At 47.6% G+C, this 139,249-nt stretch overlaps 8 protein-coding genes and 1 non-coding gene across 20 annotated transcripts in view; 6 read left to right on the top strand and 3 right to left on the bottom strand.

Annotated features, from left to right (window-relative positions):
- Positions 1–9,915: 9,915 nt before the first annotated feature.
- FBRS (fibrosin) lies at positions 9,916–22,428 on the bottom strand. Its single transcript, XM_032460448.1, has 18 exons — positions 20,856–22,428; positions 20,387–20,566; positions 19,589–19,624; positions 19,439–19,468; positions 18,307–18,355; positions 17,916–18,216; positions 16,238–16,539; positions 15,826–16,031; positions 15,666–15,710; positions 15,361–15,456; positions 15,056–15,124; positions 14,243–14,272; positions 13,793–13,864; positions 13,361–13,481; positions 13,175–13,255; positions 12,146–12,229; positions 11,793–12,000; positions 9,916–11,693 (listed from the first exon to the last, which is right to left on the bottom strand). The coding sequence occupies exons 1-18, from the start codon at positions 21,309–21,311 to the stop codon at positions 11,123–11,125; spliced, it is 2,937 nt and encodes a 978-aa protein (XP_032316339.1). The 5' UTR covers positions 21,312–22,428; the 3' UTR covers positions 9,916–11,122.
- A 1,297-nt stretch (positions 22,429–23,725) lies between these two features.
- PRR14 (proline rich 14) lies at positions 23,726–50,719 on the bottom strand. 3 transcript variants are annotated; one of them, XM_032460449.1, is made up of 12 exons: positions 28,593–28,935; positions 27,723–27,794; positions 27,430–27,598; positions 26,723–26,817; positions 26,461–26,650; positions 26,134–26,177; positions 25,826–25,935; positions 24,934–25,522; positions 24,735–24,804; positions 24,562–24,653; positions 24,211–24,282; positions 23,726–24,121 (listed from the first exon to the last, which is right to left on the bottom strand). In XM_032460449.1, the coding sequence occupies exons 2-12, from the start codon at positions 27,743–27,745 to the stop codon at positions 23,842–23,844; spliced, it is 1,734 nt and encodes a 577-aa protein (XP_032316340.1). In that variant the 5' UTR covers positions 27,746–27,794; positions 28,593–28,935; the 3' UTR covers positions 23,726–23,841. The 3 variants fall into 3 exon arrangements, with proteins under 3 accessions (XP_032316340.1, XP_032316342.1, XP_032316341.1); XM_032460451.1 differs by lacking the exons at positions 27,723–27,794; positions 28,593–28,935 and adding an exon at positions 50,586–50,719; XM_032460450.1 differs by lacking the exon at positions 27,723–27,794 and having other exon boundaries at positions 28,593–28,933.
- Positions 40,459–56,611, top strand: ZNF689 (zinc finger protein 689). The gene is made up of 8 exons (XM_032461063.1): positions 40,459–41,232; positions 41,442–41,555; positions 42,804–43,985; positions 51,010–51,246; positions 53,343–53,558; positions 53,937–54,272; positions 54,583–54,696; positions 55,448–56,611. The coding sequence occupies exons 1-8, from the start codon at positions 41,028–41,030 to the stop codon at positions 55,966–55,968; spliced, it is 2,925 nt and encodes a 974-aa protein (XP_032316954.1). The 5' UTR covers positions 40,459–41,027; the 3' UTR covers positions 55,969–56,611.
- A 2,033-nt stretch (positions 56,612–58,644) lies between these two features.
- Positions 58,645–67,642, top strand: LOC102511875 (zinc finger protein 764-like). 5 transcript variants are annotated; one of them, XM_032460453.1, is made up of 4 exons: positions 58,645–59,072; positions 61,955–62,864; positions 63,020–63,133; positions 63,946–67,642. In XM_032460453.1, the coding sequence occupies exons 2-4, from the start codon at positions 62,666–62,668 to the stop codon at positions 64,860–64,862; spliced, it is 1,230 nt and encodes a 409-aa protein (XP_032316344.1). In that variant the 5' UTR covers positions 58,645–59,072; positions 61,955–62,665; the 3' UTR covers positions 64,863–67,642. The 5 variants fall into 5 exon arrangements, with proteins under 5 accessions (XP_032316344.1, XP_032316347.1, XP_032316349.1 ...); XM_032460456.1 differs by having other exon boundaries at positions 58,645–59,024; XM_032460458.1 differs by having other exon boundaries at positions 58,648–59,072; positions 63,949–67,642.
- A 2,206-nt stretch (positions 67,643–69,848) lies between these two features.
- On the top strand, positions 69,849–73,170 carry ZNF768 (zinc finger protein 768). The gene is made up of 2 exons (XM_032460452.1): positions 69,849–70,788; positions 71,081–73,170. Exons 1-2 carry the CDS (start codon positions 70,701–70,703, stop codon positions 72,634–72,636), a joined length of 1,644 nt encoding a protein of 547 aa, XP_032316343.1. The 5' UTR covers positions 69,849–70,700; the 3' UTR covers positions 72,637–73,170.
- A 2,072-nt stretch (positions 73,171–75,242) lies between these two features.
- Positions 75,243–111,346, bottom strand: ITGAL (integrin subunit alpha L). Of its 6 annotated transcripts, none has more exons than XM_032460461.1 (32): positions 111,072–111,346; positions 109,855–109,957; positions 109,135–109,229; positions 108,958–109,025; positions 107,371–107,488; positions 107,117–107,247; positions 106,115–106,260; positions 101,376–101,508; positions 101,063–101,213; positions 98,249–98,322; positions 98,036–98,168; positions 95,084–95,235; positions 94,600–94,737; positions 93,916–94,113; positions 93,644–93,774; positions 91,740–91,900; positions 91,483–91,634; positions 90,016–90,102; positions 87,775–87,828; positions 87,604–87,677; positions 87,113–87,254; positions 85,994–86,104; positions 85,498–85,577; positions 85,298–85,384; positions 83,754–83,829; positions 80,845–80,958; positions 80,588–80,644; positions 80,397–80,495; positions 79,929–80,024; positions 79,079–79,189; positions 78,079–78,238; positions 75,243–75,388 (listed from the first exon to the last, which is right to left on the bottom strand). In XM_032460461.1, the coding sequence occupies exons 1-32, from the start codon at positions 111,124–111,126 to the stop codon at positions 75,366–75,368; spliced, it is 3,510 nt and encodes a 1,169-aa protein (XP_032316352.1). In that variant the 5' UTR covers positions 111,127–111,346; the 3' UTR covers positions 75,243–75,365. The 6 variants fall into 6 exon arrangements, 5 of the variants coding, with proteins under 5 accessions (XP_032316352.1, XP_032316351.1, XP_032316350.1 ...); XM_032460460.1 differs by having other exon boundaries at positions 90,013–90,102; XM_032460459.1 differs by having other exon boundaries at positions 87,775–87,831; positions 90,013–90,102; positions 111,072–111,345.
- Positions 111,347–122,646: 11,300 nt separating this feature from the next.
- Positions 122,647–122,753, top strand: LOC116657679. Its single transcript, XR_004312876.1, has one exon. It is a non-coding gene; the product is annotated as a U6 spliceosomal RNA (small nuclear RNA).
- A 6,747-nt stretch (positions 122,754–129,500) lies between these two features.
- SEPHS2 (selenophosphate synthetase 2) lies at positions 129,501–131,782 on the top strand. Its single transcript, XM_006195787.3, has one exon. The coding sequence runs from the start codon at positions 129,675–129,677 to the stop codon at positions 131,031–131,033; it is 1,359 nt and encodes a 452-aa protein (XP_006195849.3). The 5' UTR covers positions 129,501–129,674; the 3' UTR covers positions 131,034–131,782.
- A 7,433-nt stretch (positions 131,783–139,215) lies between these two features.
- The window catches only part of DCTPP1 (dCTP pyrophosphatase 1), a 3,339-nt gene continuing 3,305 nt past the window's right edge, over positions 139,216–139,249 (top strand). The window contains exon 1 of the mRNA XM_006181511.3: positions 139,216–139,249. This exon is cut by the window's right edge and continues 130 nt beyond it. The gene's annotated coding sequence lies outside the window, so the exon portion shown is untranslated.

Below are 139,249 nucleotides of genomic sequence, written 5' to 3' on the forward strand. Positions count from 1 at the left end.
GTAGGCTTTTATGTTTTATTTGAGAGTCCTTATTACTCCAAGGTCAGAAAGAAATTTCCTTGTATTTTCTCGTAAAACTTTAAAAGCTTTGCCTTTGATAATTAAATCCTTATATCTGGAGTTGATTTTTGTGTACATGGTGAGGCAATGATCTAACTTAATGTTTTCAGTAGGGATGACTTTTTTCCCCAGCTCTATTTATTGAATTTTTCCTCCTTAGATCTGCCATGCCACCCCTGTAGTTTATCAGAATTTCTTACATTCATGAGTTGATTTTGGTGAATTTCTATAGCTACCAACACCATCTTGTCTTAATTACCATCGCTTTTAAACAATTTTGGTAGAGCAACTCCCTTCTCTTTGTCTTCTTTAGAAGTATCCACCTGTACCTGTTCTTTGCCCTTTACTCCTCTCTCTCTCTGTGTCTCTCTCTGTCTGTCTCTCTCTCTCTATATATATATATATACACACACATATTTAAATTTTGGGTTTTTTTTGGGGGGGATAGTTATTAGGTTTGTTTGTTTATAACAGAGATCCTGGGGATTGAACCCAGGACCTCATGCATGCTAAGCATGCATTCTACCACTGAGCTATACCCTCCCCTCCATGTTTTTTGAATTGGCTTGTTGAGTTTCATGAAAACCCCTGTCGTAAGTTTTATTAACATTGCATTGACTCTTAGATCAATCTGGAGAGAACTGTATCTTTACAATATTAATATTGTCTTCTACCCATGGACACAAGATATCTCCACTTGCTTATTAATAATAAATCTTGGGGCTGGGGACTAGCTCAGTGAGAGAGCACGTGCTTAGTGTAAGTATGAGGTCCTGGGTTCAATCCCAGTACCTCTATTTAAAAAAAAAAACTTTAAAAAAATCTTGAAGATTATCCCAGACCTGTACGTTGGAATCTACCTTATATTTTAAAAGGCCATACTAGTCCTTTGTGTGAATATTGAAAGATTTATTTAATCAATCTCCTATTTTGGACACGAATTCTTTTCATTCTTGAGCTCTAGAAACAATATTTTTGTGGATAAACTTGTAGTGAATATCTTTGAAAAACAGTGCCTTGTTTTTTAAGTCTCTTTCTATTGCTAACTTTAGCCTGTTCTGTGCCCAGCACGATGTCCTTAGGTGTCCTGTCTTTATTTCTTTACCGTATTCCTTCCCCATGTCTTCCCCCAGGGGACTGAGAGTGATATTGGGGTCAGCATCCCCTAGAGACTGTACAATTGCTTCTCCAGAAGCTATGGGTGGAGTGGGAAGATTTGGAGTAAAATAAAGTGATTTTGTTAGAAAATTTTGCTTCATTTCTTCTCTTCATACACATTTCATCAAAGCTGCCCAGCAGCCCTGAGAGGTAAGCATCATTACCTCACTGATATTCCATCACTGAGACACTGAAAGGCCCCAGTTCACCCAGCCATTTTAGAGACCTCCACTGGATTCCAGCCTGGGGTCGTCCCAGCCTGCCTCAGGAAAAGTTTATTGACAAGTAAAGCAGGGTGTGGTATCAACACACACTTAGTAAAAAAAAAAAAAAAAAAAAAAAAAAAAAAACCACCTTTAGTAACCAGTCTTTCTCCTTGCCTTGCAAAGTTCTAAACCTTTCCCATCAAGGGCTCATTGTTTTGTTAATTTTAAAAAGTCAACACTCATTTGCATCACTGCGGGGACCCTCATTCATAGCAGGGCTTGGGAGGGCAGATGCTGGTACTAGAGAGAAAGAGAGAGAGAGACCATGAGACCTGGTCTCTAGTAGATCTGATCTCGGCACCTAACATAGGGTCTGACACCTGGTTCCATAAATGTTGTTATCATTCAGAGCATTTACAGAATAATTACCCTAATAGCTGCTGTTTCCTGGACATTTACCATGTTCCCAGCACTGTGGGAGACCTTTTTCTTTTGCAGCAGCATTTAGTCCTCCAGTCTTTTGAGGTCCAAAACCTTGCCTCTTTTTGATAGGTATAGTTAACTCTCAGCTTCAGAGAGGTAAGTAGCCTAAAATCACAAAGCAAACAGCTAGCAAAGCAGGAATTCAAACCTATATTTTGTCTGACCCTCAAGTCTGTTCATCTTGAATTTTTCCCTAAGTTTGGATTAGCCCAAAAGGGCTCATGAAAACATCTTTGTGCCTCAGTATAAAAAGGGGACACTCATGCCAGTCTTACCCGCCTTGCAAGCAAGACTTGAGAGCATTATATTCTTCATATTAAATAGCTTACCCAAGCCAGTTGGTGCTGGAGGCAACCTAGTATTTCAGTGATTCTAACCATTTTTAGTACACCAGTAATTCTCACAATAACTCCATTGAGTTAGGCTTTATTAGTGTTCTTATTTTGCAGAGGAAGGAACTAAGGTTAAGAAAGGTACAGTCATTTGCTCAAGGTCACTCAGCTCAAGGTTCATGCCTACTCTGGATTTGATGGGTCCCAGAGAAAAGGTGGGAGAGGGGGAAGGCAGGCAAGAGCGGATTCCCTCCAAGAGCCAGGGCAGGGCCTCCCACCCTCTCTGGGAGGAGCTGGGAGGAACTGAGAGCTTGGTGAAGGCATTTGTCAGTCTTACCAACCACTGCCCACAACCCCACGATGAAATGCCTGGCATGTAGAAAGTGCCCCAGAAACACTCCTCCCACAGTAGCCAGCCTCCTGGCTGACCCTCCAGCTCACCCAGCACAGCCCCACCTCAAGAACTCCTTCTGCTCCTTCTGCCTAAAGCATTCCTCTTCCAATTTTTGTATTTTTAGTTCTTTGTTGTGATAAATTTTATGTTTTTATAAAAGTTATACATATAAATATTTGGGCTTTTTAAAGTAGAGACAGTAGAATGTGATCAGTGAAGATGAAAACCTATCTCCACTCCCTAGAAGTTGCTATTGAGAAATTCTCAAATATATTTCTAGAAATAGTCTATGTGCATGTATATATACTCTTCTAATATAAATGGTAGCAAACCATACACACAGTTCTCTCACTTAATTTTTTTTAACTTAACACTACATCACATGGAACCTATACTCAGTATCTTGTAATAACCTATAATGGAAAAGAATCTGAAAAAGAATATAGATAGATAAATAGATTATGTATAACTGAATCACTTTGCTGTACACCTGAAACTAACAACACTGTAAATCAACTATACTCCAGTAAAAAATAAATTAAAAAGAGACTACACTTGGAGGGAGGGTATAGCTTAGTGGAAGAGTGCATGCCTAGCATGCATGAGGTCCTGGGTGCAATCTCCAGTACCTCCATTAAACAAACAAACAAACCTAATTACCTTCCCCCACAGCAAAAAGTAAATTAAGTTTTAAGAAGGTAAAATTTAAAAAAAGACAACATTACATCACAGAGAGCTTTCCCTACCTGCCATATCTACAAGTACAGACACACCTCATTCTTTTCAACTGCTCCGTGTTTATCCATTGATGATCATATAAGTTTATTTAGCAGATCCGATCTGTTAAATAAATTTGGGTTGCTTCCAGTCTTCCTGCTACGACAAACAGGGTTTCTGGGAACACTGTTGTTATTATTGACTTACAATTCATGTACCATAAATTCACCCTTTTAAAGTATACAATTCCGGGGTTTTATATATTCACAAAGTTGTACAACTATTACCACTAGATCTGGGAACATTCTTGCCTGAATGTGTTGGTAGGAGGCATTTCTGGAGGTGCAGTTGATGAAATTTAGGGAGATGGTTATCTCTAATGGGGAAAAAAGTGGGGCTTATTTATCACCCACAAGTAAAAGCCCCAGGCCTGGAGCTTGGGATCACCACCTTACCCTCTCCACGCCAAGCACACCCAATAGCAATGACTGCCCAGTCCCTTAGGGAAAACTAGGTCCACCTGTATTTTCACACACTGGATTTGCTTAAAGCAGGCCAATCCTCTGAATATTCCAGTTGGAACAGGCTAATGATGGGAGATGTTCCAATAACACTTGTACTGTCATGACTCCCTTCACAGACCGTGATCCTTTAAAAAATTAAATTGGGTAATATCATTGAAATGCTCCAAAAAAAAAAAAAAAACCAAAACAAAACACCCCACAGCCCAAATAAACAAACTCTGTAATGGCTAACATCTCAGAGTAGAAGCCAGAATTCTCAAGTCCTTACGAAGACCTGCAAAGTCCTCCATGATCTGGTCCCCGCTCACCTATTGGACCTCATCTCCCATCCCACTCCCTCTCCCTCTCGCTCACTCTGCTCCAGCCACACTGGTCCACTCGCCAGCTCACCCAGCACGTTTCCACCCCAGGGACTTCACACTGCTTCTCCCTCTGCTTAAAGCAGTCCTCTCCCAGATAATTACAGTTCCTTTCCTCACTTCATTCCCATCTCTGCTCTCTTGGCATCCCTCAGAGAAATCTTCTCTGATCCCTCTATATAAAATAGCACCTCAGAACTTTCCAGCCCATATCCTACTCTTTCTCCGTAACAGTTACAGCCATGGGACATATATTTATTTCTTTACTGTATCTTCCCCCTCTAGAGTTTTAATCTCCTAGAGAAAAATACCTTTGTCCTTTCTGTTCACTGCCATGTTGCTATAACACAGTAGGTAATTAATAAATATTTGTTGATGGATTAAATGAATGTATAGCTTTCACTGAGGCACAAAACAAGGGTTATAAAAAGTCTAGAAAATAAATATATATATGTATATGCATGACTGGGACATTGTGCTGTATACCAGAAATTGAAACATAGTATCTGACTATACTTCAATTTAAATGAATAAATAAATAAATAAACAAATAAATTTTTTAAAAGTCTAAAGGGCAGAGGAGAGGGGAATGGGCAGAGTATCTGAAGAGACAATTCACAGAAAAAGCGAGAACACAAGTGATTTGTAAATGTCTGGCAAGACGTTTAGCTTCACTCATAATAACAGAAATGCAAATTAAAACTTCAATGAGTCACCATCTTTCACCTATCAGATTAACGAAGATCAAAAAGCTTGTCTCTTCTCCACATTAGCAAGAGTGTGGGAAACAGGTCCTCTCATACGTTGTTGGTGAGAGTGAAAATTGGTGAAAGGTTTGTACAGGACAACTCAGCAGCGTCTAAACTTGGAAAGTATATACTCTTTGGCTTAGCAATTGCTTACTAGAAATTTACCTGCAGACTTATTTGCTCAAGTATACAAATATGTGGGTATTCACGTCAGCACTCCTTGTTTTAGTGAAAAACTGATAAGAACATAAATGTCCATTGATGGAGATTAGTTACATATATTATGGTATAGCCTTACAATGGAATACTATGTAGAGGCTAAAATGAAGGAAGATCTCTATGTGCTAAAATGGAAAAACCCACGAGATTGTTACTTGAAAAAAGCTGTGTGCTGAACAGGGTGTACTATATGTTAACATTTGTTTAAGAGAAGGAAAAAAGGAATTGTTCTGCAGAAACAAACAAGAAATCAACAGGATGCCTCTGGGAAGGGGAATTGGAGCAGGGAGGAGTGATAAAGGGGAAGGAAGAAGAGTTTTTACTCTACTTGTTTTTGGTAAGCTACAAACTTTTTGTTAATTACACTAGGTGTTGTTTTTAACTTTTAAAGTAGATAATACATGCATATGAGACAAACCCCCAAAGATTCAAAAGGATAAGTAGTAAAAAATAAGCCTCTGCTAAAAAATCAAAAATACAATGATGGGAGTATGTCAAAGGGACACAGGAGCCAACTAAAAACTGGAGAGTAATAATAAAGTAGTACTGGAGTATAACCTAAAGTGTAAAATAAATATCCATAAATCCACCACAATATAATACAAATAAGTGACTGACTAAATAAATAAATAAATAAATAAATAAATACTTCCTGTATAGAATAATTCCAAATAATTTATGCAGCTATTTCACTGTCTATGAGGTGGAGCATAATTTCACTACCTCAGCCAGGTGATTAAGGTTTACCTCTGTCTCCTCAAACCCATAACTGTAGTCTAATCCTAAGGCAAACATACAAATCTCAAGGGACATTTTACAAAAGAGATGACCAGTACTCCTCAAAAGTGTCAAGATCATCAAAAACAGGGAAACCTAGAAACTCACAATCAAGAGGAGCCTAAGGAAACATGATGATCCAGGGACAGACAAGGGGCATTAAGTAAAAGGAAATCTAAATAAAGTATGGTTTTAAGTTAGTAATAATAATAAAGTATCAATACCGATTCATTAAATTATAACAAATGTGAGATGTTCATAGAGAAAACTGAGTAGGGGACATATAGGAACCCTCTGTACTATCTTTGTAATTTTTCTCTAAAACTGTTCTAAATAATAAAGTTTATTTAATTAATTAATTTTTTTGGTGGGGAGGTAATTGGTTTATTTAGTATTTATTTCTTCTTAGAGGAGGTACTGGAGATTGAACCCAGGACCTCATGCATGCTGAGCATGTGCTCTATCACTTGAGCTATACCTCCCCCTGAAAGTTTATTTTTGAACCTCCTCCCCAAATAAGTATGTCTCCTTTCTTCTCCTGACTCCATAAGTCATAACTTCTCTGAACTTCAATTTACCCATCTTGAAAGAGGAATTATTTTCTAACCTTTCCAAGTACAATCAGTAACATCACTCTCATTAAGTGAATGTCTACTGTGTACTAAATTTTATGCTAAGCACCCTTTATATGCATTTTGCCAGGTAACCACCTCAATGAACCTGTGGGCTGAAATTGTCATTTTTCTTGTTTGTCCGCCATGGAAAGAGGCTGCAGCTAGACCAAAGTCACAGAGCTGGTTGGTGGAGGCCAAATTCAAACTCTGGTACATCTGATGTAAAATGCTGTAAACCTGTGTTTTGGCCCAGGCCCCCTCCTTCCCCCTTCTATGTCTGTAGATAGATGCTGCCCACCTCAAAGCCTGCTTGAAAGATATGCCTCCCCAGCAAACTGGTTGTGAGTAAGCATTCTCCTTCATCCACCTCTAAAATCTGTTTCTTAGAGTTTCTGATCAGAAAGACATCACCACCAGCCATGAAAAGAATGAAATAATGCATTTAAGCAACATGGATGGACCTAAAGATGATCATACTAACTAAAGTAAATCAGAGAAAGACAAATATATATATCACTTATATGTGGACTCTAAAAAAAAATGAGACAAATGAACTTACTTACAAATCAGAAACAGACTCACAGACACAGAAAACAAACTTATGGTTACCAAAGCAGAAATGATGGGGGAGGGATAAATTGGGAGTTTGAGATTAGTGGATACAAACTACTATACATAAAACAGATAAACAATAAAGTCCTACTGTATAGTACAGGGAACTATATTCAGTATCTTATAATAACCTATAATGAAAACAAATACAAAAAAAGTATATGTGTATAAATGATTATGCTGTACACCAGAAACTAACACATTGTAAATCAACAAAACTTCAATTAAAAACAAAGAAAGGAATCACCAGTAATGACAGCATTCTCCAAGCATGTACCCTGTGTCAGGTACTGTTCTAAGAACTTTATGCTTATAAACTTAGTGAATTTATACAGTAATAGTAGGAGAAACCTATAAGACAACCTACTATTAAATGGTCATACTATAACAGTAAAACTTACTATTAAAACTTCATCTTCATATATTGTTGGTGGGAATGTAAGTTCAGCCATTTTGGAAACTAGTTTGGCAGTTCCCCAAAATGTTAAACATAGAGTCACTGTATGACCCAGCAATTCCACTCTGAGGTATATACCTAAGAGAATTGAAAACATGCATTCATATAAAAACTTGCACAGATATTCACAGCAGCATTATTCATAAAAGTCAAAAGAAACAACCCAAATGTCCATCAACTGATGAATGGATAAACACAAGTGGTATATGCACACAATGGAATATTACTTGGCAATAAAAAGGAATGAAGTATGATACAAGTTACAGCATGGATGAACCTTGAGACCATAAATGCTAAGTGAAAGAAGCTAGTCTTAAAATATGGGGTGAATTGTATAGTATATGAATTATTTATCAGTAAAGCTGTTTTAAAAACCCTCCATTTTGCAAATAAACTGTGGCAAAGAAATGAACACATTGCTTAAGACTACACAGTTATTCTGCTGAACTCATTCAAGGCAAAGAAACACATTTCCAAATAGCAGCCTGATGATAGTGAATGATTTTGGTTTGGTTTTTCCCAGAGTTGGCAGTACTTTCTGGACTCACCTTTTACCTCTGCCTGAGGAGCTGCCTGAGTTAGGGTCGGAACAGGAGATGAGTCGGTGAAGGATAGTGGTTATTGAGGATAGGCTCTAAGGAGGCAGCCTTTGGGGCTCTTTGCCTTCACTCTTTCTTCTTGTACGTGTTTACTGTTCCTCTCTCACAGTAGCATTGTGAGCTCCAGGAAAGCTGGGCTTTTGTTTTGTTTACCTCTGTATCCCCAGCCACTACTTCAGTGCCTGGCGTGATAGATGAAGTGAACAGTGCTTAAAAAAATAAAAGGCAGCGCAGACAGTGAATCAGACACAGGGATGTGTCTGGCTTGGGTGCTGGCAACACTACCACAGATGGAAATGGGGTAGGGGTGGGGTGGTGTGCAGCATCAGATTTGGTAGATGACTGTTTGGGAAATCTGAAGTACTTGTGGGAGTTGGATATACATACCTAGAAAATATTTCACTTCAGAGTTCCACCACCAAATGCTTATAGGGACCAGGGAAGTACCCCAAATAGTATCAATGGCCCATTCCTAAACGACAGAGTGGAGGGGACTGTGGCAATCTGGGGACATCATGCCCCATCTCAAGGGACAGTCATAGGGAAAGCAGGTAAAGTGTCAACAGGTTTTTGGATTTTTCAAGAGAAGCTGAAAATAAGGACTGCCATGTGAAATCTTATCTGCAAGCCATGTTTCTCCCGATCAACTTGACTTCTGTCGGAGCAAGCTAAGCTTGAGTCTCCCCTAGAAGTCTTGGGTAGTGTGGCGGCAGCAGACAACATTGGCTGCATCCTTCCTAAGGTGATGGGTACACTTGGAACAAGTCAATTCTGCGGGGCTCAGGTGGGAGCCAGCCTCTCTAGCTGTTTAGTAGTCACTTGCCTTTTAATGATGATTTCAAAAGATGATATTAAGTATAAAAACATAGTTGTAAATAAAATAGTCCATTTCACAGGATCCCACTTTATGCATAGTATTTTAAGCATATAGTTAGAAAAATAACTGGAAGAATATACCCAACAGTTAACAGTGGCTACCTCTGAGGAAAGAGATTATGAGGCGCTTTTCCTTTGAACTATGTATTTCTGTGTGTTTCAACTGTTTTATAATGACCACGTATAAAAGAAAACCCAATACAGATTTTTTAAAGATTATCTTTTCTAACCTAACTATGTGCAGGTAAATACAAATACCTAACAGCTGACAGTGGTTACCTCGGGAAGGGTATGGGGCTTGGGTGTGTTGACAAGCGAACAGGAAATTTAGTTCTGCTACCCATCTTTCTGTATTGCTTGAACCTTATATACAGTCAACCCTCGGTACCTGTGGGTATTGGTTCCAAGACCTGCTGCCCACAGTTGGCCCTCCATATCCAAGGTCCTGCATCCACGGATTCAACCAACTGTGGACTGTGTGGTACTGCATGCACTATTCATTGAAAAAAAAATCCACGTATAGGTGGACCTGTGCAGTTCAAACCTGTGTTCAAGGGCCAACTGTAGTTATGTATTCCTGGGCTGTAGAAAAACGTGAAAAACATCAGTGCCTCACACTCTAATCCATCCATCTGGAGGTAGAACAAATTTTCAAGGCAGAAGGGAGGGGAAAATCTTCATCAGGACCTGGACAGTACTGTCCTCATCCCTCCCTGACCCCAGGACCCAGCCCAATCCCCTCAGGTGACCCATACACACTCAAAGAGGAGCCAAGGGGCCTCATTGTAACACTCGTTTTTATATAAATATCCGCAAGTCATGTTACAGAATAAGCCCCACCGGGGAAAAAAAGTCAACGTTATGTTCTTGTTAAACTGACCCCTGCCTTCTAGGGTGGGCCCCAGCCTGGGGGCACCTGCTGCTTTGGGAAGGCTGGGGCTGCTGCCAAGAGGCTGCTGAAGAAGCTGCCTATGTGGCCCACCCCTGGGCCCACCCCCTTCTTTGGTGTGTGGTACATGGTGACCTTCTCCGGTCCCCCCTTAGCCTGGGGCAGGGTTCCAGGGAACAGGCTTCTGGAGAGCAGGGCCCAGGAGTCCTGGGGGGCACTTGGAAATAGAGAGGGGGAACCAAGCCACTAAGTGGTGGAGACTGAAGCTTAGAGGTTGAGCCTTGAGGGATGGGGGCACACAGAGGTAACAGGAACAGGTGGGGGGAACCTGGGCTGTCAGCCAAGCAGGAAGCATTTGCACTTCTTTCTAGCCTAGGTACCCAGGACCCTTCCCCTGTTGGTCCACCTCCTGCTGGATCCCATATTCCCAGGGGTTAGCCCTGGGTTCCTACCTGTTCCCTCCCAGCTCTTCCCCCTGCAATCCCCCCTCCCCCCACAGAGAGGCCAGAGGCTAGGAACACAGCACCAGTCTGAGGATTTAATTAACCAGGAAGGGGGGATTATTGGGAGGGGCACCCCTGTAAAAATGTACAAAAGGTCTGGGGGCTATGTGGAAGGGGAGATAAATATGTACATGGAACCCCCCTTCCTTTAGCCCCTCCTCCCCCAGCCCTGAGGGGGCATGAGGACTTGGGTGGTAGGTGAAGGGGAGGGGGGGCACTTTGGCCTCTGGCTTAGTGAGCCCTTGGGGAAGCAGGCCAAGGGCCTAGGGACCCTCAGAAGGGGCGATGGTGCACCTCAGGAGATCACCAGCTATGACCTCTGAAACGACCCCCACTCTCGTGTACACACACACACTCACACGCATACTCACACACCTCTCTAGAGGCTTGTGACCTCAGCCCTCCCAGGACCCCAAGGTCCAACTGATGCTTGATCTTGTGGGGGTTGGGGCTTCTGCTCCCAGGTTCCATGACCTCAGAGGTGGCTGGTGAGGTCATGACCTCTGCCCTTCAGCCCTGGCTTGAAACCTCAGCCCTAGGACCTTGTCAAAAGAAAAGGGGGGATGGAGCTTTGCCCCTGCCCCTCCACTTCCCTCACCTGTCGGCCCGGGCTGGGCCAGGGGCCCGAGGTGGGGAACTAGGCCGGGGGGCGGGCACAAGTGGAGGCGGTGCCCCCAGAAGGGCTCCTGGGGGAGTCTTGCTGAGAAGGTGAGGGGTTCCCGGGGCCGCGGTCGGCGGTGGCGGAGGAGCCAAGCGGCTGTAGAGCAGGGGATGGGCAGGCTCCAGACCGTAGAGGCGGGCAGCGGCCACGGCCCCTGGTCCAGTCAGCTCCTCACCCGCCTCATAGAAGCGGGGTGGTCTAGCAAGGCGAGGGGGCCCTGCCAACCAGGTTGGCTCCAGGAAGCCAGCACAGCGCTCCGGAGGACTAGGGCCCAGAAACGGGGGTGGCCGAGGCCTCTCGAACAGCAGGTGAAGACCTTGAGGCCCGGTGGTGGCGGCGGCAGCGGCGGCGGCGGCGGCAGCGGCAGCGGCGGCGGCAGCCTCTTCCTTCCGCTCTTCCTTCACCCGCACGGACTCCTTGGCTGGCCTGGCCCCTTCCTCGCCAGCCCGGGCCTTGGGAGTAGCTGGAGAAACTCGGAGCTGGGGCCGTGAGAAGGGAAGGTCCCTGGGGGCAGGCATGGGAGGAGAATGAAGGTCAGACCCAGGCAAAGGGGAGGGCAGAGCGTAGGCGGGTGGGGGAGTGGGGAGTAGTGGGGAGGCACACCTGTCTTTCTCCTCCTTAGTGACAGAGGGCTCCCTCCGCTCCACAGGCCGCTCCTTGTCTGAGCCTGGTGTCCGGGCCGCCTCAGGGGGCCGGACCCAGGCAGGAAAGGCCAGAGGACTGCGGTGCAGGCGGCCCCATGGGTCTGGGGGGGAGGCGAAGGCTGGTGGGGCCCCTGGGCTTTCTTTCTGGGCAAAGACGGCGCCGGAGTCTAGACAGAGGACAAAGTAGAGGGTAACCGGAGCCAGGAGTGGGAGGTCCCACACAGGCACCCTCCCAGCCCTGTGCCTGAGCATAGGAGCCCATGGCCACAGCCCCGGCCCACCCCACCCCACCCCACCCCACCCAGCACTCACTGAATGTGGGGCTGCCCAGGCCTCCAAATGCCCCGTTGGAGAGGGCAGCCAAGGAGGCGAAGCTTGTGGGACGCCCAAAGGGATCTGTGAGAGAGAAGGGGGATGGTCAGAGCATTGGGTGGCCAGCGCTGGGCAGGCATCAAGAACCAGCAGGGAAGAAGCTGATCAGCAAGCAGACCCCAGAGCCCTCTGCCGCTTGGTTTTAACAACCAGGTGCTGAGCACTGCCCTGAACCAGGCAAGGCATGGAGCTTTAACAGGCAACGTGTTTAACCTCACAAGCTTCGTAAGGCAAACAAGATATTTCCCACTTAAAGATGATGAAACAGGTTCAGAGAGGTGAAGTGACTTGCCAGTGGTCATCTAGCCAGTGAGTGGTACCCCCAGTCCAGGGCCTGTCTCCAGAGGTCAGGCTCCTACCTCACACTTCCTGACACCAGCCACCCAGACCAGCTCGACTGCAAGCCACTCACCTGAAGACCTGCGCTGGCTTCCTCCCACCTGTCATGCAGGGCCATTCCCAATCTGACTCTAACTTCATGCATATGTCACAGAGCCAGTCAGAACACCTAACCTAGCCCATAAGGGAACCTCACAATGTCCTCTTCTAGAAACACCTTTCCCTATGCCAGCAGGCTCAATTCTTCCTCATTCATTCAAACCCAGAATAAATCCCCCCAAGACCTGCTGAGACTGCTAGGAGCCAGTGACCATGCTCTCCGCTGGGCCTGCACAGACCTCCTCCCCTGCCTCCCCGAGGTGGCACACTACCCCCTACCACTGGCTATTTCAGAGACAGTGACTGAGCTGGCAGGGACTGGCAATCACTCTGCCCTTCCCTACCCATTTTACATATGATGAGATCAAGGCTCAGAGGGGGCAGAGTACCTTAACCCAAGATCACAAAGCAAGTGAAACCAGGTCTATTCCCCATTCTAGCTGCCTCTCATGTCTAATTTCTATCCCAGCTTGAGACCTCCTAGAAGTCTGGGACAAGGCTTAGGTTGCCCAACATGCCCTTGGCTCTTACCAATGTGGGTGCTGGGGCTCAGAAAGGGTCCGTGGGCCCCGGGAGCTGCCGTGAAAGGGTTGGCTGCAGCATGGACGGCACCTGGGGCAGAGAGGTGGGAGATTCTGTTGAGGCTGAGTGGGCGCAAGGTGGGCCTCGGGCTATAGATGGGGAAACTTAGGCCCGGAGAGGGCTGGCCAGACTCACCAGTCGCAGTGAAGAGGGAGGCGGCCGGGTGGGAGAGCTCCTGCCCAGGGGGCAGGGCCCCATAGGGCCCCGGAAGGCAGGGCAGGAGGTCGTTCCGAAAGTCAAGCTTGTGGGAGTCGCCCTGCATGGGACAGGGAGAGGGGCAGTGAATGAGGAGCCAGGTGTGGTCCCGTTCTTGCTCTTCCATCCCGAGTCCCCCTCCGAGGGCTGGCTGGTGCCAAGATGGGGCTTGGGTGGGCCTCTGCCTCTCTCAGAGTATTCTCTGACCAGCCCCCCTAGTTAGCCAGAGAACCTAGTGCTAACTGTGGAGTTGCTCAGGCAGTGACCGGGGACAGGAGGGGATGTTTCTGGCCAAGATTCTGCCAAGCTCTGTGTAGGCAGATGCCCAGAGCTCAGGCAGGCCCACTCTCCCCAGCCCTCCGGCCCCAGTACCTTCATCTTTTCCTGGTGTCTCAGGATCATGTAAGCCACGCGCACGTGCATGGCACACCACTTCCCTGGTTTCTGCCGCCCCAGAAGTATGACCAAAGGGAAAGGGAAGGAAAGAACGTTCACTCATCACCCACTCCAGACCTGGCCCTTGGCCCAGCCTTGCCACACAACATCCCCACTCATCACCTCTACAAATGAGGGATGACTAGGTTCATTTCACAGCCTAGGAAACTGAGGCTCAGAGAGATAAACTGTCTTGCCCAAGGTCCCATGGCCAGCTGTCTCTGAACCCAGGTCTGCAGCTTGCAAGCCTGTCGCTTCCTGCTGTTCCACATCTGGCTGCCTCCACATCCTGGGCTTCTTGCTCACTCCCAGGAAAGACCCCCCTCAGCCAGATACCCTGACACCAGCCCCCAGCCTCATGCAGCCTGAGGTCCTCACCAAACTCACCCTCAAAGGTGGCCGGAAATGGTCAGGGATCTGGGAATGGCAAAGCAGAGATTGGCAGCAGTTCAGACCTGTTTACTGACCTGGGCACCTCTCTACAGGCCCCATTTCCCCCTAAACACCTCCCTGAGATCTCGTGTGGCTCCCTCCAACCTTTCCTGCTTGTGTCAAGACTCCTTTCCCTGCCTCTGCCACTCCCCTCGAGCACCAAGTTTCTGAACCTGGCCGGCCCCAAGGAGATGCCCTGCTTGGAAGGCTGCGGAGTGGGTTATTGGGCAGGCAGGACAGGTTTCTAGACCAGAAAAGCTTCCAATTAACAGCTTTCTGTAATGAGAGTCTGCTCAAAATTCCTTTAGAAAAAAGCCTTGACTGTTGCTAAAAGAGGCTGGAAGATCTCTGGTCTAGTCTCTTCTTTAAGAAACACATTCTGTGCTTTTCACGATGTTCCCAGAGCCCTGGGCTGTAAGCCCTGCTCCCCATGCCACTTCACAAAGGGGCAGCTTATCTTTTCATTGTTTTATGGACAGGACTTCCTGGTATGATGTCATATGAAAAACAGGGTTCTGTGACTTAAAAAATTCGAAAACCCCTACAAAAGCCACTGTCCTATTAGTCTTATTTCTGGGGCAACTTCAAGAAATTCCTATTCCTCATGCCTGGGAAATCTTGTCTTTTACAGAGATTCCCTCTCCTCAGATTCTCAGGGATGCCCCAATCACACGCTGAAGGGAAGGATCAGTGGTTCATTCTGAAGTCAGCCCTGCTCTCCCTCAACAGATCTTCCAGCTCCCCAAGGACCTGCCTTGCCCCCCTCACCTGTGTCCCCTTTTGGGGAAGCCCGCTTGGCACTGGCCCCAGTCGTGGTGGCAGCTCGGGGTTCGTGCTCTGGGAAAGGGGAGCGAGGGATCAGTCAGGAGAGCTGGCACCAGGCATAAAAGGGGTCTAGAACCAAGATGGGGGCTGGGACAGGGAGGGAGCATGGCTTTGGAGAAACCTGGGTCCACAAAGGGAGAAGCAGGACGATGGGCATGGTTTTGGGGTACGGGAAGGTAAATGGATCCAGGGGTGTCTGGGTTTGTAGGGGGTGGGAGGTGGTGGTGGTGTCTGGATTGGGAGCTCACCTTGGGCTGGAAGGCCCCCTGCAGGGAGCCAAAGGAGACAGCCGGCGGGAGGCCCGGAGGTAGGCCGGGCACTGCGGGAGGGAAGGCCGTGTACGGCTGTGGAGAGAAGGGGACTAGTCCAAGCTGGGGGTGGAGGTGCAGCCCACGTCTGGTCTGCCCATCAGTCCTCTGGCCTCCACCCTAAAACCCCCCAGGGACCTCTCCCAGGCTCAAGGGTCTTGCTTTGAAGCTGAAAACTGGACCCCAACAGCCAGGGCCACACACACTGACACAGCCATGCCCACACACCACACACACACACTCACATTATGCCGGAAAAGGCCTTCCATCTTTCCTGGGTATTTCTCAAACTAGGGAAGAGAAGGGAAGAGTAAGCTGCCAGCCAGGAATCCAGGGCCTTCCCCTGGAAGCCATACCCTCCCCCCAGGTTTCTGAGTCTCATCACCAGCCCAATGAGCAGCTCACCATGTGGGGGCCATGGGGTGGCAGCAGGCCCGGGGGATAAGGGGTGAAGTGCTGGTGGGTGTGCTGGTGGGTGTGCTGGTGCTGGTGGTTGTGCTGGTGGAACTGGAAGGCCAGGGGCCGGGCCGAGCCCCCTGCCCCCACCACCTCGGGGCCACCCGGGGCATTCAGGTAGCGAGAATTCAGGTCCTGGCCGATCAGGTCCTGCTCTGTGGGAGGGGAGGGGGAGAAGGCTTTAATATCTGTCGCCACCATGTCAGCCTCCTTGGGCCCAGGTGACTGGCCTTCCCTTCTGGCCTTGAGCCACTCCCTCCTCAAGCCCTGCTGTCTGCTAAGGTCCAGATGCCCCAAAGCCAACTGGGCCCAAGCCCGGGGCCATGGCCCCCCACCCCCCCGGCCAGGACCCCAAACTCACCAGAAAGGGCGTTAGCGGCTGAGGCCCCAGGGTGCCCTGGCACCTGCAGCAGGGGTGGGGGTGGGGGCAGGGTGGGGCCAGGGGAGAACAAGGAGGGGTGGTGGGGTGGTGGGGGGGGCCGCAGCCCGGGGTGGGGGAAGCTGTGGGTGGATAAAGGCAGGGGCAGTGAGGGCGTCGGGGGCCGGTGGGTGAGCTGCGCGGACGAGGAGGAGGCAGATGAGGAGGAAGAGGACGAAGAGGATGATGAGGGGGGAGGCTGAGCCACGGGAGGGGCCGGGGCCTTGGGGGGCGGCCGTGAAGAGCTGGGGAGAGAAGTGGGGAGATGAGTGAGGGGTTGGGAGGTGCCAGCTCTGACGGGAGGGGGTCAGAAGCCTGGGCGATACCTTGACCCTGGTTCTCCAACTAGAAGGTGGTAGAACCCAGCACCCAGAACCCCCACCCCCACCCAGGGAACCCATCCTCAGACTGAGGTACCTCCCACACCCAACAACCCCCTCTTTCCCTCTCTAGGTCTCTTCTTCCACACAGCTGCCTCTGACGCCTCTGGCCACGTGACTCCCTTTTCTGACTCAACCACAGCACAAAACATATCATTCACTTTGACGCTTAATTACAAGAGGCCACCTGGGTTCCCACCCTAAGACAGTGGAAGCAGCACCGCACTGGCCTGGCTTAGGAGTCAGGAGACCTGAATTCTAGGCCCATCTTGCCATTAACATCCTGGGTGACCTTGAGCAAGTCACTGCCCCTCTCTGAGCCTTAGTTTTCTCGATAATAAGAAAAAGAATGATAATGATGATGACAATAATAAAAATAGCATCAGTAATCATATTATCAATAATTCTTACCCTTTACCAGCACTTACTGTAAACCAAGTGCTGTCACCTGCTTTGTATGCTAATCCAAGTCTCCAACATTTCACATCACCCTCCCAACTGCTGCCGCATCCATGGAACCCCCTGTACCATTTACTTCTTTCTTTCACGTAACTCAGTTTCTTTCTTTTTTACTTAGTCTCACTCAAGCAGTGACAAGTGAAATCAAGGGGTTGAGGTACTACTCTTATATTTCTAAAGCACATCAAAGCTAAAAAAATTTCACTCACACATCTGAAATTCTTTCACGTACCACTAACGAAGAACGTACACACTTTGGGAAACACTGCATTAACTTGTAATTAATCCTCGCAACAACTTTACGATAAACATACTATTATTATTACTTCGTTTTACAGAAAGAAGAAATTGAAGAAATTGAGGCTCAGAGAAGTTAGGTGACTTGTCAAAAATCACATAGCCATTAAGTGGCAGAGCAAGAATTTGAATCTAGGTCTGACTGACACCAAAGCCAGCACCCTTAATCATCATGTCAGCATTTCCCAAAGTATGTTCCACTGTTCCTAGCAGATATCCCTTGCCAAAATGTCTTACCAGCAAATAAAATTGGGAAACGGCACAAACTGGATTCCCCTGCATGTGAATGTATAAAGGGTTCTGATAAGTCCTATCATGATCTCTTTAATTTGTTTCACCCAGTGTCTCTCATGCTCTTCAGTCTCGGAATCCTTTTTCAAGTCACATCCCACAGGTACCATCCCATGTCCCAGCCACAGAATGCAGGGGTTGGCACCAAAATGACCAGGCCTTTCCAGACCAGGCCAAACCCCTGGCCCACTCACCTGCCAGTGCTGAGGTCCAGGCTGCTGCCATAGGGGGAAGTGCGGAGGCCAAAAGGCGAGACCCGAAGCTGCAGCTGGGGCTGGGGTGGGGGTGGCAGACTGGGGGCGGCCGGCAGGGGTGCAGGGGGTGAGACAGGAGGCCGAGGGGCCGGTGGAGGCGGTGGTTCCTTCGGGGGGAAAGGCACTAGCAGCGGGTCGGGCCCTGGGGGCTGTTCCTGGCTCCGCTCCAGGCCCGACACTTTAGGGACTACGGAGAGTTTTGCTTCACAGTTCCCATTGAAGGCGCCGTGGGGGCCCGAGGCTGTGAGGGCAGGACGCAGACATGTTCAGTTGTGGCCCATGCTCCCCCAATTTCCCTCCCTTGTCTCCAACCCCAGCCCTTGGGACCAACCTTTGCTGGTTGAGACAGTAAAGGATGGGTCGAGGTCATCATCGGAGACCTGGGGAAGAAGGACACGAGTGGGGTCAGGTTCCAGTTAGGTCAGGCCCTCACTTAAGGCCAACAGCCTCTGGAATCTGCTAGGAACTGGTAGTGGTGACAAGTCTACTCCATCAGCTGAGCTGAAATCCACCAAAGATTGTGGGCTCTAAGGGGCCTATGCTGGGGGAAAAGGGTGAAGCAGCTGAGCCTGAGAATCTGATAGGCCAGGAAGACTGAACTGAGGCAGCACTGAAATAGCAGAGAAAATAGCCGGCAAATCAAAGCAAAAATCACTAACTGCTGGCCCATACGCCTGCCTGGCTTATAGATTTGTTTGGTCCATAAGCGTTAGCAAAATTTTTAAACTACTTGCTGATATTTAGAAATCCAGAGATTCCTCGCAAAAACTCAGACTTGCAGGCCTCTGTTTCCACACAGCAACAATTAGCCAGAACTGGATAGTGGCTGCCCCCTTCAGATGGACAAATATTATCTGGTTCACCAGAGTCCGTGTCCAGCCGATTTTTAAAACGAAAACAAGACACACATCAGGAAGTATAAATTTAGTTAGTTACAGGGATAGACCACCAACTGCTAGGACACACTGTTTTAAAACAAGCACATTAGCCCTAACCATAAACCGAAATACACTTTCACAGGATATGTTCTTACACTGACTACAATAGTTTAGTGTCCTCACTGCCATGACCATGGTCTCTGCTCAGACTCTAATCTACAAGAGCAGACTAATGGCCAGCAGGAAGGACCAGCAGGGTTCCACAGCCACCCTGGGATGCCTGGCATCTCCAAGGACTTTGGAAAGGATGGCACAGCAAGGACTGGGCCTTCTATTCTTTGTCAGCTGGCTTCAGTGGCAGAGCAAGAATTTGAATCTAGGTCTGACTGACACCAAAGCCTTTTCAATAAAAGTCATTTACCTTTTCAATCCCCCAGCTTCCTCCCCAAGTCTAATCCTGGCTCAACCTAACCCATGTTCCCCACTCAAGGAGAGGCTCTGTTTGCTGCACAAGGAGACCATTAAACTGCAGTTCATTTTACAAGTTGTAATAATGCCCACCCAACAAGTTCAAGCCCCACTCACCCTCTCGTCCAGATCGCTTTCTGCATCACACTGGGGAGAAGGAAAGATAAAGGTGTCACAAGAGGGAACAGGAGTGGGGCTCAAGGTCGAGAGGGGACTTTCAGACAGGGAGTGAGAGGGGAGGGGCCAGTACAGGTGGAGAGCACTTACTATGTATCCAGCTTCCAGAGAATGACGGGAGGAGGCCTGAGAAAGACCAGAGTCCAGAGGTAAGGGAGACTGACTGGCGAGGCCTTTGGATAAAGTCTAAACTCCCTGGCAAGGCACTCAAGGTCCCTCATGACCCACTGTCAGTCTCTTTCTAGCTGCTTCTCTGGCTATTGCCCACCCTCTGCTCCCAATGCTCTGGTCATTTTCCAAATATGTCAGATTCTCACATCTCTGTGCTTTTGCCCAAAACAACTTTGCCCTGTTTCTCCTCTTAGCAAGCTTATGACTATCCTTTAAGGCCTGACTAAGACATCCCAGGGGGCTTTCCCTAACCACAACCCTCCTCCCATCCCCCAGGCAGAATGAGTGGCTTCCTCATGTGGGTTTCTGCAGCATCTCTCCCAGATCTCTGCCTTCTGTTCCTTCTCAGGTTTTGGTCTAGGTATTTGCTCACAGATTGTTTCTTTCCTGCTAGACTGACACTGCCTTGAGGAAGAGGGCTGAGACCATATCCAATTCACTTCTGATTCAACTAAGTCCCTTTGATACATCTCTGAATTATCAACATGTTTGAGGTAGACTCAGGGTCAACCAAAAGAAGGCAAGTCTGACTATGGACACGTCTTTGTCAGATCTGGATGGGGGAGTGAAACCTCAAATTTGCTCTGCCTTTCTCTTTGCCCTTAGAGACTGGGGTCACTGTTTATGATGAGTACTGGCATTGCTGATGGATAATGGGTCTAGGTGAAGGACATCCTGCTCAGAGTTTTAAAGGACAGGTATCTGGGACAAGCTCACCTCTTTCCTTCTCCGTTTATTGGGCCACTTTCGGGCACGATCCCCAGAGGGCCGGCCAGGCTCTCGATCAGAGCTGTCCCCTGGCTCCCCAGTGGCCCCACTGGAGCCCCCCCTCTTCCGCTTCCCAGAATGCTTCAGCCGATGCTCCAGTCGCTCTGGGGGCTGAAGAGACGCATCCTTCTGTGGAGGAGGAGGTGGGACTAAAGCAGATGGAGAAAGGAAAACTCCCGACCTCTCTAGGGGTGACCAGGCTACCAAAGTGGCTCTCAGGCCAGGTAACCTGGTTGGTCCCTGGAGACTAGCTCTACCTCCTCCCACCCCAGGGTGGGGCAGAGGCCTGGCCAGAGGAGCCGGTTGCTCTGGTTTGGGGTGCCAGCATTCCCCCCTCAACTCCACCCACTCCAGGCATCGTATCCTTCTCTCTGGCCCTCTGAAGCCCCCAAAGATTCCCAGCCCCATCAGGCCCCACCTGCAAGGCCTCGAGGCTGGCGAAGCTGGCGATGGCGAAGCCATCGATCAAGTCCTCCTCTTCTTCTTCCTCCTCCTCAGGCTCCTCCTCGGCCTCCCCATCGTCTGCGCCCCCCTCCTCCTCCTCCTCTTCTTCCTCCCCACGGCTCCCCGAGCCGGCAGGCCGCTTCCGAGCTCGGGGTCGAGGCGGCCGAGGCCTGGGACGCGGCCGCCGCCGTCTCGGGCCTCCGGGCCGCTCTCCAGACGAAGCTGACGACCAGGGCTTGGCGGGCGGCGGCGGCGACGACGACGACGAGGATCCGCGCGGGGCGGCCAACAGGGCCCGGGGCGCGTCGCCGCCGGGACCTCGGCGGCGCCGCTGCTCCCGGTCTCGGTCTCGGCGCGAGCACCGCCGCCGCCGCCGCTCCCCCTCAGCGGCCCAGCCGGGGCCGGGAGCCGCGGCCGCTGCCGTCTCCATGGCGACCGCCCTCAGCGCCGCATCCGGAGGCGGCGGGGCCCGAAGCGGCCTGTCCGCAGGCCCCGGGTCGCAGGCGCGGCGCTGACGGCTGCACAGGGACGAGAGGGCCACGGCTTCCTCTTTAAAGCAGGATCTGCTGGCCCCGAGCTTGCCCCAAGGCCAAGGCCCGGGGAGCCGGCGCCGCCCCCGGGGCGACAAGCCTGAGGGCCCCCCCTGTGGGGCCAGTGGGGCCGAGACGGCGAAAACGGGGCGGCCGTCCCTTTAAGGCAAGGCCTGCAAGTTGTCCGGCCCCTGGCCACTTTAAGACGACCCGACGGTGTCCGGCCGGCCTAGTTCGGTGGCCGCCCCCTGCCAGGGGTCGAGACAAGTCTCCCCGAGGAAGAGGAAGGGCCACCCCTTTAAAAGGGGCCGAAAGCTCGCCCCGAAACGCAGACCTCCCCTTTAAAAGTGCCTCAAGTCCTCCGGCTAAAAGAGGCCACCCCTTTAAGGAGTCCAGGGTTCTCCAAACAGCAGGCCGCCCCTTTAAGGGCTCGGGAGTTAGTTTCTAGTCCTCCACGAGTGGCCACTTCCCCTTTAAGCTGAATTTAAAGGACTTCTTGCGTGGGGGGAGAAGAGGCGGTGAGAATTCCCACTCGCTCCAATTCTCCCAACAGCACAGTTCTCAATTTGTCAGCGTCAGTTCAGCGGCTTCCCCTTTAAAGGCTGGCGTTGTAGTCCGCCGAGATCGGTAGCCACCCCTTTAAGGAGATTTAAAGGGGCCTCCTCCAGACCCAGCTCTTCCAGCCTCCGCCTCCGGTCGCCATGAAAGGCGCGAGGGGGGGGCGGGGCCGCGGGGGCCAGCCCTCCAAAGTCCCGGATGTGAGGCAACGGTGACGGGTAGAGCTTCTCTGTCTGCCGACATAAAAGTCTCTTCCTCCTTTCCTCCGTCTGTCTGACTTGCGCCTTAAGAGATCAGGAACGGCTGTTGAGCAGCTGAGGAGCTCCAGCGCATCCTCCTGTTGTCTCCTTTGGAGTCTTGGCCCTCTTCTCCGCCTGGACTTCCCTGCCCCTCCTCCCTCTTCCTCCTCAGCCTACGCCTCCTTCCTCTCTCTGTCTCCTCCCATTCTCCGCCCCATTCCCCTCACCCCTCTACAGGCTTAGTCGTTGATAGGTTGAGAAGTGTACGACAAGACGAAGGGCAGAGTCAAGCTCGCGGGAGTGAGTAATATGTAACCGCCCTCAAATCTTGGATTGGGTATACGTCAGACTAGCTCCACCCTTCAGCGAGTCTTCTGATTCGACTGGTTAGAAGTAGGTGCTAGGGGCGGTCCTCCAGGTGACTCCGCCTCTTCCTGCTCTTCGTTCATTGGTCCGTCTCCTGACGGCGTCAAGGCGAGGACCTGAATGTGGTGCGCGAGGCCTACTGGGCGGTTGGCCGCTGGGCGGCGCGCGGCCGCGGAAGGTGCCCGTCGATAGCCAGTTACGTCTCTCCCTTTCTGCCGCTTGGCTAAGCACAGGCCGCCTGCTTCTTGCGCACGCTCGTGGTGATACCCCCATCCGCCTGGCATCTCGTCGGAATACCCCGCGATGCGGGGTGACCCGAGCACGCGGAGTGCTTTGCGAGCGCCAGACCCGCGGGAAGAAAACCGCAACCCGTTATCTCTCCGTGCCATAGGAGGATTCTGGCCTGTGGTCTCCGCGAGCTAACAAGAAAAAAGCACCTTGCACTGTGTGCTGGGCATTTTGTCACATGTTAACTCGTTTGACAGTAGGAAGTCTTTTAGGAAGGTACTGTTATAAGCCTCATTTTACACAAGAGGAGGGAAATTGATGCACAGTTTCCTAACCAGGATTTAGACTCAAGAAGCTTAGCTCGAGACTGCTCTTGGCCGCTTCTCTAGTCTGCCTCTAGTTATGAAAGATGTAGAGTGCCGCTTCTGGCCTCTGGTTCCCTGGGGTTACCCTTTTAATGTGGACATCATACTGAGTCAACTTGCTTTCTTATGTATAACATGGGTATAATCCTCACAGGGCTGTGTGTAGGCCAAGTACCTGTGACAGGTTGTTGTAGGTGATTAATTACAGCTGATTGATTACTCTTAGCTTTCGAATCCAGCAGCAGGTTCCTGGCCTGCATGTTAAGAGGAACTCAAGGCCATCTTGAATAAGGCCTTAGTTCACTCTGGGACTTTGTCTCCTCCGGGATGTAAGTGAATTGAGAGAACCCTGACCAGGGTCTAGGATCACAGTATCTTCTGGAGCAGATTCAGAAGTATCCCTCCACACAGGAGAATTCTCAAATCAAGCAGGTATCTCCAATGACATTCCTCCACCCGCCTCCGTATTTCTAACCCTTAACATCTTTCCAGGTACCTCTCCAATTTCCCAGTCTTTGGGGACCAAATTACTGCCAATTAATTTCAAACTCAGAGATATTCAGAAGAATCAGAAACATATCGAAAACTTTACTAGAAATATAGAGAAAATATATAACTGCCTCAGAGACTTCCCCTCCCTCCCGGATGGTTGGAGAGACAAACAGATGGAGCTTCTAAGTCCGATGGGGCCGCTCTCGATCCCCTTCCTCCTCCTCCAGGAGCAAGGCATCCAGCTCCTGCAGTCGCTGCTGCAGCAGGGGTCCTACATCTGGGTTGGGGGCCAGGTTGGGAGTAAGGGTCCGGCCAGCTGCAGCCCGGGCCCCACGAGATGGCCGCCGGGATCGAGGAAGGCTGCTGTCCCGAAATTCTACAGTTCGCCGGAGCTTCCTCGAGCTAGTGAAAATCAGAGTCCCGTTGCGCTCCCGGGGTTCCTCGAAGATGGTCTCAAAAGTCCTGGACCAGGCAGGGAGGAGTGCTGGTTACCAGCATGCTCCCTGGTTCCAGGCTTCCCTCTGTCACCCCTAAGCCTTCAAGTTTCTCACCTCCTGGTTGTAGGTGACTGGTAATTCTTGTTGGTATAAATTTCTTCCAAGCTGAACTCCTTCTTGTTCAACCTGTGAGCAAAAAGCAGAGGACACTGAGAAACCTGTGGCTAGTAGGCCTGGAGAAGGGATAAGCAAGGCCTGGCCTTTATTTCAGTTTCCAGGACATGCCAGGAGCCCAGAGTGCTGCCTGAGGCAGATAGATGGTTCTAAGCACAAACCACATCCAGACCAAAGTGACTCCTCCAAGCTGGACTGTGCTCCAGGAGGAGAGGAGACAAAGCTACACTCAGGGGATCTGAACTCACACCTGTTTGGCCAAGGCAGCTCCATGCACAATGAGCCTCTCACCTGATTGGTCGAGGCAGCCCCATTGGTGTAAGGTTTAGTTGAGAACGGGCTGGTGTCCTACGTATTCGGAATCGAGAAACCTTTCCCATGGTCTGCAAAAAATGCGGCAGAGGGTAAAACTGCAGCATGGGCTTAACTCCCACTTGTCTCCTCTCCCTCATCTGCACTCCTACCTTGGTCTCAGGGTCTGAAAGCTCCTGGTCCTCTGAGACCCTTGGCTCCTTCCTCTTGGTTGAGCTCAACCTACAGAGAAGGTCAAGGCTCAGGGCCAAACAACATCCATAGCAACATCCCCATCTGGACACTAGGGAAGGAGGCTGGGCCCAGACTGCAGCCAGAACTTTAATAAGGAGGGTTTATTGAGAGCACTACCTGGGTTCTGCAGGTTCAGAGAAGGAAGAAGTGGATGCAGTAGACGAGCAAGATGTGACGAGGGGAGGAGAGCCTCCCACTCCTCCAAGAGGGAACACCTCTTTCCGGAGACAGGGTCGAGGGGGTGGCGGGGCTTGGGCCATCTCTCCACCACCTACAGTGTGCCGCCGTGGCCGTGACCAGCTTGGGAGGGGTGGAGCAGGGGGCCAGCTGCAGGTATCTGGGCCAGGGGGCCCCAGATCAGGACAGGAGTGACTTCGGCCCAGAGAGGGCTTAGGGAGAGGTGCTGGGGGATTGCGGTCTTGGACCCGCCATTGGCGAATAGGGGGCCGGGGACTGACAGTTGCAGTGCCCTTGGCAGCCCCAGACTGCTCAGCCTCTGAGATGGCAATCTTCAACTCCAACTTCATGGGGGGTGATGGGGGTGGGGGCTGTGGGACTTTGTTGGGTGTGAGGAAGATGTCGGCAAAGCTCTCCAGCTTGGAGCGGACGGAATGGAAGAGGGGGGCCAAGCCCCAGGGACTGAGGCGGGGGCGTAAAAGGCTGGACGGCGGTGGGGTCGATGGGGGCTCCAGAACTGGATCTGGGGCTGAGGAAAGGAGAGGGTCAGGTGGGTATTCCTCAGCTGCGAGTGTTTAAGTCCTACTTCAGTAGCCTTAGCCCCGTCCCCAAACACTAATCTTTGCCCACAGAAGAATAAGCCCACCCTTAAAATACCAAGCCCTAAATTTAGAAGTTAAACTTCAGAGGCCTCTGAAGTCTCAACCCCATCTTTACACACCAATTTCTTCCCTGGGAGGGGGTTAAGCCCCATCACCACCTCTGCACCTGACACTTCTAAGCTCAGCTAGAGTTTTCCAGAACCCCACGTCTCATCCGTCTGAGTCCTTACCTGGTGGTGGGCTCTTTGGAGGGTCTGCAGACAGAGCAGATGGCTGGAATGGGGGTTCCAGGTCCTTGGACGGAGGCTTTGGTTGGTGAACCATCATCATGGGCTCAGCTCTGGGGTGAAGGGGCAAGTTAAAGGCTGAGGAACTTCCAGATTCAGATCCTACCTGAGCCAGCACCTCCCTTGTCTCTTAAGGCTACTGAAGGTGCTACAAGGAATGGCTGGACAAAATTCTGATGCCCCTAGCTCTCACTGCCTGGATAATGGCTGTTGCCTGGACATCTTGATAATCCCTTCCCCAGCCCTCTCACCTTCTTGCTGGGATGATGAAGTTGGAAGTCTCATCAGCAAAGCCCTGGATATAAACAGGGGATGTTTGTGGGGAGGCAGGGAAGCCCCTTGTGGCCTCCTTAGCTCCCCACGGCCTGACACTCTCGGTCTCCAGATGTCTGCCTAGGTTCACACTAAAGACTTTTTCATCTAGGTCTTTGCTCAGGCAGTGTCTTCCACCTAAAACACTGTCCTCCTTGCTCTGAGCAAAATCCATCCCAGACTCAGCCCTCCTACCCATCTTCTATCCCCACTGGAGTGCCTGTCCCCAGCTGAACCCCTGACATCTTTCCCTGATGTTCCCATACCTCAGCTGGGGCTCTGGAGCTGGCAATGTCTTCTAGCATCACCACCAGAGTGGGCTGGGGGGTCTGGGCCACCTTTTGTGAAGGGCCCTCCTTTGAGCCAGGCGTTGTCCTTGATCGCCGCCTCAGTGTGGAAGGGGGCTGATGGACACGGCTCAAGGGCTCTCGGCATAAGTGTAGTGCGTCAGGAGGCCTAGAGAGGGGACAGGAAGATCAGTGGGGCTCAGCTATGTTCCCAGCTTACCCCTGTTCCTGCCATGCTCACCTAGCCTGTGAGGCAGGTGACTGGCTGTGGACAGAATCCTGATGGTTGCTGTGGTGCCGTGGGGTGGAGATTTCCTTTTGGGGTACCAGGGGGACCTAGGAGAAGAGAAGGTGTCAAGAGTAAGGTGATAGAATGGGGTTGGACTGGACATGGTCTCCTGTGCCTAACAGTGCCCTATGCCACAAAAATGACAGAAATTGTGTTTAGAATTCATTCAAGATCCCCAAAGAAGTCAATTGAACTGAACTAAAGCCAGATACTATGGTGTTCTGAGCTGCTGGTGTGGGACCTGCGAAATGTCACCCAGGCATTTGTAAAAATCAAAAGGAGAGGGTGACCTGGAGTGAGTCACTGCCCTCTTTGGGGCCTCAGTTTTTCTAATCTGTGCAATGGAGCCAAAGACCTCAGCCTCCTTCTCAAGGGCTGCCTAGTTAGGCTGGGAAGAAAGCAGAAGGGTTTCTCATACTTAAGAGTTGTAGGGATGTGGTTTCAGCCCAACAGGGTTGGAAGTGGGGAATGGGCACCTGAAGCTCTGTCCAATTCCAAGTTGGAATAAGTGAGAGGCAAGCAAAACTCTAGCATTAGGGAGGCTGCCTGATGGACGAGTGTGAGAATGAGTTGTCTCAGTTATTCACTACTAATTTTATCTGATTTTAGTGCTGAGGGGACCTGAGGGAGAAGGGGGCCTCTCAGTTCAAGGGGCTCACCATGTGGGCAGCCATGACATCTTCCAGGACCACGGCCAGGACCCGCCGAGAGGCTTTTTCCAAGGGCGAAGGGGCCCCAAGGGACTGCAGCCTCGGCCGTTTCGGGCTCCTGGCTCCCCATAATGCTCGAGCCAGGGGCTGGCGGCACAGATGCTGCCGGCCAGACGGGCTGGAGAATGAGAGAAGCAGAGGACGGTTGCCTGAGCCTGTCGTTGGCTCTGTGGTTTCCCCGGTACCGCCGCCAGGCTCCCCGCTTCCCGGGTTCAAGACAGGCGGGCGGGGTGCGCTCTCACCTGGAGTCCCCGGGCAAGTCCATGGGGGAAGCGGCGGCTCCGGGGAGTCCCTGGGGGATCCCAGGCTCCAGCCTGGGGTGAGGGGGGAGCGGGGGAGCGGGGAGTAAGGGCCAGCCCCTCCCCTGGGGCTCCGCCCTTCATGGTCCGCCCGCGGCTCCCGGTAGCCCACTGGCCGGAGCCCTGGCGCGGAAAGGCTCCCCCTCCTGGCCGCCGGGAGCGGGTGTCTTCCCGCTGCCACCGCCGCGATCAGCGGATCACTCGCGCCCTGCCTGGGCCGCAAGAACCTGGATTGCAGCGGCCCCAGTTCTCTCACGGCCCGAGCCTCCTGGGGCCTTTGTCCCTTCAGATTCCACCCTGAGATTTCCCCGGGAACAGCTGGGATCAGCTGGGATCCCGGTCCTCCGAGTCCCAGTTTCCGCTGGATCCCTCTGCAATCCTCATCCACTCCCAGCGAGTGGCCGAGGACTCCGAAGCATTATTTCCACATGCCGACGGTCCCCACCTCCAACCAGATCCCCTACATGGGATCCCCACGGAAAGAATCCTACAGCGCGGTTCCTCCAATCAGAAGCCGCGCGAGGATCCTCCTCTCCCTGTGAGCCTCGGCTCCGCAAAGCTCCACTCAGACAGAAGCGGCCCGAGCTTGAGCATCACGAACTCAGTCCGGATCCCCGGGGATCCACTGTGAAGCAGATACCCCCTTCACTCCAATCCCGGGAGGTCCCGCCCACAGACCCCCTCCCTCCGCCCTCCGCGGATCCCCGCCCAGCGCTCTCCCCAGACCAGGACCAGATGGTTCAAAAGTTTCCTTCCCTCCCTCCTCCCGCCCTCTCTCCAGCCTCTCGGTGCCCTCCCCCGCGCGCCGCTCACCGCCGCCTCCCGCGGATCCCGGGTCTTCGACGGCTCCCACCTCCGGCTCCTTTAAAACTAGCCTTACCCAGCACTGCCCAACCGCCAAGGGCCTTCTTTTCGGAGCCGTTGAGCACCGCCCAATCGCCGGTCCCCGTCTTCCGGGGTAGTGAGAAACTAAGTGAAGCCGCCTGGTGGCCATCACCGCTAAGGGCAATAAGCCAAATTGGGCAGCGCCGCCATTATAGTTGAAGGCAGAAAGCGCTGTCCTCGGTGAACCGAATTGGGCCGGACGACGTCATCTTCTCAGGCCAGTGCGTGGCCGAAGACTATGCCAACCTTCTTGAAACTTCGAGGCAACTGTCCTGAAGCTAGGGTCCCGCCACGTTTTTTAAGGGCGTCTTCCGGTTCTTTCGTTCTTAGGCCAATAAACGTGAACTGAGTGCTAACGATATGTGAAATTCCCTGTTTCCTAGAGAGGCCCCACTGAGGCCGGTTCCAGTACCAACCTCGGCTCCTACGTTGCAGGGGAGGGTTTGGCAGGGGCCAGAGATTAGGACTGGTGCCCCCTTCGGCTCCTTTGCTCGTGCAGTGTACTGGAAAGACTGGGCTGAACCACAGTGGGGAGGAGGTCGAGGCATTGACCTTCACTTCACCCGAGTATTGTGCACCTCTTTCTGGAGCAGAGGTTTCTGCGTCCCGCGAAGAGGGTTGGTTCAGTATAGAGGCGTCAGTGCTGGAGGCCAGTAACCGCCTTGGCGTGTTCTGTGGGGTCCGGCCGCCTTCCTCTCTGTTCCAGGCTCCCGTGAGCCTTCTTTCAAAAGGGGCCTGGCTGATGGGGTGTGTAAATAGTCTTAAGTCGTAAGGGATCGGGGATGAAATACCGCTGTTTAGAGGGGCTGCATCATGGAACTTTTATAACAGGAGCCTGCTGTTTGTTGGAAGGTAGCGGACATGTACTGGCTTCTTGCACTGCGAAGGGGCCCTCAATGCCTAACCAAAGCCCATGCCTCCACTAGTTCTCCTTCCCCAGGATTCCCTGGTCCAAACTAGTACTTATTTTCTTGTTAGTACAGGAGAGCCTGAAGCCTAGAAGACTGGGTCTGAAATGAAGTTGCAGAGCGACTTAGCCAGCCCAGCATAATTATCTTATGGGACTGAGTGATAAGAGTAATGACACAGAAAGGATAATATGGAAAGAGCAGCAGGGGTAAGAGTTGGCATGGAAAGTGAAGACTCCCCACCTCTGTAACCAAAGATTCATCCAGATAGGTCTGTAAGGACTACAGCGACTTCCTTTGTGGTACAAGGCCTGCTGGGTCCTCTGGAAATCCATGAAACTTCTGGTGTGAGCAGGCAGCAGCTCTTGGAGCAAGTGGTGTTCTCCCTCCCCCTGGATCAGGGCTGGCTACTGGCGCCTGAGGATGTTCCCTGTTGATGATGCTTCCAACTGTGAATGCTGGGAGATCCCTCTCAACTTTCGTGAGTTGAGGCCCCCTGTAGGCTCTCACTTTCCTGCTTAAACACACAAGTGTTTCCCAGACCCCAGGGCAATGAAAACCTTTCAAAGGCAGCGCTTGCCTGATCAGTTTTGATTCTCTAAGTCTCCTGAAGAAATCAGTGCCCAGGGTAAAGGAGGTAACCTAAAGAAAGGCCCTGGCCCAGAATCTGGCAGAAAGGACCCAGCCCTATGACCCAAGCTGGGGGCACTGAAGTTCATCAAATAGAGTAGGATAGACTGTGGTGTCTTGGCCCTCAGCCCAGACCAGCAATGATGAGCACTTATGCCCTCATGGTCTTGCCTCTGCCCTCTTTGTGACTACCATTTCAGCAACTCTTACCTTATCCACCACCTGTATACAAATCCCAGGACACGGCCAATGTATGCTGATCCAGTGGCAAGTGGCCCCGCACAGCCTCCAGTGGGGCAGGTGATGTAATTGGCACATTAGTGTATTTATTCTTCAGAAACTCCAGACCCCTTTAGACTCTGGGTCTCTCACCTGCTTAACTGTTCCTGGCCTTATTGGTCTTATCTGTAAAATGGGAATGGTAAACCCTGTCATGCCTTTCTCAAAATAGACTGAGATCAAGTGAAAAGGCACATCTGAATGTGCCTGATAAGTAACTTAAGTCTCGGGCTATAGGTAAAAAGAGGATGATTAAAAACTGCCTCTTTTTCAGAGTGCCCTATCCCTTCTGGTCCTCAAGCCAGCTGCTCTGCTCAGTATCTTTCTCTGCAGAAGCCTCTAGCCTGAGATCTAGATTCACCATGGTGGACTGGATTGGTTTCTGGCTGCAAGGTGTTGAGATGGGAGGCATGGTCCGTTATAGCCCTTTGCCAAGAACCAACCCTGAGAAGTGATAAGAAGTCTCGGGTTTGGGTTGCCGCTCTGGTTCACATCAGCCATTCACAAAATTTCAATGCCTATGTGCCATGCTGTGGGAACAGACAAGTGCCTGATCCTGGGAGTTTGGAGTTTGTATCCCTGTATACAAGATTGCCATTGACTCTACCACTTCCCTGAGCCTCAGCCTCCTCCACTGTGAAGTACTTAGTCCAGCCAGATGCCAGCACATTCCTGCCCTATTTAATTGCCCTGGTGAGGAGCCTTCAAGACCACCTCTAGGGTGGGGCTCTTCCACTCAGGTCAGCTACTTGAGCTATTGGGTAGAATTACTATTTATCTGAAGAAGCTAGTCCTGCCCATGGTCTAACTCCTTCTCTTCCCCAGTCTAAGAGAACCACCTGCCACCACTTCTATCTTTGTCCTTTCTGAGGTGGAGTAGGATAGGCAGGTGTCAAGTTTGGAGGAACCAAATGGTAAAGTGATAGGCTTTATGGTGAGGATGTCAAGGGACGGGAGAAGGTTGGGAGGACTGGAGAGAGAGCCAAGAAGGGTGAAGGGAGCTGCCTATTAATATCTGAAACAGTGGTATGTCACTGTGCCAGTTATTAGTTTATTACCTCTCAGAAAAAATTCATTCTTTTTGCCTGCTCTGTGAAAACGGATCTGGGCCCTTTAAATATTTTTTTTCTTTGCCAGCTAGCATCGTATTAAGTTTTGTCAGTAGAGAGCTGCGGAGAGATTGCAGGAAGAAAGGGCTTTGCTTCCTGGTTTCCATGCAGCCTGTTGGCAGGCTGCTGTGCTGCATAGTGGCCAGCAACACCCAGTGGCCAGCAGCTTTCCCTGGTACGCCCCTTGGACAGTTTTGTAGGGCAGTGCCTCTGGTGAGACACCTTACCATGAACAGTTTCCCCTGGCACCTTAGAGGGAAGATTTCCAGCAAGTTCCAGGGGATGGATTTCTAGCAAGCTCCACCAAAGTGGTACTCCACTGACTTCTGTGTTCTCTCCAAAAAGTCCTGGGACTCAACCCCCCTGGGGGGCACAGGCAGAGGCTCTTTATTGGGTGCTGTATCTCCAGCTGAGGGCTAGTGGCTGCTCTTGTATCTGTGATTCCTGCAAACTTTAGAATTCTCTTTACTTCTGACTGTTTGTAGTGGGCAGAATTGTGTCCCTCTAAAAGATGTGCTCAAGTCCTAACCCCTAGTTCTGGTGACTGCGACCTTATTTGGAAACAGTCTTTGCAGATATAATCAATGAGGTCATGCTGGATTCAGGTGGGCCCCAATCCAGTGACTGGTGTCCCTGTAAGAAGGAAATTTGGACCCAGACACATGGAAAGGAGGCAATGTGCTGACACACAGGGAAACACACAGGAAGAATGCCGTGTAGCCACAAAGGCAGAGATTAGCGTGATGCATCTACAAACCAACGAATGCCAGAGGTTGCCAGCAACCACCAGAAGCTAGGAGAGGCAAGAAAAGATTCTACCTAGGGTCTTGAAGGGAGTGTGGTCCTGCTGATGCCTTGATTTCAGATTTCTAGTCTCCAGAACTACGAAAGCATAGATTTGTATTGTCCTAATACACTCAGTTTGTGGTAATTTGCCGTGGTGGCCCTAGGATACTAATACACAATCCAATCCCTTCTTTCTCCAATTCCCTTTTATAGTTGATAATTCTTTTACATAAATTTCTCCGTGTTCAAATTGCTATGTGGTTTCTCTCAATTGGACTCAGACTTATACCATCATCAACAAAAATACTAGTGTTTTACCACTAAAGTGCTAAATCTGAATCTCAAAAGTTCCTATTGCAGTTAGCATGCAGATATTTCAGACAGTAGGCCATTTTTGAGAAAGGTTTAAAATCTTCATTGCATGTAAATTGGTGCAGCCACTATGGAAAACAGTATGGAGGTTCCTTACAAAACTAAAAATAGAATTACTATATGATCCAGTAATCCCACTCCTGGGCATATATGCAGAGGAAACTCTCATTCAGAAAGATACATGCACCCTAGTGTTCATAGCAGCACTATTTACAAAAGGCAAGACATGGAAGTAACCTATGTCTGTTGACAGATGACTGGATAAAGAAGATGTGGATAAAGAAGATATATATACATACACACACATACACTGGAATACTATTCAGTCATAGAAAAAAATAAAATAATGCCATTTGCAGCAACACAGATGAACCTAGAGATGATCATTCTAAGTGAAGTAAGTCAGAAAGAGAAAAACAAATACCATATGATATCATTTACATGTGGAATCTAAAATATGATATAAATGAACTTGCTTATGAAACAGAAACAGATTCATAGACATAGAAAACAAACTTACAGTTACCAAAGAGGAAAGAGATGGGAGAGGTATAAATTGGAAGTTTGGGATTAGCAGATACAAACTAGTGTATATAAAATAGATAAACAACAAGACCCTACTATATAGCACAGGGAACTATATTCAATATTCTGTAATGAACCATAATGAAAAAGAATAGGAAAAGGAGTACATGAACAACCAAATCACTTTGCTGTACATCAGACACTAACACAATGTTGTAAATCAACTACACTTCAATTAAAAAAAAATTGAAGACATATTTCTTAAATGCATTTTGAATGCTCCCATCACACCTGAGGAAAAAATAAAAAATGAGAGCAGACAGTGTGTGTGAGGACAGCTGGCTCGACTGAAGTGGAAGAAGTTGGGCTGAGTAGCTGCCACGTTGTCTAAAGGCAATTCCTGGCATCCTCTGATTTCAGATGGAGGCCAGATCCAGATAGCACTCAGAGAACAAGTCCAGGTAGAGGATTCTGGAGATGACCGTACCTGATGTTATAGGCGGGGAAGGCAGAGAGACAGTCAAATCAGTGGCAATGCTAGGAAGGGAGGTCCCTGACACACACAGAAAACAGATCCACCAGCTATGACCTTTCCCCCAGAGAAAAAGGCCTATACCTGGGAGGCAAGGGCCCTGGTTGGTCAAGAAGGCTCTAAATATGGGATGATGTGTCCATTTATTTGTTCAACACATTTTTTGAACGCCAACCTCATGCCAGACACAAAAAAGGCTATGGTGAGCCAAACAGTGTGCGTCCTTGTCTGTAGAGAGACAAGTAAACAGGTTGGTGTGTAGCGAGATAAATGCTCAACTCAGTTTATATACAGGTTCCCAAAAGAGCATGTAAACAGAGCCAGAGAAGACGTCTCAGAGACAATAATGAGTCATCTGAGAACTGAAGGAAAAGGGGTGGGGGGGAAACTGTGCAGGGGTCATCACAACCGTGCAAAGGACCAGAGGGCAAAACTCAGGAGGCTGCAAATAATCAGGGTGTCAGCCTCTCAGAACTAATGTATGCCTTTTAGAATATGCTGAATGCTCCTCTTACTATGATGAAATACAGGAGTAGAGAAATAAACCCTCTATAGTCCTACTTTTTGAAAATCAGTATAACCCTTACTATAATTTAAAGGACAAATAAAGTCACTGATTTAAAAATAGGTAGGTATCCCATGGTATCCTCTACATAACTTAGAATAAAAATTACAACTACAGCCAACAATCTGAATGAATTTTAGAAGCAAAAGGAGTCAGGTATAAAAAAGTGTTTATATATATACTGATTCCATTTTTATTACATTCAAAAAGAGGCACAACTACTCTATCATGTTAGAAATTGGATTAGTGGTTATCTCTGGGAGGGGTAGTGACTGGAGGATGTATGAGGTGAGTCTAGGGTGCTGGAAATGTTTTGGTTTCTGGATCTGGGTACTGGTTGCGTGGGTGTATTCATTTTATGAAAATTCATTGAGCTTACACTTAAGATTTGTGCACTCTTGTGTATTAGATTATTCTTTAAATTTTAAAAGATAATGTATATCTCAATAGGTAAATGCTTGGCTAGGGCTTTGCCGAAGGATTTAGTGAAGCAGTGTATGGAAATGTGCTTGCACCTTCATATAGGATTTCTATGAATATGGCAGCTACATACTCAGGCTGTCAAGATGGGTTGTATTCATTCAAATTCAAGTGTGGCCCTTCTGTGCGATGATTTTCCAAAATGGCCAACAATTCTTAGCAAAGTTCCAAACAACAAAATACAATCTTCCCTCAATTTATACAGGACTTTCTGAAAAAGTCAGGATTAAAACTGTACTTGCAAGTTTGTGCTTGTATATACAATAAATTCAGGTTCTGTAATCACATAATTACAAACCTGTTTTCACCTACATGAATGTCCATGGGGCATTTTGAAAATGGTGGAAGGCAAGGGACAGCTTTTCACTGAACAGGACTGTCTGGTACTGAGCAAGAAAATTGGTATCTCTGGGTCCATCTGTTAAATGGAAGGATCCCTTATCTGTATTTATTAGAAATTGTCCATTCTCTCAGAAATTGACACATTGTAACTGACTACTTCAATGAAAAAAAACTGTCCATTCTCCCACTTTGGAATGCAAGCTTTTTTTTTCACTCATAACTGTAAATGTCCTGTTTTAAGCTAACACAGATTTTTAAAAACTGAAGTATAGTTGATTAACAATGTTAATTTCTGGTGTACAGCAAGGTGATTCAGCTATACATATATACATATATTCTTTTTCATATTCTTTTCCATTATTACAGGATATTGAATAAAGTTCCCTGTGCTATACAGTAGGATCTTGCTGTTTACTATCTTATATATAGTAGTTTGTATCTGCTAATTCCAAACTCCTGATTTATCCCTCCCCACCCCCCCTTTTCCCTTTGGTAACCATAAGTTTTTTATATCTGTGAGTCTGTTTCATAAACAAGCTCATTTGTGTCATATTTTAGATTCCACATATAGGTGATATCATATGGTATTTGTTTTTCTCTTTCTGACTTACCTCACTCAGTATGATCATCTCTAGGTCCATCTATGCTGCTGAAAATGGCATGATTCATTCTTTTTTATGGCTGAGTAGTATGGAATGTAAGCTCCCTAAGGAGAGGAACTTCGCCTGTTTTTTCACAGATTTATCCTAAGCTACCAGGACATAATAGCCTCGGAACTGGCAGGGAAAAGCCATGAGCAGGAAGGACTTAGGTAATGGGATATCAGGTCTGATATGCTAGTAACAGGAGTGAAATGTAGTCGAATATTCAACTAAAATATCTAGAGAAAGTAAAAAACTCTCGGCTCAACCACCATGTGAAAATATTCAGCAGCCAGTTACACATCCAGACCTAGAGGAAGATTTCTCAACCACAACACTATTAGTATTTCGAGCCAGAGAAGTCTTTGTTGTGAGGGGCTGTCCTGTGCCTTGCAGGATGTTCGGTGGAAGCATTGCTAGCCTCTACCCACTAGATGTCAGTAGCGCACAAACATCCCTTCCCTGGGACCCTCCCTCCCCCTACCCTAACCCTTGACAACTAAAAAATGCCTGTAGACATTACTGAACGTCCCCAGGGGAAGAAGGCATCACCCCCAGCCCAGTTCGGGATCACTGGTCTAGAGGATGACAATCAAAACCAAGGGAAATAAGTTGGATGCCTGAACCTTAGGAAAATGTACTTTAAAAATGCGGAATGTAATAAAGAAGACAGAAAGAAGAACCAAAATACAAAACCAGCAAAACAAAAAGGGATTCAGAAGCCAATGGAAGAAAGTGGCAGAGTGGTTTAACGAGGAGGTTGGCAGGACTTGGAGAATTTTTTTTTAGCCGAACAGTGGGACAAAAGCCTGGTCGGAGTGGATTTGTGTGTGCACGTGCACACAAATGTGTCCTAGGTGGGATAGGTGAGGAAAATAGATGCAGTCCACTGGCAATCAAGCAAATATAGACCAATAATATCAAAGGCAGTAGAGAAGGAGTCAAAGGAGAGGATGAGGATCCACGAAAAATGAGAAATGAGGGAGCAGTTGCACCCTACTGAGTTCTTCTGTTGCTGGTTCCTTAACTTAGCAGTGTTAACACTGATGAGTCTTACTGGACTGAGCTTGAGCGCCATCATTTGGAAAGAAATGATCAGCCTCAAGGGGTTATTTTAAGGAATGTCTGTTGTGTACATTATACATATGCTATGTCTTTACCTCTGGATAGTATTATCACAATTAAATTTATAAAAGAGCTCTATTTAATTGACTTGAAAGTAAGCACTTACAAATCAGATATTTTTAAATAGAAACTAACCCAAATTAATTTCAAGTTCACATGACCTAGGAGACAATATTCAGCATTAAAGGTTAAGTTTGTTGGTTTGATTAATATAGACATGTCTTACTTTTATTGCATCCGGGTTAACTAAAAGGCAGATAAAGTCGTATTTTTTCTGGTATAAAAATTATCAGCAAGAAAAATAGTTTGGGATGATGGCTAACTTGGTCTGATGTCTCATGTTTTCACAGGTAATCTAAACATAATTGTAATTCAATAGATATAAATAGAGTAAGAGCTTTTAGGTGAACTCTTTAAAAATTATTATGTTTTATGGTATGTCTATTTAAAAATAATTCTCCAGATTTTGTGTAACTTTAACTTTAGAGTTTTGCTAAGTTAAAAGATGGAAATTTATTAAATGTCTAGATTGCTCCCAAAGATACTGAAACATTAATTCCTAAACATAGGCTTTCTTTTCTAGAGAAACTAAAGCTATTTAGGTCTATTAATAAAAACTTTTGGTGCTGCACTGAAAATTTTTCTATAATAAAGTATGTTTTTACAAATCATAAAAAATGTCTCCAAATCTACAGAATGCTAATGTAAAAGATAGTTCATAATTGCATACTTGTTAGTTTTCAGTAGAAATTAAAGTTTTTAAAAGTTAAGAATTCTGATTAATGTCATTAAAACTATTAAAATTAATAAGGAAAATACCTTTGTATGAAAGGAAATAGGTACAAGGAATGGAAAATGCATTTATCAAGGGAAAAAGAAGTAATTTTTGTCCTAGAAAGAAAGAAAAAGTATAAGACAAAAATCTAAAAAAATAAAAAAGAAAGTTATGGAAGGTTTGTGGGAAAACCCTGAGAAGAATTTTGTGCATGGTCAAGACTGGCTAAGATTCAAAATTAACTGAGTAAATAAATATTGATCTGATTTTGATAACAGATTGTAAAGTTTCTTTACCTCCTTTTAAGTAGTCTGCTGTAACTTTCTGTATTTGCTTTTAAAACCTTTTATTGTCATCCTGCTTGAATGAGTATTATTTCAGTGACCTATGATCCTATTTCACCAAGTGTTTTAAAACCTGGTATCTTTGACAACTTTCCCCAAGTCAAATTCTAAATAAAGTTCTTTTGACCTCTAGCTAATTTGGGGGTGCTTCAAAGGGTCCCTGAAACACCCTAAAGAGAAATATTAATTAGATTTACTTGGTACATTAAACTACATAAGAAACATTGTCAGATAAGTGGTGATAAACCTTCTTAGGTAATATTGTATGGGTAAATGTCATTAATATAGATATTCTAAAAGTTATATGGAATCTCTAAAAACCTGATATGTGCTGGTATAATGTTATCAGTCATAGTTGTAGTTATTATCTTAAAATACTTTATGTCACAGAAATAACAAAGTTTCTTGTCAAGTGCATTGTAATCAGATCTTTAACCATGCCATTTTAAGTCTTTTGTCAAATATAGACAGAGATTGTTTTACTCTGATGCCTTTATAAAATGAAAATCTTCAAGAAGTTTCATAGAAAGCACTTTTGTCAAGGAAGATTTCTGAAGACTTTTAGATCATACTACTGAACTGGGTAAAAAATTACAGAAACAGGAAACCCGATGGCTTCATCTAGATCAACAGGAATTAATTACATGGGACTGAATGAACTGAGCAATGTGATTTATAATTGTACGATTTTTTGTCTAAAATATTGCTGGCTTTTAATCTTTGTTTTCCAGAAAATCTTTCCTCTTATGCTAACCATGACCCATAAAAAGTTGATAGAGTATATCTTAGTAAAGGAAGATGAAACATTTTTTTTCCTCTCTACCTCAACCCTCCAAAATTTGACTTCTCTAGCTGGCTCCCCTCTAGACTTGATGGCTTCGTGTGACCAGATTACAACTAATTATACTAACCATTGTTTTAATTTGTTCTCTTTTTATTGTTTTCAAATTGTTTATAGGGGTAAGTGTATAGCTCAGTGGTAGAGTTCATATTTAACATGCATGAGGTCCTGGGTTCAATCCCCAGCACCTCCTTTAAAAATAAATAAATCAGCCTAATTACTCCTCCCCCACAAAAAATCCAATTGTTTATGCTTTGTGCCCCTCTCTGCTGTACTATGACTTTATTAATGTTACTAGCTATATTACTTACATGCTGTGTATTTTAAAAGATTATTGCCTCTTTCAAAAAAACTGTACTCGCTTCAGCAGCACATATACCAAAAAAAAAAAAAAAAAAAAAAAAAAAAGATTATTGCCTCTTTCATTACCCAATGTGTAGCCAGCACATCATGCTCCAACAAAATTAATGGTGGCTAAACATCTTTACGGCAATTGATCATATATATAACTCTATATAAAATAATTGTAATAGTGTGACTCTAGGTATTGGAAGAAGCAACAAGGGACATTTTCTGGATCATAATAGACTAAGACAGATGATGCAGAGAATTTTAACCCAAAAATAGCATATTGGGTGGCCTAGCAACAAAATCCTCCTCTGACCTAGGAGTGAAAATTTCTAGTGCCATGGGACAAATTGTTCATGAAATGCCTCCCAAACTTTGGTCGAATTTATGACCATGAGGAAGCCCTGTAGAAAGGGAATGTTGCCTGCCATTCCGGTAAACGACGAAGTTGCCCACCATCAAGCCATCAGCCACTGCAGCCGCCCTGCCGCCGCAACCCCTTTCCAGACCCCAACCAAGGGTGTGCCATGAAAATTCAGGATGGGAAAATACAGGAAACATTCTGTGCTCCAGTTACTGGCTAGATAGTTAAGTTGCATATCTAAAGAACAATTTCAATGAGCTCAGACTCCTGCACCTACCCATACATATAAAAGCACTAAAATCATTAACTTGAGGTGTCTGTGTGTGTGAGATTAACAGTAATCTTTTCATGTCTGCCCCCCCCAAGCAAAAACTGCTATATATCCTGGCTCCTCCCTTATCTCTTTGGAACAGTTCCTCAGAGCTAAATGAGAGGCTGCAGTTCTCAGTAAGGTCCCGGAATAAAACTTAACTGGAAACTTTTAGATTGTGCATTTTTCTTTAGTCGCCAAAACCTTTGTTCCTTCTTAGCAGTACCCCTCTGAGATTTTCCTCATCAGGAGAACCAGGATGATAATCATCACTTCACACAACGGTAGCAAAAAATAAATGAGAAATGTGTAATATGTTGGGCATGGTGCCTGCGCACAAGAAACACTAACGTTAATTCCCTTCCCCAAAGGGCAACAAGGAAGTTACCCACTATCGGAAGCGAAGGCTCCTCTGAGAAAGCCAGGAAAGGCAACTCAGGGAAATCTCAGCCCCGGGTTGGCCAGAGTGGCTCCGTCACTCGTATCTTTCCCACCCTCGGCTAGGCTGCGCCATCAGGAAACGAGACTGTTACTGATCCCAGGAAGGGTCTCCCCTTCCCGCCTGGAGACTCAGCGGCAGTCACCCAACACATAGCGTCCAGCTTCCTGCCCTTCCACTTCCGTTGGCTTCGTTCAAACAGGCCGCTTTCGACCGCACCCAATTAGAATGCTCGATCTTCGGCCGCCGCCCAATGAGCGTGTACAATGGGGGGAAAAAGGACGTGAAGCCCAATCGCAGCGCCATCACATTTGAGGGCAAAGAGGTTAGGAAGCCGGCATGGCGCTCGGGTCAATAAAATCGATAGCTGGAAGCTGCCTGTGTTTCAGGCAAAGGCGGTGCAGTAGCGGCGCCGCCATTTTCCCCGAAGGCATCTTCCGGTGCCTTTCACCCAAGTTGGGGCAGGAGTTTCCTGAATAACAGCGAAAGGCTTCCGTTAGCCCCGCAGGCGGCTGATTCTGGTTCCCTGCGGGCCTCCCCAGGCACGCTTCGCCTGGGTCCGGCGGGGGCTCCCAAATCCCGGGGCCCGCCAGCACCCAGGGCTGAGACCGGGACTGGAAAGGCCGTGGCGCCGGCTTCTCGGGTCCAATGGCGCCGCCTTCGGCTCTGCTCCCCGCGCGGGGACCAGGAGAGGCCGGACCTGGCCGGAGAAGGGGAAGGAGGCCGAGGGCGGTGAAGTTCGCGGACGTGGCCGTGTACTTCTCCCCGGAGGAGTGGGAATGTCTACGGCCCGCGCAGAGGGCCCTGTACCGGGACGTGATGCAGGAGACCTACGGCCACCTGGGCGCGCTCGGTGAGGCCCGCCCCAATCCGCTTCCACGGGGCCCGAAGGGATGAACAGGGTGTGAGGGGAGGGCAAGGAGTCCGGAGTGTCCAGGGTCCTGGCTTCCGACCAGGTTGTCAGGGGAGGAGGACGGGGGCTTCGCAGGAGATGCCACCAGGTAGATGTATCTACTCAGTGCTATGTACGGCCCGGGCCTCTGACTCATTCTCCTTCCCCAGGCTGTGCAGGTCCCAAACCAGCCCTCATCTCCTGGTTGGAACGAAATACCGATGATTGGGAACTGGCTGCCCTGGATCCACAGGAGTGCCCAAGGCAGATAACAGTCCAGAGAAGTGAGTGAAAAATGCCTCTGGAAGGCTTGCAGCCTGTAATGACTCGATCCGGAGTTTTGTTGGCTCGGGATACCTGTGACCCATACTGTAATGCTCCATTTACTGTGTTCATTTTCACAACGTGATGGTTCTTGTCTCTCTGATGGTGTCTAATCCCTCCACCAAAGATTCACTTGTCAGCTTGTAAACTAACCACCTGCAGTTGTCTACTGTGTGGATGAATCAGTGAGCTTTTAAAAAGAGCTTCTATACGCCTGCCTCCTTCCAGGGACTCTGCCCTGAGCCTGCTTTGGATTGGGCTCTGACTGAGAGATCTTATGGGAAACAGCAGCCTAGGGTGCAGGGGCCTCCTTTTGCCCTTCTGGCAGGATGACCCTGATGAGTGAGGGAATCTGCAACTCTCCTCGGGATCAAGCAAGACTCTGATTAAGCCATTTGGGTAGAAGGGCCCCAGCTCCACCCACAGGGGCAGATGCAACTGTCTGGTCTGGGATTTCTGTGCCAGATTCTCTAAGAGCAAGGCTCTCTTTCTACGGTTCAGATCTGCCATGATACTTCCTTGCTTAAAACCTTTCCATTTCAGGCAGGTTGTCAAATGGCTGTCAGTTATATCAAAGTCACTTCGGGATCTTAATGAAAATACAGATTCCTGGACCCCATCCCAGAACTCCTCATTGACTCTTATGTATCCATATCTAGGAACTTTTTTTTTTTTGAAGAACCCCAGCTGATTTGGATGTACATTTAGGTTTGGTTCCAACTGTGGTCCTCAGACCAGCAGCAGTAGCACTTGGGAATGTATTAGAAATGCAGATTCCTAGACCCCACCCTAGACATGCTGAATCCAAACCTGGGAGTAGCATCCAGCAATTTGTTTCAATAAGCTCTCCAAATGATTCAGATCACAATAAAATTTGAAAACCACTGGCTTAAAGGGCCTTGTGACCTTGTCACTGCCAAATCATATGTTTCCACTTCCTGCCTTAACATTTCAAAACCTTTTTCATTTTTAAAGTCAGTTTAATCTCCTCCAAGAAGCCTTCCCTGACTTCTCCAAGCTGGGCTAGGGGTTCCTGTAATACCCTCCATATTGCCATAGCAGTGTGTCACACTTGATTGGTTGTCTGTGTCACTAACAGTCCCTGAAGACAGGGGCTGAGTCTATTTAAATAGTCTTATAACCTGTAACACTGTAATAGGAAAGAGGAGGGGCCCAGTATTTGTTAATTTCTCCTTGTGTCCCTGTAGAAACCAGAAGGAGAAAGAAGAATGAAGAGAAGGAAGTATTCCCACCTAAGGAGGCCCCGAGAAAGGGGAAGCGGGGGCGACGGCCCAGCAAACCCCGCCTGATCCCCAGGCAGACATCTGGAGGTCCAATCTGCCCTGACTGTGGTTGCACTTTTCCCGATCACCTGGCCCTGCAGAGCCACAAGTGTGCCCAGAATCTGAAAAAGCCTTACCCTTGCCCAGACTGTGGGCGCCGCTTTTCCTACCCATCCCTGCTGGTCAGTCACCGGCGGGCACACTCTGGTGAGTGTCCCTATGTCTGTGACCAGTGTGGAAAACGATTCTCCCAGCGCAAGAACCTCTCCCAGCACCAAGTTATCCATACAGGCGAGAAGCCCTACCATTGTCCTGACTGTGGCCGCTGCTTCCGTAGGAGCCGGTCCTTGGCCAATCACCGGACCACGCATACAGGTGAAAAACCCCACGAGTGCCCTAGCTGCGGGCGTCGCTTTGCCTACCCCTCCCTGCTAGCCATCCACCAGCGCACACACACCGGAGAGAAGCCGTACACCTGCCTGGAATGCAACCGTCGCTTCCGCCAGCGCACCGCCCTCGTCATCCACCAGCGCATCCACACGGGTGAGAAGCCCTACCCGTGCCCAGACTGTGAGCGGCGGTTCTCCTCATCCTCCCGGCTGGTCAGTCACCGGCGGGTACACTCAGGGGAGCGTCCCTACGCCTGTGAGCACTGTGAGGCCCGCTTCTCCCAGCGCAGTACCCTGCTCCAGCACCAGCTCTTGCACACGGGAGAGAAGCCCTACCCCTGCCCGGACTGTGGCCGTGCCTTCCGGCGGAGCGGCTCCCTCGCCATCCACCGCAGCACGCACACCGAGGAGAAGCTGCACGCGTGCGAGGACTGCGGCCGCCGCTTTGCCTACCCCTCGCTCCTGGCCAGTCACCGGCGCGTTCACTCTGGCGAGCGGCCCTATGCCTGCGACCTGTGCTCCAAGCGCTTCGCCCAGTGGAGCCACCTGGCTCAGCACCAGCTCCTACACACCGGGGAGAAGCCTTTCCCCTGCCTCGAGTGTGGCCGTTGCTTTCGCCAGAGGTGGTCTCTGGCTGTCCACAAGTGTAGCCCCAGCCTCCAAAACTGTAGCCTGAGATCTGCTATAGGGGGTCCTAGCCAGAGGGGCAGTGCCCTTTAGAATGGAAAGGGTTGGATAGGTTCATTTCATTTCATGGAGGGGAGCAGAAAGGGGAAGGAGCCCCCGTCATCCCGGGCAGAGTCAGAACCAAGACCCAGGTCTCTTGCTACTCAGCTTACCGTTGGTATATGCTACCACACTGGACGCCTTAATACGTGTGTTTAAAACAGACAGCCCCAATAAGAGAGGTGACATCATTTGGTTTAAGTTTTCCAAGCTACCCTGCCCTAAAAGAACTTCTGTGTGGATATCGGGCTAAAAGTTCTCATTGAGTTTAGGGGCCATGTGCTTTTCTAGTCTGTGCACACAGGGATTACCTGCCCCCTCGCAGGCAGTCAGGAGGATCCCCGTTCATGGGAACAAGCTCTTCCCCTCCTGTGCCTCCTCTTCCATACCAGGTTTCAACTTTTTACAATATTCCTGCCACGCGGTCTTCTACCTTTGCTTTAAAAATCCCCCTTGACAGGGAGCTCTCTACCTCACAAGGCAGGTCATCTCATTGTGGGATAGCTCTGATCGTTAGAAGGCCCTTAAATACCACATTCTCCTTCCCTGGAAGCCTCACCCAGAATATATTTAAAGCTAAATCTACATGGCAGTCCTTCAGAAAACTTAACCACAAATACTTTGCCCCCAGGTTTTCAGGTCAAATACCATTAATTTGGTCAATCATTCCTTAAAGACAAGGTTTCAGTTCCCACACAAGATCTCTCCCCAAACAAGGGCTGGTTTTTCAATGTCCCTTTTAAAGGGTCATACAAAATAAGCCAGCATCATACTGTACACCATATACCTCCAAGGTCTGTCTTTGTTTTAACAGTTCTAGACTGCATTGGATTTGGGGGTGGTGGCAGTGTACCAGAGGATTATTAGGTTGCAGACACCTAAATACCTAAGCTTTAAAAAAAAACATGCTGTAAGCTAAGTCTTCTGCACCCTGTGTTTGGAAAGATGGTTCAAGATGGGTCTGGGACATAAGCATAGTGAGCTTTGGGAGAAGGCTGATCTTAAATTAAGGAAAAGCAGGGGAGCTATGGTCTAGCAGCAAGAAGCAGTAAAACAGGACTAGCTTGTTGTACTTTATCTGGTGGATTTGGATTAGTTTCAGGCAGCCAGTGGCTGGAAAATTCCTGAGAACTGGGTCTCACGCCTCCTTTATTCTCATCAGAATAAGGAGACATTTGCACAGGACCTTCCATGAGTTTTCTGTCAACATTTTTCATGAAATGAGGTGAGGCTATTCAAGAAGGTTAGAAAGATAGGTAACTGAATACAAAGCAGAAGAGTCTACAGTCGCTGAGTTGTGTTCATGCCCTTCCTCCCTTACATAGGCTCCAAGATGGCAGTGGCGGCAGCAATGTATTTTGATCTTTGCTCTGCCTCCATGGCACCCATTCCAGAGTAGGTGCTCAGTAAAGCTTTAGTGAATTGAATGAACAAGGCCTACCACTTTGCCTTGGGTAGCTGCACCAAACTGGAATTTCCAAACATGACTTATCTCATATTCCAACAGCTGAGTGGGTCATCCTACCCCTGTTACTTCTTCCTTCAGCTCTCCTGACATCAGCCCCAGAGTGGGGGTGTGGCTGGGGAACACAGTGTTTGTAATTACCTCTGTTCTGGTATTTAGCAAGCTGCATCGTCACTGCTTCTCCTTGGACAGAGGGGCTACCCCAAAGCAGAGGTCATACCAGACTGGGTTTCATTAAAATGTCTGATGAATGAATTATGTTCCTCGTGGAATTACTGTTTATAAAATGTAAATCTAGTTTGTTGACTGATTAGACATTTTTACAATTCTGATGGAAATGCGCCCACCCCCAGCAGAGACCTATTAAAATTCCTCCTTGCCCCCAGTTTCAGAACTTGCTCTTTTCCCTACCTCTATCACCAGGCTAACTATTTCCTTACCTAGGAATTTTAGAAATTTCTTTGGGCCTGGATTGGGAGCCGTTGGTGGCCAAGTTCCAGTATGTGGTCCATGGGGGGCTGAGGTGGGAGACAACTTTTTAGGTTTCCGAATGCACTTCAGTTCCAGGATCCATTCAATGACCAACTGTGACTGCTGCCCTACATTCAGTGGGAGATCCCAGTATTCTTCCAAATAATTCTCCCTTCTGCTTCTGGTAGTTTGACTTTCTGTTACTTGCAACCAAAAGAATTAACCCACAGCCCCAGTATGAGTTAATCTCCCATCTGTCTTCATGGCTGTATACGAGCTATGAAGAAAAAAAATTGCAATGCTGCTAAGAAGGGCCAGCCTTTCCACTCCAACCTCAGTTGGACCTTCAACATAACATGTCTTTCATACATCCTGAACCAGTGACTGCCTTCTCCTTCACTAAGAAAACACAAGGTGTCGAATAGGAACTCCCCTAACATTCCACTCCCCACTGTGACTCCACATCTGCCAGTGTGATCACTAGTATTTACTCGCTTCCATCCCAACTCAGGGCAAGTCCCTCGTCTGCAGTGCACATCAGTAGAGCTGTGCCTGGACTGCATCCGCTTCTGCCCTCTCAGAGACTTTGCTCCGTCTATTCTCTTAGTTTTATGGTTTCAGAGTCCCCCTCTTGTCGGGAACATGTACATGCCAACCTATAAATATGCTAAAATCTGTCTTTAAAAACAAATTTCCCTTTGGCCTCACTCCTTATCTCCTATTTTCAGCTAAGTTTCTCGAAACAACAGTAGCTTACAGTCACTATTACCCACTTTGTTTATTCTTCGGCCTACTGCAATAGTATCAGAGCCACTTTGTTGAACACTTATGATGTGCCATGTACTGTGCTAAGGACTTTGTATACATACCAATCTACAGTTTGTATGAGGACCCCATAAAGTAGGTGTTAGGAGATGCTCCTCCGTGGGTCTTATATTGCTCCACATCTTGCTGAGCCCTGTCCTCAACAAATTCTCAGACTTGAGCCAATTCCAGACTAACAATCCCTTGAATGAAGGGAGGCTGGGTCCCCTTGATGAAGGACCATGTTACACTGGCAAAGACACATGCTATAAAGCTTCCTACCCTTTTCCAATTATTATCAATTGGTTTGCAACAAAGGTGCCAAGACAATTCAAGGAAAGAAACAGTCTTCAACAAATGGTGCTAGGATGACATAAAAAAGAATGAAGTTGGACCTCTACTTTAACCATATACAAAAATTAACTTGAACCACAGACCTAAATGTAAAACCTAAAACTATACAACTTAGAAGAAAACATAAGCATAAGTGTTTGTGATCTTGGATTAGGCAATCGTTACTCAGCTATGATACCAAAAGCACATGTGACCAAAAAAAAAAAAAAAAAAAAGATAAATAAAATAAATTGATTCTATCAAAATTAAAACTTTTGTGCTTTAAAAGACAGCTTGAAGAGAGTGAAAAAACAATTCACAGAATGAGGAGAAAATATCCGCAAGTCATAGATGTGAAAGGGAATCTGTATCCAGAATATATTCAAAAAATGCTTACACTGATACCAAAGCCAAAGACATTACAAGAAAATTACAAATACCCTGTATGAATATTGACATAAAAATCCTGAACAACATACTAGCAAGGCAAAGCAGTACATTAAAAGGGTTATACACTAAGTGGGATTTATTCCTGGGATTTGAGAATGGGTCAACAAAGAAAAATTAATGTAATATGTCGCATTAATAGAATGAAGGGGAAAAAACCAAAATCATCTCGATGCAATAAAAGAATTTGACAAAATTCAACATCCTTTCATGATAAAAACACCTAATAAACTAGAAACAAAAGGAAACTTCCTCACCATGATAAAGGCCATATGTGAAAACCCCACAGCCAACAACATACTCAGTGGTGAAAGACTGAAAGCTTTTCCCCTACAATCAGGAACAATGCCCACTTTTGCCACTTCTAGTCAATTTTATATTAGAAGTTCTGGCCAGAGCAAGTAGCAAGAAAAAGAAATAAAAGGCAACCGAGTTAGAAAGGAACGAGTAAAGTTATTTCTACTCACAGATGACATGATCTTATATCTAAAAAACACTAAAGATTACACACATACAAAATGAGCTAATAAATGAATTCAGCAAAGTTCCAAGATACAAAATCAACACACAAAAAGTCAGTTGCACTTCTATATACTAGAAATGAACAATCCAGAAAGATAATTAAGAAAACAATTCAATTTACAATAGCATTAAAAAGAATATAATACTTAGGGATAAATGTAACCCCTATCAAAATCCCAATTGTGATGAAGTTTACAAGGTCACAGGGTATTGAATATATTCAGCTTTCGTGTGCACTGCCTGTTTTCCAAAGTAATTGTACCAACTTACACTCCACCAGTAGTATAAGAGTTCAACACTTGTGAAATTTACTTTTCACTACATATTCTTTTGCATTTCATTATATTATGAAATGGAATGCAAATTCACATGAATTTTAAAGATAGATCTTCAAAGTGGTTTCACTGTAGGGATGGACAGCTTTTTGTTATATATCTCTAGAACTTTCCTTGTCTGATTTTATAAATATTTTGTTAGAAAAGTTTGAAAACAGTCTTTTTAACTTTTGACATTTTAATTATGTATCTTGGTGTGGGTCTCTTTGGGTCCAACTTATTTGGGACTCGGTGCTTCCTGGACTTGGCTGTCTGGTTTGTTTGCCAGGTGAAGGAAGTTTTCAGCCATTATTTCTTCAAGTAGGTTTTCTGTCCCTTTCTCTCTCTCCTCCTTCTGGGACTCCTATAGCAAATGTTAGTCTGCTTGATGTTCTCTCAGTGGTCCCTTAAACTATCCTAGCTTTTTCTGGATTCTTTTTTCTTTTCTCTGGTCTGATTGGGTGATTTCCATTACCCTTGTCTTCCAGACCACTGGTCCGTTTTTTTGCATTCTCATATCTACTGTTGTATACCACCAGTGTATCTTTTATTTCAATTACTGAATTCAGAATTTCTAATCTTTATTTTTTTACATCTTCTAGCATTTTCTTGAATTTCTTACTGTATTCATCAATTTCCCTCCTGAGTTCAGTGAGCATCTCTGAGAATGTTACCATGAATTCTTCATCTGATAAACTGCTTGTCTCGACTTTAGTTATTTTTCTGAGGTTTTGTCTTGTTTTTTCCTTTAAAGATATTCCGTAGTTTCTTCGTTTTGCCTAACTCTCTGCATTTGTTTCTATGTATATTGACTTCGTCTCCCAGTGTTGAAAGAGTGGCCTTATGTAGGAAGTGTCCCGTGGGGCCCAGTGGTGAAGCCTCCCCTGGTCAACAGAGCCGGGTACTCCAAACGTAGGCCCTGTGTGCAGCTGTTGCGGGTGTGCTGGTGGGTGAGGCTGGTCCTCAGGTGGACTGGCTGTGTTGCTCAGTTGTGACTGCTGCAGACACCCTGGTAGGTGGGGCTGGTCCCTGGCCCGGCTTTCTATAGGACCTGGCTGTGACTGGGCTGACCCCCTGGGACCTCAGGGGAAAGCAGGGGCAGGGCATATGGTGTTACCAAGGCTGATGGAGAGTGAGAGAAATGGTGCTCACCAGCACCAGGCCAGCTAGGTGGCAAGAAAGTTAAAAACAAATGGCCCCTGCAACTGCTTCCATCCGCAGAGAAAGTTCCACCAGATCTGTGACCCTCCAGTGCATGCTCTAAAATTAGTCAATGAATAGCCTTGTGTGTCCCAGGCGCTTTTCAAGCTGCAGCCTCTGTGGAAGGACTTGGAGCCAGTGAGTTTGTGTGTGAGTCCTTTTAAGACTGGAGTCTCTTTCCTTTCCCACAGCCCCGAGGCTCTCCCAAATGTCAGCCTTGCTAGTTTTCAAAGCCAGATGTAATGGGGGCTCATCTTCCCAGTGCAGGTCCCCAAGTTGGGGAGCCTAATATGATACTTGGACCCCTTTCTCCTCACGGGGGACCTCTGCGGTGTGATATCCCTCCTGCTGTGGCCTGCCCCACGGGGAAGGGGGCGGGGGTCTCACTAGACCACGACCTTACCCCTCCTACCTTTCTTGATGTGACCTTTTCCTTATGTCCTTAGTTGTAGAAAATCTGTTCTGCTAGTCTTCAGGTCAGTTCTCAGAGAGAGTTTTTCTACATGTAGTTGTAGTTTTGGTGTATCCCTGGGAGGTGAGCTCAGGGTCCTCCTACTCCACCATCTTGATCCAGAACAGAAAACACTCTTAAGAGATAATCTGATTCATTTCCGTGTTATTATTCATTTATGAGCTGTGATTTGAAAGTTTTCCTGATTGAGGCAGGGTCCAGGTAGTATTATAATTACAATAACAACTATAAGCATATATTTATTGAGTACTTACTTTGTGCAGGGCACTACCCTAAACACTTAGCAGAACCTAAGTTCAAACTTAGACAGGAGCCAGAAGATGACTCTGAATCCGGCTCCACTATCCCTGAGCAGTCACCTGCCCCGTCTCTCAGTTTTACTGTCTGTAAAAGGGAGACATCTGTGACCTTGGAGTTTGGGCCAGATCAGCTACCAATTAGGAACCTATTTCTGCAGCCCACGTGGCTAGCCCTGCCGATGTACCGAGAGAAGTGTTGGGACAGGCTGACCCTCACTCCCTTATCTCCAGAATCCTCCTGTCTTGCCCTTGGGCTTTTACTCACCTCCAAGCCCCGGATATCCGGACCTGCCCGTAAGAGGTCTCCTGAGAGTAGCAGAACCTTTACTCCATCAGAATCTCTCTCTTAGGTTCCTGTCCCAGAGAAGCCAGATGAAGGGAGATCTTGCCGCCCCTCACCGCCGGCCGAAGGCCTTTCAAACAGGCCGCCCCGGAATGACCAATCACAGCCCTCCTTCTTCCCCTGTCGACCGGCGCTGTCTAATCAACGCACGTCATCTATCTGCTGGTTACTCTATCCGAGTCCAACCTCCCTTCCGGCTCGCCCTTTGGTATGTAAGGGCAGGCAAGAAAAGCAAGGATGAGGCCGGAGAGGCGCCATTTTGGTTAAGGGCAGGACGGCAGGCCCTTAAGGACATTTTCTGAGGAAGGACGGAAACAGCTCAGAGCGTTTCCACATTTCCCGGAAGCCTCTCCGCGAAGCACAGGACGGTTTCTCACGGCGCAGCGCCTGGTCCCTCTCTCACTGGCTGATATGCCCAGAGAGGCCGGGCCCAGGCGAACTAGGGAAAGCAGCCCAGGGGCCGTGAGGTTCGCGGGCGTGGGCATGTACTTCTCCCTGCTGGACTCGGAGTATCGGTGGCCGGCGCAAAGGGTCCCTTACCGGGACGTAATGCGGGAGACCTGCGGCCTCCTGGGCGCGCTCGGTGAGGCCCGGCGGCCGAGCCAGGACCCAGTAATCTGTGGAAAGGGGGAATTGATTCCCCAGAGGCGAGTGGTCTGGCTGTGTGGAGCACTGGGCACGCACCTCTCCTTTCGGATTCTCAGTCGAACCCAGTGGTTCACCTTTGTAGGATTTTCAGGCCCCAAACCCGCTTATACATCTTGGGTAGGAGAGGTGGAGGCACGGAGCCCAGCAGCCGTCAGCAGAGACGAGGTAAAAGTAGCAGGTACTTCACTTCAAACCACAGGACGTGACCTTTGAGAACCCCCTCCCCAACTAGGATCCTTAACACACATTGTCCCCTCATCTCCGGAAGGGTTCGCCTCTCACTGCAAAATGGCTCAACAGAATAGCGAAACTGGGACTTGTAGTACCTTTTAATCACACTGGAAAACCCCAATTTAATGTAAAATAATTTGAGCTTCCAAGGCAGCAGAGGGAAAGAGGAAATGCATATGTAATTTGGTTTTCTTTGTGTCAAAAAATGAAGAGAAATGCTTCTTTTGGATATTAATTGTGTGGATCACAGTGTAATTGGGTAATGCCATTCATCAGAGATTTTTAAAATAAAACGTTTTCTGCAGCCATGATGGCATAATAAATGTTTGTTCCCATAAGGTCTTCCCATGGAACTGAGAGGGCATTTCCAAGAACAGACTTTTTGATGATGCCCTTGAATGGCACCAAAGGTTATTCAATGGCTGTTTGCAAAGGAATCATAAACAAGCTTGGGATTGTAAGCTCTGGTATTGTAAACTCCGTGGAGGCTGGGACCATCACAACCCTCAATGCCTGACACAGAGGCGAGTCAATATTGTTGGCCCCTCCTGTTTAACTCCAGTTTTCAGGGCTTTCCAGAAAGTGTATGCTTTTACATTTGACAAGAAGGGGAATAATAGCATATATAGAAATATTATTTACAATAACATTGTATTATGTATGTTGGAGAAAGAGGTGAAGGGAATGGGGCTAGAAATTAAGTATCAAGTGTCATAGCAGGATGCCCATAGTGCCTGAAATGAATGTATCAAGAAAAAGCTGTCAAAGTGTACTTTTTAATAGAAGCTCCAGGAAAAAAACAAAAGAAAACAGCTAAGTGTTAAAAGTGTATTGAGTCGGTTCGGGAAGATGAAAAAGTTCTGGAATGGATGGTAGTGATGGCTGCACAACAATGGGAATGTACTTAATGCCACAGAACTTAAAAATGGTTAAAATGATAACTGTTATGTATATTTTACCACTATTTTTAAGAAAAGGAATGATGTTCTGATATATGTTACAACATGGATGAACTTTGAAAACATTAATGTTAAGTGACACAAGCCAGACACAAAAGGAAAAATATTGTATGATTCCACTTTTATGAGGTACCTACAGTAGGCAAATTCAAAGAGACATAAAGTAGATTATAAGTTACCAGGGGCTGGGGGAGAGGGGACTGTGAAGTGACTGTTTAATGGGTTCTATTAACCCATTAAATCATGAAAATCATGTTTTAGAAAGAGACAGTGCTGATGATCTCACAAAATTGTGAATGTAATTAATGCCACTGAATTGAAAACTTAAAAATAGTTTAAAAATATTTCACCACACAAAAAAATTGTGTATTGACTGGAAAGGGTGCACAAGGAAACATTCAGGGGTGACATCAATGTCCTGCATCTTGTTTTGGGTGATGGTTAACATTGTTGTACATCCTTGTCAAAACTCGACGAATTTCACACTGAAGATCTGTGCATTTTACTGTGCATACTGTACAATATAATTGATATCAATAAAAAGTTCAAAGTAGCTGACTCTAGGGACAGGAGGAAAGGATACTGAAACTGCCTTTTTCATCATAAACCTTGTGTATTACTTTTTAAAAAACGATGTGCATTAATTTGGAAAAACTTAAAATGGAATTTAAAACTTCCCCATTCCAATTCCAGATCACCGAACTTCCTTCGTCCGCAGCTCCCAGTCCAGAGACTCAGCGAGGAGAGCCGCGGACGCAAGGAGTCGGGTGGGCTCAGCAGCTGTGGGCCCGACTCTAATCTTGTACCTGGTCTCTCCCTCGGTTGTCCCGAGTTTGGCCAGGTGTGTGCGTCTTTCTGAAGAGGCTGGGGACCGGCTTCCGTATCCTGCTGTCGGGTACACGGACCCGGGAGCCACAAAACGCTGAGGTCGTCGGTGGGTTCGGAGCCGGCCCAGGGAGCATCCCCACCCGGCGCGGACGCTTTCCAATGCCCCGCCAGCCCCGCCTCGCAGCGCAGGCCCTTCCTGCTGTGGCGGCCAGTGACCAGCCGCCCTACGGTGCGGGACATCGGAGTACTGGAAGCCGTGGGCCCGTCCATCTTTCTTGAAGGCGAGGAAGCTCTCCTCCGTACCCTGCCGCCCGGCCCCCGTCAAAGCCCACCTGCACGGCCATTGTATTTAAGGGCAAGCGGAGGATGAGGCCAGAGAAGCCAAGCAGGCGCCATGTTTGATACGGTCAAGGGACGGCGCTCTTAAGGACAGCCAGAGACAACTGAAGCCAGGATGTCGCCATATTTTCTGAAGGCACCTTCCGGGTCCCTTAGCCCGGGTGTCTGTGTCTAAGCTGCCATGAAGTGAATAAACACCGAGGGGGTCTATTTGTCCCCGTCAGAATCCCGAATCCTAAACAGCCGGTCCCTGCTACTTCGGTTCTCTGAGCTGCGCGTTCGGAAGCCAAGGCTGGGCGGGGTCCCGGGCTCGGGAGCCCTTCCTGTGGACGACGAAAGCTGAGGCCGGGGGCCGGGAGGCGGTGGCCCCGGGGACCAGGCGGCCGCTACTCGGGGCTGGGAGGCCCCATGGCGCCGCCCCCAGTCCCGCTCTTGGTGCTGAGACCAGGGGAGACCGGGCCTGGTTGCAAGAAACCCGCGGCCGTGAGGTTTGCGGACGTGGCCGTGTACTTCTCCCCGGAGGAGTGGGGGTGTCTGCGGCCCGCGCAGAGAGCCCTGTACCGGGACGTGATGCGGGAGACCTACGGCCACCTGGGCGCGCTCGGTGAGGCCCCGGGTCAGAGCCCCCCTCTCCCTCACTGGGGTTCACAGGGAAGATGACATAAGGACCGAGAAGACTGTGAGCCCTAATCCCGCACTATTCCACCAACAGCACCAGCCACCTCCCATCCCCAGGGCTTCAGGTACCCTCTCGGGAGTCCTTCCATCCCGGATCCGCTTCCATCAGGCAGAAGCACTGCAGACCCCGTCCGAGTTGAGCCCAAATTCTGAGGAGGTGCCCTCACCCTGACGGGGGATGCCATCTTCCCAGGGCAGCTTCTCAGGCCAGCACTGTGATCCCTGTTCTCTCCCAGGATTCCCAGGCCCCAAACCAGCCCTCATCTCTTGGATGGAACAGGAGAGTGAGGCTTGGAGCCCCGCCGCCCAGGATCCTGAGGAGGGGGAAAGCCTGGGAGGAGCTCTGAGAGGTGAGGGATGGTCCCAAGTCTCCCCCGCCTGGCATTCCAGGGCTTCCTGTCTGGCAATGTTTTCTTGCAGATCGCCACCACCAGCATCTCTAAAGGAATGAAAGAGCCAACCGATCTGGGATACTAGAGAAGGAAAGAAGGCAGCCCCGGTACAAAGTTTTGAGAACTTGGGACAGTGGTCATGTTGAGACCAGAGGAGGAGAATCAGGAGCCCAAGTCCAAGACTCCCTCTTGTACAAGTGCTGCTCATTCTCCCCTTTTCAAGAACAACTAAAATCCCTAAGAATGGAAGCAGCTTCAGGTCTGTCTATCGCATTCCTCAAGAAAGGCAAAGTGGTACAAGAGAAAATGCCCAGTAATCGACAACTTGGCTCTTCTCCCCTCACCATCCGCTAGTAGAGCGATCTTGAGCATATGTTTCCTTCTCTGTAAATGTCCTAATCCTACAAAAAACTAAGAAAACACAATAATATTTACTGCTTATTAAGCATTTACTAAGTGCTTAACATCCTTTTACTCATTTAATACTCTCAACAGTCCTGTGAAGTAAAGAGACCATTATGATTCCCATTTGACACATGAGAAAACCAAGTCACTCTTAAGAGCTTAGAACCCTGCTTACGGTTCTTCCAAACCTGTGTGTTAATCACTGAGCAGTACTTTTCTGAGACTTTCTTAAGTAAAAGCAACCTATAACATGAGCAATACAAGCAAATGTATTTTTAAATGTAACTTAATTCCTGTTTCCTAGGAGATGCCCCAAACAAAAAGGAGGAGGAACCTGAGGAAGGGCCAGGAGCCAAAGGACCTGGAAAGACTCCTAGGAAGGAGAGGCCTGAAGAGGTGGTTAAACACAACCCTGCCTCAACCATCAGCAAGGCCTTGGCAAGAGCACAGCCACCCAGGAAAGCTGCCTGGGACCAGAATGCAGGCGCGCAGCCTGCAGTCCCGGTGCCCAGCATAGATCCTCAGACCAGCCAGCGGCGCCACGTATGTGCAGACTGCGGCCGGCGCTTCACCTACCCCTCGCTGCTGGTCAGCCACCGGCGCATGCACTCGGGTGAGCGGCCCTTCCCCTGCCCTGAGTGTGGCATGCGCTTCAAGAGGAAGTTTGCTGTGGAAGCTCACCAGTGGATCCACCGCTCCTGCTCTGGGGGGCGGCGGGGCCGCAGGCCTGGGATCCGGGCTGTGCCTCGGGCGCCGGTCCGAGGGGACCGAGACCCGCCGGTGCTGTTCCGGCACTACCCGGACATCTTTGAGGAGTGTGGGTGAGCAGCTCCTGCTGGCTGGGCTCAAGCCTGATCTCCGAGCTACGGACTGACTGGGTGGGCCCTGAGGAAGGTCACTGAGTCAGGGACTTGGGACCCAGAATTCATCCCTTTGATTCCCTCAAGGATCCCTCAAGTTTTCAAACTTGTAAAAAGAGAAGTGCCTGTAAAGATTCAAATAGATTAAACTTAACATCCCCTCTTCCCAGTCTTTTTAAAAAAATGAAGAGAGTGAGATGCTGGACTAAGTGTTATCAGTAACAGGTGCAACCGAGATCATGTACAGTGTCTCCTAAAAAAATCCCCTCACGGCTTATCTACAGCAGAGGTAAATGCTGAGGGGTCTAAGGCTGGGGAGGAGACCTCAGATGTAGGGCATGGCCAAGCCCTGACTAATTGACACCAACAGGAAACCCAGGCAGTGAAGTGGGTGGAAAGAGCACAGAAGCACCAGGTGCAGACCTAGTCTCTGCAACTCACCCCGGGCACAGCCGGTAAGTCACATGCCCTCCCTGAGCCTCAGCCCCCTCATCTGTAAAACGAGGATCAATAATATCTACCTCAAAGGGTTACTGTGAAGACTGAAATCAGCAAGATAATATGTATGACATAGTAAATGTGCAATAAACATTTGTTGAAAGAGTGAATCGTTGTCAATATTTTACACTTCAGAAGGTGAAAAGAAGTCTGCTGAGGCAGGGATGGATATTAATAGTCGTATTTTACAGATAAGTAAACTGAGATTCAAAGTTTCACTGCTACAAGGCAGCAAAGCTGGAAACGGGCACAGTGCCAACATATACGAGCAGTCAGATCTGGGCAGAATACAGGTCAGAGGCTCAGGCTCAGGTGAAGTGGGAACTCGGGTCTTGGCTGGATGTGGGGGCTGGAATATTGGAGGGGCCAAGGACGATGACAAGGTTTTTGGCTGAGTGAGGAGGATGGAGGAGCAGTTCCTGGGGTGGGCCTGGGGGTGAGAACAGGGTGGACTGTGGCATTTTGGAGCTGAAAGGGAGCTCTTGGAGATGTCTGGTTCAGTATTTTAAGCAGGGTTGGGGAAGCCAAGAGTAGAATAGGTTTCTTTGTTGAGAGGACTCTCCAAGGGGCCTAGGGAAGAGCACGTGCTCCCATCTTATGGGATACTGTTCCATAGAATACACTCAGAAAGGCTGAGGCCCAGAGAGGGGAAGGGTCTTACTTAGACCACACAGGTGAGCTGGTGGCAGAGGTAGGCCTGGAACCTAAACCTTCTGATTTCTCAGTTGATGCTCTTTTCACAACACCAGGCTGCAGCTCTGGATGGAGGGGAAAGGCAAAGGACTGGATGCCCAGAGACCAGCTAGGAGACCCCAGGCTTACATCGGCATGGGCCTGAGCAAGAGACGACCACCTGTGGGAGCTGCTACAGGGTACCTTTTGTGAAGCCTGTCACCCTCCTGCAGGACAATTTCACATACCTCCCAAATACCTGAATGACATATTTTTTCCTATGACTTGACCCCTAAACATAACCCTCTTATTTACTTTTCAATACTGACAGTGCCTCATTTTAATTTTTTCTTTTTACATTTAATACGATGGTATGGAATTGCATAGGTGACCAGAAGCAGCTTTTCTGACTTCCGAGGTCCCAGCCTCTTGCACTACTCCACATTACAACTGCATCTTATAACCTGGCCTAAAATCCCACCTGTTTCTGGTTGCTGAGATTGTGCCTTCAATAATTTGAGACCTCGCGGCATGGGTTGTGGAGTCAGACTGCCTGAGTTTGAATCCTGGCTTTCCCCCAAACTAGCTGTGTGGTCTGGAACGAGGTCAGTGCCTCAGCTACCTGATCCAGAAGGGTACTGAGCTCTGAAGCGTTGTAAGCGTTAAGTGAGTTAACAAGCAAAAGCACTTAGAAGAGTCTGGCATATAGAAAGTGATCGATCAAGGTAAGCTAATATTATCAATGTCTTAGTCACATCGCAGAACCAACTGCAGCTCTTGCAGAGTTGGCCACTGTTCTGTTAGGAGAGCTTGGAATCAAAGGCACATACACATGGAGCATTAAAACAAGACTCCTGACATGCAGTAACTCATCTAACTTTTAATACTACAATCATGACTTCATAAATTGAGAATCCAGTTCGCTTTCACAATGTCAGCGAGGGTCAGTAAATTCGAAGTGTTCATGTTACGTTTCTGGAATAGGCCTGGAGGAGGCAGCGGAAGGGCTCGAGTTAGGAGCCGGAGTCGCTGCCTAACCTTGGGTAGTAACTGGGCTTGTTTCTTCTTATGTAAAATGACTGAACTTAAAGGCCCTGAAGAGACATTCAGCCCAGTGTCCTCAGTAAGAGCTAGTAAACGTGTGGAAATACCATAGATAGATAAGACAAAACAGACTCTCTCTGTAGGGCACAGGCAGATGGACTATTACTGTAGGGATATTTAAGAAACTGTAAGAGGAATGGTGAAGGTGGGGAGAACATTCACTGAATAGTTTTCTGTACCTTGTAAATGAAAACAAACAAACAAACAAATAAATCCTTCTGGCAAAAAAAAAGTTTTTTTAACGACCAAATCACTGTGTGGGCCGCGGATATTGGGAAGAGGAAGTTTGGCCGCGGGCACCTGGATCCTGGCCCTGGATTCCCCTCTCCTGGACCCCTCGCCGCCGCCCGCGCACCCGCACCCAAGCCTCACCTTTCACCCGCCCGACCTGAGCGCGGATGCCAAAGCGGCTGCGGCCATCTTAACTGTGGGCAAGAGGAGCTGGCAAGGTCAATGGCAGAACAGGAAGAGAAGACAACTCGAGGGGTGAATGAACCAGGTCATCAACACCAGGCTGACACTGAAGCTGTTAAATGCCTTCCTCTAAAACAGAAGGAAGACAGAGAGCCACCATCTTTTCTGAGGACGCCTTCATGTCTCCGTCCTGGGACCACCGAGGACGTAACGGGCCGTTTCCTGTCGTCCTAGAGCGGTCCCATCCGAAGCTACTTCCGGTCCCCTAGGCCGGCCGAAACCCACCACCACCCTGCAGCGGAGGCAGAAGCCCCACCGTCCCTCCCTGGAGGGGTAGGGTTGGGCCCATAATTCCGCCCCCGCTCTGGGCTCCCAGCGGAGGTACGGGTGTAGGCCTGGCGGGAAGGAGCAGGGAAAAAGGCTGAGGGGTCGGGGAGGTGAATGTGGCCATGTGTTTCTTCCCCGAGGAGTCGGGGTGGGGGGTTGTTTGCGGTGACATATCTCCACCTGAGCCCGCTCGGTGAGGGCCAGCGTCTTGAATCTCTTAAAAGGGAAGGAGGTGGGTGGGATCAGCGGAGCCAGGTCCCTGATTTGTCCCCACTCCTGCCCCAGGATGGCTCTCTTTCCCTGGATGCTCGCCGTATCAGCCTAACTGAAATTCATAACTGAGCTTCCCTGGGCAGATTCCTCCATTGGCTACCCGGGACTTCCTGCAAAAAGTTCAGAACCCGTACAGGCCTTCAAGGCCCGTGGCACACTAACCTCCAATTATGACCAGATCTTTCTCTACAGGCAAGCACCTCCCACTGTAAGGACAGTAGCATCTCATTGGCTCCAGCTAAGTAGAATCTTTGCTCTTTGGGCTTGCTTCTAGCTTAATGAGCCTTTGTTCTTTCTGTTCTGCTCTGTTATATACTGATCTCCAGATCTAACATCCTTCAATGCCCTTTTGAAATGCCATCTTCAAGAAATTCCTTCCGGAGCTCCTATGCTCCGTGCTGGAAGTCTCTGAATTGCAGTTCTGTGTCCATCTCTCTATTCCTGAGCACAGTCTGCCCAAAGGGACTTTCCACACCTGTGCCAGCAGAGCTCCTACCTGGTATCTCTCTCTCTTAGTGTAAACTTAGAGCATGAACCTTATCTTGGTTCACCAGTGTCTCCATACCCAGAACATCTAGAACAATGCCTGGCACATCAGAGGTGCCCAGTACATTTTCATTAAATGAATACAAAGGAAGTTTTAAGAAATGTTTTTTTGAGTGATTAGAGTTCTTTCCCAGGACTGCCAGACCCCAAACCAGCCCTCATCAAATGGGTGGAGCAGGAGACGCAGCTGTAGGGTACAGATGTTCAGGATCCCCAGCAGGAGGAAACTTGAGAGAAAGCCATAAGTGGAAGCAACGTCCCAGTTCCAGCTGGAAGGGAAAACATTTGCTGAGCAAGCAACACCATCTATGTGTTCTTTACTGCTGGTGTTACTAATTTCTGCCAACCTGAATTTATGGCACCCACTAGAGATTGGAATCTTGACCTTCTCTTTCTCACTTAATTGGCTCTGAGGCATCCAAGTAGTCCCATGATCAGGTCACACTGTATGAATCATCCAAAGTCTAGGTCAGTAGCAATGTGCAAATTCAAGTTTAGGATGAAAGCAGTTCACCTTTCTCTCTTCCAGGTTCCCTGGTCACTGTAACAGCTGCTCCTTTGGTTGAGAGTATCTCCTCTGGTTGGCCCTGGAGTGGGTGGGAATGTCCTTGACTTTTGAGCCCTTCAATTGGCCAACACAGTCCAGAAGGGGGCTTCCAGGGGTTGGGTACCCATCTAAATTTGTCTGCCATAGTGAACATGAATAGGCCTTGGCGAGTTAACAGGAAAAAAGGCAAGTTTTGAATCTGCTATGTTTCCCAACAACCCCTTGGGAAGATGATACATTTGGAAGCAGAAGGAGTCTGTTTGGGAGTTGTCATGAGTCCCTGGGATCAGAGACACTGACCTGGTCTTTGAGTCTGTGGCTAACATTTCCTGTTGCCAGGACATTCCCAGGCCCTCAGTCTGCGCCCAGCCTCAGCACCTGGCACTCATGCAGTACCCTCATCTCCAGCCTGAGTGCAGTCATGGTTTACCTTTACCTTCACCTTGGCCTAGTGCACTCTGGGGAGGGACCCTTTACTTGCAGCCAGTGCAGTACCTCTCATGCTACTTGCTGACTCACACAGACAAGCATTCCTGCTACTGTCCTTACAGTGGGAGGTGCTTCAACCAGAGGCCACCAGTAGACCCACCAGCCTGCTACCATGGCCCTCAGGGGCTGACCCAGGGGTGCAGACTCTGCCCTGGCTTCTTCCCCAGGAGGTTCCAGACTCTCCTGTGAGCTTTTAGCACTACCCAGAATTCTTCCAGGCCTGTGTGTGAGAGGCACCATCATGGGGGATGGACACTGACAGGTGACAAAAAGCCATCACTCTTTTTAAAAAAATTTTTTTTTATTGATTTATAATCATTTTACAATGTGGTGTCAAAAAAAATCACTCTTAATGGAAATTTTCTTGTGTCCTTCAGGGGCCTAAGAGGCTAGCAGAACGAGGGCTGGGGTCAAGCTTTGGGGCAACTCTGTGTCCTTACCTTCTCCTCACCCTTCCCAAGTTTTTGTCTTCCCTCCCCTCTTTCTGCTGTGATCAGCTCTTTACTTGTTGAGCTCCCCTGGGGAGAAGCTTCCACCAGATACAAGGTGTTAGGAGGAGGCCTCAGGGAGGCTTGTGGAAAGAGGAAAACAGACAAAAGCTCCAGACTAGACCCCAGACCTGCTGAAGAGATGAAGTGCACTTCCATGAAGTGTGAAATGCTGTGACTGATTTAGCTGGGCAAAGGAAAAATATCAAGCCTTCTTAGGGCAGGGGACTTATGTATGAAGGCATGTGGGGAACACAGGGTAGGCAGTCAATAAATATGTCCTGTGAGACAGAGGGTTTGAAGGTAGAAATGATGGAGAGAGTTAGTGCCATTTGCTGAGATAAAGACTCCAGGAGGAGCGGTTGAGGGGAAGAAAGGGATGCGTTCAGTTTGAGCCACTCAGAGGTGCTTGTGGGACATCTATACAGGGGCAAGGTGGCAGATGGCCCTGTGATCAGGAGCTCAGGAGCCAGATTTGAGCTACAGGTAAACAGATGCTTGGGAGGCATCCTGTAGGGCTTGTAGCGGGAGGGTAAGTTTGCAGAAAGAGGGTCGTTTTTACTTTTCTCAGGCCTTTCCCTACTCTCCTCCAGCTGCCTCTGCGATCTCCTGAAGCAAAAGCTCCTAGAATTTCAGGCTCGACCTAGTTTCCAATAGAGAAGATTCTTTTACCCGCTCCATTTTTTTTTTTTTAAACTCTCAACATTGGGCAAAGCCTGCTGTCACCTAGGGACGGGCCGAAGCCCAATTATAAACGGTCCGGCGACGAAAATGAACGTCTGAATTCACAGCGGCAGAGCTGGAGGTCTTTGCTCCATGCCTGGGCGGGGCCGTGGCTGCGCCTCCCCGGGCGACGGGCGCGGGGACCCGGCAGGGAAGCCCAGTTGCCGCGCCCCCGGGACGGGCGCCGCGCTCTAGGGAACGCCGCCCCCGGGCCGGTGGCAGCGCCTTCTCGGGCGCCTGTAGCCGCCGCGGCCATGTTGACTGAGGGCTCGAAGACAAAGCCACCTGGAGACCCTGGGGTGGCGTCATCTGGGCACGATGGCGCGGGAGCAAAGTTCGTGGAGCCGCGTTGCCGCCATCTCTTAGGAAGGCACCTTCCAGTTCTGGTTCTCGGTGCAATTTCGGCCACCCGCTCTTAGTGTCCTGTCACCCTCGTGAGCCCTCGAGGGTCTGTTCCTGCTCTCCCGGCCTCACGACGGCGCCCTGACCCTTGGGCCCGGCCGGGGAGCGTTCTGGATCGCGGAGGTTCCGCGGACCCGGGCTGGTAGGGGTGGCTCTGGCTCACCTCCGGGGTGGCACTTATGATGGTGCCGCCCCCGGCCCCGCTCCCGGCGCGGGAACCTAACGGGGCCGGACGCCAGCGGGGGACACCTGAGCCCGTGAGGTTCGCGGACGTGGCCGTGTACTTCTCTCTGGAGGAGTGGGGGTGTCTGCAGCCCGCGCAGAGGGCCCTGTACCGGGACGTGATGCGGGAGACCTACGGCCACCTGGGCGCGCTCGGTGAGGCCCCACCTGCTCGCCTGCGCCCACATCCCCGGCCTACCCTGCCCAGCCTCTGGGTCCTGCACGTGGAGTGGGAGGCCCCAGGCTGGGTAAGTCAGGACCCTATGCGGCAGCCTCCCCTGCAGCATGAGCTTTGCATTCTTCTTCTCCAGGCTTCCGAGGTACCAAGCCAGCCCTCATCTCCTGGGTGGAGAAAGAGGCGGAACTATGGGGACCAGATGCCCGGGACCCGGAGGTGGGAGAGTGTCTTACAGAAGCAGACACAGGTGAAGTACTGGGTGCTTCGGGGAACTTCCTCTGGGCCTGACCCATCCTGCTGCCTGCCCTCTGCCAACTCCTTACCTGCACATCAGTTTCCTCCCTGAATTGCTTTCCCAGCTAAGGTTATTAATACCTGGTCCCTGCCTTCTTCTGGATTCAGCCTAAAAGGGGCTATGAGTGTTACCCAGGCCCTGCTGGGGTGCGGACCCTGGCATACCTGCCTTTCCACTCCCAGCTCCTCTGATTCTGAGCCCCTCACATCTTGTTGGTTTCTAAGCTCTGTTGAGCTCCACATCACTGACCCCTGCCTGCCCTCTAGGTTCTCTGTCACCTCCTGTGTTTTAGTTTACTTTCTTGTTATATTTTTATAGCAGCCTCCTCTCTCTTGGCTTGCGCTGTTTTCTTCCTCTAGTCCATCCTGTCCACCTGTTGCACGTTGCCCAGCCCTTCTGAACTTGTCAATGCCAGCCACCTTCATGCCTCTGTTTGTGCTGTTCCTGCTGTCTGGTGCATCCTTACCGTCCACTCATTTGCCATGATCCAGCTAAATTGTCATCCCCCAACCCCCATTTCCCCAGCCCTAAGGTAGAGTGTACTGTTCCCCTGTTCCTTCCTTCTGTCTCTGCAGTGTTTCTTTGTCTTCTGCAGCTGAGGGAAAGGAGTCACTCCTAGCTTTCTGCCTATACCAAGCTGAGTCTGAGAGGCAGCAGTGGGTCCAGAAGGTGGCTGTATCTAAGAGACTTCTCTGTCACCATATGGGATGTGGGAATCAAGGATCAGGATAAGCCGGGGTCTGAGCTCTCTTCTTAACTCCCAGCAGGTTCCAGAAACAAGAAAGAGAGAGGACAGAGAGAAGGGACTGAGGCACTGGGGAAGAGCCTTTTTGTGGACACTCAGCCTCCTGGGCTGACGACTCTCAAACCCCTTTCTGCTGGGTTTTCTTATGGTTGCGAGCAGCCATCTAAGGTGCCTCGCCGGGGTCGCCCGCCACTCTGTGTCCATCCCCCGGTCCCTAGGGCAGACCAGCGTCACGGTTGCTACATGTGCGGGAAGAGTTTCGCCTGGCGCTCCACCCTTGTCGAGCACCTGTACACCCACACGGGTGAGAAGCCCTTCTGCTGCCCTGACTGTGGCAAGGGCTTCAGCCAGGCCTCCTCTCTGAGCAAGCACCGGGCCATCCACCGCGGGGAGCGGCCGCATCGCTGCCCGGACTGTGGCCGGGCCTTCACCCAGCGCTCCGCCCTCACCACCCACCTTCGCGTCCACACGGGCGAGAAGCCCTACCGCTGTGTTGACTGCGGCCGCTGCTTCAGCCAGAGCTCTGCCCTCTACCAGCACCAGCGGGTCCACAGCGGCGAGACCCCCTTCCCCTGCCCGGACTGTGGCCGCGCCTTTGCCCATGCCTCCGACCTTCGGCGCCACGTGCGCACCCACACGGGCGAGAAGCCCTACCCGTGCCCAGACTGCGGGCGCTGCTTCCGACAGAGCTCTGAGATGGCAGCCCACCGGCGCACCCACAGTGGCGAACGCCCCTACCCCTGTCCCCAGTGTGGCAGGTGCTTCGGCCAGAAGTCAGCTATGGCCAAGCACCAGTGGGTCCATCGGCCTGGTGCGGGCGCACGCAGGGGCCGAGGTGCCAGTGGATTGCCTATACCCTTGGCCTCTGGCCGAGGGGACCTGGACCCACCCGTGGGCTTCCGGCACTACCCAGAGATATTCCAGGAGTGTGGGTGATGGCCTCAAAGGTGAGGAGTCAAAGGGTGAAGATCAAGATATTGCCTGAGGCCCAAGGTGGCCTCAGGGGCCCAAAACTCTGTGACAGCTCCAGGAAGGGCACAGAATTCCCAGCAAGAGCTGGACCTGGGGCCTGAGGACCATCTCATCTTAGGCCCTCACCAGCTTGATCTGCTGATACCTTATTCCCTTCTGTCCCAGACTCCAGAAGCCCCTTTGTTGAGTTAGGGCTGATGTAAAAACCCTCACTAGATTTCCACTGTGGAGAAGAAAAGGCTGTTTCTCAGCTTAGACATAAGAGGACTGAGGTGGAGAGTTTTGTTTTACCCCTTGACTTTACTGCAGAATTTAGAAACTGGTGGCCATGTAATGAACCCGGCCCATGACAGACTTTTAAAATATTTTTCTGGCCCAGCTAGTGTTTAACAATGTGACAAATTATTGTTTAAGATTTAAAAGTCAGGATATTTCACACATAAAGCTAGGTTTCTGGCCTCTCACAGAACCACAATGGATGAGAGCTGAAGGGCAGTTGTCCCTTTGGATGGAGCCCAGGTTCTCCAGTTCATCACGCCTGTCATTTATCACCTCTTACCAGTATTAGCTGGCATTTGTCATGGCTTGGCCACATCTCTGGCAAAGCAGGCCCTCTCCTTCTGGCATTTTCTGCTCATCTACATGACCTGTTGGGCTCCTGTAGTCATTTGAGTTTACAAACTGTAGTCTACCTCATTCCACTGTTTCTGAATCAGGGATTCATGGAGACAGCATACATGTGAAAGGGTGGCAGGAGAGAAGGAAAAGCAGGCTTTATGTTAGACCTCGGCTTGTATTGCATTTTGTGGTTTATAAAGTACTGTCTTGTCCATCAACTCATTTCACCCTCATAGCTGCCTACAGAAGGAAGGATCTTGCTTGGAGAGGAGAATCCATCAGGAAGAGGCAGTCAGGACTGAAACTTCTGCCCCAAACAGAGTAGTGTCTCGCATGCCAGAGCTGACCTGCAGTTCCTGTTTTGAAGGGGAAGGGCCTGAGAGTGCCCTCTAATCCTTGGGCCTCCCAGGGAGAGCTCAGTGGTTCAGGCTTTGCCACTCTAGGCCCAGCCAGGAGGGCCTCATCACATTTTTGAATTGGAAGAGATCTTAGCTTTTCCATCCTTTTGCAGTTGGGGACACTGAGACTGGGGAAGGCTAATCAACCTGTCCAAGGTCACACACAGAGGGCAACTCTAGGGTTCCTGGTTTCCTGCTGTCTTTACCAGACCACTCCTGAATTCCTTGCCAGTGTCTCCACCAGGGTTCTGGAGGGATCTGCCCACTCCCTGTGATGACCCACAGGCATTGACCTGGACTAGGGACAGAGCAGCCCAATGTCAGTGAAGCCCAGATACAAGATGAGTGACCAAACAGCCACAGAGCAGACGAAGGCCAGGGAGAAACCAGCCTGAGATGAGAGCTCCAGGGCCAACAAAGCAAAGCTTGCATCTTCCCTCTCTTTAGGTACCTCCATCACAAAGGGGACCAGGCCAGGAACACTTGGGGTTAGTAGCCAGAGGGAACTGCACTCATCTATATTCCCAAGCTCTACACAGAATCCTCTCCCATCACCCTGTGACTCCATTATCCATCTACCACTAATTCCTTTGTGGTCAGAGTCCAGCTTTGTCCAGGTGATGGAAACAGCCAACCATGGGCAGACCCTTTCCTGCCTCTGATTGGGGTGATGCTTCGCCTCAAGGAGGAGTAACAAGGGCTTGAGTCCTTGGTGGCCTGTGTGCACTTGCCTTTTGACAACTCAGCCCTGTGTCTGGCCTTAGGAAGAAATCAGATTTATCAACCTGGAGAAGCTTGTAAAGGAAAAGGTAGAAAATTTGAGGAAGAGACACTGTTCAGGTAAAGAGATGAACTGACTTGATTCCAATCTAATCTTCAAATCTAACCCTATCAAGACCTCTCAGCCTAAACTTCACTGGGAGGATTGGCTCACGTGCCACCTGTCCCAAGGGGGACATGGGGCTGTGGAGAAGCACCTTGGAAGTGGCTACCTTTGAACCAGTTCTTAATCCCCTAGAGAAGCCAGTGTACAACCCATCCTTCCCCTGCCCCTCAGCACTGCCTGGGGAAGGCAGCCTGCAATACCAGTTCTCAGCTCAAACTCAAAGCCAGATCAGGACCCTGCCCTGAGCTTGCCAATTAAAGGTATAATTGCTACTTTCTCTGAGTGCTTTGAAGTTTGCAAAGCTTACTTAGGGCCCCCAAACCTGACCCAACTCCTCTGCTTCCTGCCCTGCTGACCCAACTTTCCACCACTTAATTTTTGAGTGTCATGAACGCTTAAGCCTCAGCATAAGCCCCTTATTACCTCCTCACTCCTTGGCATGGATGGGAGTGGAAGGGCCCCAAAGGTGGGGCTCACTTTTCTCTCCACTATCACAGGTCTCTGAGGCTCAGATCCTGAAGCAATTTAAGCCAGAAAGGTGCTTTCCCTACGGCTTCCCTGGTGTATTAGGAGAAACACTTGTCTACACCAGTGAAAACATGAACCCTGTCTACATGGCCAGAGTGAGAGGTCAAGGCTGTAACCATGTGGCCCATCCCTAGTTTGTCCAAGCTATGTAAAGGATAAGTATTGATTTGAGCTCCAAAAACCCGTAAATTTTTTTGGAATATTTGTTCATGTGTATCTTTCTAGGAACAGGATGTGCAAAGATGTTTATGACTCAGAAGATAAAACCTGCTCTAGGCCAGTGTTTTTCCATGTAAGGCCTTTCTGTCACAGAATCACGTGCAGTATCTCTTCAAAATGCAGCTATCTCCCTGGGCCCTGTCCCTCACCTATTGAATCAGATTCACCAGGGTTGTAATCTTATGCCTGCTAAAGTCTGAGAGAACCACTGCTCTCAACAACAACAACAACAAAAAGAATGTTATTTTCTAGCTACCCTTTGCTTTGCAAGAGTAGGGGTTGGTCTCAGGGCGTGTTCCAAGCGTGTCAGGCCAGCTGATGACCTCACTATACACAAAGATTCCCCTTTCCTTTGTTCTTCCTAAAGGGGCCTGTGTCATAGCTGGTCTCTTCCTGGGTACCTCAAATCTTCTTGAATATACAGGGGCAGCTCTCATAGCATCTGACAGAAGGCCTCTTAGAGGGCTTATCCTTTGCATACAGGGAGGAAGCAGTTCACACAGGAGCCCCTCTCACACTGAGAACCTTTGTTAGGGCTCTCTCTCAAGTGTGGGCCAAGTTGACCAGACCATAAACCTTGGCTGCACATTGAATCTGCCCCAGTGCTGCTGCACACCAGGGGATGAAGCTGTGAATAAAGTGGCTGCCTCTCAGGACACACACTGGGTCAAGTTCGAGCTCTCATCAGAGGCTTCCTTGTACTTTGAGTCTGTCACTGCTATGGCTATGTGGCAGGCAGAGGCTGGCTGCCTCTCGAAGGCCAACTGTATAGAGAGGACTGGTGTTGGAGGAGGCTGCCTGAAAGTTGGCTACTCTTTTCCTCTAGACACGAAGACTGAATTTCCACATGGAAATTCTAGTGCCAGAGCAGACTGAAGCCATGGCCCAACTTAATGCTCCACGTGGGGCTTGTGGCCCATACTATGAAGAGTGCAGGCAGCAGACCATGTTAGAGCTGGGGCTGGAGGGCTTGCCACACACTTTGCAGGTGACTGCTACTCTCCTGTGTGAATTCTCTGGTGGGCAAGTAGGTTGGAAGTCAGAGAAAAGTGTCTCATGAAGGAGACGTCTGTCTCTCATTTGTGTACTTTGGGGATGCGGGGGACTCCAGGTGCAGCTCTTCCCGTAGTCAGTGCACTTTTCGTATGAAGATATTTGTCTGTGAGTCTATTGGTAAGCCTCTACTGAGATTGCTTCTCTCCAGCCTTTTACCACTTGGAATTCTCCAAATGCTTGCTCTCACCTCTTTTCAGGAGAATGGAAGATGTCATCTTTCCTCCTAAGCAGTTTCCTCCCTTCATTTTTATGGGAAGGCAACAGGAAAACACAATCTATGGCTCTTGCATCAACTCCCACAGGGAGAATTTGGCACATTGTCAGGAACACTACCAACTAGTTTCAGCAGCAAGTGTAGAAAAAGGACAAGAATTGGATCCTATTAAATCGTCTTTCCAGGGTCACTTTTTTCCTGATTTAAAGCTGCACCTACAGCAGTGCTTCTCAGGTTCCCTTCCTCTACAAGCCTCTATCCAAGTCAGACAGGACTGGAGAGTTTTTAGCCTTTAAGTCCAGATGGTTCTCTCTCTGTCCACTTCCCCTCCCAAACTCTTATTACCCTCACCTGAAGGAATTCTGATAGGATACTTGCCTCCCTGTGAGAAAATCCAGGAACCAGGGACTAAGGCTCCGTGGGATTGAGTTAAACTCAGGCTTTGGGGACGGCGGGGTAACAGAAAAGGAAGCAGCCTTCTCTCTGGGGCAGGATCCCCTCTAGTGGCCCCTTCCGCACATGGAACCTGTGGTAAGAAGGGAAGTGCTGGGAAGGAGAGTGTGGGGAGAGACAGAGGGAAAAGGGTGTCTGTCCTCAGATCCTTTGGCTTTCATTCTTCAGAAAGATAAAACACAATGAAGGGTAAATGGGGGCGGGAAAAGGTCTGAAAGCACAGGTCCAACTAGAAGGGAAAAGCCAGGGACCCCGCCTCCCACTCCTCCGGCAGGCACTTCTGGAGCACGGTGGAGGTGGAACCGGCCTGAGAAGCCTGCAACCAATCAGAAAGGTGCCTCGCGTTCCCCGGCGACTGTTAACGCCTAGCAGTTGGTGTAGTGGGAGGAGGCGGGACGGTGAGAGCACGAGCTCCACCGACCAATCGCTGAGCTCCCTGGGGGTAGGGGCGGTGCCGCTGGAAACCAGAGGCGGGCTGTTTCCTTGGCAACGATCCTAGCCCTCCCCTAGGGGGGAAGGGTGGAGATTAGGAGAAGCAGCGAGGGGAGGGGGCCAGGAGGAGTTGGGGTGGGCGCGCCGGTGTAGGGGAGTGGAGTTCGAGGAGGGGGGCCCCTGACTCAGGAGACTCGATGAGCCCAAGCTGGGGGTGGGGTCCGTCCAGGTTGCCGAGGCTCAGCCAGAGCTGACACCAAGGCCCTGGAGGGCAGGAGAGCTAGACACCGCCCTCGCTGGCGCCGGGAAGCGTCGCTCCTTCTCGCTGACCTTGGTCTCTCTTGTTGCCTCGCCCTTGGCCACAGGCATTGACGGACGCAGGGCCCGGGAGACGGAGAGATAGGCCCCCGGGCGGACGGAGACCTAGGACATAGGCACACAAACTGCCCCAGCCTCTCCCGCCGGCTCCAGGGCGCCTCGTCCTCCCCTACCTCGACGCCAGGGCCATCCAGCCCAGGGTTAATGCCAACGAGTTTCCACCTCCAGCCGCTCCTAGAGAGGCCGCGGCGCTAGCCAGCGGGGGAAACTGGCCGCGGACGGACACTTCCTGTGTGGAGGGGAGGGGGTCGGCCAGCCGCAGCCCAGCCTGGGGCTGGGGGGCCAGACGGCGGGGTCTCGGGCGGGGAGCGGTATCCGGGGGCGCCAAGGCAAGTCGTGAAGCCCCTCATCTCCGAGGCTACGACGCGTGGGGGCCTGCGAGGACCCCAGGGCAAGCCAAGACCTTGTGGGTGGGGGCGGGGCCGCGGGTAGGGGAGGGGCCCGGCGGGCTGGAGAGGCCCAGGGTCAAGACGTCCGGCCTCTGGGGCCGTGGCTGGGCAGCCGGGTACCCTGGGCGGCGCTGAGTGGGCGAGCGGCGAGGGCCCGGGTCGCAGGGCGCTCAGGCCGGGTCTCAGGATCGTCCGCCATCGCCGCCGCCGCCGCACTGGGAGCCGGCGGGGATGGAACGGGAGGCGTCGCCGTGGGGCCTCGAGCCCCGGGATGTGCAAAGTCCTGACGAAATGGGGAGCCCTGAAGGGTCCCTCAAAGGTGAGGGAGGGAGCGCTCCTCCGAGGAGTGTGCCTGGGAGCGGGAGCGGGGGCTGTAGTGGTGGGAGGGGAAGAGCCGGGGGCTTGGACACCTGGGTCTTGACGGAGGCGGGGGCGGGGACCTGGTATCCTGGGTTTGCTGAGGGGGAGGTGGGAATTTCAGCACTTGTCCAAGGGCCAGCGACCCTGCTTGAGGAGGAGGGAAAGGTTTGTGTCACCTAACGGTGGGGGAACCCAATGACCTTCCAGGTACCACACAAATCTGGGTTTTCTGTAATTCTCTGATCCTGCAGGCAACATGAGTGAGAAAGAGGAAGAGGAAATTTCTCAGCAAGAAGACTCTGGGGACTATGAGGTCGAAGAGATACCTTTTGGGCTCGAACCCCAGAGCCCTGGGTTTGAACCCCAAAGCCCAGAGTTTGAACCCCAAAGCCCCAGGTTTGAGCCTGAAAGCCCAGGTTTTGAGTCCCGAAGCCCTAGATTTGTGCCCCCAAGCCCTGAATTTGCACCCAGAAGCCCTGAATCAGATTCTCAAAGTCCTGAGTTTGAACCCCAAAGCCCTAGGTATGAGCCCCAAAGCCCTGGGTATGAACCCAAGAGCCCTGGGTATGAACCCAAGAGCCCTGGATATGAATCTCAAAGCTCCAGGTATGAATCCCAGAGCCCTGGATTTGAACCCCAGAATCCTGAGTTCAAAACCCAAAACCCTGAATTTGAAGCTCGAAGTTCCAAATTCCAGGGAGGTGCAGAGATGCTTCTGAATCCTGAGGAAAAGAATCCGTTGAGCATCCCCCTGGGAGTCCATCCGTTGGACTCCTTCACCCAGGGGTTTGGGGAGCAGCCCACGGAGGGCCTGCCCCTAGGGCCACCTTTTGAGATGCCCACAGGGGCCCTTCTGACTACACCCCAGTTTGAGATGCTCCAGAATCCCCTAGGCCTGACAGGGACCCTTCGTGGTCCAGGCCGACGGGGTGGCCGGGCCAGGGGTGGGCAGGGTCCGCGGCCTAACATCTGTGGCATCTGTGGGAAGAGCTTTGGGCGGGGCTCCACCCTGATCCAGCACCAGCGCATCCACACGGGTGAGAAGCCCTATAAATGTGAGGTCTGCAGCAAGGCCTTCTCCCAGAGCTCTGACCTCATCAAACACCAGCGCACCCACACGGGCGAGCGGCCCTACAAGTGTCCCCGTTGCGGCAAGGCCTTCGCTGACAGCTCTTACCTGCTTCGCCACCAGCGCACCCACTCTGGTCAGAAGCCCTACAAGTGCCCGCACTGCGGCAAGGCCTTCGGCGACAGCTCCTACCTCCTGCGGCACCAACGCACGCACAGCCATGAGCGGCCCTACAGCTGCCCCGAATGTGGCAAGTGCTACAGCCAGAACTCATCCCTGCGTAGTCACCAGCGGGTGCACACCGGGCAAAGGCCCTTCAGCTGTGGCATCTGTGGCAAGAGCTTCTCCCAGCGCTCGGCACTTATCCCCCATGCCCGCAGCCATGCCCGCGAGAAGCCCTTCAAGTGCCCCGAGTGCGGCAAGCGCTTTGGCCAGAGCTCGGTGCTGGCCATCCATGCCCGCACCCACCTGCCAGGCCGCACCTACAGCTGCCCCGACTGCGGCAAGACCTTCAATCGCTCCTCCACGCTGATTCAGCACCAGCGCTCCCACACCGGCGAGCGGCCCTACAGGTGTGCTGTGTGCGGCAAGGGCTTCTGCCGCTCTTCCACGCTGCTGCAGCATCACCGGGTCCACAGCGGGGAGCGGCCCTACAAGTGCGATGACTGTGGAAAGGCCTTCTCTCAGAGCTCTGACCTCATCCGCCACCAGCGGACCCATGCGGCTGGCCGCCGCTGACCTGGGGCCCTGTCGGGTGGGGGAGGTGGTGGGCAGAAGAGAAGGGGACGGGGAGCTAGAGAAACCCTGAGAAAGAATAATGGAAACGTTGGAGGAGAAAGGAATTGAGGATTCTAGGAGAAGAGGGGGCCAGGGTGGAGGAAGTGACATGCCCTGGAGACTTATGGGAAATGGGCTATGAAGAGGGGTTGGAGGGAGGCCAAGCTGGCAGCCGGAGGCTCTGGGAGAGATCCAGAAAAGGTCAGCAGAGAGCTGGCCTTAGCAGCAGCATGCCCCTTGCTGGATGCCTGGCTTGGCAATGTGCTAGATGGGGGTGGGGGGAGGGAGGGGTCGGGTTACTTAATTAGAGTGGGTAGCTTAGACTGGTAGCTACTGAGACCCTCGTTGAGTCAGGAAGGGGTAAGGGTAGGTGGGGCAGGGAATGGGGCCCCAAAGTGGGGCCTGTCTTCTGAGTGCAAACCCCAGCCTCCCTTGTCTTCCTCAGGCTTTGGAACCCCTGAATTTGAGTTCAATAAAAACCTTTATGTGGTAAAAGAGACTTGTCCTTGAAGTGTGTGCATGGCTAGTACCCTGGGCAGTGGAGACGCTGGATCATAACTCTAGCCAGGCCTTGTCTGGCAAGTGTTTTTTTATTCAGTGTTTCATTGGAATCTTAGAATCTGAGGCTCGGGAGACACGATTTGCCTACATCTGTTCAAGTTCATGTGCCATGCTTTGAATGTGGCACAGAGGGTTTAGTGCAGCTGTGAGAAGGCTCTCAACTTTGTGGAGATCCCTGTTCCCAAATGCAAGAGTCTGTCCTTGGGCCAGAAAACAGACCCTGATTCTCATCTCCAGGCCTGGAGCCTGTGTTCCAGCTCTCCCTGGCTCCTAGCACCCAGCTATGCTGTCCCCCTTGGTCCCCCAGCTGGAACCTTGAGCCACCCCTCTGCACACACTCCGACTGACCAGAATTACAGGGAGTGTCTGCAGTTTCAACCCCACCCATGGTAGGGACCTACCGGACCTAGTGTGAAGACTGGACAACTTCAGTCCTTAAGACCCTCTCCCCAGCCTGGCCCTGATGTGTCACAGCCCCACCTCCTTTTTAGGATACCTTGTTCCCACCCCATCTTTATCCTACTCTCTGTTCCCATCTGAGCCTCAGCCCTCCCAACACTTGGCTCCTCAGGAAACGATGGGGAGTTGGTGCCATCAGTGAGTCTGGGGGGTTCTGGGGTGTGGCCGATCGTGACCTTAGCTGAGGAAGATAGGCCACACTTCAGGGAAATTACCCAGGTGCAGGGCACTTCTCGAACACATCCTAAGGGCCGGACGGTGCCCTGTGGAGGAGACATTCACACCACATGTACGCCTGGCTCCGCCTGCCCCCAGCAGCTGGGCCACACAGGGTGGGTGGGGAGTCATTGCTCCATAAGGCCTCTTGGGCTTCAGGATCCTGACATCACCCCTGGCCCCATGCCCATCAACAGGGCCTTTAACTTGTCAAGAGCAAATAACCTCTCTTAAGTACATTTCAGTCCAGCTTCTCATGATCTGCAAACTCCAGAAAGGGCCCCTGAAGATCATGTAGTTCAGTACAGTTTGGTGTATTTAGTGGTTTTCAAAGTTTAAATTATTTTGGGCGTAGAACATTATTTTTCAAATGAAATCTCATGATCTCTTAAGGACCTTTGTAAGCTTTATGCACATTTTTGTGCAGACACCCAACCACACATAATTTCAAATATTAAAATACTCCGACTCCCACATTTAATATAGTTCATATATGTAATGATAAATGTTGAACAGAACTGCATTTGACTGCGTGACATGATACGATACTTGTAGACATTTACTTCAACATTTATTTCAATTATACAATTTAATCTCCTTATTTTGGAGTTGAATTTTTTCTTTGGCTCCCACACATCTGTAGGTGGCCCTGGGCACGGTGCCTGTGGTGCTTAATTGATAAAGTAGCCTATTTAAGATCAGTTCAAATGAGGATGGGGACTCAGCTGTTCAGCCCCTAACCCGTTCTTCAAGACAGCTCCTGAGATACCTTCAGATCCCAGGCGGAGCCGACCAAACCCAGAAAGGACATGTGTCTTCCCTAAGATCAGGGCTCAGTACCAAGTCTCCTGACTTGCAGTCAGCCTGCTGGGTTTACTACACCCTCCTGCACAACAGAACTACCATTTCTAATCCACCACCATTAGCACTTATACAGCGCTAAGCGGTTTACACTTATTTAATGCTCAGAGCAGCTCTGAGGCACAGACACCTATTATTCTTGTTTTATAGATAAAGAAATGAATCCCAGAGAGCATAAGGAAATTGCCCCATGTGACACAGCTAGGAAGTGGCAGAGCCTGGATTCCCTCCTAGGACTCACTGGGTTTTGATCATTTTCCTAATGATACTAAGATGTCATTTACTTTTTCACTCTCTTCCATAAAGAAGAGTGTTTTCTAGAAGCTGCACTACAGGGGATGACATATGTCATCACTCTGATGGCTTGTGTGGAATGTGGGCGTGACTGCTCTTATGTTATAAAGTTGTCTCCATTTTCACTTTCAAGTGGATGAAACCAACAACTCATTTACCTCTGAGGTCCACTGAATCAAACCTTTATTGAATTTCCTTGGTGCCAGCCCTGGTGAAGGGTCGGTGTTGGTAACACATGTGAGTGAGGCCCGAGTCCTGCCTTCCAGATCCTCCTCGTCTTGAGAGAGGGGCCCACACAGTCAGGGTAATGTGCCCCAGTGAGCTGTAAACAAAATGATGGTGGAATGGGTCCTTTTGTCCAGAAACTGGGGGGATGAAAACAGCTTTGAAGTACTTTGAAGTAGAGAGATTTTAAAGAACAGAAAAGAGGTGGAAGTGGACGGGCCTGCAAAGGGAAGAGCGTGTGTGAAGACACAGAGGCGGAAAGGACACGTAGGTGTTCAAGCACAGGAGCTCTTAAGTGAGTTGGGCGAGAGATTCCCAGGCCATTAATGGCTGGTCTGTTCCTGAAACAAACCTCCCAGATTTTCTGTGTTTTGCTTCCAACCTTGATGAAAATATTCACTTTTTTTCTCATGTCACAGACTATCACCTCCTCAGAGAGACTTTCCTGACTACCTAGGTAAGGGGGCCCCCTCCGTCACCCTACAACTCCTTCTCCTGTTTCATTTTCTTTGCGGCCCTATGGCTACCTGGAATCCCATTTCTACTTTTTCGCTCTGTTTTCCCACTGAAGTGAAGCTCCCTGAGGGCAGGGATGTGTGTGTCGTGTTCACTGCTGTGTCCTCAGACTCAGTACAGGGCCAGACACAAAGTGCTCAAGAAATCCCTCATGAGTGACTTACGCTTCGCAAGCCTTACAGAACATTTTGTGTACTTTTAGCAGTTCTGTGATATTTCTGATGGTCAAAATATTTTTTCCCCTCTCTAGGAAAATGGGCCTCACTTATTCCTTCCTGATGTCTCCCTTGGAGCTAGCCACATGGTTCCTTAGGGGATGGACCTGAAGAGGGTTGAGGAGGTTGGAGAGGCCAGCAGGCTTTGGAAGACTGTTCTTGGCTTTGTGTGCCCAACTAGGGAATGTTCGGTTACTCCCTGGCAGGCAGAAGGGAGCCATCAAAGATCACTGCCAGGGGACCAAATGTTGCTTCTCACCTCCCAGTACTGGACAGGAGATGGCCTTACAGTTACTCAATAGTCACCCCCCTACACCGCCCCACCCTAGGGTCCTACTGGCCACAAGAGGGCAGCAGTAACTAGTCCCCTCGGTCCCGTCTAAAGGAGATGTTCAGGGTCAAGGCCTTCCAACCATTGCTTTAAAAAAAAGGGGGTGGGAGGTGGGGAGGGGGCCATAAATAGACTATACCTCAATTCAAAAATGAAAATTTTAAGGGGGGTGGTCAGGGCGGGTCTATTCTCCTAGCTTCATAAATTATCAATGCCCCCTAACCTTTTCTCAGTTTCTGTGCCTCACTGCTTCTTTTGAAATAATCTACAATGTCAGGTACAGGTTAGTCTCTGAGGATCATCATGGCAACAACAACATAAAAAAAAAAAAAAAATAGAAGAAGATGAAGAAAGAAAGGAAAGGAAAAAGACCTCACTGTTTTGGTCCCACTTAATGGAAGAGTCGAGAAGGAGATGTTCATTTAATTGAGCCAGGCTCAATGTTGCACACACAAAAAACAAAATCACAAAATTGGGCAGAATCTCATATTTATTTGGTAAATAAATGCAAGCACTGTGCTTGGCATTGGGAGCCAGGTGAAAGGCCAGTTTCCATCCTTGAGCTCACAGTGTGCCAGTGGGGGCCACTGTGGGATGTGATGAGGTCCCAGTGGGGGATGTGGGGTGAGGGGTCAGGCGCCTGGGGAAGACAGCCCTGAAGGATGGGGCTGCCAGGGGTCCATCCAAACTGTTTTCTTTATCTTCCCACAGGCACCCTCACTAATTCAGTGAAGTTGGGTCAAGCACTTACTATGTGTCTGGCAGTGTGACATCACCAGGGGTCCCCAGGTGAACAAACCCTACCCTCATGGAGTTCACTGTCTAATTTCAGAGACGGATATTAAGTATATCACTTAACAATGAACAAATATGATCTGTGCTGTGTGGGACAAGTGCAGGTTAGTGTAAGCTTGTGTAACATGGGAACCCAACTGAGTTGGGGTTAAGGGGCTGCCCTGAGGAAGTTATGTGTGAGCTGAGAGCTGAAGGCTGAGAGCGAGTTAGCTAGGAAAAAGAGGTAGGAGGAATGTTCCAGGCAGAAAGAGCAGGCTAGGTGAAGACAGTAAGCCAGGAAGGAGCGTGGCAAGTGAGAAAAGCTGGTGTAAGTGGGGCTTGGAAAGGGAGGTGGGATGTCTCTAGAAGAGGCTGGGAAGGAAACAGGGCCTAGTTTTGCAGATTTTGGAAGGCGTATTAAGGAATTTGGTTGTTAGCCAAAGGGCAAGGGGTTTGCAGGAGCAATATAGTGACACGGATGAGATTCGCTCTCTGGCGGTAGAACTGAAAGCTGACAGGATTACAGGCAGGAGAGAACGCAGGGCAAGGTTCTGGGTGTCTGAGGCCTCTGCGGACATCCGAGGGCAGGTGGATGTGAGGGCCCAGAGAGTCACTAGGTCCTGAGGTTACAGTGTCTCCAGATTTAGATCAGATGTTCTCTTCCAGGGGAGGAAAGTAAGAGGGGCCGGTGGAAGGCAGGGCCATCTGATAATTACGAGGCCTCTCCTCTGTGGCTTTCCTGGCCCATGCCTCAGCGGATCCTCACCCCAAGCCTGCAAAGGAGGCAGGCAGGAATGAGCCCATGTTCAAGAGAGAAAAACTGAGGCCTATGGAGGGGCAGTGACTTGCCCGAGGACACATAGTGAAATTCAGGTAGAGGCAGGCTAGCACCAGGCACCCGAGTCCAGTCCTGGGCCCTTTGCAGCAGGCCTGCACCTCAGTCATTGCTACCTCCGTCCTGGGCCTCTTCCTCATGGAGCGGCTCCAGACAGCCGGGGTCCCCGGCCTCTTCCCCAGACGCCGGCTGCCCAGCGTCCTCTCCAGGGGTTTCATCTGAAGCATCTCCAGTCCCCTCCATTTTCTCCTTCAGGTTCCGTTTGAAGAAGCCAACCTGTAGGTTGTTTTCAAGACAAAACTTGAGTAAGCAAAAAGTCCCCAGAGCACTTTGGACCAGGCAGCCCCAGCAAAATATGAAAGCACCATTTATGTGGACAAGTTACATGTGCCACAGACAGGTGGCGTCCGTGCTAGGGATGGGGTGAGGGTATCTGCCACACCAGCTTCTTGGCAATATGTTAAAAACCTGTATTTTTAATAGTTAGTTCATTCCTTAGATTAGAACCTGGAGGAATATGAACCAAATGGTTGTTAAGGACAACCTCCTGGGAATGCAATAGGGAGAAACTTGACTTTTCTATGTTCCCTTTTCTGGAATATTCAAGTTTTTTATGTGGAACAGCTGCCCCGCACCTGGTTAGCTCCCTCTCATCCTTCAAATCCCAACGGAAAGGCCATGTCTCTTGAGAGACCTTCCTAGACTCCCACAGGCTGAGTTAGGCTCCTGTGTTACAGGTCCTGGGGCACAAAGGCCCCCTAGTGTAGCCCCCATCACGTTTGTGTCAGTGTCCCCCATAGACTGTGAGCCCCACAAAGGCTGGGACCGCGGGTGTGGTCTGCGTGTCTGTATCCCAGTGCCTGGCTCTTGATACGGTGGAGGCTCCTTTTTCTTCCTCACCCGGGGTACCCAGGTCTGGCTCTGCCAGTGCTTGGTTGAGGGGTTGGGGTTAGAGTTTGCTTGCTCCTGGGGCCTCTCTAGCCTAATCTGTAGAAGAAGAGTAGGCTGAGGACCCTTCTGACTTTCACGCCCCTCATCTTGGTATTCTGCTCTGACTCCTGCTGGTTCTGCTTTCCCCAACCTGACCGGGTGTTTGTTTCTCCCAGAAACTCGTACCTTGTACAGCACTATGAAAATCAGGAACAGTAACAACAGCCCCCCGACACCGCTCAGCACGTAGAGATGGTACATTTTCTTCTCATACACAACGTCGACCTTCATGACGACCTGGGGGAGAGGAGAGGCGGGGTGGGGGGCAGGGAACCACGCCCTGTTAGGATGTCTCCCTAACATCCCACCCCTAACATTCCTTGTGCATCTGGCCTCAATCCCTAGGTCTTCTCATTTCCCATCTGGACTGTGTCACGACATGGGGTTCCAGCCCAGACCATCCCTCTCCCCATACACCTCACCACGCAGCCACCGGAATGAATGGCAAACATGCACCACGGCCTCCCTGAGTAAGCCTTTAAACGTCTTCCATCAGCCCCACATGCCAGAATCCCAGCTCAGCCCGGAAAACCTTCTAGAATCTGGCTTCTGCTTACCTCTTTAGTTGCAACCTCCCTTCTCCTGCTCTGAGCTTCCTGCCCTTAAACCTGCCTTGCCCCCCACCCCTCAACTCTGGGCCCAGCACGTGCTACTCCCTCTGTGTTCCCATCATGCCCTGCTTGGGGGTGGGGTGGGGAGTGCCCCTTGGCTGAGCTGCCATCAAGTTGATCTTTATCTGACACATCTCCTACAGGCGACCTTGTGTTCTGCTAGCCCACCAGCGGTGGCAGGGAACTCACAGCTTCCATGAAAGCCTGCGCCAAGGCTGATGGCTCTGGCTGTGGGGATGGTCTCACAGCGCTAAGCCCAAACTTTCTCCCATCCCCAGCTCCAGCTCTCCTAGCCCTGCCGTGGGCTTCCTCCAATCCCTCTGCTGCCCTCTGTTCCTGGGCCTTCCAAGGAGGTAGAGAGATACCTGGGCCAGGGAGGCATTGCTGCCATGGAGGTGGAAGTGCCTGTTGCTGTTGAAGGAGACGGAGAGGGAGGTGCAGAGGCTGAACGTGGAGGAGGCCTGTGGGAGGGGGAGGCGCAGGCGTCAGGGTCAGGGGGAACTGCCACCCCCCAGCTCAACTCCACCGGGGAGAGGCAGAGGAGAATGGGTCCCAGTGGGTGCGCCATCTCTCTCAGTTCTCTCCAAGACCGGTGGAACGCGCCAACGCCCTCTGTTGGCAGGACATTATCCCTACAGAGAACATAAAAGAACTATCCATCGGTCCTTGAAAACAATCCTGTGAGTTTTCAACAAATTGTGGTTCTCTTTCATCTGCAACTGGGTAAACATCAGAGCTATTTCCTCAAGAACGAACAAAAAATGCAGGGAGATTATCTGGTGGGGAAGCCCACCCCCAACCACTTAGAAGTCAGTCCCCCCTGCAGGTGCTACCTTGATCTCCCCCACCAGCTCCACCGTCCCGATCACTTGGACAAGGATCTCCTCCTTGAAGACAAAGGGGCAGCGGAACTGGGCTTCAAGCACACAAGGCTGATAGGAAGACGGAAAACAGGGGGTCAGGGAGGCCTTTTCCCACCTGCATGCTGCCCAGCCCCCTGATTTCTTAGTTCACGCGCCCACACCTCAGCCACATTGGGCAGACTCTCCTCAGTCTCAAGGTGGCAGGTGACAGGAGGCTCCTAGGAAGGATGAGGCAGATCTTCAGTTAGTCCAGAGCTGGCATCCCTCCCTACTCCCCAGATACCATCCTGCTTCCCAGTTCTCTCCCACTGGCCCTGGGAGGACTCAACCATCCTCATTCTATTCCCCACATGTCTGTCCCCGTTATGAGCTCACCCCGCACACCTGGGCACCCTTCCCTCCTCTGGGCAGCACTCACCATCTCCACATGCCACTTGTGCGTGATGGGCCCCTTGCTGTGGGACTGTGGTACCCCAACCAAGGCCTCCAGGGGGGGCATGTTGTGGTCATAGCCAGAAGGCTGGATCTTCATCTGGTACAGAGGACAGGGTGCTGCAGAGCCCTGAATGCTGGCCACCCCAACTGCCAACCTGGATCCAATCCTCCCTGGCTGGGGGCCCAAGGGCCTGCTCTTCCATAGACAGTGGACAGTGATCAACCACAACCTTACAGCGCGAGTTTCATGTGCTTCTCTGCTTCCTCTATGTGGCTAGCTGTCACCCACCCTGCAAGGTACTGCTCAAATAACATCCCTGAAAGTTTGCCCGACTCCCCAAGGACAGGACAGCCTCGCCATCAGGGGCTCCCACAGCACCCTAGTGTGTCCCCCCTAGACTGAGCTGCTTGAGGGAGGGGGCTGTGGCTCATTTCACCTGCAATTCCCTGTGGCCTGACACACATAATGGGCCTCGAAAAAAATAATTTTTTGAATAAATGAAAGAAGGAATGACATTTAACATGGATAGATGCAAAAAATTAGATAAACAACAAGGTCCTACTGTATAGCATAGAAAACTATATTCAATAGTTTGTAATAACCTATAATGAAAAAGAATATATAGGTATAACTGAATCACTTTGCCGTATACCAGAAACTAACACAACATTGTAAATCAACTATACTTCAATAAAAAAAATTGTTTGCACAATGCAGTTTGGGAAAGGCATTTTGGCAAGTGCACTGAATTTAAGAAACTTTTTAAAAGTCCCTTTAATGTAAAAGAGCTATCTGTGCTGGGGCTGGCTGACACAGGAGTAGCACCAATGAATCTCAGGGAGGTCAATCAGGAAAATACATAACCAATTTGAGGCGTTCTATCATTTACTCATTCAACAAACGCTTATGGATGCTTTAATGATGTTGGTCAATTTAAATTTAAAAAGCCTAATGTCAAAGGCAGCATTTGAATTTAGCTGTGAAAAGTAGAGAGGAGATTAACAGATGAACATGGGCAACCGTAGCCAGGAAGAGAAAATGCAAGAAATTAAGAGAGCGTGGTGGGGGCGGGGTGGGTGATGTGGCCGGAGGGTTGCGTGCCTGGGAAGGACAGACAGGAGAGTAGTCTGGAAAGCAGACTTGGGATGAGATTTTGGGGCCCAGAAGGCCAAAGGGCCAGAAGTTAGGGTACCCATGACGAAGCCATGGAGAGTCCTGGAAGGCAGCTGATGGGGGGGGGTGGGGGTCGGGGGTGGCTCCAGGGGGATTCATCCACTGCAGGCAAGGAATGGAAAGAAGCTGGGAGCCTGTACCACAGCCAGCTGCAAGAAGACGAGAAACTTGGTCTGAGCAGCAGCGAGGTCAAAAGAGAGAAGAGGATACAGGCAACAGGGCTTGGGGAGGCAGTGAGACCTGGCACAGAGGAAGGAGAAATTCACCCAGGCTTGGAAGTTTTGTTAAGGAAAAGGTAATGCTTTTAAAGGACTCTAAGCAAACCAAAGGAGATGTTGGCTTACGGGAAGATGATAAATTTGGTTTAGAGCATCCTGAGACCAAAGCTTTGAAAAGAGCAACTGTACTCCTAGTTATGTACCCAGGAGAAATAAAACATATGTCCACACACAGAGTGTACAGGAATGTCCAAGCAGCATAATCCCTAACAGCCAAAAAATGGAAACAACTCAAATGTCCATCAATTAATGAATGCGTAAAGCAAATGTGGCCCATCTTACAAAGGAATATTATTTGGCAATAAAAATGAATGAAATACTGATCTATGCTACAACATGGGTGAACCCTGAAAATACTACCCTAAGTGAAAGAATCCAGGAGCAAAGACCACATGTTATGACTCTTTTGTACATAATGTCCAAGGCAGGCAAATCTATAGAGACAAAAGTAGTGGTTGCCAGGTGCTGGGGGAGGGAGGAAGAAGGAATGACTGCAAATAGGTACAGGGTTTCTTTTTGGAGTAATGAAAATGTTCTAAAGTGATTATGGTGATGGTTGCACAATTTTGTGAATAGACTAAAGCCATTGAATTGTACACTTTCAATGAGAAGATTGTATGGTATGTGAATTCTATCTCAATAAAGCCATCAAAAGACAAAAAAAGGATGCTAGGAAGACATCCCAGGGGAGATCAGTGGCCAACAACGGGGACAGCTGCACTGGGGGGAGCAAGAGGGACACAATTCAGAGTTGTCGTTTGGAAGGGGGACACTGACACTGTGGGAAGAGAGACAGACATAGTGGAGACTGATACAAAGCAATCAGTATGAGCTGTGTAACCAGGGCAAGTCACGTGACCCATTTGTGCCATGGACTTCCCTTCTGTAAAGTGGGAATGAAGAGGCCTGTCTTACAGGCGCTTATGGGTGGGTGTGGAGTGTACAAAGCTCCAGGCTTAGATCTGGGTTTGGTGAGTGCTCAGGGACCCTGTTTTAGTTTCTGCTGCCCCAGAACCCAGTGAAAGTACCTAAACTAGAACTCTGGCTTATTAAATATTTGAATAAAAACTAGATTCTCTCCAAAAAATGTGAACACAATTACAAGATGAAATGTCTACATAACTGAATCTTAAAATAAATCTGAACTTTCTACTTCAAAAAACAAAACCCCCCAAAAACTAAATTCTCTCTCAGAGCCCCTCTGGCTCTCAAGTTCTGTGATTCTAGAAATAATTTATCTGGTGGTGAGCTAGTGAGTATGGAAGCTACTGGAAGTGTCTCCGGGGAGGCTGGGAAGCCATATAAAAGGGATCACAGAACAAGGTGGAGGGTGGGGCTTGCTGAGGACTGGACGGGGTCCGGTTGGCCTCTGCATCCTTGGTCTCCATGATGGGGCTGAACATATGACCTCTAAGGACCCTTTCACATCGAGGTTCCTACCTGGTAGATGTGCTTGACTTGGTGGATCTTGGGGCCTTTGGGGGCGAAACTGACATAGAGCGTGGAGTTTTCCTGGCTGTGGAGAGAGAGGTGCAGTGGCAGAAGGAGGGGAGGAGAGCAACCCGGCCACCCAGGGGGCCCTGGGTCAGGGGAAGCCTCAGAGTTGCTGGCCACTGTGCTAAGGATGGCACCGGCACCGTCTTGTGTCATCCTTACCCCACTCTGCCCTTTCCCTTTGGAAACTAAGGCTCATGGAAGTGGTCAGCCTGCCCAAAGTCCCACAGTGGAGGACCAGGACTGGAACAAAGGTGGGTGGCCTCTGGGGCCGTGTTCTCTCCACTAGACACCACCTCGCCAGGGTCTCCACTGTACTCTGGACCCCACTGCTCATCACCTAGATAGCCTCTGGCTCACACTCCTACCCCATCTTTTTAATAACCTTCCTAGCATCACTCTCTGATCCTGCCATGCACCGCCTCAGAATCCATCAATGGTTCCCTGCTGCTCACAAGGGCCAGGTCCAAAGTCTCCCATGTCTAGACCCGCCTGTTTCCCAGTCTGCCTACCCCTGTTCCTGGCACATATCTGCCACCTGCTGAGCCTTCTTACCTCCTGCTCCCTGGATCTGCCCCAGTGTTTGCTGCCTCCATGCCTTCCCCTATGTCGGTCTCTCTGATGAGAATGTCCTCCTTCCTTCCTGGCTCTTATCCGAACCCCTCATCCTCCAGACACCAGTTCAAACCCCTATTCCCCATGAAACCTTCTATCTCTCCTTCAACCCACATCATCTTTCCTGGCTCTAATTTCATATCGCACCTCAGACAATATCACTGTGTTTGGCACTTGTGTTCAGAAGCAGCGGGGACTCTAGCTCAGACACTGTCCCTAGCCTTAGCACATTGGGCCAGTATTTCTGGCTTCCTCCCCTTTTCTGCAAATAAGAAAATCCAGCCAGTGATCCCCATGGGTCCTTCCTGCCACAACATCCTGAGACTCACGTACTCCGTGTGTGCATGAGTTGGGTCTCACCGACCTGACCATAAGCTCTCTGCGGGCCAGGGTCACTGTGAAAACTTTTCTCCCAACTCTGCCAGCACTGCTGGCCCCAGGGGAGAGAGAATACAGCAAGGCTGAAAACGGTAAAGAGTTTGGCTGGGGTCTGGAGTCAGACAGATTTCAGCTCAGATCTCGGAGTCAGTACTTTAACTGAACGACTCTGGCCAAGGTCATTGGTAAAATGGAGAGAGGCAAGCTGCCTCATGAGGGGTTGGAAGCTCCAGAGAAAGCCCCCAGCTGTGCAGTGCAGCTGGCGCAGAGGCTGACATCATGGGCTTTTTTTCTTTTTGCATCAGTAAACATGGATCTAACTCAAAGCTCTACTGAGTATTGAAAACTGTTGGGGTTGTGGCTGGAATCAGTTCTAATCTGTCCTGGGGCTCCAGAAAAGGAAGGGGCTTTGAGGGGCAGCCCTGAGAAGAAGGCTGGGGCCCTGGGTGGGGAGGCTGAGGTGGGAGGAGACGGTGGGGTGACTGCTCACGACTCACTCCTCGGTGAGGATGTTGATGGGGTACAGGACTGGGATGCTGGTGGTGGCCGAGTTGTCCTCCAGGAAGCCTGAGTCCTCGTTGTCGCTGCACGGGGGCAAGGCAGAGGGCAGTGTCAGGAGACCGGCTTGGCCAGGACCACGTGGCAATCTGCAGCCAGGGTGGGGATGCTGGCGGGGGTCTGCCCAGGGCCTGCTCACCAGCTCACATTGGCGTGAAGCTCGACAATGTCCCCCTGGAAGCCTTTCGGCAGCGTATGAAACATCACCTGGATGTCAACCTGGCAGGGGAGGAGAGAATGAAGAAGGAAGGGGCCTGGGGCTCAGAGAGCCACCTGAGCCCCTCGCAGCCCCCATTTCCCACTGCCATAGTCACAGTGACTGCTTATCGAGTGCTCAATACATCTTAAGCCCTACGCTGAGTGTTTTATCCCCATTGAACAGATGAAGATACTGAGGTTCCAAGTGGTTAAGGTCATATGTGTAAGGTCACAGAACGAAAGACCCCACCCTGGGTTTCTCTAATTCCAAAGTCCAGGCTCTCAAACATGACACAGGACACCTCCGCACACATTCCTTTGGGGTAGGGGTGGGGTAAGGTGCCAATCACCAGCACATTCCCCCAAGCCAGGAGCTCCCTCCCCTCCTAAGCCCTCAGCCCCTTGGCTGCTTGGTTCCTCAGGGCTGAGGCACTCACCAAGTTGCCTGCCTTGAAGATGGGTGAGGTCATATTACAGGAGAGGGCCCTGCTCTGAAGTGTGTTCTCCTCAGGAAGCTCCGCACAGCTCACAGGTATCTGGCTGTGGGGCTGGGAGTGAGAAGAAAGAGAATGACTTTTCAGTGGGCAAGGCTAAGGGTTCCCCAGATGCCACCAACCCTCAGGGCCCACTTCCTCCCACCCCGTGTCTGCCAGGGCACACTCGTAGAAAGGTGGGGGCAAAGAATCAGGGGTGCAGACAGGAGTTCAGGACAGGTCGAAGGTGTTCACTGCAACACTATTTATCATAGGGAAAAACTGGAAGTGATCAGATAATTCAAAGAGATGGGCAGGGTTCCGTGAATCATGGTAAAATCACAGGAAAGAGTTAAAACGCTGCTATACCACACATTCAGAAACAATTTAAAAAATGAGCTTGATCCTGGGTTAAGCAGGACAAAACCATTCATTTTCATCATTATCTGTGAGGGATAGATTTCAGCTCAGATTGGGAAGAAAATTAGATGAGGAAACAGAGGCTCAGGGAAGTTGAGGTACTTCCCCACTGTTTTACAACTGGGTAACCTGGCAGAGATCGGGTAGTAACTTGAACACAGGTCTGCTTGGCTCCAGATCTCAAGTTCTTAATCACTCTACTAGATGTCCCTTAAGGAAGCATTTAACGTTGCTGTATAAGAATAATTCAAGTGTCCATCAACACATGAACAGATAAACAAAATGTGGCATATCCATGCGAAAAAAAAAGGTTGGTCACCTTTTGGAGGGAGGTAGCTCAGTGTCCCTGAACCTGTACACATCTTCTTGGTCACCAGGTCCATGAACCTCTGTCACACTCTTCATTTCACACGACTTTCTTGCTAACTCTGTGACATGCCTAGCCTCACTTCTTGGTTGTGAGTCTGAGGCTCACAGAGGGTGAACCTTGTATCTCAGGTCATACAGATGCAGCGTGCATCAGGCTGAGAACCCAGATGTGGTCCTAGGACCTCTGTCCGCTTCTTCAGGCTGTCCTGGCCTCCGGAGCCTCCAAGATGCAGCAGAAGCTGCAGGGACCAACGTGGCATGTGACCTGCAGGCAGGCCCCGCCCTCTTGCTCACCTTGAGCGTCTCCACTTTGCGGAAGGACAGTCCCCAGGGGAAGCTGAGGCTGAACTGGACCCAGTAAGCGTCTTCTCCCAGGTTACTCAGGGTCAGTCTCACAGAGAGGCTGGCGGAGGGGATCAGACGCAGGACTCTGGATCTGGGGGGGATGATCAGGGCAAAGTTATGGGGGCCAGTGAAGGAAGCAGGATCAGAGGTGGGGACTTTCAGAACTGAAGGGTCTGGTAGGCCAGAAAAAAGAAATACACAAAAATGAGCTCCTGTGCATTTAAGTTTCATGATCTTATCTAATCCTAGTAGGAGTGTTGCAAGGGACTGGCATTTCTCAGAGAGGGAAACTAAGGCCCAGACACATGGAGTGAGTGCAGTTGGTGGTGGTGATGGGGGTCTTCAGTTTTGAAGTCTTGTGTTCTTTCTACACATGGGAGCTGCTTCAGGAAAACACCATGTGAAACAGGAGGGACTAGGGGGTGGGAAGCCTTACAGACCTTGCAGGGGAGAAGGCCAGCCTCAGGTTTGCCTCACATTTCTTGTCCTCTCCACAGTTTTTCTCAAAAGGGATCTGAAAGGCCAGGAAGAAAGGACCAGGAGGCTCAGGTCCCCATAGTCCAGAGGACCTGACCCTGGCCTCTCTGTCTGCCCTGCTTCAGCTCTCTCACCTCCTTGGTCTCCGAGTGCAGTGAGGGTCTCAGGATGGGCTGCATGTCCTTGCCCTGCTGAGCGTGGAGGAGGGGGAGACAGGAGAGGTTAGCTGAGGCAGCAGAATGGGTGGAGGGATGGAGGGGAGTTGGAGGGGCTCAGGGCTTGGGGCTCAGCTGGGCTGCCTGTGGTCGGGTCCCTTCCAGGAGACAAAGTCTTCTCAGGACAGGCCCCACACTCCTGACTCAGCCCAAGGCTGTCTGTGCTGCCCTCCTCTGGGAGCAGCACCTTGAGGGAGGCCCGGGCTTAGGGTGTCCATCCCCTCTCCTGGCCAGGAGATCTGGGCCTTGACAAAGCAGCTTCCACAGTCCCTCCCAGCCCGTCTCCTCTGCTGGCAGGAAGGCCTGGCTGCACAGCCTCCAGACTCCTGCCTGTGACAAGCTCTGTGATCCTCCTGTGTGGAACCCCATCTCCACACTAGAACAGCTCTCCATCTCTTATCAGACCAAGGTCAACATTTCCAGAATTATTGCTCTGGACCCTATGCTGGGCACTGGGTACACACCTGAGAATAAAACAGACACACTGACTGTCCTCCCAGTCTGGGGGAGAAATGGCATCTCCTAGTGTTATGACCAGTGCAGGGTGTATTTAGGGGATGTAGAAGGGAATCCTACTCCACGCTTGGCGATCAGGGAAGCTTCCTGAAGGAATGGCATCTCAACTGAAATCTAAAGGCTATGGAGGAGGGAGCCAGGTGAAAAGAACAGAGGAGGGAGAAGAAAGAACAGATTATACAAAAAAACCCAAGGCAAGAAAGACTGTGCCCGTGTAAGGAGCAGGGAGGTGCTCAGACTGGCTGGAGTGCCATGTGTCAGAAGGGGTAGGAGAGAAAGCAAGGCCTTGCAAGCCGTATCAGGAAGTTGAGGGTAATGGGGTCATAGAAGTATTTTACAGGTGATCAACTGGAGAGACTCCAGCCTCCTCCACTTCCAGGCCACCTGCCAAGCAGCCTCCAGACTCTTCCTTCGCAGCAGGGGTCCTGGCAGCCTCTGTGGACTGCTCACACTCAATCTCAACATTTACACACAGGTTCCCACTATCACCAGACCACAGCTAGTCCCCAGAGGGCACCTGGGGCCTCTGTCTTGTTCAGTTCCTGCCAGAAGCTAAGCCCACCTCCCCAGTTCCCCTGAACTTAACACCATGCCTCTCCTCTCTCCACCTACCTGAAGTCTCCGTATTCTCTGAGATCCAGAACCAATAAGGCTTATCCCCCAGAAGACTTTTTTGACAACTGTGACCTCAGGTCTCTTTTTAGCCCTGAGTTCCTACTCCGTACAGAGTGGCTTTTTTTTTTTTTTTTTTAAATAGTGCCGATGGCAGAAACTGCTAGTGGTCCCTATATACCCTGAGTGCGTGGCGGGTGGGGGTGGTGGTGCACTCAGTGCGCACTGCCAGAAGCCACAAGAATGTGCACTTAGCAGTCACCGCTCTGGAAGGGGCTGCACAATGCTGGGACTCATCTTAGAGATGTGGAAACAGTCCCGGAGAAAGACAACCTGCTCTCGCCTGTACCAGAAAAAAAAAACAAACCCATCTCTTCAGGCTTCCAGGCCCAGGTTCTGCCCCCAAGACCCTGCTACCTTCCGACAGAAGCCAGACTACCAGCTGAGTGTCAAGGACTTCAGAAGAGGGAATCAGGCTTTTGGCACTGGGTGGGGAGGGTGTGATCAGTAGACCAGAAGAGATAACGTTCTTTTTTCTCCTTCTTTTAAATAACAATGGCGCCCCAGTTTGGCTTTGAGAGAACTACCTGCCCTTAACTGAACACACTTGGGCAAGAAGGCTAATCAGGGTGCCTTGTCCTTCCACAGACAAGGGCTGGTCCGAGGCCTTCTGGTGTTCTCTCCCTGGAATCTGCATCTGTTAGAATTTGCAGCCTAATGAGGTCAGAAGCTGATGCACTGAAGGACCTGGAGCAGATTCACTGAAGGGGCTGTGCCCTGGGGAGTCCAACCATTATTTTATTCTTTCCTCTAGAGCCCCCAGAGCCTCCACCCTGGTCCCCCATCTTCCCAACCTCAGTATTCCAAATTTCTCTTCAATACAAACTCCCCCAAATACCTTTCCTGCTTAAGTAAGCCGTATTTCATTTCTCTTGCTTAAAACCAGACTCTTATATAATACAGCCTTGCTAAACTGAATTTCTATTCTCCCTTATTTCCTATCAATTCTGCCAGCGGATCTCTTCTTACCACCTTTTGGTCCCTCGGTGTCCCTTCTTCCTCCCACAGAGAGTAACTTAGGGAGACATTGATTGGAGAGATGAGGTCTTGAATGCATACCTGAGGGTGATAAGAATACATCATGAGTTTAACCTTTACTATACCTCCAGTTAAAGACATACCTTGCCCATCCTTTATAAATGATGAAATTCCATAAGCTAGAAACCTTATCAGTAGTGGAAATACATTTAGTACATATCAGATGTCTATAATATGTCTGGTTTGCTTCTCAGTACAAGTGTCATCCCTCAGCCCTCATTCCATGGCAGACATCACTCGTCAACCACGGCACTTTTCCCCACTGAATCCTAACAGAAGCCCCTGAATCTTTGTTGCCCTCTTGTTTGCACAAGAAAAGAGTATTCTAGAATATTCTAGAATAACTAGAATATCCTAGTTCCTTGGGAACCGGGATAGATCTTAGTCTTTTATGTTATTACCAGTGCCTGACACTTTGCACACACTCAGACTGTCTTCACCTAAAGCTTCTCCCACCCAACCTGAAGAGGTAAGTGTTATTATCCCCACATTAGAGATGAGGAAAATGAGGTATGAAAAGGTGACACAATTTTTTCCTAAGGACTAGAACTAGGAAGGGAACCAGAACCCATCCAACTCCCAAGTCTAAAGCCTTTCCATCATGTCACAGTGCTTTTTCTCCAGCAAACTTATGTTTAAAATTTCCAGATCATGTAATGGGGGGTTGGTTGTGCAAGGAGGCAGAGAAGCTCTGAATGAAATAAGATTGTGAGCTGATAATTTTTGAAACTAGGTGTTAGGTATTTGGGGGGTTCATTAAACTTTTTCTTCGGCTTTTGTATGTCTGAAATTTCCCATTAAAATTCAAAACAAACCTCAAAATCTTATATGTCAATCATATACTCAGTCTCTTAAGAAATACTTAAGGGACCAGAATGAAATTTATTATCAATCCTATTTGACACAGGACGGTTACAAGCAAACTGAATCTAGGTATTTTAGCAGTTGTTTAAACTAATAATAACTTAAAAAAATTCTTTCTGGGATGGATGTTAATAATAAGTGACCATGGCACCTGGCCAATAGTGACACACCACTGTGACTGAATATTCCAAAAATATTCTGTATTCTGTAAAATATTTTGTAGCTATTAAAAATAATATGAAAGCTGGGTTGCAGAGTTAATATATGACTTGTGAAAAGAGTAGGAAAAAAGCAGTAAGTACTTTACAATTGTAATCATGTTAAAAATGCCTATGTACATAGATTAAGGACTAGAAGAAAGGATGTGGAAGGTGTTATTACTACTGTTGTACAGTAGAGGAACAGGTACACAGGGAGGTCAGGGTGACTTGTGACCTTAGACAGTGACGAAGCTGAGCCTGGCCCCGAGGCTGCCTCTTGCTGCGGTCAGCTTATCCGCCCCTTCCCTGGCCTGAGCAGCCTTGCTGGCTCCCTTACCGGGAAGTGGAACCAGAACCTAGTGCAGGACTTGACTGAGGTGACAGTTGTGTTCCCGCTGAGTTCAGGTTTCCCTCCTGGGAATAACCCCCGGCTTCTGGTCCGATGGCCATCCAGCTGCAGAGTGTAAGCGAGGTTGGCCACCAGGTGTCCTGGGCAGGGTAAAAAGGCGGGAGTTGAAAGGTGGCAGATTCAGGGGCTATGAGCCTGGATTTGGTGGGGGCAGCGGCGCTGGGGAACAGGAGGACAGCACTGACCTTGGAAGTGTGAGATGAGAGACTTGACCTGGAAACAGACTATGACGTTAACGCCCTCCTTCTTCTCGTCACTGGGGGAATAGGAGCACTCGACATCATGCACAGGGATCTCGGATGGGGAGAAGGACATGGTTGTGATGATATCCACCACCGGCCGGGAGCTGCAGGGCAGAAAACAACCCATGCTGTCCTCTGGCTTCAGCTTCAATCCCCAATCCAACCTGAGGCTCCAACTATCAGAGTCCAGAGGACTCTCCTTCCCTAAAGCAGAACTCAATGTCACTGTCTCCTCGCAACGATAATAAAAATGATTCACTGGGGCTCCCCAGTTCATCCTAACAGCCTTCTGACCCACTTCCATACAGAAGAGTGCGGGTTTTTTTTTTTTTTTTCAATTTTTATATGGCACGTTTAACATATTACATTCATGTTCCTTTATGTCTTGAAATTGAATACATTGAATATCAAGTGAGTTGATGTGTAATTCTTCTTTAATTCAGTGGGTTTTTTTGTGTTTTTACTTTTTTTAATTAAAAATTTTTTTTTATTGAAGTGGAGTTGATTTACAATGTTAGTTTCAGGTGTACAGCAAAGTGATTCAGTTATACATATACATACATATATTTTTTTTTCAGATTCTTTTCTAGTATATGTTATTACAAGAAATTGAATATAGTTCCCTGTGCTATACAGTAGGTCCTTGTTGTTTATCTATTTTATATATAGTAATGTGCATCTGTTTACCCCCAACTCTTAATTTATCCCTCCCCACCCTTTCCTCTTTGGTAACCAGTTTATTTTCTATGTCCGTGAGTCTATTTTTGGTTTGCAAATAAGATTTCTACCACTTTTTAAGATTCCACATTTAAGTGATATCATATGATATGTCTTTTTCTGTCTGATTTACGTCACTTAATTTGATCATCTCTGGGTCCATCCATCCAGAAGACTGAGCTTTTTAAAGAGAGAAATCATATTGTGCTACTTCCATGCCAATAACCTTTCCATAATGCCATGTGATATTCAGAATAAAATCCAAACTTTTTACTACCCAAGCCATAACGCCTGCCTCTCCAGTCTTAGCTCCTATCCCACTGGCCCTCTTTCAGTCCGTTGAACACATCACACTTTTGCCTGCCTTACAGCCTTGGCACTTCCTGGGTTTCCTACATAGAAAGTTCTTACCCCAGACTTCTGCAAGCCTGGCTCTTTCTCATTTTTCAAGACCCAGCTCAAATATCACCTTGTCAGAGAGGCCTTTCTTAGCCATCCAGTATCTAGAGGGTCATCCCTGCTATTCTCTCTCACAGAACCCTGTTCAGTTCTCTCACAGTGCGTATCACAATTGTAATTATCTATTTATTCATTTAATTTTTTATTATATGTTCCCCCACACAAAACCCTGTACCCAGTGCCTGGTTCAGTACTGAAGACACAGTAGGTACCCAATAAATATCTATTTGCTATATGATGTTACATGAGGCTTCTGATGACTCTAATATATGGGTCAGGCAGGAAACGCCATCATGGTTTCAAAGACAAGGAAACTGAGGTCTGAGAAGCTAAGTAACTGGGATAAGATTACCCAAGAAAAATGGCAGAGCTTCGACTTGAATCCAGGTAACCACGTTCTAAAGCTATCACATGCTTCCCTAGGAGGCTTCAGTGTCAGATCGGCCTGGGTTCAAATCCCAGTCTGCCACTGAATAGCAGCTGTTTAACCTGGAGTCAGACATGAAGCAAATCGAAAAAGAGAACTGAGCTCACAGGGTGGGGCTGAAGACCAAATGTGCTGCTTGTTGTTAAGCATTTCAGCACATCAGCTAAACGCCTGGTATGTAGTAACTACTCAAAGGATGAGAGCTGAAATGATCCCCACGTAGGACTCAGGAGACCCGTCTTACCTCAGCACGATCACCTGACCTTCAGCCCCCACAGCCACATCTGTCAGGCCATCCCCTCCAAGGTCCTTCACCCCGTGGATGGAGCGTCCAAACCATTGAATTCCTGAGAACATCCGGGTCGCATCTATCCTCTGAGAACAAGAGAGAAATTCATGCTAAGCTGGGGCGAGCAAAGCTGAAGGGCGGGAAGAGTCGGGCTGGGAGAGGGGTCAGGGCTTGGAGGCTTCCAGGTGCCTGGGAGTGGGTTTTGAGTGGCAGGCAGGGAAACTCACCTGGCTTGGTCGGGGGCTTAGCCCCCCTGGTTGCCCATTGAAGATGTACACAGCCCCCTGCTCCTCCAGAGGGGCTCCCACAGCCACATCCATCAGCCTGTCCCCATTGATGTCCATCAGGGCAGTGATGGCTGCTCCAAATCGCCCAAGGGGGTAGCCAGGATCCCCCTGCAGCTCTGAGACCGCTTCAAACCCCAGCTGGGAAGGAGCAAAGTGACAGGTCCCACCTCAATCACTCGGCCAGCTTTCCCAGCAGGAGGCCTTGTATACAGGAAGAATGCTATGGCTACGTGATGGGGTCCCTCAGTTGGAATGTGCCGTCAGGCTAACCTGGGCTAAAGTTCCAGCATCACCTTTACTATCTGTGTGACTCTGTGGCTTTGGAAAGCTCCCCAGCCTTGCTGAGCTGTGACAGTTCCATTTGTAAAATAAAGCTCACAGTATCCCAGAAGGTGACTGTGAGAATCAAATGAGGCCTCCTATATATAAAAAGTCTGGCACTGGGCCTTGCACACAGTTTACATACTTCCCCTGCCCCCCACATGTTAGTTATCATTTGTCTGTTGTTTTAAAGGTCTGATTAACACAGGATCAGACATGGAAAGCCTTTCAGAATAACTGGGACCCAAGAAGGCCTGGGGGTCTGTTTCTCCCACATATTCTATTCAGTGTCCTGGTCCCCACCTGTTTTCTCTGGTAGATGAACACCCGGCCTCCTCTCTGCTCCCCATAGAACAAGGGGGCTCCAATCAGCAGGAGCTCTGTTTCCCCATCTTGGTCCATGTCAACGCCACATAGCTCACCACCGAAATAAGAGCCAATCTGCAAGGAGATGAAGATGTTTGGGGAAGAACCCGTGAGCAGGACACCCCCTTCCCCGTCAGCTGCACCATATCCGTCCTACTCCCATCCCTCAAATGAAGGTTCAGGTCCTGGGTCCTACTGAGAGCCCACAGGAATTAAGACTAGTTGGGCTCTTTGAAGTTTGGTTTCTAAAATTGGCAAGTGGAGATGACGAAGCTTACCTCGGAGGCTTTGTGGGGAACAAGGCTGACAGTGTTTGGCCCAGGGCCTGCCTCAAAAGTGATGAGTGTTCAGAAGGCAGCAGGGAGCTTAACTAGTGTCGCACCAGCCCCTCCTCGGCAGCTGCCCCCAGGGCCATGCTCACCTGGATCCCGTCTATTTTCTGGATCTGGCTCCAGGGTCTTATGCCCTCTGGCTCTTGGAACAGCAGCACCCGCCCCACATGCTGGTATCGGGGGGCTCCAGCTGCCAGCAGTGACTTGGTCCCTCGAGAGGGCAGCCAGGTCACTGTATAACCTGAGGAGAGAGGCAGTGAGGGGCTTAGGGGTAGAAACCCAATGGCTACGGAAAGAAGGTAAAACCCAGCAGAAGTCAGGGCAGAGACCCTGGGAAACTGGGTTAGTGGCAAAGCTGCACTGAAACGGCCGGAAGACCTCCTTCTGAGAAGAGCAGCCACGTGCTCCGAGTGGTACAAATTCTGCTGTCGTGGTCCAAGACTGCATTTCTCAGACCTTGGACAAAAAAACATGCACAGGGAGCAGCAGTCACATTCTACAGGGTAAACGTCTTCCTGAGGCTCAGTTCACCTGAGGGTTTGTAAAAGAGACTACATTCTTTTTAAAGAATCAACTAAAATAGGATATATTAGTAAGAAGAAGGCCAAGTCTGCACAGAGATTAAAAATAAAACAGGAGATCGGAAACCATATCCTATTTCAGGTTATCTTCATACTTCACAGCAAGGTTCCCTGCTCTCTGCTCCTACACTGCTGAAATGCTGGAATAAAGGCTGCGGGAAACTGGACCAGGGATTGGGCAAGAGCCAGGAGCCACCCAGTCGGAATGCTCTCTGATTCAGAGATGACTAACTGACCCATTTGATCTTCTTTGCTTAGAGCAATTGAAAGTGAGTGAGAAAAGCAGATGCCCATGAGAGGAAGGGTGAAGAGGCTGAACCACTCTTCTATTTGTTCATGTATATTCCTGAAGCACAAGGGTTAAGAATTTGCCCTTTGAAATCAGAGAGACAGGGTTTTAATTTGAGTGCTCCTACTTCCTAGCTATGTAATCTTGAGTAAACTACTTCATGCATCTGAGCCTCCGTTTTCTCATCTTAAAAAATGGGGACCGTACCAGCTTCATAGGGTGGTTTTGAGGATTAGATAGGACTGTGGACATAAAATGCTTAGCACTATGCTAGAGACATCTAAACTAAGATCTGAAGGATAGCAGCATAGTAGGCAGTCAAGACTGTACTCACTTCTACACATGCATATATATACACACACACACACATGTATATGTGTGTCTGTGTATAGTCTGGTGGGGGCCTAATTAGAGATTACACTTTGGGGTTATTTCTTCTTATTGGGTGAGCAACTTTACCAGCTATTTTGCAGTAAGTACAGCTGTCCCGAGGTATCTGCAAGGGATTGGTTCCAGGACCTGCTGCAATATCAAAATCCACAGATGATCAGGTCCCACAGTTGGCCCTCAGGAAACCTGGATTCCACATCTGTGGATTCAACCACCCACAGATGATAAACATGGAACCCGCAGCTGCAGAAGGCCAACTGTATACTGAAGAATGGAAAACCATCTTGAAGGCGTCGGCGTAGGTGCTGGAGTGTAACTCTAGTGGTTACTACATGTAGGCTTTTGGAGCTGGACTACCTGGGTTCCACCTACTAATTCTGTGACCCTGGGCAAGTTATTTAAACTCTCCTGGGCTCAGTTTCATCTGTAAAACTGAGATAATAAAAATACCTACTCACAGGGTTGTTGTGAGGATAAAATAAATTAATCCATGGCATGCACTTAGAACATTGCCTGGCACATAATACTTGCTCACTAAAGAACGTCAGAAAAAGGAAAAAAGAAAAAAAAATCACTGAGGGCAGCCTCCCTCAGAAGGGTAAATGCATGATGAATAGCATCGCTTTTCCCAAGGAAAGCATTCACTAAGATCATTGTGATCTGAGAGTTTAAGAAAGGAGTGGCCCACCCCATGCAGGGGTCATGGGTGAGACAGGGTGGAGGGTGGTGATTCTAGATCTATAAGGAGGTAGAACCTGGAAGCAGTTCTATCCCAGGGCTCCCGGAGCCAGTTTGTATCCTGAGATAAGCTGACTATCTGACCGTGAACCAGAAGAACTATAACCCCAAGCATGGGGGTGAGGCCCCTCTGCCACCTGAGGCTGGCATCGCCTTGGGTGGACAGCATCCCCAAGACCGTGCAGGACAAGACATCATGAGGCAGAGAGAAGCAACAGCAGTTGTGGACTGACCATACTCATCTCCTCTGTGCTTGGCATCTAGAGAACTCCTGAGACTGAATCAACCCTTGAGTTCTGGGACAATCTGAGAGGAGGAAGACTCATGGAGGAGCAGCTACTAACGAGGTAGTTTGTTTTAAAATGTACTTAGGAGTCAATTTATGCATGTGACTGACAACACAGAGAGGTCACTGCCATGGAAAAGAGTTTATTACTCACAGCTCCCCAAAGCAGGCAGCACCACAGGCCGTGCAGGGCCACATGGGAGAGGTACGAGGGCCAGCGAGGAGGCAGAAGGAACCAGGGGCCCTAATTGTGGTTTTGGTAGGAAGGAATGAGGGAGGCAAGTCTGAGCAAGCTTCGGATTGGACGATTTGAATAATGTTGGCAGGCTCTGGGCTATAAGGGTGGTTTTTAGTTGTCTAGAATCTGGGCCTGGGGTGATTTAGGTTGGGGGTAATATTGGCCCAGTTAGATAAAGGAGTGGCTGGGGATACAGGCTCTGGATTGGCTGGTTAGCATATGAAAGGCCTGCTCACAAGCAAGTGTTTCCTACCTGTAGGAATTAGCGAGCCTGGGAGGGGCAGTCTCTCCAGGATTAGCAAGGCTGCCAAGATGTCAAAGCAGCATAAAATACAGAAATGAAAGACGTGATTAATACCAAGGTGAGGGGTTAATAAAGGAAAAGTGAAGAACATGATTGCCATATTTAAACTCTCAGTCTGTTCATGCTGATTGCTCACTTGCTTTCATTATTATTTTGAAAGTCAGTCTGAGTGACTCTCAAACCCAAAGCACCCAGCAGAACAGAGAAGTACTCACCCAAATATCCTGCCCTCGCTTCTGGCGTCAGTGGTTCATTCCCAACAAATGTGTCATCGCTCAGGTCTGCCGTCAGGTCAATAAAGCCCCCAGCCCAGTCCTTGGCTCCAACTGCTCCCACAACACCTTGGCCCTGCCCAGGGAGGGGGGTGAGCGGGGTCAGCTGCATTCCCACCATGTCCCTCAGCCCAGTGCTTCAGGCCCATCACTCACCTTGCTGAGGTCCGCACTGATCCCGCTGGAGGACAGCTCCATGTCGAAGGATGTCAGGTCCTGTTTGCTTGTGCCTGAGGGACAGGGTAGGGGACAATGGGTTGAGACCCAGGGAGCAGTGAAAACCATGATACTCGTGAAAGGGAACACAGCATCTTCCTGCAGGCAAGGTAGAAGGAGCATGTCAGACGGGGAGGTGACTTGGGCTCTGAGTCTCCCATGACTCTCCATGAGCTCAGATGTGGCTATTTCATTACCCAACTCAGTACATCTAACAGGCAGCTCTTGATTTCCGCTCCCACCCAGGGATCCCCTCTTCAGCGGATGGCACCCCCACCCACCTAGTGACTCACACTGAAAGCCCAGCCATTGGCCTGGACTCTTCCCTTTCCCCTCTGTCCTGTCTCCACCAGATGACCAGATCGTGATGATTCTACCTGCACAACACAGCTGCCCTCTTCTCTGAATCGTCTGTATCGCCGCCACACTGGCTCAGGCCAGCCTCTTCACGTGCCTGATTAATGCAAGAACTTACAAATTTGGTCTATTTGACTTCATTCTTCCTCTTTCTATGCCCTTTTCCCACAGAGTAAGTTGAATAATCTTTTAAAAATATGTACATCAGACCTCATCTTTCAATTTCTTAAAAACCCTTTGTTACTTCCCATTGGTCTGTAGTTGGAAGGCCCCTGCATTCCTCTCCAACATTCTCTCTCCCTCCCACCCCTACTCCTATCACGCTGCCCTGTCCTCCTACTTCTCAGACACACCGAGCCCCACCCCACGCCCAGGCCTTCACATCTGCTCCCCTCTCTGAGTCAGTGCTCTCTGCCCACACTCCTCATGTGGCTGTTGGATTCTCATCTCTCATGTCTCAGCTCAAAAGTCATCTCAGAGTGGATTTTACCTCCATTTAAAAAAAAGCATCTCAGAAAAGTCTTCCTTGGAAAGCTTATCTACAGTGGCCTCTTCCAATTCAATCTGTCTCATCATTTTATTTCTCTTCTTTATAGCACGTAACACATTCTTTAATCATCCTGTTTATTTACACGTTTCCTGTCTTTCTTTATCCAACCTGAATATGAGCTCTATGTTGGCAATATCCCTGAGTGCCTTATTCATAGTGCCCGGTCCATAGTGTTGCAATCATGAATGAATAAAATAAAAAAAACACCAGCAGCCTTGCAAGGATACTGCGAGGAACGAGGAACGGATTCAATGATACAGATAAAGTGCCTGTGACCTCTGAGCTTTCAAGAAAGGTAACAATTATTATGCAGATTTGTTCATTTGCTAAGGGCATATTTAGAGCCACTAACTATTTGGTGCTGGGGATACAGCGATGAAAAGGCAGGCACAATGTTTGCCATGATCAACCTCACAGTTTAGTGTGAGAGACAGACATCTAATGGACAATGTACAAGGTCTGTCACAGGAGCTCTGATGGGGAACAGACAGTGTTTAAAGCAGCCCCAGGAAGGAGCACAAAGACTTGGGGACCGGCAAGAACTTATCAGAAGGAATGACATCTAGACCACGATCTGAAGGATGAGTCAGGGCAGGGCGGGTAAGGGGAGAGATAAGAGCTACCATGTACAGAGAGCCCACAAGTACCGAGCACTTTGCTAAACAGTTGTTAGGGCTTGAATTGTGTTCCCTAGAGAAAACAGGCTGAAGTCTTAATCCCTAGTACTTTAGAATGTGACCTTATCTGGAAATAGGGTCTTTACAGAGATAATGGAGTTAAAGTGAGCTCACTAGGGTGTGCCCTGATTCAGTATGACTGCTGTCCTTATAAAAAGGGGAAATTTGGACACAGAGGGAAGATGTGAAGACACACAGAGAGAAGGTGGCCAGGCGACTGGAGTGATGCAGCTGTGAGTCAAGGAACACCAAGGACTGCTAGCAAACACTGGAAGTTAGAGCAGGAAGTTAGGCAGGGATGGATTCCCTCCAAAACCATCACAAGGAGCATGGTGCTGCCCAACCCTTGATTTCTGACTTATAGCCTCTAGAACTGCAAGACAACACATTTGTCTTGCTTTAAGCCATTTGGTTTTTGGTACTCTGTTACAGCAGCCCTAGGTAAATAACAGAGCAGTTAAACTTTACAATTCTCTGAGATTGGCATTACTATCCTCATATAACAGAGAACAATGAGCCACAGAGAGGGAAAGTGATCTGGCTGAGGTCACACAGCACAGGCAGAGTGGATTCTTGAGCAGGTCCACCTGGTCCCATTATATATAATGCATTGCCTCTTCAACTGAACTGAATACCAAGCTATGTTCTAGCAAAGGGGCTTCCTGGCAGAATCATGTAACTTTCAGCCACCTAGGCTACTTGGGGAAATACTCTCCCATAGCCAGTCCTCCATCTGGCAACTACAATCAAAACCTTCTCTTTTTTTGGGTCAAGGAAGAGGGCCTGTGGGGTCCTTGCACTTGGCTCCTGCCCGCTTGCCCATCTTAAGTAATTTGAGGCCTAGGATAAGTGACGATGAGGGAGCTGAGTGAATGGTGGAAGGAATTATGGTCATTCAACAGGGGCCAGTTGACACCAACAAGATATAGGTCAGCCCAGGGCCCCACCCTGGACCAGGCTGAGCTTCAAGAGGAAGACAGAATTTCAGAGGGAAACAGAGGCCGCTCCTAAATCACTCTCCCCTAAGTTCCCACCTGAGGTCTTTTATCCGGGGAGCTTTTACCAATGCAAGCACTCTCTAATCTATCCCTTGTGTCTCTAATCTAATGCCCCAGATGAGTTTCTGTATACAACCCCCTGAACCCTCTCTCCCAAGGGTCTGCCACTCACCCTCAATGTCATAGATCTTTTTTTGCAGCTCAGTGAATAGACCTTTAAGCTTCTCAAATGTGTCCAGAATCTTTACAAACTCCTTCACAGGTGTTGAGGCAAATTCATGGAGTGTCTTCTGACTTTCACTGGTCTTAAAATACTTTCCAATCTGTGAGGGAGTGAAAAGTGAAGAGCAGGCATCCCCAGAATTGCAGACCAATTTTCTATTATTTTCACAAGACCCTGGCCCCAGGGAGAAAAGGGAGTGGGGTTCAGAAACAGGAGAGGGAAGATGGGACGTTAAGAAGAAGCAAGGACCTGGGGCCCATACCCCAATGACATAACGGATGATGTCTTTGGCTGCTTCAATGTTGTCTTTGTCAGTGGCTTCCCCGTCAGTGATGATGATAAGCACTTTGGTGGCATCTGGCCGGGCCCCCAGGTCTTGCCGGAACACCTCGGTCCTATGTCCAGGAAAAGCGGAGTGTGTGAGAGGCTCCTCCTACATCATCTGAGATCTTTCCCTCAGCCTGCTCATTCAGTCACTGCCCTGCTGCTGATGCAACAGCCCTTCTCACAATACCCAGGCAGATATTCCTGTTCCCAGCCTTCAAAGTTCTCTTCTGAATCTCCTTCCTCACCCTTGCTGCTATATTCTTCCTTCTGGACCAGTGGTCCTCAGCTGAAATCTGGGCAGCCATAAGGTTGTCCCTGAGTCCATGGGCAGTGGGAGGAAGACTCGGGAATTCCTACCCCTCATTTCAGTCTCATGGTGACTACCCTTTAATCAGTTAGACATGCTGGTAATCTTAGGGAGATGTCAGCACAAGGATGGGTTCCATGGCCAAAGAAAAGTGGAAAGTCACCCTTCCAGAGCAAACACATGTAGCGCCTCCTATGCCTCCCCTACTATTGCCAGGTTGCCTGTAGATCTCGGCTGCAGCAAGTCTCCTGGGGAATCAAAGTGACTCTCCCCAAACCATGAGTTTCTCAAGGAAAGAACCATGCTGTACCTCGGGCTCCTGACTCTGGCACCAGCCTACTCTGTAGTAGGTGCTCAGTGCATGTGACAGAAAAGAAAGAAGGGAGGACTGAATGCTGGACAGGTCAAGTCTCCAAATTCCTGCCCTGCCCACAGCCTCCTTCTGAAGCAAGACAGGTTGCCCCCCAGTTTCTGCTGAGACAGCAGCTATATTTGAACTATCTCTCCTCAACCCACAGCTAACCAAAGATGGACAATCAATCTAAGAGGCGACAATCCGCAACCCCTGATTTATGTCTTGACCTGCACTGGGAACAGAAGCTGAAAGTCACAGGGAGAGGCCACAGTGGGAGGTGAAGCGATACAGAGAGGAGGGCGGGAAAGCTACTCAGAAGCTGCCAAAGACAGAGGAACTCAGATGGGCAAGGTCAAAACCACCTGCTGACAAGACCTCTAGTTCTGTTTTGGATGCAGATGTTTCCCTAACCTCCATCCACGCAAACATGGCCTGTCACGGATCGTGTTCATGGATTTCCACCCTTATTTGAACCACCACCGTCTCTCATCTGGATTTTTCAATAATCTGCTAACTGGCCTCCCTGTTTCTATCCTTGCCCCTTCCACAGTCTAATATCAACCTTACAGCCAGAGGGACTCTTTTAAAAACATAAATCAGATGATCACTTCTCTGCTCAAAAACTCCAATGATTCTCATCTTAAAGGAACAGCCAAAGCCCTCATGATGGGCTCCAAGTCCCTAACTCACCCAGACTTCCCTGATCTCTGTGACCTCATCTTTACTTTAACCCATCACTTTTTTCTTTCCAGCCACACTGGTGTCCTGGTTCTTCCGTGAACATCCCCAGCATGGGATCAGAGCCTCTGCTATTCCGTGTACCTGGAACGTTCTCCCCCCAGGTATCCGCATTGTTGGCTGCCTCACCTCCGACAAGTCTTTGCTCAGACATAACCTTCCCCAATCTTCCTACTGAACACTGCTATGTTTTTCTTTATAAAGCTTACATTTTCTACTCTGTTATCCCATTTATTTATTTATCCTGTTTACTGAAATTCTTTCTGCTACTAGAATGTTAAGCTCCAGGAGGGCAGAGATTTTTCTTTGTTTCATTCACTGTTAAATCCCAGCACCTGGAATGTGGCAAACAAAAATCCGCAGGCCAAACCCAGCCCACAGCGTGTTTTTGTATGGTCTCTGAGCTAAAAGTGGGTTGCATATATTTGTTTTTAAAGAGTTCCAGAAACAAAGAAGAATATGCAACAGATACTGTATGTGGCCAGGAAAGTCAAAAATATTAGTATCTTGCCCTTTACAGAAAAAAAAAATCTGCCAAGTCCTGACCTGGAACACTGCCTGACACGCAGCCAGATGGTCCAAAATTATTATGAAACACATTTCCGTGACTGCTTCTTTTTGTTCCCACAGATGACACATTTTGGGGTATCCTATGGTACCCCTTTCTCTAAGATTGGCCCCCTTCCCAATGGAGGTGGGACCCCAGAATCCAAGTTTGTGCCTTGTGACTCTAAGCCATAAAGCAGACCCAGACCATAAGTGGGTGGACCTCCAGACACACAACCCAGGCTCAGCCAATCAGAGTTTCTCTCCCGGAAGCTACAATTCAGGTTGTTCACCTGAACTGTGGCTATTACTTTTCCAGTGGACACGGTTCGACCACGTACCCATCAAAGCTGTCGACAGAGAGAGAAGAATGAGGTAGACGTGACAGGTCAAGTGAGCACCAGAAGGAAAGAGCTGGAAACACCAGCAGAGTCTTAAGGAGATACAGCACATGCATGTTTAACTTATGCAAATTCAACTGTACATGTTTGGCAAACTAATGGAAATGAGAAAAATAAGTGTAATAATAGTACAGGAGGTCCTTCCTGCTTTTTCACTCAATTTTAGTGCATGCCCCAGGGGAGCATGAGATAGGCAGTCTAACTCTCTTACTCCCCAAATTGGTCTCAGTTTCCATGGTCCACTCTAAAGTTTAAAGGTCTTCAAAAAATATACAATATGGCCCTTTAACACAGTCCAACTGCTGGGAAACAAGCCGCTGGACAACAAGCAGCTCGAAAACAAGCCACACCTAGATTTCCATGAGCTTAAAATAGTATATTCACACTTACTTGCTTAAAATGCACTTGCTTGCTTTGTTTTAATGTTTTACACAGTAGATGACCTATAACACGTATTGTGCTAAAGAAAATTTGTAAGGAGAAATCTTGAGACTGACCATAAGGGCACGAAGGAGGGCAGATATTTCCTAGAGTAAAACAATGGACAGTCCTGGAAAGCCAGATCATCCATTAACAGAACTTTGTTCTGGCATGAAAGCATGCTGTTTAACCCGAGGAAGTATTTGCTATCTCGAGATGTCCCAGAGGCAATAACAGGACAGACTTAGACATTTTGCATAACCCGAGGAGGGTGATTGTTCGTGGAAGGGATAGGCCTGAGATTAATCAGTTAAGCAGCAAGCAGAATTTAGTGCTTATCATATGGAATATCTAAATCCCCACCTCTTTGATCTTATATTTCCTGAGCTGTATACTCCTAATAAATATGATGTCGACCAGGCTTTCGGTGCTCTAGAGCCACGAGATCTTGAGTCCCCTGGTCCCATCTTTGCTCTTTTCTTTGTCTCTTTGTTTCTTAAGTCTTGCGTCGCCTGTCCTCAGACATGGTCCCGAGCTGCGCTGGACGCAGCATCTAACTATGTTCATCTAAGCTTCAATTTAAAGACAGCAATCTGATCCAACTCTGGGTTGGTAGATTTAGGAAATGAGGATGTGCTAGTTTCCAGTGTGGGACATGGCTATATTGACTTTTATGAACAATTCAAAGAATTCTTCAAAAATAATTTGATTGTTTGAGATTTGTGTTCATACATTGAGTTCAAAACCTGATTTCCATCTAAGATATGACTCTCCCGTGGCTTCCATAATTCACAATCACTTTCCAAGTCCTGGTTCTAGTCCCTCAGGCATCCTGGTGATACTCTCTGTCCCAAAGATTCATGAGCTATCCCTGTATCCTCTCAAGAAGTTCCCTTTGGAACCTTAATTTAAAAAGATACCTGCACTCTGATGTTCATAGCAGCACTATTTACAATAGCCAAGACATGGAAACAACCTAAATGTCCATTGACAGATGACTGGATAAAGAAGTTGTGGTATATTTATACAATGGAATACTACTCAGCCATAAAAATAATAAAATAATGCTATTTGCAGCAACTTGGATGAAGCTGGAGAATGTCATTCTAAGTGAAGTAAGCCAGGAAGAGAAAAAAAAATGCCATATGATACCACTTATATGTGGAATCTAAAAAAAAAAAGACAAATGAACTTATTTACAAAACAGAAACGGACTCGAAGACATAGTAAACAAACTTATGGTTACCAGGGGTGGGAAGGGATAAACTGGGAGTTCAAGATTTGCAGATACTAACTAATATGTATAAAACAGATAAACAACAAGTTTATACTGTATAGCACAGGGAATCATATTCAATATCTTGTAACCTATGGCAAAGAAGAATATGAGAACGAATGTATGTTTCTATGTGACTGAAGTATTGTGCTGTACACCAGAAACTGACACAGCATTGTAAACTGACTATACTTCAATAAAAATATCTTTAAAAAAAAGAAGTTCCCTTTGGGATTTAGTTGGTATAAAGTAGATTCCTGTTACAATCAAAAGAACCTGGACTAATATAAACTACTATATAGGAAATAGATAAACAGCAAGGTCTTAATACATAGCACAGTGAACTACATTCACTATCTTGTAATAACCTGTAATGAAAAAGAATATATATATATATGTATAACTGAATCACTATGCTATACACCAGAAACTAACACAACACTGTAAATCAACTAAACTTCAGTTGAAAAAAAAAAAAAGAAACTGGACTAAAATTGCTCCACTTGAATTCTTACAAATAATTTTCCCCTTGCTGAACCCACCTATTGAGTTCCTATGCTTTGCAACTTGAAAAAACTAGGACACACGGAACAACTGATGGATGGGCTCTCTCACGATAAAGTGAACTCACGCGACATAGTTGATGGCCTTAAAGGTGTTAGTCAAGTCTTTCATGTGTTTGACTTTGGCCAGCAGAGCATCAGGGTCCCTCAATTTAACATAATCCAAGAAAGTGAATTCTGTTTTGCAGTTCGTGGAAAACTGAACAGCAGCAAACTAGAAAAAAGAAGGAAGACATGAAATGTCATTACATAGCCCTTCCCACTTGTCCGCTTCAGTCTCTGCTTCTGATCCAGGACCTGGGCAACCCAACTCCACATCCTTGCCTCAAGTCATGCTTTTGAAATTGAGGTTGAGGGGGAGAAGACAGCACAGTGGTAGACTACGTGCCTAGCAAGCACAAGGTCCTGCGTTCACTCCCCAGTATCTCCATCAAAATAAACAAATAAATAAATCCTAATTACCCCCTCAATACAGTGCTGTATGTGAATTATTTCTCAGTAAAACTGGAAGGAAAAAAAATTTTAAGACAAGGTTGTATATAAAAAAAACAGAACTAAAATTAAATAAACCTCCACTCCCTTATGTAATGCTGTCTTCTGGGCTCCAGTTCTCTGGGTCTGCCTACCTCACTGACAGAAATGGTTCCTAGTGACCATATTTCTTCTGAGTGACCCTGCTAGACTGGACACAACTGGTTGAGCCAAAGACAGCCACCTGGCTGAGGTGAGGCCAGTCAGAATCTCTTCTCTGAAAAGGTGGAATTTGTAGAGGGAGGGGTTGCTTGAGAGGAAGATTTAAAAATACAAACAAAAACCTCCCAAAACTTTAACATGTTAACTTGGGAGCTTTCCACAGGCCCATGTGATCCAAAGAGGAAGAGAAAGAGAAGAGGGAAACAAGAGCCAGCAGAAAACAGAAATGAGAACTGGGGAGAATCCTGGGAGCAGAGGATCTAGCTGCAGTCATGCTCTTATGTTCCAGAGACACCATATACTAAATTTTCCTTTTAGGCCTTAAGCTAGCTCAGGTAGGCATCTATTCCCTACAGCCAGGAATCTGGTATATTTACCTGGTAGGAAGAGTTGCTGAGTTTCTTCATCACATCCTTCATGAAGTCTAGAATTTTCTGAAATTCATTTTCCTGCAAGCTCAGTGAGCCATCAAACAGAAATACCAAGTCTACGTTGCCCTTTATACACTCTGCAGAGGCAGACACAAAGGGGCTTGGTAAAGGGGCTCCAGTGGCCGGCCTGCCCATGCTGGTTCCCATATGTGGGCGACCACCTGGAGGTATTTTTACCCACCAGATCCCCAGTTTCTTACCCTGATAACCAGGGCGTCCCTGCAACATGGGACCCATCAGATTCTGGCGGAAGAGGTAACACAGGCCACTTAGATAAATATTCTGGTCACATGTCCGAGACAGCCCAGGGTCACAGGCCTGAAGGAAGCAGAGATATAAAAAGGTGTTGGTGGGGAGAGTATAATTCAGTGGTAAAGTGCATGCTAAGCATGCACAAGGTCCCAGTTTCAGTCCTCAGTATCTCTATTAAAAAACAATAATAAATGTAAGTAAATAAATAAACCTAATTACCTCCTCACCCCCCAAAATTTAAAAAAAAATTTTAAATAATAAAAAGAAAAAGAAAAAGAAAAAGGGATTGGGGTTTCCTCTTGCTGTGCGTCTTTGGCACATCATCAGCCAAGAACAAGAACCTTCAGGGTCATCATCCCCTGGCTTCATTCCCTACATCCAACTGGTTACCAAGGTAATTCTGCCTTCAGGTTTCTTGTATTAATCTCTCCATCCCTACTACCAATGCTATATGCCAACAGATGCTCGCTGCCTAGAGAATAAAGTCTAAACTCTTTAGTTTGGCATTCGTATTGTTTACAGTTGGGCGCTATCTACATTTCCAGGCCCTTCCCCTTCTATCTCAATCACACATTCTGTGTTCAAGCCAAATCAAATCACTCCCTAGTCCCAGAATACACAATGCTGTTTCTTTCATTTATGACTATCTTTCCTGCCAGACTGCAATTTCTTGAAAGTCAGAGCTCATGTCATGGTCATCTTTATATCTCACTCTCCTTCCTCCATCAGAACCTAGCACCATGCCTGGCATATAACAGCTAAGTAATCAAGCTCCAGTTAAATACTGGGTAAATATTTCACTCATTGAGACTTCTATCTCTCATATACCTGTGTCAGAAGGATGCTGCTGGGATGAATTGTAAAGAGCAATGGACTTGGAATCAAATGGGAATGTGATTCAAATTCTGCCTCCACCTCTTTAAAACCATGTGACCTTGGCCAAGTCTTTTGACCCCTTTGGTTCTGTTTCCTCCTGTGTAAAATGTATTTACTCATCCTTATCTCACCTGAGTGTCTTGAGGATTAAAAGAGATAAAGCAGTGTTTCCTAACCTTTAAGCATTTGTGTACTGATTCACAATTTCTGTCATATGGGCATATCATCTATACTATTACTTACTTAATATTTAATTTAATTTAAATTTACTTTTTTTAAGCTTTAGCCTCATCCTAAGCAATGGGATCCAAGAAATCATGAATTTGATGTACTTGCTGTATATTTTTTTCTAATAAGCCATTAAATAAAAATATAACTATTAAAACATTAAAAGCTGTATTCCACCACAGATCATCTTATATATTAATGGTGACAGATACTTTGTATTTAGGAAAAAAAAAAAAAAAACTGAGGAAACTAGGGTCTCAAAAATACCTGGCTGATAGTTGGTTCTCAATAAACACAGATTGAATCTGAATCACTCTGATAATTATAATCTTCTATAGGATCTTTAATCCATTTTTTCTCCCTTCCTTTCAGCCTGTTTTTCCTAGATCAAGCTTCACAGGCGCTGATATCACACTATACGAAATTCTTACCAAAAGGCTGTCACTTGTGGGGTCTGTCGCCAAGGTCATTCCCAAATACTTGGAGGTATAGTTGGAACCTGTAGGCACCAGAAGATTGGTCTAGAGGAACTCAGGCAATCCAGGTGTGGTGGGGCCAGCGTGGATTTTCTGACACCATTCCTTCCAGCTCCCAAACCAGTTACTCACCACTCAGTCTGACTGGCTGGCAGTGTCCTGTGCCTGGCTGGCACTGATAGAGCTTTCCTGTGCTGTTCCCCTCACCTGGCGCTCCCACGACAACCCTGATGAGAAATCTCACCTGTGAGATGGGGTTGCCCAGGTCTTTACTCACCCACTCCTACCTGTTAAGGGGGTTCAGATCCCTGACAAGGCATCCCGAAGCAATTCAGTCACTCCCCTACCCGGTGGCTCCTCAGCCCCCACCTCTTCCCTCCTGAATCCCAAATAAATAATCCAGTATGTCCGAATTGGAGAAAGTTAAGGATCTTTTCCATTTACAGTCCAGAAAAACGGAGGCCCAGAGAATGATCTGCCAGAATGTCACATTATGAGTTCATTCAATCAGCCACCAACTCAGAAGCCATTTATAGCATACTTGCCATGTGCTAGGCTGTGGTATGTACCAGGGATGGGTGGGAGAAGCGGTAGAGAAACAAAATCCCTGCCTTCAAGGAGTTCACTGTCTGGTCTGGAAGAGGGTCAGGAATCTAGGAAGTGCTACAAAGCGTATTAAGGGCTGTTTCCCCTTCTATCAGGCACTTGTATGGTGCTTTAACGATGCGTCGATGGATCGTCCTCACCCTACTGTCTGATGGCCTTGCTCCTGTTTCTGGCAAATCTCACCATGCACTCCTTGAAACAGGGAGGTCCTGGCCAGGGCAGGGAAGGCATGTGGCGGCAGCTTACCCATTTCCAACCTGAAGGACACGGTACCCAAAATGCCTCCCGGCTTGTGGGAAGGAGAAGTTTTGCACATGTCGCACGTCCAGGTTGTAGCTCCAGGCTGGGGCTGAGGAACACAGGGAGCCCGTCAGCCACTTCTGGCCAGGGGACCCCCCCCACCCCCTCACATGCCCCACCCCGACTGGCAGGTGATGATTGGCCGCTGCCCACGTGCCCCAAGTGAGCAGCCCGACCTTCAAGGACCTTGCTCCCTCCTCCCCAGGCTGCCCACACCTGAGGCAGAGATGGAAGCTGCCCTCTGGACCCCTCTTTGAGGGCCTGGACACTGGGAAATATGGAAGCAGTTATTTCCTATTACCCAGAGCTCTGGCAGCTCCAGGGCCTGGGAAGGAAAACTTCCTATTTGGCATCTCAGCAAAGAAGGAGGGATGCACAGGCAGAAGCCTGTGAGAGAGGAGCAGACCCAGGGGTCCGGGAAGTGAAGGGGATGCCCCAAGGCAGGGTGCCTCTCCCCACACACCCACCTCTCCCCTGGGCCTGGGGCTCAGTCACCCAGAAAACTGAGATAATTAGCCTCAGTCTTTCTCCCTGTGAAAGTTCAAGATACCCTGATCCCGCGAAGTTGCCTCCTGACTCATCAAACGTTCCCTCACTCCCCACCTCCACATGGACCAATCTTTTCCGTACCCATTAGATCTCAAATTCCCCCATCACATTCCCCATCCTGGTGAGCCTAGGCGTCATCTGAAAGCCCTAAACTGTCCTTTCTGGCCCTGCTTTCCTTCCAGGCCTCAGGTTTATATCACAGCATCTTAGGATGTCAGAGATGCTGGCCCCGCCATTTGTTCAGATGGAGAGACTGAGGCCCCAGAAGGGGAAAGGACTTGCCTAAGATGGCACAGAGAGGTAGTACGGTTAGGACCAGACCCTAGGCCAGCTCTACATACCCATTAACCACCCACCGTTTTTTAAGGGCCCACTCCCCCATCTCACTGTTGCCACCTTTGTCTCCCTTCCCTGTCTTTTCCTTCATACCTGGCCTATATTTTGGACCCTGACTTTCTTTTTCTCATTCTCCCTCCATGATTCCTGGGCCCCAACATTACCTATGGCCTATCCTACCCTTAGAACAGCCGCTCATTTACTCCAGTTTAACAAAGCCCTGCAGTTTCCTTGGTCACAGACACATGTTCCTTCCCCTCCCCACCTCCCCTGCCTACCAAAGAGAAAAGGCCCAGACAGCAGCAGTCTCATTACGATGATGCAGGAGTTCATCTTTCAAATGGCTGGAGGGACCCAGACGCTGAATCGTCTCGGAGGGCCCTTGGGATTTGCTGGCAACCTAGGTAGGGTGAAAGAGGGAAATGATAATGCCCTGGGGCCTCTTGCAGTGAGGCTTTCTCACAGAGGCACCAAGGCTGGTAACACTGGGTCGAGGGCAGAAGGGGTTGTGCCTAGAGGGGTTGTGAAACCGCACGGGTTCAGGGAGGAAGTATGAGCAAGTTAGACACACTTCCTGGGCCTGCTTGTATTTTCATATCATCCAAGAGCAAAAAGCACAGTAGTGAGATGACTTCCTCTCCTGCCCAAGAGCAGCTGGGTCTCAGTCCTTCACCAACACACCAACACAAGACTCTATAAAGCTCAGGGGAGGTACTGGTCAAATGAACTGCAGTACAACTGTGATAGAACACAGAAAAGAATGAGGAAGGGAAAAAAATAAGGTAGGACAAAAAAAAAAAATGAGATCACATTCTTTTTTTTTTTTTAAATATAGGGAGATTGCTTTCTCTTGACAGTAAAAGATGTCCATGATATACTCACTGTTGAAGAAAAAGAGCAAGTAATAGGACAATATATTTAGTAACTCATTTTGAGTCTGAAAAACAAAGAAAAAAATTCCATCTAGTAGGAGATTTAAGATTTGCAAATCGTATCTGTGATATGGGACTTGTATCCAGACTATAGAGAACTCTTTAACTCAACAATAAAAAGACAACCCAGTTTTTTAAGTGGACAAAGAATCTGAATAGACATTTCTCCACAAACAATATGTAAAATTGCCACTCAGCACAGGAAAATATGTTGATCGTTATTCGTCATTAGAGAAATGCAAATCAAAGACAAAAGAACCACCTCACACCCACAAGAAAGAAAGAAAGAGAAAGAAAGAAAGAAAGAAAGAAAGAAAGAAAGAAAGAAAGAAAGAAAGAAAGAAAGAAAGAAAGAAAGAAAGAAAGAAGGAAGGAAGGAAGGAAGGAAGGAAGGAAGGAAGGAAGGAAGGAAGGAAGGAAGGAAGGAGGAAAGAAATGGAAAGAAAGAAAGAAAAAGTAAGTGTGAGAATGTGGAGAAATTGGAACTCTGGTACTTTGCCTGTGGGAATTTAAGCAGGTGCAGCTGCTATGGAAAAGGTGACAGTTTCTCAAAAAATTTGAATGTAGAGTTTCTATGTGACCTAGCAATTCCTGGGTATAGACCCAAAAGAATTGGAAACATACATTCATAAAAAACTTATACACATGTGAATGACAAATATTGCCAGCCATATTAGTAAACAAAGGATGCTTTGGAGACCCCCGACAGGGAGCAGAAGGAACTCAGGATGCAGATAAGCAGGCAGCCCAGCCTCTGCAGGCACCCCCAACGGTGTCCCCTGAGGGAAATCCAGATAGGAAAGCACAGGATACTGGCCCTAGATAGCTAAGGTACATATCAAAAGAATGATTTCAATGAGCCCAGACTTTTGCACTTTCCCATACATAGAAAAGCACTAAATTCCTTAACTTGAGATATCTGGCTTTCCTTAATTAACAGTAATCTTTTCATGTTCTGATTACCTGGTCTTTGTTGCAAAAACCGCCTATATATTCTGGCTCCTCCCTTGCCTCTTTGGAACAGTCTCTTAGAGCAATTTGAGACGCCACCTCCCAGGCTCGAGTCCTCAGAAAATGTGTCGAATAAAACATAACTTTCAACTTTTAGGTTGTGCATTTTTTTAGTCAACACATGAGTGCTCATAACAGCATTATTCATATTAGCCCAAAACTGGAAACAATGCAAATGTCCATCAACTGATACACAGATAAACAAGTGGTATATTCACACAATGGAATATTATTCAGCCATAAAAAGAAGTCTTAGTACGTGCCACAACATGGACAAACCTTGAAAACATGCTAAGTGAAAGAAGCCAGGTACAAAAGATCACGTATTGTGTGATTGCTTTTAAGTGAAATGTCCACATTAGGCAAATCTGTAGAGACAGAAAATAGATTAGTGGTTAACAGGGTCTGGGAAGTGGGGAATGGGGAGTGACTAAGGTTGGGTATAGAGGCTTTTTCTGCAATTATGAAATGTTCTGGAACTAGAAGTTGAAATGTGTGTGTGTGTGTGTGTGTAAAAACTGAAAGGGCACACAACCAAACTTTAAACAGTGGTTACCTCTGCAGAATACAGTTTACACATTTCTGTATTGTTTGGAAAAAAAATTTTTTTTAACAAGGATGTGTAACTCGAACACTTGTCAAAAAATAAAAATACTAAAACCATAACAGAATAGAGGAACTATATTTGTTTATGGGAAAGTGATGCTGATACACTTCAGATTCTCTCTCTCTTGTAAGAAAATCCTACTCAAATGAAATCTGACTACAAGGCCACTTCCAGTGTCACTGACCTGGGGAAGGCTGCTGCATGCAGATTACCCAGAGTCTACTGCCAGGCAGCTACAACACCACAGGTTGGCTCTTGGTAATGAGATGATGTGAGATTGTCTTCTTCAAATTCAGTTAAAATCAGAGAAGTCAGACTGATTTCGTTGATTGTCTGTACAGGAGTTGCAATTTACATGCAACCAAATTCTTTTGTTTTGTTTTGAAACTACGAAAAGAATATACATTTGAAAATTCAAACATCATAGAAGTATGTAACATAAAAGGATATATAAAAAAAAAAAACTCTAGGATAACCATTTCTCACAGTTTGGAGCCATATTTTCTTCATGACAAAAAGAGTTGTTAACTACTAGGAAGTAGTTAACCATACAGCTTTGACCTGTTTGGAAAAACTGTAATTCTCTCAGCACAGAACATCCAGCCCAGAATTAATAATCAAATCAGCCATCTCCAGTGTGAAGGTTTCCCTTTAGGCCAGCTTCAAATTTTAGACACTTGAATTAGGGCTTAAGGTTATAAAAACTTTAAGTGTGTCAGTAGCAATGACTAGAACACGTGGGATGAAAGGAATCCGGGAAACAATCTCAGAGTCTCCACTGCTTGGATTATAGTTGATGTGTATGTTTCAGCAAGTGGGTATACTCATTTATGTATTTATCATGTTCTGGTTTTCAGCTTAAAATGAAACAGAAAGATAGTCTCTTTAGACACTATAAGGCTGAAGAAGCTACAAAGTACAAACAAGCCCCAAAGATTCTAGGAGTTCAGGGGCCCAGGGCAGGACAGAGCAGGTGATTCTCCTGAAGAGCTGGACTGCAAAGATCTCAGACTGGGACCATGATGGGGCAGGATGCACACACACACGTTCTTGGTCACCGGCCACCTCCATCATAACTCAAACTGCCAGTTCTCCACCCAGATCCTCTGAACTGTCTCTCGATTCCATTCCCTCTGTTGGAACCTCCATCAGTTCTCACCTGAACAATTTATTGTCATCACAGCTCTTCTTTCTCTCAGTCCCCTTCCGTTGGAGAGAGTTCTACTACATTAATCTTGGGAAACCTGAGCATGTCTGTTTCACATTTTAAAACCTCTGATGATTCCCCTTTTGCACACACAAGATCTGTTTGTGTGCAACAAGTCTGAGCTCCTTGGCATGGCTTTCAGGGGCCTTGTTGCCTCTCCATACCCTGTGCTCTAACTTACCAAATGCCTCATCGGTGTTCAAACAGACCGAGTACCTAGAGAAAAGTTTATGAAACTTGAAGTGTTGGCCATACTTGTACCTCCTGCTGAGAAAAGCAGATTCAGTAGGCGGTTTCTGCATGATGTCATCTTGGCTGCATCAAATGAACAGTGTGAAACTGATCCTGCTAGCGTGGTGATGGCTGACCAACCAGTGATGGATGCCCAGGGCAAAGGTAGCCACAGATAGATGGGACCGAACAGATGCAGGATGGCTTGGTTGCTCCACCTACAAATTGTTCCACACAGGATCATGGCAATGGACTCAAACATATCACCTGACAGAGGGGGGACAAATGAGAGCCTAGATTGGGAAGTTCCAGGGTCACAGAATCTGTACCTCGAAGACAGAGCAGTGACCTGGATGCTTCAAGTCTCTGTGTCCTCTGTAGGATAAAATGATTTTAATTATTTATTATTTTTCCATCAGTTCATCTGAACACAATGAGAATTTTCTCTTGCTCCACTCTAGAGAGCAAATAGAACTTTGTGTTCTGCCACTTTGTATCTTCATCACTGCTCGTTTCCTGGTCCAAGCCACCACCATCTTTTGCCTGGAATTTTCTTTTTGCATCAGATTATTTTATATTTTTTGCTAAAAATATCAGTACAAATAATACTGTAATCCTCCATGTTCCCCTCTCCAGTCTCATACCCTAGAAGCTATAATTATAATTAATATGAGGCTACTGATGCTTTCATATTTTCATATATACAAATATCACAATATATATATTTATTGTGATATTTATGATTTTAATTGACATGAAATGATTTCAAAATGGTATAAAATGTTCTGCACTTTGCTTTGTTAACACAACATTATGTCTGTGAGACCAATCAAAGTTGATATTTACAGTTCTGGTTTATTCATTTTGACAGCTGTATAATATTCCATTATTTGGATATGCTAACATGTAGTCTTCCTTTTCTCTTCTGACAGATGTTCAGTTGCACTGTATCAATAAAAATCCTTGTATATGTCTTTTTGCATATTCTTTATAACATTTCCTTATGGTATACCCGTAAGTATAAATTTTGTCATAAGGCACACACATCTTCAAAAACAATACATAATAAGTTGTTCTCCAGAGTAGTTGTGGCAATTCTACCAGTTCTTCCTTTATTTGTCAATATCTTGCTATTTTTATCTTGATCTTGGTGTCAATTGAAAAAAAAAAGGCATACACACCACATAATGCAAGAGCAGTGAGTTTCGGTTTTATTTGGGGAACTTGTTGAAAACTATAGCCCAGAAGATAGCCCCTCATAACTCTGGGGAACCGCTCTGAAGACATAGGGGAGGGGCCAGTATATATGTGAATATTTTGGTTGGGAAATACATGTATTCAAGCATACATCTTGGTTAAAGATTACTGCTAATCACAAAAAAACAGATACCTCAAGTTAATGATTTTAGTCCTTCTTTATATGTGGGGAGATGCTAGAATCTGGGGTCATCAATGGTCTTCTTAGATATACATCGTAACTGTACTGGGGCCATGTATCCAAAACACAGAAGGCTTCATCCTGTTTTTCTCATCTGCTGTGGGTTGCAACTTAATCCTTGTAGAGATATTTATCTGAATCTACTTAATTTTCCTTCTCTTACACACCTCCTAGGATGGAGTTGTAACAGATGATAAAGTAGAAGATTTAGATTACTGTTTTATTATAAAAAAGACTATAATTCAGGGACAGCATGATAGAAAAGATGCCTGGGACAGGGTGTGAGGAAAGAGCATGGAGCTTCAGGGCCGTGCCAGACGCACCACTCTACAGCACCTCCACATGTTCACCAATCCAGAAGCTCCTTGTGCCTGGATTTTGTGGCAGTCCCCTAACTACTTCCAACCTTGCCTCTGCTACATTCTGTTCTCCAGACAGCAGCCAGAGGAGTCCTTTAAAAATAAGTCATATGACCCAGCAGTCCCAGTCCTGGGCGTATATCTAGAGAAAACTTTAATTCAAAAATATATATGCACCCCAATGCTCATAGCAGAACTTTTTACAATACCAAGACATAGAAGCAACATGAATGACCATTGACAGATGATGGATAAAGAAAAAAAATATATACACATATATACAATGGAATATTATTTAACCATAAAAAGGAATGAAATAATGTCATTGGCAGCAACATAGATGGACCTAGTGATGATCATGCTAAGTGAAGTCAGTCAGAGAAAGACAAATATCATACAATATCACTTATATGTGGAATCTAAAAAAAAATGACACAAACTTATTTGCAAAACAGAAAGAGACTCACAAACATAGAAAACAAACTTGTGGTTATCAGGGCGGCAAGGGGGGTGGGGAGAGAGAAATTGGGAGTTTGGGATTGGCAGATACAAGCTACTATGTGCAGAATAGATAACCAACAAGGTCCTACTGTATAGCACAGGGAACTATATTCAGTAGCTTGTAGCAACCTGTAATGGAAAAGAATGTGTGTGTCTGTGTGTGTGTGTATACACATGAATCACTATGCTGTAAACCAGAAACTAATACAACATTGTAAATCAACTATACTTCAATAAAAAAGAGGGGAAATATAAGTCAGATCATGTTATTTTCTTGCTCAAAACCCTCCAGTGGCTCTTCGTTTCATGGAAAACACAAGCCAAAGTTCTCACTGTGGCCCACAAAACGTTAAGTCCTCAAATGTCTAATTATCTGCCATCTCCCTCAGCTCACCCCTTTCCAGCCTCCCTGCTGTCCCAGCTCTGTCATCAATCCATCACTCCTTTGCCTCAGGGCACCTGTTGTTCTCTCACTGGCTCATTCCCTCTCCCCTTTGTCTTTGTTCCTTCTGCTTCTACTATCCAATTTACCTTTTCTTCCAGTTTATGGCCCCTCTTCCCTACTAGGATGTAAAATCCACCAGAACTGTGATTAGTGACTGCTGTATGCCCAGTACCTCAAACAGTGCCTGGGAGCAGAGTGGGTGAATACTGAATCAGTGACTATTTAGGGAATGAATAAATGCTTGGGGTGGCCCTTGCCCCTAAGAGTGGTTAAGAGGCTTTTGCCTTCCAAAGTCTGGGCTCTAAGAAGCAAAAATCTGTATCATCCAAAAGGGAGAGGTTGAAGGATTTGAAAGAAAAGGACTAAGTTTCCAGAGCTGGGAACTTGTTAATAAATATAGAAAATGAAATAGTACACTGGTGGTAGGTAAGCAATCCATTGGTTCTTTCCAGAATGTGAACTGGAGAACACAGAGAGGATTGGCCAGTTATAAGTGAGGGGAGGATGGTGCAGACAGGCAGACAGACAGACGTCATGAGGGATGTAAATATGAAGTCTGTGAATGCAGGACGGTGATAACTTGGAGGGCTATCTCCATTCCTAATGGCCGCTCTAGTCCCAGTCCACACATACTCTCACACTGAACCTTTTCTCTTTTGTGGCTCTTGAATGAATAAAATGTTGACTAAGCAAGGATGTGGCAGCAAGGAGCCTCTGGGCGTGATGGGGACCAGTGGTCCTCCGGCTGATGTGGATGGCAGCGGGAAACACAGGCCAGGATCTCCCTGTTCCCCACCCCACCAGTCCACCAGGCCCAACTGCCTACAAACCCAAGACAAATCAGGGCTAAGCTTGCTTTTTTGGACTCACACAGAAGATCTGCCGGTGCAAATGCTGCTGGCTGCTTCACTGCTAGCTCCCAGCCCAGGCTCCCCACCCACCACTTCCTCCTGGGTAACTCGGCACAGGCCGCTTTTTGTCAGGATGGTTCCGACACAAACATCTATGTCACCGCAGTGTTCTTTCCCCTTCTTCCCACGTGCCAGGAGATTAGAAGGAGGAATTCCCCAGAGAAAGAGACTGAGCCTCAGGAGAGAGGCCATCACTAAGGCCACCACCCTATTCCAAGGCCCTTATGATCTCATGGCTAGATGGACTGTGCATTCTAAAGTTCTAGAAACTCTACGTGGATTTTCCCTCCACCTGGAGGGAGGGCTGAGCTGAACATACCACAGGCAGGGATTTTCTAAGGATGGCACTCCTTGGGTATTCATCTGCCATCCATGGGGCCCGTGTCCCTGGGTGACCTCACTTCAAGGGCTCCATTTCCAGCCTCTTGGTATGTGGTTGATTTTTGTGGCCATAAGAGCATACAGTTCAGGGCCAGCGATCTGGGGATCAGTTCCAAGTGGTATTTTTTTGCCACGTTGTGCTGATGAGTCTTCTCACCTCTCTGGGTCTTGGTTCCTCCCTCTATCCATAGCTCAGACTTCTATGGGATTCAACAATCTGTGAGTTCAAATAGGAGGGTATTAACCTAATACTCCCATGTTGTTGCTTTAGTACTCCCACCTGCTTGCACAAGATCTCCAGCTTCCTGAGAATCCACTGTGCTGTTTCAAAAAGTCTCATGTACCATCCCCCGGAGCGGGAGCTGCTCCTGGCTTCACACCTCAGCTGTCATTGTACAGCCAAGACCTTGGATATATATAGCAATTCTTGGCGATTAGCCCTAAGCCCTCAGAATGCCAAGGCTAACAGAAGGGTGTGATAGAGTTGAGGGGGAAAACCTCTCTCTGCTTTGAGTTACATCACGGTAGAGTGTCCCCAAGCTCTAGTGCTTGGGCTCTAGTGTGCAAGGCTACTGAAGCAGCTCTTTCTGGTTCTACTTAACGCTCCTCTCTCAATCTCTCTCTCTCTCTCTCTTTTTTGATTTTATTTTGTATTGAAGCCTAGTTGATTTACAATGTTAGTTTCAGGTGTACAGCAAAGCAATTCAGTTATACACATACAGACATATACATGTTTTCTTTCCAGATTCTTTTCCATTATATGTTATTATAAGAAATTGAAAATAGTTCCCTGTGCTGTACAATAGGTCCTTCTTGTTTATCTATTTTCTATATAGTAATGTGTGTCTGTTAATCCTCAACTCCTAATTTATCCCTCCCTTGCCCTTTCCCCTTTGGTAACCATAGTTTGTTTTCTATGTCTGTGAGTCTATTTTTTAATCTCTTTCACTCTTGAACTCTGATTCAGGGGGCTGAGCCAGACATATACTTGAATAATAGCCCCTATATCTAGGAAGGATTTCTACTCCCCTCTGACAACAAAGACCTCAGTCCTGGGTCAAGCTCGTTCTAGTATGAGTCTCCCCCTACCTTCAGGAAGCTCCTCTGCCCCCTCTTGAAAAAGTCTTCTCCAGTGTCACCTCAAAAGCTCTCAGACATGCCTAGGCAGTCTTGAAATTCCAAAGTGGTCAAAATCCAAGTTTGACCTGCTACACCTACAATGGGGATGTCAGTAACGCCTACCACTTTCTTTTGTTACAAGAAAAGCGAAGTCCTTGCTGTCACTCTACCTCAAAGGAAAAAGGAAGACATTCCCCATATTCTGACAGGTAGCTTAAGTGCATCTAGAAAACAAACCAAACAGAACCCGGAGGACCGGTTATTGTGTGATATGTTTGATCTGCACAGTGAGGTGAAGTGTTTGGGGGAAGCAGCAGCTGTGTCTAAGATCTGAAGGATTAGGAAGGCCTCCTCCCAGGTCTCACTGTCCATCAGACTCTTCTCAACCCTTTCTGTCACCCATCCTTCAGCTGAATATTCCTGAAGCTTCAGGAATTATGGATGACTGAATTTAGAGGATCTCAGCCAAATCTCACCTTATGTCAAGTAACAGGAGCCCATCCGAACTGGCTAAAACCAAAAGAATAAATTTGTTTAAAGGATATCACAAAGCCCTTAGGGGAACCCTGATACAATTAGGTCTTCCAGGTGGCTGGAAAGGGCAGCACATCTTCCCCCAATTCTTTCCTTCATCTCTGCAGGTCACCTTTCTCCACCTTTTCAACAAAGCTTGAGAAAGGTTGTCCTTTATTGGCACCGTCATTCCATTTTTATATATACTTAATTGAAAAGACCACCAGAGGCTAAGATCTCTGAATTTCCACCCTCTTAGGAAGGAGAATCTGACCCAGCTAGAGTCCAATGTCCGCCCTACAGTAAGCAGCTAAGGTCAAGGGAACAGGGTCACACCCTAAATCTCCAGATGAGGAAGTAGCTCTTAAATAGAGGTTGTGGGGCTAGGGTTAGGCAGAAGTGCCCAAAGCTCTTTGTTAGCTGGGGTGAATTTCGATCTTACACTATAACTTGGTTCAAACTTTCTTTAGCTTCATGTCCTACTTTTCTTCCTTAATCTCTCATCAGCTCATCCTCTTTGCCTGAAGTGTGCCTTCCTTGTTGCCACTTGTCAAAATCTTCCCAAAATCTTCTCTAAGGCTTCATGCCAACTTTTCCATGCTATTCTTTGTGATACCTTCCACTGAAAGTGTAGTAAAACATTTCAGATTTGAAAGGACTCCTGAATATCACCTAATTCAACCCCTCCTTGCCTCACACAAGTCCCTTATATATTACCTCCTACTGAACCTTCAGCCAGCCCGCTTACACACCTTCAAAGGTGGGATGCTCAAGACTTCTCAAGGAGATCCGCTGCATCTCCAGCACCTCTTCCTGTAGGAAAGTGCTTTCCTGCATTACATGCCAATTTTCTTCCTGTGACTTCCATGCTCTAGACTTGGTTCTGCCCTGTGGAAATGTAGGATGAGTCTGTTTATTTTCCCGCCTGGAAGCCCCTTCAGAAATTTGGACAGGATTCATGTCAGTCCTTACTCTTCTCTCTTCCAGGCTGAACATCCTCAGTCACAGCTAATATTCCCCATAAAACAAAGCCTCCAGTCCTCTGACTACCCCAAGAAGAACACCTGTTTCAACTACACTCCTAAAATCTGATGCCTCAAAATAAATGCAGCAAGGATATTCAAGGAAATCTTTAAATTAAAAAAAGAAGAAGAAAATAGGTTAAATACCCAGCGTAATAAGAATCTGGGGGTCGGGGTATAGCTCAGTGGTAGAGCGCATGCTTAGCACGCACGAGGTCCAGATTTCAACCCGCAGTACCTCCATTTTAAAAAGTTGGTTGTATCAATTAAACAAATCTATTTATAGAATACTATTCAACCTTTAACAAAATATCGTAGACTTACATCTATTAGCATAGAAAGATTGTCATAATGCAAGTAGGAAAAAAGCAAGTTATGAAACAGTGTGTGTTACATCTTAATCTGTCTGCGAGGCAGGAAGTCCCTTCCTGAGCTTCCCTCTCTCCCACATCTCTGCCTCTCAAATACTTCATTTTTTGGTGTATACATAAAACATATTGGGGGAGGATATTTACTGAACTCTGCATAGTTATTTCTAGATTCTAGAGCTGTCTTGCATTAGTTCTGGAGTATAGAGGATGAGGCTTGGGGGATCTTTCATGCTGTGATTAATATATCTGTAATGTTTGCTTTTAATAAAGAGCACATATTACTGTCATAATCTGAAAACAACAATAATAAAGGTTTTGCAATGCCTTGGTGAGCTCTGAATATCAGGGTGTTGACCTATTTCCTCTTTCACATTCTTTTCATTTATTTATTAAACAAATGCTCTCTAAAGCCTTCTCTGCACCAGACCTCAGACTGGGCCTTGGGCTCTTAGAGCCTAGTGAGGTGTGATCCCAGCTGTGAAGAGCTCACATATTTCAGAGAAAACCTAGCATGATGTGTGGTAAAACAGAGGAAATCACAGGGCTCAGGCATCACAGAAGAGGGATTTCTTGGAGTTTTGAAGATAACAGTGTTTGTTGGTCATAAAGGGCTTTTTGATGATTGAGAGCAACCTATGCAAAGGTCCAGAGGCAGGGAGAGGTGTACCCCGTCTTCTGTCTACCCCCTCCACCTGCTTCCTTCAGTCCAAGCCAGCAACCATCCTTCACTGTCCTCTGCTGCATTCTTCCCCTCCAGTCTGTTTTCGACATAGCAGCCAGAGTGATCTTTCAAAAACAAAAATTCATGCTCATTTTGGCAACACATATACTAAAACTGGAATGATACAGAGAAGATTAGCATCGCCCCTGCACAAGGATGATTTGCAAATTCGTGAAGTGGTCTATAAAAAAATACACACACACACAAATTCAACCATGTCATCCCCCTGCTTAAAACCAATCCTGTGGCTTCCTCTTTCTCTTAGGAGGAAAAGTCCAAAGTTCTTCCATGTTACCCATCAGATCTTGCACCCAAATCATCAGGAAATCTCTTGGCTCTACTTTCAAAAAATATCCTGAATCTGCCTGCCTCTCACTATCTTTAATGTAGCCACTAGTGCAAACCACCATCATTTCTCCTCTGGGATTTTGGCAGGAGCCTCCTCACCTTCCCTCTGGTTCCACCTCCCAAGTCCATCTGCCCTCACCTTAGCTAGGGTGATCATGTCAGTCCTCCGGTCTAAACCCTCCAAAGGCTCCTGTCTCACCCAGCGCCAAAGCCAAAGGCCTTACAGGCACAGTGGGCTCTTCATTGCCACTCTGACATCAACTCCTTCTGCCCTTCTCTTGACCATTTGTCTCCAGCCATGCTGGCCTCTGACGGTTCCTCCAACCCATCAGGCTTGCTCTGTCTCCAGGACTTTGCTAGGGGTGTTTCTCTGTTTGGAATGCTCTTCCTATAGAGTATCACGTGACTTCCTCCCTCACCACCTTCAAAAGCGCTCTACTGACCTCGATCTCTGTCTCCAAATCCTCTGTTCCCCGAGTTCTGACATCATTATGAGCCTCTTTCTCTCCTTGTTTCCCTCTTGTTCTTATGGCAAGAGCTGACCCACTAGGGCTTCTCACATACAGATGTGAGATACAAAGATGAAACTTCCTGCCATTTGGGATGGTGGAAGGTGGTTAAGAGTGCGAGAGCTGTGGTCATGGGTGTCATTTCTCAAATCTTCTGAGGCAGAGCCTGTAGCTGGAAGCCCCATGGAGAAAGCCCAGGGGAGGTGGGAGCTGAGAACTAGAGCTGTAGCTGGCCAAGGTGAGAGCCCTGTCAGGAACCAACAATGGGGACCCTGAGCTGGCTGTCAGGCCAGAGCGCTGGGGGCTCAGGCCAATGGGAAAGGTTTTGGACCTCTGGGGTGTGGCTGCAGATTAAAAAACTCGAGCAGAGTTAGATTATGTCACTCCTACAATGACCTCTGAGGCCATGTCCTGTACCACCTCCCCCATGCCCTCTGCCACTTCTGTCTGACTTCATTTCCTCTAACTCTTCCTACTCACTGTGGAGCAGTCACCCTGGCCTCCTTGTTGTTCCTAGACCACCCCAGGTATACTCCTTCCTGCCCCAGGGCCTTTGCACTTGCCATTCTCTCTGCCTGAAACACTCTTTCCCAGATATTTGCATCGTTGTTCCATCAGGCTTTTACTTCAGGGTCCCCTTCTCAATGAGGGCTTCCCTGGCCACAATCACACAATACACACTCACATACCAGACTTTTTATACCCTTCTCTCCAAACTTTATTTTTTCTCCTTAATATCTATCCCTAACTAGCAAGTGATTGATCTTATCTACTGTTATTTCTCTCCATTAGCATGTCAGCTCCATGAGGACAGGGATTTTTGTCTGTTGTGTTCACTGCTGTATCTCCAATATCTAGTGCAGTGACTAACACAAAGGAGGTATTCTATAAATATTTGTGAATGAACCGAGAAGTGTTGAGCATCTATTACATACCGGATGTTTTTCAGCCTTTATTTTATTTCTTACTAGAAATAAATGGGATGATCCCATTTTTGCTTTTTTTTTTTTTTTTAATTTCATTTTGGGGGGGTAGGTAATTAAGTTGGTTTATTTATTTATTTTTAGAGGAGGTATTGGGGACTCAATCCAGGACCTCATGCACGCCAACCATGCACTCCACCACTTGAGCTATACCCTCCCCCTGTTTTGTTTTGTTTCTTAAAGTATATGTAATACACAGAACACATATACTTTGCGGCTCCAAACAGCCGGGAAGGAATGGTAGGGCGTCCCCTGGCGGTCATTGTGAGGTGGTGTCCCTCCATATAGTACATACGAAAAAATGCCTAAACTAAGCTCTGCTCCTTAAGGTGTCAATAGTACTTCTCTCTGGGGGGAAGGATTTCAAGTTATTTTAACTTTTTTCCTTTTTACTAAATTTCATTTAGTGACTTTTCTCCAATGACAGAAGAATGATCTTGCAATAAGAAAAAATTTGAATTGAAAGTGTACTAAGCATACGGAAGTATTTTCAGTGTATATATACTGAATGTATATTTCACCACAATAAAAAACAGTCTAAAAAGTGTACTGAACCTTAAAATGTAGTATTATGACTAAATGATTATCATAATGGGGGAAAAAACTACAACTAGCCCTAGCCCCAAGGCTTTTGATGTATATGGAAAACAAGTGGGCGAGGGGGAGGGGCAAGACAGGGAAGCGGGATTAAGAGGTACAAACAACTATGTATAAAATAAATAAGCTGTAGGATGTATTGTGCAGCACAGGGAATACAGCCAATATTTTACAATAACTTTAAATGCGGTAAATCTATAAAAAAATTTTGAATAGTTAAGTTGTACACCTGAAACATATATATAGTTAATCAACTATGCCCCAATTTTAAAAAATGACAAGCTGGTATTCAAATCCTCGTTCCTTAAAACCTCTCTTTCTTCTCCTTTGCCTGCTCTCCCAACCTCACCTCCAGGATTTTACCTTTGCAATCTTTGACCCAAATGGTAGATGTATTCAGTGAATCTCTCAGTGAAAAATAAGCAAAAGATTTTTTAAAAATCACTTTTGAATGCTCATGATGCAGTTACAAGGATCCACCCAGGTGGATTGTCTGCACAAAGGCATATGAACTTGTTCTGAGCCCAGTGGGTTGATCACTGGCCAAGGCAAATTTACTTTGCACTGGCCCAGGTGAACATTGCTCCCAGGTAGAAGTGACAGGGAGCGATATGGATGAAAATCTTCCCCCAAAAGAATCCTGATTCCTTGAGAGGCATTGCAAGGAGTTATTAGTATTATCAAGGGGGCCCCTAGGATGAGCGATAAAGCACCAGCCTTCAGGTCAGACAGACATGGGTTTGCATTCTCACTAGGTTGATTCCCAGCTAGTGACCCTGTGCAAGACCCCTAACCTATCAGGGATCTCAGTTTTTGCCTCCGTAAAACGGAGATTAGAATGCCAACTTCCAGGGGGGAAGGGGATAGCTCAGTGGTAGAGTTTGTGCTTAGTATGCATGAGGTCCTGGTCATCCTAAGGCTCAGCATATGTACTTAGCAATGTATAAAATGATGTATTCGTTTCACAAAAGTTATTGCCTGGGAAACCAGGGTGGACAAAACAAAGAAGCCTCTGCTCTTTGGACCTTACAGCCTAGTGGGACAGATAGTTATGGTGTAATCACATGAATAAAGAAGTACAAATTGTACTAAATACTGAAAAGGAAAAGTCCAAAGACCTAAGAGAGTATGTAACCAGAAGTACCTGATGGAGTCAATTTTTAACCCAGGCAAGGTGACTACAGATGTAATAGAATGTTCTTGTTTTTCCCAAAAATGATAAAAGAATCCTTCATGGTCACAATATGCTGAACATTTTGAAAAGAACTTTTCATAGTTGAGATTTTCATATGATCCAAAGCAGAGATTATGACCCTGATTTTACAGTAGGGGAAACTAAGGTGTAGAGAAATTATGTAACTTCCTTAAGGCCAGACAGCTCACTGATAGCAGATCCAGAGGTTCGACAAAACCCAGGGATCTTTCGCTTCCACATCTATAGTTACGTGAACACTAATGTAACTACCACCCAGCCCAAGGAACAGAATTTAACAAAGCTCAGAGGGCCCCTATGTTCCCTTCCCCAGAAGTAACTCCTATGCTAAATTTTGTTAATCATTCACTCTTTTACCTTCTGAAAGTTTTTTTTATCATTTATGCATCTCTCAACAATATATTATTGCTTGTATATAAATGGCATCTTAGTTTATGTCTTCTTCCGTAACTTGCTTCTTCCCTCAACGTTTTGTTTTTGAGATTATCCATACTGATGGCGCTGCCTATACTTCATTTTCTCAGATAAATAATATTCCATTGTGATTATATCCCAATTTATTTATGCATTCCCTTGTTGACAGACACTTGGATCATTTCCAGTGTTTTACTGTTATAGTTCTTTTTTTTTTAAGGGAGATAAATGAATTTCTTTTTATAAAAAAATTTTCAAGGTATTATAAATTTTGTGAATTTGAATTCCAGTCCCTGTACCCATGTTAACAGTACTATATGATAATAGGTTCTGTCATTTAGTTTGAGTTTACCATCAGCCAGGAACGGTGTTAGGTGCTTTATACACATTTTAAATTTTAACTAGCATAATATTCCTATTTGATAAGTGTTATTACCTTCAGGTGAAAGGACTATTTTATAGGCAATGAAAGTGAGTTTCCTACAGGTTAGACAATTCACCTAAGGTCATTAGGAGAGCCAAGATTGAAACTCAGTCTAATTCTAATGTTCTAGGTCCTCCCAATTCACTCCAGGACTTAATACTGTATTGTGCAATAATAAAAAACCAAATGTATACATCTGAAACTAACATTGTAAATCAACTATGCTTCAATTAAAAAATATTTTTAGAAACAACTGTAACAATGTGCCATAAGATCTATGAGTATCTACTATATTTTTAATATTTTTAATTGTGGTAAAATACACATAACATGAAATTTACCATCTTAATCATTTTTAGTTGTACAGTTCAGTAGTGTTAAGTACATTCACATTGTTATGCAATCAATCTCCAGAGCTCCTACATTTTTAATTAATCAATTAATTATTTATTGAAGTATAATTTATGTGCAATAACAGTCATTCTTGTATATATCACCTGGGGCACTTGTGCAGCAGTTTCTCTAGGGCATGTCCTATGGGTGCAATTGCATGGGTTTACATATGTCCAAATTTATCAGTTAAGGCCAAGCTCTTTTCCAAAATGTGTGCACCAATTTATATTCCCATAGCAGTTAATTTTTTTTCAAATATGTATTACATTTAAATTTTAAAAGAATTTTTTTAAGTTCCAAATGTTAAAACAAGAAAAACACAATATAATGGAAAATATCTCCTGTTCCCTTATCATCTCATTCCCTCCCCAGAAGCAATCAAAATATCCAGTTTCTGGTGATCACTCTTCCAGAGCTATGCTTCTGTATAGACTTTCCTACTTTTTTTTAAAACAAGTAATAGTGTTCTATACATTACTGTTCTGAAGCGTCTTTGTTTCTCTTAACAAACATCATCGGAAGTATAATCTGGTGGTCTTTGGAGCAGATTGTCTGGATTCACATCCAGCTCCACTCCAAATTGGCTGTGAATTTGAACAGGTCATTTAATCTCTCTGTGCCTTATATTCCTTATCTGAATATCTCATGAGAATCTTAATTTATAAGGTCTTTATGAGAATTAAGTTAGTTAATATATGTAAAGCATTTAGAATTGTGCCTATTAGAACTATAACTGTTATCAATATAATCACATCAATGTTTTCTTATTCTTTTTTACAGTTATTTTGTGGCCTGTAATGTAAATGTATCATAATTTATTTTCATCATAATTGATAAACACTTAAGTTGTTTCCAGTATGTTGATATTACAAAAAGCACAGCAATAACTAACTACCATTTCCTACTCAAACAGGCCAGTGCATCTGCAGGATAAAGTTCTACAATTGGAACTTCTGGGTCAAAGGTAATGCATGCCGTTATAATTTTAAAGGATATTGGCAAACTACCCTTCATGAATACATCACAGACTCTCACATACGTTAACTTAAAGATATATAGAAACTTTAGAATAAAAGAAACTTAGGTAAGCTTACTTTTTGTCCAGATGAGTCAGCTGATTCCGGGAGAGGGAAAGTGACTCACACAGGCAGTTGGTGGAAGCAGCATGAGAACCCATGCAGGTGTCTGGACTTAAGAGTCCTAAAATTCTTTCAAGTCCATGTTAACATTTCATTATTTTTTTAAACAACACTATAACATTTTTTATTGAGTTATAATCATTTTACAATGTTGTGTCAAATTCCAGTGTAGAGCACAATTTTTCAGTTATACATGAACATATATATATATTCATCGTCACATTTTTTTCTCTGTGAGCTACCACAAGATCTTGTGTATATTTCCCTGTGCTATACAGTATAATCTTGTTTATCTATTCTACAATTCTGAAATCCCGTCTATCCCTTCCCACCCTCCTCACCCTTGGTAACCACAAGTTTGTATTTATTGTCATGAGTCTGTTTCTGTTTTGTATTTATGCTTTGTTTGTTTTGTTTTTTTTTTTTTAGATTCCACATATGAGCAATATCATATGGTATTTTTCTTTCTGGTTTACTTCACTTAGAATGGATGCAGCAGTTTGCTTACATAATGTTAGTAACTTACAATTTCTCATCATTTTTTTCTAATTTTTTCCCCCTTGACTATTTCCTACCCTGTATTGATCATGTGCGCTCTCAAGTGACCCTTGGACAGTTCTGACTTGCTTGAGGTTTGCCGAATGACCGATCTTCCCTTGTCTTAGAAAATGCTGGATTTGGTCAACTGCCTCGAGGGGAACAGAGTTTCGCCAGGTTCTCCCAAGAGTTCATTTAAATTGCATCAAGGGGAATGAACAAAATCGCTTGTTCTGTAAACTTGCCGAGACCAATTTCGGAAGCTGGTGGTTGATTTGTAATACATCTTTTAGACGGCAGGAAGCCCGCCCCTCGGTGACAAAGTCCTCATTGGATGGTACAGCTGTCAATCACCATGGGTATAAATAGGAGAGGCCAGCGGCTCCTCCTTCAGGACCGCCAGGAGCGCGTGGGGAGGCAGTAGTCCTTCCGCGAGAGTTGTGCCGGGGAAAATCTCTGCGGTAACGTCTGACTTACTCCTTATTAACTGGAGTAGAAAGTAAAAAGGATCTCCTCTACTCGCTCCTCCTTTCCCCTCCCTGCAGGGCAGGCGTGATGGCGGAAGCCGCAGCAACGGGCGCCGGCGGAGAGGCGATGGCGGCAGCTGTGGCGGCGGGGGAAGGCTCCTCGGGCGCGGCGGGTTTGTCTCTAGGCCGTGGCTTCTCGAGCTACCGGCCCTTCGAGCCCCAGGCGTTGGGCCTAAGCCCTAGCTGGCGGCTGACCGGCTTCTCTGGCATGAAGGGCTGAGGCTGCAAGGTCCCCCAGGAGACGCTGCTCAAACTCCTGGCGGGACTGACGCGGCCAGACGTGCGGCCCCCGCTGGGCCGGACCCTGGTCGGAGGCCCAGAAGAGGCGGCCCAGGAAGCCGGCCTGCCGGTTAGGGCGGAACCCAGCCCAGCCCTTCCAACCCTCGGCATTGGGTTGGATTCCTGTGTCATACCCCTGAGACACGGGGGCCTCTCCCTGGTGCAGACCACGGACTTCTTTTACCCCTTGGTGGAAGATCCCTACATGATGGGGCGCATAGCTTGTGCCAACGTGCTGAGTGACCTTTATGCCATGGGCATTACCGAATGTGACAACATGTTGATGCTACTCAGCGTCAGCCAGAGTATGACTGAGGAGGAGCGAGAGAAGATAACACCACTCATGATCAAAGGCTTTCGGGACGCTGCAGAGGAAGGAGGGACTGCAGTGACTGGTGGGCAGACGGTAGTAAACCCTTGGATTATCGTCGGTGGAGTTGCCACTGTGGTATGTCAGCCAAATGAATTCATAATGCCTGACAGTGCCGTTGTTGGGGATGTGCTGGTGTTAACCAAACCCTTAGGAACCCAAGTTGCTGTTAATGCCCACCAATGGCTGGATAATCCCGAGAGATGGAATAAAATAAAGATGGTGGTCTCCAGAGAAGAGGTAGAGCTGGCCTATCAGGAAGCCATGTTCAATATGGCTACCCTCAACAGAACTGCTGCTGGATTAATGCACACGTTTAATGCCCATGCAGCCACCGATATCACAGGCTTTGGCATTCTAGGACACTCTCAGAACCTTGCAAAACAACAAAGAAATGAGGTGTCCTTTGTCATTCATAATCTGCCAATTATTGCTAAGATGGCTGCCATCAGCAAAGCCAGTGGGCGCTTTGGGCTCCTTCAAGGAACCTCAGCAGAAACTTCAGGGGGATTACTGATTTGTCTGCCAAGAGAACAAGCAGCTCGCTTTTGTTCTGAAATCAAATCTTCGAAGTATGGAGAGGGTCACCAAGCATGGATTGTCGGCATTGTGGAAAAGGGGAACCGGACCGCCCGGATCATTGACAAGCCTCGAGTCATTGAGGTCCTACCTCGTGGGGCCACTGCTACTGCTCTTGTTCCTGAGAATTCCAGTGCCTCCTCTGAGCCTAGCTCATGAGATGGAATAGCAGAAGTGGTTTGGACCAGACAGCCTTTGTACACAATCATGGATGATTCTCAAAAGTTGATTTTAGGAAGAAATTTCCAAAGGCTGCCTGCATAGTAGTTCCAGTTGCTCTTTCTAGGTGACTTGAATTGGCCCATCAAAAGCTGCACATTCCAAGGCCAAAAGTAACATTTATTTTGAACTTCTGAGGGGTAGGTTTGTTAATTTCTTGAGTGGAAGAAGAGCAGAAAAACCTTTATTTACTCTTTCCAAGAGCAAGATTAGGCTACTCAGGTTTGAGAGATTTCTCTTGGCACAGGGTTGATTGATTTCTGCACAGGGAGTGAGATTATTAAAATTACATACATAGCAGAAGTAAATTACAAAATGAAAAACATTTAGATCAGAAGCAAATAAGTTTGGACCAATATTGTTGATAAATCTAAACTGTTAAAAGAGATAGTAAAATGCAATGTCAAATTCTTTATTAGATTTCTCTGAAATACTGGCTCTTTCCTGCTCTGGACAAGAATTGAGCAGCTTGTCCAATGATTGGGAAAGGAGGACCTCAGCCACCTTACTTGGTCTCTGTTAATGATGTCTCTCCCTCTAAACCCCTTTAAGGACCGGGAGAGGCAGAGCAAGCCCCAGAGCCTAGGCCTTGGTGGACATTAAGATGTTAAATCTTGTGCTGAAAATTCCTGGTGATTTAATCAATAAAGTGATTTCTAGTGAAATAAAGAGAATTTTGTTGAAAAATTTTTCTGGCTAATGTTTGGATCCTTGGAATTCTGAATCTTTTTACAGTCATAAAATAAACCAGCTGATTCATTTAGAGTTGACAGCAAAGGACTCAAGACAGGAGTAAACCCCAAGAACTAAAGGGTAGGAGAGGAAATAGAAAAAAAAAAAAAAAAGTCAACTATTCTTGGAAGATGGAAAGTGGGTGGAAGAGCAGAACAGAGGAGGCCAAAGTATAAATGCCTTCAGAGTCGGGGAATACTAACAGGAAGCAAGGAGATATGCTCCCGGTATACTAAGGAAGGTGGGGTCAAAAGGTGAGGATAAAAACAGATACTGGTTAAAAGTTTATGCACAGAGTAATTAGATCTTTGAAGTTCTCACACCTCTCCTTCACACAGCCAGATGACTTCTCACCTTTGTAGGAAAAAGGTGATTTATTTTTTGGAAAATGTGGATTTAAAAAATACTGTCAAGTCAAGGATACCAGGCAGAGAGAGTACTGGGAGCGTGATCAAAAACCAAAGAGTAAGGACTGAATAATGAGATTGCCCCAGCTCCCTTCCTCAGCTTAACTATTAGAAACATTGCCCAGGAAGCTTATACTGCCCCTGGCTGGTGCAGATAGAAGACTGGAGAATATTCCTCTGGAGAAAATAAACCTGCCCAGGAAAAAGACCTATAAATATAAACATTTAGGGAGCCTCCCAGTTGAAAAGCTTCACTCAAACACATTCTTTTTAATGCCTCATTTTAAAATATGAGCAGTCAAGGATCACCATTTGAGGCAAGCCTCCAACCTGAAGTCAAAGCAAACAAAAAACTCAAGAAAGAGATAATATTGGAAGCAGAAGGGAAAAAAGCAGAAATGAAGACAAAGTATCTATAAAAAGATAATAAGAGCCAAGTACTTAAAATATAAAAATGTAGCTAAAATTTTAAAATTCAGTAGAAGACTTAGAAAGTAAAGTTGAGAAATTTATCAGAAAGGACAACAACAACAAAAAGATGCACAATAGAAGAAAAACAGGAAAATCAGAGGTGAGTTAGGAGGTTCAACATCTGAGAGGAGTTCCAGAAAGAGGTAATAAAGCAGATGGAAGAAAGAAAACTAGCAAAGAATAATACAAGAAAGATTTCTAAAATTTTAAAGTTGTGTCTGTCACATGCTTTTTGAATTTCTGCATAGTGAATGGAAAAAGACCTACACTCATTGTTAAGTTTTAAAATGCCAGGGACAAAGAGACCCTAATAATAATAACAGCAAACAGTTTAATAGTACATACTCTTTGCCAGGCACTGACATATAAGTGCTTTTATACGTATTGACTCCTTTAAACTTTCAAAACCCCATTTTGCAAACGAGGAAGCTGAGGTGCAGGGAGATTGAGAAATTTGTCCAAGGTTGCACTGGCAGACTTCCAGACAGTCTGAGTCCAGAGTCCAGAGTCCACGCTTCTGATAGCTATGCTCTCTGAAGTCTTCTGCGGGGAGGGGCAGATCACCTACAGAGGTTTGGTGATAAGAATGGTATCAGGTTCTCAACAGTGAGTCTGAAGCTAAAAGACAGGCAATGTTTTCAAAATTCTGAGGGTAAATGATTTTCTATGTGTAATTCTATATCTGGCCACATTTTCCAAACAAGTAGGATAAGGATATTTTTAGACATGCAAGGTAGCGAAGTGGTTTCATCCCATTCACTCTTTCTCAGGAAACTACTGGGAGATGTGCTCCATCAAAACAAGGGAACAAATTGAGAAAGAGAAAAACAGGAGGTCCAGGAAACCCAACCCAGCACAGGGGAGAGGTGAAGGGAGGTCTCAAGGCAATATCTGTCCAGCAGGCATAGAGAACAACCAGCCCATGCCGGAACAGGAGCCTGGAAGTCTTCCAGGAAGAGAACAAATGAAACTGATAAGAGTATTGATATATTTAATTGTGTGAAAATTGTATTTGAAGATTCATGGAAGATGTAAAAAGGATTAGTGATAGTTACATAGAAAGTTAGCAAATAAAAAAAAAAAGAAGTAGTCGTAAGCTCCAGCCAAAAATAAAACCTTGAAAAATAAAATTTCATCTAACAACAACAAATAATAATAAATAAATTCAGTCGGCTTTTTCCCTGCTCAGAGCTCAAAGCTCTCATAAAACTTTGCATAAAACCCCTGCTCCATCTCATGATACTCAATTCCTCTCTCAATAAACTGTAGCCCATTTGCCTTCCCACAGGCCTTCAAACACATCCAGATCCTTTGTACTCTGTCTGGAACCTTCTGCCTAGCTCGCTCACTCCCAGTCCAAGCGCAGCTTAAATAAAACCGCTCCATAAAAGCCCTCTCTGACCTCAGTCAACACCTGACTACTCTCCAACTCATCGTAGTACTTACTGGCTTCATAGCTTTTATCCTGATCTGAAACTGTCTTGAGGATTTATTAGTTCACTGCACAATTGTCCCTTTCTGCTACTATATAAGCTCCAAGATGGCAGAGAATACTCTGTATCCGAAGCACGTGGAACAGTGTCTGGTTCACAGTCAGTGCTCAGAATATATTGAATCAACGAATCAATGAATGAATGAGTGAGGTACACACTGGGGACCCTAGCACCCCCTGTTTTCACACTTTCCTTGCTCTTGGTGTCTCCTAGTGGTGGAAGTTGGTACCAACAATCTCTCAGGACAAGGCTTTGGAGAAGAAATCTGGCCCTTGGTCCTAGTTGTCCACTTACACAGTTCTCTAACTCGTTTATTTTCTAGCTTGGGATGGGCAGTAGGAAAGGGCAGGAAAATGACTGGATGCTTCCCTGGCCTGGGTCCTCTTAGTTACCCAAGAAAGGATTAGGGGTTGAGAGCAAGGTAGGCATTCAACTATTCCTTGTGGAGGGGCTGGGCAGCAAAATGGAGGTAGCAGGTAGTGGGGGTGACAGACCCCAGGTGGAAGTCAGAACAGAATCACAGGTCCAAAGAGAGGTAAGAAAGATGATGGAGGAAAAGAAAGAGGAAGAAAAGGGAAGGGAGCCAAAGGAAAAAGAGAAAAAGAGCAAATTGAAGGTAGAGGAAGAGAAAGGACAGAGGGCAGAAGGAAAGAGAGTGACAAGGTGACCTCAGCACACATCGAAGCTCATGTAAAGCTGCATCCTCTACTCCCTTGTTGCGGGGGAAGACTCCTTTCACTTGCTGAGGAGCATTGGGGAGTTCTGGTGAGGTCAGACAAGTCTCCTGACCTCTCTGGGTCTCAGTTTCCTCATCTGTAAAATAGGTACAGCCATGCCCACCTATGGCAGGCAAGTCATGGAGAGAATCCCATGAGACGTGCTCCTATAAAGTAGTATTTATTAGATCGACTCAAGTACCAGGCCCTGGGAAAACAAAAGCCTGATGCTGCTTCTAGGGGGAGATCTAGAACAGGGACACCAATCACCCCAAAATTAAGGTAAGAACTGGTAAGTACCATGAGCGCTCTAGTGGATGAAGTGCTATATAAAACCAAATTATGGGGGGTGGATATAGCTCAGTGGTAGAGCGCATGCTTAGCATGCATGAGGTCCCAGCCATCTGCCCACCTTATGGGCCTCTGCTACTTTGTTCTCCAGCTTCTGCTGCCTCTTCCACTCCAGGGTTTCCCAAAGAGAAGAGCCTTACTGGAACCAGCTGCACCTGCTTCAGTCTAGTGGGGAAGATGGCCAAACTCTTTTGAGCAGCAGAAGGGCGTGTGTGCATATTCATGTTTGCCTGTCCCAGCCTATCCATTCTATCATTAAACATTCATTAGCGTGCACTGGATAAACATCTTTGGTTTGAAAAGAGTACAGTCCAGACTCTGGGGAATAGACCTATTTATAAAGGGCTAACCACAAATGTGGACCAAAAAACAAGACCAAGTATACTGAGGCCCTGACTAAAGCAGAGAAATCTGGCTGCCAAGATGTATCTGAGGAGAACAAAGGAAACTAACAGGATGTGGGGTGAGGGTTCAGGAAGAGCCTGGGATAAGAAATCCACATGATGGGGCCAATCATATGTTCATGTCTGTTCCTTCTCCTTCATGAAGGCCTCCCACGCACCCCTACCACCAACTCCATGCTCTGTGCTGGGCTGGAGCTGGGTTTGGTTGGTTTTCAGGGCATGACGCTGTGGAGCTAAGAACTTGGATGTTCCTGCAGGATGCTTTGCAAGAGCTTTACAGCTCAGCCAGGGAACCTCCTAGTTGGGGTGGGCAGGGGCAGTCCGAGAAAGAGTATCTCCTCCTTCCTGTCAGTTTCCAAGGACCATCTGACCTGTGAATTCTACAAGTCCTGGAAACCTGACTCTTCGAAAATCAGAGATGCAGAGAACTCCTGAGAAGCTGCTCTTCAAGTGGTGTTTTATATTCCAGTGAGAGTTTGTGTTCTTGCCTGAAGAAGCTTGGCAAACATCAAGGAAGGAGCTAGGGGTGGTACTTGGCTTCTGAAACTTTCAGTACCCAGATCCATAAGGCAGCTCAATGCTGTGAACTTCAGACCTGTATGTCCACCTGCCGGCTGGAAATCATCTAGTTGTTCTAGAGCCATCATGGGCTCAATGTGTCCCAAACTGAATTCATTATCTTTCTTCCTACCCCAACTGCCAGGTCTTTTGTGTCCTCATTTCAGTGAATGGCAAAACTATTCATCCATTTACTCAAGCCAGAAACCGAGGAATTACCCAGGACTCCCTCTTATCTCCCATCTCCAACTTCCATGTTGCCTAATCCAGTAGCAAATTCTGCACTTCATTTTACACAGCAGCTCAGCAGCATCAGCAGCACTCATTCTGGACCACTTTCCTCTCTTAGCCTCCATAACATCACACTCTGCCAATTTTCCTCTTACCTCACCTTTCTCTTCTGCTTAACTGCTAAATGTTGGAGTGCCCCAAATCTTGGTCTTGTCTACCTAGATTCTTGTATAAGTTATTCTTCTCCAATTCCTTGACATTAAATGCTGTTTATTTATTTTATTTTTTAATGGAGGTCCTAGGGATTGAACCCAGGACCTCGTGCATGCTAAGCATGCACTCTACCACTGAGCTATACCCACCCTCTAAGTACTGTTTAAATGACTGAGACTACCAAAACTGATTCTCTAGCCCTTATCTCTTCTCTAAACCTTAGGCTCATAAATCCTTCTGCCAACTTGATATGCACCTTCAACTTCCTCTGTCCTAAAACACAGTTCTAATGCTACATGTGTTCAATTTTGCACCTCATCTTCCTCATCCTAGTATGAGTCACCATCCATTCACCAAATTGCTCAACACTGAAAACCTATAAGCCATGCTTGATTCTACCCTTTCTCCCATCTCACTCATTAAAAACCAACAAAGCTTATAGGTCTGTCTCCAAAATAGGCATCCACTTCTCTCCATCTTCACCCACCATCAGCCTGGCCCAAGTCACCAGCATCTCTTTCCTGGACAACAGCCGTAACTCATCTCCCTGCTTCTACTCTTGCCCTCCAACGATTCATTCCTAACACAGCAGCCAGAGGGCTCAAACATACAAAATACAATCACATGGCTCCCCTGCCTAAAATCCTCCAAAGCGTTTCCATAATACTTAGAATAAAAAAATAAAGTAAAATATAAAATAAAATCCATGGTTGATTGATCTGATCTCATCTCTTTTAACTTCTCCAACACCATATCCCACCATTCTCCCCCATCTTCACTATATTCCTGCCACACTGGAATTATTTTTGTCTTTAGAACATGCCAAGCCTTTCCTGCTTTAAGCATTGGTGTTCTCTCTACCTAGAATTCTGTTCCCCTTGATTTTTGCTTAGCTTAAATGTCACTTGCTATGAAAGTGGAGGATTAGGAGGTACAAACTATCAGGTATAAAATAAGCTACAAGGAGGGTGAGAGTATAGCTCAAGTGGTAGAGTGCTTGCTTAGCATGCATGAGGTCTTGGGTTCAATCCCCAGTAACTCTTCTAAAAACAAATAAACCTAGTTACCTTCCCCGACCAAAATAAAATAATTAAATAATAAATAAAACATAAAGCTAAAAAAAAAAAAAAAGCTACAAGGATGTATTTTACAACATGCAGAATATAGCCAATATTTTATAACTACAAATGGAGTATAACCTTTAAAAATTGTGAATTATTTTATTGTATACCTGTAACATATAATATTGTACCTCAAGTATGCGTCACTTTAAAAAATATGATATTATAAAATAAATTCAGAAATTAAAAAAAGAAAACAAAAGAAAAAAATGTCACTTGCTCAAAGACAAGTAACAAAACTAACTAAAAATCGTATGACCAATAAAGGGATTTATTATTTTACATAATCAGAGTCCTAAATCAGGGCACCTCTGGAACTTGTAAAAATAATGGATAGGTCCTTTCTATCTTGCTGTCTACCAGTCTCAGCTTGTGGGCTAGCTCTCATCACAATCTGATCCTCACATACCAACATCTAAAGGCAGAAACATCCTGTGACTTTTTGAAAAAAAGAACTAAGAAACTTTCCCAGAAGTCTCCAACAGATTTCTTCTAACTTCTTATTGTCAAGAACTGGGCCACATGTTCACGGATAAAACTGATCAATGGCCAGGATAATGGGGGTCACATGATCAATCAAGTAGAGGAAAGTGGACCCTAGAACAGCATCATGGTTCTGCCAAGAATAGAGGAGGGGAAAGGGCAGTTGAGTAGGTAACCAGCAGTGCTTACTTACCCCATCTTCTCTGGATCATGTAGTCTAAAGCTGCCCCCACTTTTCATAGTATTTAAATATTGTAGATTGAAAAATCTTTTTCATAGTACTTTATCACCATTTGAGACAACATAGGGATTAACACAGACTCTGAAGCCAAACTGCCTGAATTTGAAACCTGGCTACCACTTTACTAGCTATTGAGTTAGATTACTCCATCTCTCAGTTTCCTTATCTGTAAAGTGAGGATGATGATTACCTCAGAGGGTTGTTGTGAGGACTGAATGAGTTGTGTGAGGATTAAGTATGTAAAGTGCTTGAAACAGCTACTTTAGTTCTAGGTCATTCCTAAGGCCCAGCTGTATTCTAGAGACATTCCTCTATCCTCTTAGTAAATTCCCCTTTCTTGTTTAAACGCTTCGTTTCTGGGGTTCTCCACGGGGCTCCCCGCGGGGCTCCCCGCCCAGTCATTTTGCTTTGGCGCCATCTGGCGTCCAAAAGGGAAGTGATGCGCCTGCGCTCTTTCGCCCACTGCCTGCCCTTTTGTCTCTTCCCCTGCTAGAATCTGGTACATATACCTTTAAGACGCTCGGTCCAGACTCAAGAATTCAGGGGCCAGAGCCTAGGAACGCAGGCCTGAAGTTCTCTTAGGTTGGTCCAGGCCCGGTAAGGGGCAGGCTGTAGTAAACTCCACGTAAATAATTGGTCTTTCCTTCGGCTCCGCCCCCATGAAGCAATCGTGAATGCTTGTGATTGGTCAGGGGCTCCGGAGGCGGGGGCTCTGAGCTTGGACCCAGGTTCTCC

The sequence above is a fragment of the Camelus ferus genome, chromosome 18 (genome assembly GCF_009834535.1).
Source record: "Camelus ferus isolate YT-003-E chromosome 18, BCGSAC_Cfer_1.0, whole genome shotgun sequence".
Classification (NCBI taxonomy): domain Eukaryota; kingdom Metazoa; phylum Chordata; class Mammalia; order Artiodactyla; family Camelidae; genus Camelus; species Camelus ferus.

Bases quoted from the DNA above. Each gene is read 5' to 3' on its own strand.
- FBRS (XM_032460448.1), bottom strand. From the start codon at position 21,311: ATGGAGACGGCAGCGGCCGCGGCTCCCGGCCCCGGCTGGGCCGCTGAG. The intron at 16,540-17,915 runs GTGAGTGGGCCA...TTCTCTCCCCAG, and splicing joins CTGGACCTCAGCACTGGCAG to CTCTTCACGGCCGCCCCCCA. The intron at 13,482-13,792 runs GTACTGGGGCCG...TGTCCCATGCAG, and splicing joins GACACCAGGAAAAGATGAAG to GGCGACTCCCACAAGCTTGA.
- PRR14 (XM_032460449.1), bottom strand. From the start codon at position 27,745: ATGGACTTGCCCGGGGACTCCAG. The intron at 27,599-27,722 runs GTGAGAGCGCAC...CTCATTCTCCAG, and splicing joins GACTTGCCCGGGGACTCCAG to CCCGTCTGGCCGGCAGCATC. The intron at 24,283-24,561 runs GTGAGAGGCTCA...TTTTGCTCACAG, and splicing joins GGGCTGCCTCGACCAATCAG to GTTGAACAAGAAGGAGTTCA.
- ZNF689 (XM_032461063.1), top strand. From the start codon at position 41,028: ATGGCGCCGCCTTCGGCTCTGCTCCCCGCGCGGGGACCAGGAGAGGCC. The intron at 41,233-41,441 runs GTGAGGCCCGCC...CTCCTTCCCCAG, and splicing joins CGGCCACCTGGGCGCGCTCG to GCTGTGCAGGTCCCAAACCA. The intron at 43,986-51,009 runs AGAATGGAAAGG...ATTTCCCGGAAG, and splicing joins CCAGAGGGGCAGTGCCCTTT to CCTCTCCGCGAAGCACAGGA.
- LOC102511875 (XM_032460453.1), top strand. From the start codon at position 62,666: ATGATGGTGCCGCCCCCGGCCCCGCTCCCGGCGCGGGAACCTAACGGG. The intron at 62,865-63,019 runs GTGAGGCCCCAC...CTTCTTCTCCAG, and splicing joins CGGCCACCTGGGCGCGCTCG to GCTTCCGAGGTACCAAGCCA. The intron at 63,134-63,945 runs GTGAAGTACTGG...CTTAACTCCCAG, and splicing joins TCTTACAGAAGCAGACACAG to CAGGTTCCAGAAACAAGAAA.
- ZNF768 (XM_032460452.1), top strand. From the start codon at position 70,701: ATGGAACGGGAGGCGTCGCCGTGGGGCCTCGAGCCCCGGGATGTGCAA. The intron at 70,789-71,080 runs GTGAGGGAGGGA...CTGATCCTGCAG, and splicing joins CCCTGAAGGGTCCCTCAAAG to GCAACATGAGTGAGAAAGAG.
- ITGAL (XM_032460459.1), bottom strand. From the start codon at position 111,126: ATGAACTCCTGCATCATCGTAATGAGACTGCTGCTGTCTGGGCCTTTT. The intron at 94,738-95,083 runs GTGAGCATGGCC...ATCTCCTTGCAG, and splicing joins AGAAAATAGACGGGATCCAG to ATTGGCTCTTATTTCGGTGG. The intron at 83,830-85,297 runs GTGAGTCGTGAG...CTCTCTCCACAG, and splicing joins ATCAACATCCTCACCGAGGA to CCAGGAAAACTCCACGCTCT.